The 144,179-nt window shown below is 44.1% G+C and overlaps 1 protein-coding gene across 2 annotated transcripts; it reads left to right on the top strand.

Moving 5' to 3' along the window:
• The first annotated feature begins 40,703 nt into the window (after window positions 1-40,703).
• IL1R2 (interleukin 1 receptor type 2) lies at window positions 40,704-133,583 on the top strand. Of its 2 annotated transcripts, none has more exons than XM_069757596.1 (10): window positions 40,704-40,822; window positions 46,613-46,695; window positions 53,700-53,946; window positions 62,124-62,304; window positions 70,950-71,124; window positions 71,329-71,394; window positions 71,619-71,751; window positions 81,839-81,984; window positions 83,145-83,277; window positions 133,197-133,583. In XM_069757596.1, exons 2-9 carry the CDS (start codon window positions 46,614-46,616, stop codon window positions 83,270-83,272), a joined length of 1,158 nt encoding a protein of 385 aa, XP_069613697.1. In that variant the 5' UTR covers window positions 40,704-40,822; window position 46,613; the 3' UTR covers window positions 83,273-83,277; window positions 133,197-133,583. The 2 variants fall into 2 exon arrangements, with proteins under 2 accessions (XP_069613697.1, XP_069613694.1); XM_069757593.1 differs by lacking the exon at window positions 133,197-133,583 and adding an exon at window positions 109,844-110,196.
• The last annotated feature ends 10,596 nt before the right edge of the window (window positions 133,584-144,179 follow it).

Raw genomic sequence — 144,179 nt, 5'->3', positions numbered from 1 at the left:
CTAAAGTGATCCTTCACGGTTGACTCAGTGATTTCCAGATTAATCTACAGGGCGTTGCCGGCAACTGAAAATGACCAGACGGAGACTCGTGCCTCTGTGTGGGGGATCGAGCAGATCTCTGGGCCCCTGTTTATTGTCTGACTTTTCATAGTCATAGAAATTATACTTCAACCAATCAGCATAAGAACACGTTCACAGTTCTTAACCTATAAGAATACAGGAAAAACTTAACCCATGAGGATACAGGAAAAATGGAAACTAAAGATATGGTCATGTCTTTTTGGCATAGAAAAACATATTAACAGATGCCTCAGTCTTGTATAGTGATACCCCCACGAGTCTCTCATCTGGCTCACTCGAGTTAGAATACTCAAGGTCTTTATACCAATTATGAACCATAGACTAGCTGAATAACAAAATGTTATCTTCGTGAGAAACAGGACAGAATTATTTCATAGCAGCTGTAACCTTCTACCTAAGTAAATAACAGAATTTATCTTTAACCAACAACAAAATGGAGTCAAAGCACAAAATGGAGAATCTTTCATAATTTGTTCCTTCACATTCCCCCCTAGATAAATTTTGTTAACTAATGTCCAGCATCAGAGGTACTATCCCAAGCTATAAGCTCGAGGGGTACTGGTCTTCACATGACTGGTGCCATGTTACCAGCCATGGCTGTTGCGGCGTACCCGTCCCCCCTGTATACTAGAATTTATGAATAAAAAATTATTGATAACAGTAGTTGGGATCTTTTGAAGATAGCCATGCGCTTGGCTTCAACATCTTCATCAGGTAACTTTGTAAAATTGGTGTAGAGAAGAGCAGGGGTGGCAACGCTTTTGGTTTCATCATTAGTTGTCTTAGTGCAGAATTTCCTAATACATACAGAAATACACCAAAAAACAAGTTTTAGTATTACATACATGACAAGGATAAAGGCAGCGATATGTAACAAACTTTGTAAGATTCCAGCTATCCAGCCGCAAGTCCTTCAAACCAATTGGCTGGATTAAGAAAGGAGAAGGTGTCTGCCCACCAACTGCCCTTATTACGGTCATTGTCTTTATCATATTAATCTCTGAGTCTTTGAATATCTTCTAACTTATGTGAATACTGGCAGCCATCTTAAATACAGTTAAATTTGCATTAGCAAACATAAGGGGAAAAACTTATTGTTTCACAGCATAAGAATATATAAAAGTACAAAAGAGTATAAAGATATATATTTTCAACTTGACAATCCCCCCTAAACACTAAGTTTTTCCCTAAAAAGAAAGATCCTTCAAGACTGTCCATGTGATGGGGAAAGGGGAGGTGGATTTCTTCATCCAGACACCTCAGAAGCTCTCCCCTTGTGAGAGGCCTCCAGGCAGCTGAACCCTTCACTAGCTTCACATAGAGTTCTCCCGCTGTCCCTAAACTAAATCTCTTAGCATCATCTGAGAGTAAAGGGTATTGTCTATCTTCTTGAGGGGGACGTACTTGGGGATCTCCCCTGGATCAGTGCCATCGTACTCTGGTGAGTCTACTTCTTGGTTGAGGAAGGTGCCAGTCGGAGTTGCCTCAGTGATAACCTTTTTATACAGGGGAATAACACAACAGAGGATTATCGATCCAACTACAAGAAGGGCAATCAGTACCAGACAAGCTTGTTGAAAGAATCCTTTGAGCCCACCCAACCAGCCGGAAAAGAAAGATATGTCTACTCCAACATTAGTTTTTAATTCTGCTGCTAACCCATTTATCTTTTTAATGGCTATCATGGTCTTTCCATTTACCCCAGAGTTCTGAGGGATATAGGTACAACATTCCTCTCCCACCATCCCACAGACTCCTCCTTTCTCAGCTAAGATCATATCAAGGGCTAGTCGGTTTTGGAGGGTCATTCTAGTGTTAGGGCTCAACTCCTCAACTATACCTTGGAAAGCATCACAGGTAAAATTGACAAACCTTTGTTCACTGTAATATATGTAATTGATCCAATCAACATTTTTATTAATCTGCACCTGTGGGATTATAGAAGCAAAGCTAGCATAGATCTAGTTCTGGGCTTTAAATTGGTCAGGCACTCCAATGCCATCGACATATATCAATGGATTTTCTTCATAACTCATATGGAGCTGATCGAGACTTCTCCTCTTTCTGGTATATTCATCAGGTGTCTCCGGATCCCAAGGTAAAATCTTGAAATGCATAGCTAGTTTAACAAGGGTACATTGACCTGTCCAGGCATTAGGCAACCTAGGACGGAGCTTACCATCTCCACATAACCAATAAATGTCGTACATGTACCGTGTATGATTAGCTAGCAAGTCAGTATCCAGGGAATTGTTCTTTTTACAGAAACCTGTCTCGAAGACCCCTACTGGTGTACCTGTAGTGTCGTGGGAATTATAGCAGGTATCAGCTAATACGGTTATCCCTCCTGGGACCTTTAGTTTAGGTGCTTCATGAATTAGTGGGACATAATCTGAGCAATCAGTGGGCTTTAAACCCTTCAACAGATTCATAACACAGGCAGTGGTATTAAGTATATCCAATATATCCCAAATTTGATCATCTGGATAATCTGTGGCCCTAACCAATTTATCCCACATTTGTATAACTGACAATTTTATTGGCTATACCCATCTGTACTACTAATCTTTCATGATATTGTACAAACTTATTATTCAAGGATGTTGGAGAATTTAGGCTGTCCCATTCGGTTATCAATATTATTATATGGAAATACGAAAAACCAAAACATCATGTCCCCTTATTTGCTACTAGTCTGTTTGACCAGCTTGCACTGCGATACGTGGATCCACGAAGGCCTTCCTTCCAGCTTTACTGACATAGAAATAATGAGAACTTGGTAGGGACCATCATACAAGGGTTCTAGTCCGTGTCTTCTGACATAGCTTTTCACGACCATAAAACCACCAGGCTTCAAATTGTGACAATTGTCGGTTTCTGCTGAATCTGGAAGGAAAGAAGAAACTAAAACATGGGTGTTAGCAACATTTTTACTAAGCTGAATAACATATTGAACAGCACGGACAGTTTCTTCTGATAACTACTGAGACTGGAAATTTGTAACTGAGGACCTAGCACCAAACAATATCTCATATGGGGACAGGCCATATTTTGCAATAGGGGTAGTATGAATGTGTAAGAGCCCTGGCCATGGAGCCGTAGTCTCCTGCATCATTTTGGTCAATTGTCCCTTCAGTGTGCCGTTCAGCCTCTTAACTTTCCCACTAGATTGTGGATGGTACGGAATATGGACGGCTACAGTGGATCCAAGCATTGTCAGAACCTCCTGATACACATGAGCCTTGGTCACTTTCAACAACTTCTGGAACACCATATCTGCATATAACTTCCATCACCAGTTTCTTTGCTGTGGTCTTTGCAGTCACGTTGGTAACGCGGAATACTTCTGGCCAACTGGAGAACATGTCGACAACCACCAGACAATATTCATACCTTCCAGACTTAGGCAACGTGATGTGGTCCACCTGGAGCCTTTGGAAAGGATAGTCGGGCTTAGCAAGGTGCTTCGGGGTTACACATTGAAGTTGACCGGGATTGCAGGTCTGACAGATACCTCGATGTGTGGGCCCATGTGCCCACGTGGCAATAGCAGGGTACATCCACTTAGGGAGACACAAGTTGGTCCTTTTTCCAGCGACCATTGTCCATACTTGCTCCATCAGCTTCCACTGCTTCACTTCTTCCTTTGGAAACATTCTCTGCATCGTCATTAAGCGGTCTCGCGGGGTCCGGCAGAAAACCTCAGTCTGGCATAGATCATCAGGTTCCTGTAGAGTCAGTGTTTCTTGTAACTGTTTACGCTGAAAGCGTGTGGTCACCATAGCTGGTATGGTCTGTTCAACGGGCAGAAGAGCAGCGGCTTTTGCTTGCATATCCGCACAGGCGTTACCAACAGTCTGTGGCCTGTTCCATAGTACCATGCTCCTTAACTTTGATAATGGCCACCTGGGTAGGTAATTCGATTGAGTCCATGAGGGTTTTAACAGCTTCAACATTCTTCACTGAGTCCCGGCGGTAGTAACAAACCCTCGATTGGCCCATAGGGCTCCGAAATCATGAGCAATACCAAATGCATACTGTGAGTCCGTGTATATATTAGCCCGCCTGTCTTTGGCCAGAACACATGCAGTAGACAGATCCTGAAGTTCTGCTTCTTGTCCTGACAGGGAGGGAGGGAGGGAGGGAGTGCAGCTCCGTGCACTACAGTGTCTTCCGTAGTAACAGCTTATCCGGTGTGGAATCTGCCAAAATCATCACCATATCTTGAACCGTCTTTCAGGGCATTGTAGAGAGGTTGCATTATGCGGGATGCGTCCGGTATTCACTGACAACAATAAGTACATAGTCCAAGAAAACGCTGGAGCGCAGTCTCATCTTTTGGAAATGGAAGGGAGCTGACGGCTATTTTTCCTTCTTCTGTGAGGTGTCTGGCACCCTGAAGGAGACAGTGACCCAAAAATATCACTTGACCAAGGCAGAACCGAAGTTTCGAGGCCGAAACCCGACAGTTCAGATCTGCCAGATACTTGCGAAGGCTAACAGTGGCAACAATGGCTTCCTGCTCTGTCTGTGCACACAACAAAAGATTATCCACATACTGAAGCAACGTGACATAGGCATATTCTAACTGACAGGGTTAAAGACACTCGCCCATATTTTTTTTGCAAACTGATTGGGAAAGGGCGTGTAGGATACACATCTCATTATATTCATCTGCATAGGGGTTATATAACGTAAGGACCATCTGACCATCATCTTGGCTCACCAACTCTCTAGGTCTGCTCAGGTGCACTTATACGTCCATCATATTATCTTTGTCTGTAAAATGGGAAAGGTTTGTTCTCAGGGTCAGCCAATTATTTTAGCATAGCTAGCTAGTCAGAGGGCTTCCAGGGATGATACTCCTGTATCTGTCTTACACTACCTGAGAATTAACATGGCGAGGGAGATTTCCAGACACAGGGTTAAAATGGATATTGGAATATGACACTGGATTTGTGTAAGGGAGGGGGGCTGGAGCTGAAGTCTAGTGGGCCACTGATAAGGAACGAGCTGTGTCCTTGAAGCTGCCGGTCCTGCTCCTTGAAGCTGCGGTGGGGGCTACAGAGCGCAGCTGCTGGTACAGAATGGGTTAAGTTCTTCTGGAAACTTTGTACTACTTTTTTTTTTTTTTCAATGCATCGTCCAGAATGGAAGTCTCAGTATCGGGTCTCATTGACATTATTGCCTCTTTCAATTCAGATTTAAGGCCGGACATCAAAGCTACTGCAAAAAAGTGTGAATGGGCTTTATTATACAGTGAAAACCCCAAATCTTTAAGTACTACCATAAGACGCCCATAGAACTTCTCGGCAGTCTCCCCCTTGTCCTGTGTGACATCTGTGAGGGAGGTAGCGTGGTCCGCTCGTCTATCTTATGCCCAAACCTTTAAAGCATTACAGAAATCAACATCACTCTCATAGGTTCCCCCGTCCAGGTTATACATCATGCCACCCTCAATAATTGGAAAATACCCCTCTCCAGCCTTCACATGGAGTAAGTGTAACAGATCTCTCCAGGGAGTGGAATAAATCTCTCGATTCGCTGCTATTTGTCTATAGAAAACCATGGGGGATATTTTTGAATCGGGTAACTAAAGTAGGAGGGGGTGGATACTCATAACCACTAGCAATACTAAGCATACCAGGGACTGGTGCTGGCGGTGGCTGATAATAAGTGCCGTCAGCGTTTAGCAAGGGAAAGGTGGGGGCTACAACTCCGGGTCTTCTTCCTTCACAATTGTAACAGACCTGTCTCCACTGAGAATTAGTAACTCCGCATACATCACAAATCCACCCGGCAGGATCATAGGGTGGGGGTGCACTAAGTTTTGACAATCCAGGATATATTGGAGCTTTGGGGTTAAGGGGCATAGGGCTTACAGTCGGGAGAAGAGGCTTAATTTCCTGGGGAGGGGCCTTATCATCTAGCAGGGAGCCCCCCTGTACCAAATTTCTTATTGTTTGCTTTCCCAACACATTAATCTCAGTCACTTTCTCAGTTCCTTCCTGTACCACAAACATCCAGTTTTTTTGTCATAGTAATACACAACTTTCCTTTTTTTTTTTCAACGTAACAAAAACAGATCCGAATTCACTTTCTCTGTTAATCCTTAATTTACTATATATCAACCACTCAACTTGAAGCAGGTGAAACTTTTACCAATCTTTCAATCACTTACACTGATAACCAAACAATCTCTTACACGTTTTCTTCTAAAATAGGCACAATTCTTTCACTTTCAAATTCCAACTTTAACTTACGATATTTCTTTCTAATTCAATACAACATTGTACTATTGCACATACTACACAACACAAGGATAGAAAATTCCGAGAGAACGCAGCGACTCGCCCCGTCCATACCAGAAACACAGAACAGATAAGAACATCACAGCATTCCTCAACACAAAAGAAAGCAATAGCGCAGATGTTTGACCCCTCCCATCCCAAATTTCACACAGAGACGGAATACAGCAGTTCTCAGACTTAATTAATTTCTACAAAACCTTCATTACACAATTCATATAAAAAAACCAGACCACCTTAGAAAAACCAATGATTGAGAATATTTTCCCCATCTTTGGGCTAACAATATCAGATTCAACACACAAATTCAAAGTCTTCTCTTACTTCCATGGAAACATGATTCTCCTTTAGAGCTAAATATCCTTACCTAGTTGTGCACAATACCGAGAGGCCTTTACGGTTTGTTCCACTGGGTCTCTCTGTCCCCCGCTGGGACAACCCAAAAACACGGTACTCAGTGAAAGGAGGAGGGCGTCTTAGACATTCCCTCCGAATACCTCTGGATATATATATATATTGTATACTTCTATATATTCCTGAGTTACGTATCCTACCCAATCTTCGATCACCTCACCGCGCCTGATTCTAACAATGATCAGGAATTCAGGATATTTTGACTATAAAGAGAATTACATCACTGGTCAATCCGGGGTGCCGTCCCTTATGAGGTACGGTTCGAGCACTGGGCTCCCAACGGAACTACACCTCTATATGATTCCACCCAAAAATCACCCACCTTCGGGGACAAACCTCAGATCCTCTTTGCAGCAACAAACACAGGAAAACCACACCAAACGGTCAGTCTGGACAGTATAACTGCCAACTTACCGTGGTTGTTGTGGGGGATGATCAGTCCCAATTTTCCAGTGCCTGTGTCCGCTCCGAGGGTCCTTTGTCTGGTTGTCCTCCGGGGGCAGAGGCGTTCCTGGTTGGGGCCCCACGTTTTCGGGCGCCAAGCTGTTGAGGGAGGATCTAAAGTGATCCTTCACGGTTGACTCAGTGATTTCCAGATTAATCTACAGGGCGTTGCCGGCAACTGAAAATGACCAGACGGAGACTCGTGCCTCTGTGTGGGGGATCAAGCAGATCTCTGGGCCCCTGTTTATTGTCTGACTTTTCATAGTCATAGAAATTATACTTCAACCAATCAGCATAAGAACACGTTCACAGTTCTTAACCTATAAGAATACAGGAAAAACTTAACCCATGAGGATACAGGAAAAATGGAAACTAAAGATATGGTCATGTCTTTTTGGCATAGAAAAACATATTAACAGATGCCTCAGTCTTGTATAGCGATACCCCCACGAGTCTCTCATCTGGCTCGCTCGAGTTAGAATACTCAAGGTCTTTATACCAATTATGAACCATAGACTAGCTGAATAACAAAATGTTATCTTCGTGAGAAACAGGACAGAATTATTTCATAGCAGCTGTAACCTTCTACCTAAGTAAATAACAGAATTTATCTTTAACCAACAACAAAATGGAGTCAAAGCACAAAATGGAGAATCTTTCATAATTTGTTCCTTCACATTCCCCCCTAGATAAATTTTGTTAACTAATGTCCAGCATCAGAGGTACTATCCCAAGCTATAAGCTCGAGGGGTACTGGTCTTCACATGACTGGTGCCATGTTACCAGCCATGGCTGTTGCGGCGTACCCGTCCCCCCTGTATACTAGAATTTATGAATAAAAAATTATTGATAACAGTAGTTGGGATCTTTTGAAGATAGCCATGCGCTTGGCTTCAACATCTTCATCAGGTAACTTTGTAAAATTGGTGTAGAGAAGAGCAGGGGTGGCAACGCTTTTGGTTTCATCATTAGTTGTCTTAGTGCAGAATTTCCTAATACATACAGAAATACACCAAAAAACAAGTTTTAGTATTACATACATGACAAGGATAAAGGCAGCGATATGTAACAAACTTTGTAAGATTCCAGCTATCCAGCCGCAAGTCCTTCAAACCAATTGGCTGGATTAAGAAAGGAGAAGGTGTCTGCCCACCAACTGCCCTTATTACGGTCATTGTCTTTATCATATTAATCTCTGAGTCTTTGAATATCTTCTAACTGATGTGAATACTGGCAGCCATCTTAAATACAGTTAAATTTGCATTAGCAAACATAAGGGGAAAAACTTATTGTTTCACAGCATAAGAATATATAAAAGTACAAAAGAGTATAAAGATATATATATTCAACTTGACACTTTCTGCCATCTCCCCTGATTTACGACGGGTTCTTCAGGAATTTCAGGCTAATAAACCTGACCGCTGTCCTTTGGGGAAACTGTTTGTTCCTGATAGATGGACTAGTAAAGTGATTGCTGAGGTTCATTGTTCTGTGTTGGCTGGCCATCCTGGGATTTTTGGTACCAGAGATTTGGTTAGTAGGTCCTTTTGGTGGCCTTCTTTGTCGCAGGATGTGCGTTCTTTTGTGCAGTCCTGTGGGATTTGTGCGCGGGCTAAGCCTTGCTGTTCCCGCGCTAGTGGGTTGCTTTTTCCATTACCAGTTCCATTACCTATTTGAGATGCTTTGTGTCTGCTGATCAGGATGATTGGGTGGCTTTTTTGCCATTGGCTGAGTTTGCCCTTAATAATCGGGCTAGTTCGGCTACTTTGGTTTCGCCTTTTTTTTTGTAATTTTGGTTTTCATCCTCGTTTTTCTTCTGGGCAGGTTGAGCCTTCTGACCTTCCTGGTGTGGATTCTGTGGTCGACAGGTTGCAGCAGATTTGGGCTTATGTGGTGGACAATTTGGTGCTGTCTCAGGAGGAGGCTCAGCGTTTTGCTAATCGTCGTCGGTGTGTTGGTTCCCGGCTTCGGGTTGGTGATCTGGTTTGATTATCTTCCCGTCATGTTCCTATGAAGGTTTCTTCCCCTAAGTTTAAGCCTCGATTTATTGGTCCTTATAGGATTTCTGAGATTATTAATCCGGTGTCCTTTCGCTTGGCGCTTCCGGCCTCTTTTGCTATTCATAATGTCTTCCATAGATCTTTGTTGCGGAAATATGTGGAGCCCGTTGTTCCCTCTGTTGATCCGCCGGCCCCTGTATTGGTCGATGGGGAGTTGGAATATGTTGTTGAGAAGATTTTGGATTCTCGTTTTTTGAGGCGGAAGCTTCAGTACCTTGTCAAGTGGAAGGGTTATGGCCAGGAGGATAATTCTTGGGTTTTTGCCTCTGATGTCCATGCCGTTGATTTGGTTTGTGCCTTTCATCGGGCTCATCCTGATCGGCCTGGGGGCTCTGGTGAGGGTTCGGTGACCCCTCCTCAAGGGGGGGTACTGTTGTGAATTCAGCTTTTGGGCTCCCTCCAGTGGTTGTAGAGGGTAATGCAGTTGTGCCTGGACTGCAGGAGTGGACAGGTGTATCTACTGATTGCAAAACTGACTGGGGTATATAGCTGTGCAGGACTCCTTTGTCCCTGCCAGTTGTCCATTGTTTTTGAAAGATTCACTTCCCTGCTGGTCTCTCCAGTTTGCTGTGCTTTTCTACAAAGATAAGTCCTGGCTTTGTTTTTGCTGTCCACCTGCTGTGGACCTTAAAGTTCTGTGCATATTCATGTTTTTGTCTTGTCCAGCTTTGTCTGTGAAGGATTTTTTGCAGCCAAGCTGTGTCTCTGGAGATGCAGATATACCCCCCATGTCTTTAGTCAGATGTGGTGATTCGTATTTTCTGTGGTGGATATTTTCTAGTGTTTTTATACTGACCGCATAGTACTCTGTTCTATTCTTTCTTTTTAGCTAGTATGGCCTCCTATGCTAAAATCTGATTTCATATCTGCATATGTTATTTCCCTCTCCTCTCACAGTCAATATTTGTGGGGGGCTATCTATCCTTTGGGGATTTTCTCTGAGGCAAGATAGGTTTCCTGTTTCTGTCTTTAGGGAAAGTTAGATCTTAGGCTGTGCCGAGGGGTCTAGGGAGTGTTAGGTACCCCCCACGGCTACTTCTAGTTGCGCTGCTAGGTTCAGGGTTTGTGGTCAGTACAGGGACCGCCTTCTCCAGTGTCCGTCTCATGCTGCTCCTAGGCCACCAGATCATAACAGTTTGCCCAAGCGAGGAGGAGGATGAGAGGTAGACAAAGGACTGGAATCAAGAGAGGATGCCTGTGCAGCCATGGCCGGAGCCGACTGTAAATTAAGCAGGCGATCATCAATAGAAGCCATATAGCTCAGCATGCGGGTCTGGGTATCCCGCTGCTGAGTAAGCTCCTGTTGGAGGCTAGCCAATTGGGTGGCATTGACAGGGTCAGCAGTCTGTATAGAGGTTAAGCGTGACTCCATAGACTTCATAAAAGCCATTATGCGCTGCTGATTATCACGCAAATGGGCTAACTCCTTTTGGGCCGAAAAAGGGGTACCTGCGGGGTCCATGGCCTGATTATACTATAGCGTTCAGAGTGGAAACAAGAGTGGACCCTCTGGACCGTGGGGAGACCTACCTCTGGGCGAGCGACCCTAAGGTGAACCACGACCCCTATACAGGGACCATAAGGGGCAAGCCCAGAGGTCACTTACCTGTTATGGACCTGGTGGATAGGAGCACCCGGAACGACCTGATGGTTAAACTCACACAGGACAAGCTCTGAGAAGTGGGAGCTCTGCTGACCGCAACCCCTAATCCTATCACACAACTAGAAATAGCCGTGGAGCGTACCTAACACGACCTAGACGCCTCTTCACAGCCTAAGCGCTAACTAGCCCTAAAGATAGAAAATAAAGCCTACCTTGCCTCAGAGAAATTCCCCAAAGGAAAAGGCAGCCCCCCACATATATTGACTGTGAGTTAAGATGAAAGTCACAAACACAGAAACGAAACAGGTTTCAGCAAAGGGAGGCCAGACTTACTAAACAGACTGAGGATAGGAAAGGTATCTTTGCGGTCAGCACAAAAAACTACAAAAGACCACGCAGAGTGTGCAAAAAGACCTCCGCACCGACTCACGGTGCGGAGTGTTATGGACCTGGTGGTTAGGAGCACCCGACACGACCTGATAGTTAAACTCACACAGGACAAGCTCTGGGATGTGGGAGCTCTGCTGACCGCAATCCCTAATCCTATCACAACAACTAGAAATAGCCGTGGAGCGTTCCTGACACTACCTAGACGCCTCTTCACAGCCTAAGAGCTAGCTAGCCCTAGAGATAGAAAAATAAGCCTACCTTGCCTCAGAGAATTTCCCCAAAGGAAAACCCAGCCCCCCACATATAATGACTGTGAGTAAAGATGAAAGTCACAAAGGCAGAAATGAAACAGGGATCAGCAAAGGGAGGCCAGACTTACTAAACAGACAGAGGATAGGAAAGGTAACTTCGCGGTCAGCACAAAAAACTACAAAAGACCACGCAGGGTGTGCAAAAAGACCTCTGCACCGACTCACGGTGCGGAGGTGCCACTCTGCATCCCAGAGCTTCCAGCTAGCAGGGCAAGATCATGATAGCCAGCTGGACAAGGAAACAATGAACAAATAATAACTATCAGGAACTTAGCTTCTGCTGGAGAAGACAGGTCACCAGAAAGATCCAAGAGCGAACTGAACAAATGCAGGAACATTGACAGCTGGCATGGAGTAACGATCTGAGTGGAGTTAAATAGAGCAGCCAACCAAAGGATAAACCACGTCACCTGTGTAAGGAACCTCAGAAGCAGCAGCTTCACTCACAGCCACCAGAGGGAGTCCACGGACAGAACTCGCCGAAGTACCATTCACGACCACAGGAGGGAGTTCGACAACAGAATTCACAACAGTACCCCCCCCTTGAGGAGGGGGTCACCGAACCCTCACCAGAGCCCCCAGGCGACCAGGATGAACCAAATGAAAGGCACGAACCAGATCGCATGAACATGAACATCAGAGGCAAAAACCCAGGAATTATCTTCCTGACCATAACCCTTCCACTTGACCAGGTTCTGGAGTTTCCGTCTCGAAACACGAGAATCCAAAATCTTCTCCACCACATACTCCAACTCCCCCTCGACCAACACCGGGGCAGGAAGATCAACGGAGGGAACCATAGGCGCCACGTATCTCCGCAACAACGACCTATGGAACACATTATGGATGGCAAAAGAAGCTGGAAGGTCCAAACGAAATTACACAGGATTAAGAACTTCAGAAATCTTATATGGCACAATGAAACGAGGCTTAAACTTAGGAGAGGAAACCTTCATAGGAACATGACGAGATGACAACCAAACAAAATCCCCAACACGAAGTCGGGGACCAACACAGCGCCGGCGGTTAACGAAACGTTGAGCCTTCTCCTGGGACAATGTCAAATTGTCCACCACATGAGTTCAAATCTGCTGAAACCTGTCCACCACCGTATCCACACCAGGACAGTCCGAAGGCTCCACCTGCCCTGAAGAGAAACGAGGATGGAAACCAGAATTACAGAAAAAAGGAGAAACTAAAGTAGCCGAGCTGGCCCGATTATTAAGGGCGAACTCAGCCAAAGGCAAGAAGGACACCCAATCATCCTGATCAGCAGAAACAAAGCATCTCAGATATGTTTCCAAAGTCTGATTAGTTCGTTCAGTTTGACCATTAGTCTGAGGATGGAAAGCCGAAGAAAAAGACAAATCAATGCCCATCTTAGCACAAAAGGACCGCCAAAACCTCGAAACAAACTGGGAACCTCTGTCCGAGACGATGTTCTCAGGAATGCCATGCAAACGAACCACATGCTGGAAAAACAATGGCACCAAATCAGAGGAGGAAGGCAATTTAGACAAGGGTACCAAATGGACCATCTTAGAGAAGCGATCACAAACCACCCAAATGACCGACATCCTTTGAGAAACAGGGAGATCAGAAATGAAATCCATGGAAATATGCGTCCAGGGCCTCTTCGGGACCGGCAAGGGCAAAAGCAACCCACTGGCACGAGAACAGCAGGGCTTAGCCCGAGCACAAGTCCCACAGGACTGCACAAAAGAACGCACATCCCGTGACAAAGAAGGCCACCAAAAGGATCTAGCCACCAAATCTCTGGTACCAAAGATTCCAGGATGACCAGCCAACACCGAACAATGAACCTCAGAGATAACTCTACTAGTCCATCTATCAGGGACAAACAGTTTCTCCGTAGGACAACGGTCAGGTCTATCAGCCTGAAACTTCTGCAGCACGCGCCGCAAATCAGGGGAGATGGCAGACAAAATTACCCCCTCTTTAAGAATACCCGCCGGCTCCGGAACACCCGGAGAATCAGGCACAAAACTCCTTGACAGGGCATCAGCCTTCACATTCTTAGATCCCGGAAGGTATGAAACCACAAAATCAAAACGGGAGAAAAAGAGCGACCATCGAGCCTGTCTAGGATTCAACCGTTTGGCAGACTCGAGATAAGTCAAATTCTTGTGATCCGTCAAGACAACCACGCGATGTTTAGCTCCTTCAAGCCAATGTCGCCACTCCTCGAATGCCCACTTCATGGCCAACAACTCTCGATTGCCAACATCATAATTGCGCTCAGCAGGCGAGAATTTTCTAGAAAAGAAGGCACATGGTTTCATCACCGAGCCATCAGAACTTCTTTGCGACAAACCAGCCCCTGCTCCAATCTCAGAAGCATCAACCTCGACCTGAAACAGGAGCGAAACATCTGGCTGGCACAACACAGGGGCAGAAGAAAAATTACGCTTCAACTCCTGAAAAGCCTCTACAGCCGCAGAGGACCAATTGACCACATCAGCACCTTTCTTGGTCAAATCAGTCAACGGTTTAGCAATACTAGAAAAATTAGCGATGAAGCGACGGTAAAAATTAGCAAAGCCCAGGAACTTCTGCAGGCTCTTCACAGATGTCGGCTGAGTCCAATCATAAATGGCCTGAACTTTAACAGGGTCCATCTCGATAGTAGAAGGGGAAAAAATGAAACCCAAAAATGAAACCTTCTGAACTCCAAAGAAACACTTTGACCCCTTCACAAACAAGGAATTCGCACGAAGGACCTGGAACACCATTCTGACCTGCTTCACATGAGACTCCCAATCATCCGAAAAGACCAAAATGTCATCCAAATATACAATCATGAATCTATCCAGGTACTCTCGGAAGATGTCATGCATGAAGGACTGAAACACAGATGGAGCTAATTAGAAATCCCGAATGGCATAACCAAGTACTCAAAATGGCCCTCGGGCGTATTAAATGCTGTTTTCCATTCATTGCCCTGTTTAATTCGCACAAGATTATACGCCCCTGGAAGATCTATCTTGGTGAACCAACTAGCCCCCTTAATCCGAGCAAACAAATCAGACAGCAGCGGCAAAGGATACTGAAATTTGACTGTGATCTTATTAAGAAGGCGGTAATCAATACAAGGTCTCATAGAGCCATCCTTCTTGGCCACAAAAAAGAACCCTGCTCCCAATGGTGACGACGACGGGCGAATATGACCCTTCTCCAAGGATTCCTTTACATAACTCCGCATAGCGGCGTGCTCTGGCACAGATAAATTAAACAGATGGCCCTTAGGAAACTTACTACCAGGAATCAAATTAATAGCACAATCGCAATCCCTATGAGGAGGTAGGGCACCGGATTTGGGCTCTTCAAATACATCCCGGTAATCTGACAAAAACTCAGGGACCTCAGAAGGAGTGGAAGGCGAAATTGACAACAATGGAACATCACCATGTACCCCCTGACAACCCTAGCCGGACACAGACATAAATTTCCAATCCAACACTGGATTATGGACCTGTAGCCATGGCAACCCCAAAACGACCACATCATGCAGATTATGCAACACCAAAAAGCGAATATCCTCCTGATGTGCAGGAGCCATGCACATGGTCAATTGAGTCCAGTACTGAGGCTTATTCTTGGCCAAAGGCGTAGCATCAATTCCTCTCAATGGAATAGGATACTGCAAGGGCTCCAAGAAAAAACTACAGCGCCTGGCAAACTCCAAGTCCATCAAATTCAGGGCAGCGCCTGAATCCACAAATGCCATAACAGAATAGGACGACAGAGAGCAAATCAGAGTAACGGACAAAAGAAATTTAGACTGTACCGTACCAATGGTGGCAGACCTAGCGAACCGCTTAGTGCGCTTAGGACAATTGGAGATAGCATGAGTGGAATCACCACAGTAAAAACACAGCCCATTCCGACGTCTGTGTTCTTGCCGTTCAGCTCTGGTCAAAGTCCTATCACACTGCATAGGCTCAGGCCTATGCTCAGAGAATACCGCCAGATGGTGCACAGCTTTGCGCTGACGCAAGCGCCGATCGATCTGAATGGCCCACCATGACATCCTTAAGGGCTTCAGAAAGACCCTTTCTGAAAATTGCCGCCAGGGCACACTCATTCCACTGAGTAAGCACAGACCACTTTCTAAACTTCTGACAGTACACCTCCGCTTCATCCTGACCCTGACACAAAGCCAGCAAGATTTTCTCTGCCTGATCCACTGAATTTGGTTCATCATAAAGCAATCCAAGCGCCAGAAAAAACGCATCAACATCACGCAATGCAGGATCTCCTGGCGCAAGGGAAAATGCCCAGTCTTGAGGGTTACCACGCAACAAAGAAATAATGATTTTTACATGTTGAACGGGGTCACCAGAGGAGCGGGGTTTCAAAGCTAGAAACAGTTTACAATTATTTTTGAAATTCAAGAACTTAGATCTATCCCCAGAAAATTAATCAGGAATAGGAATTCTAGGCTCTAACATAGGATTCTGAACCACAAAATCTTGAATGTTTTGTACCCTTGCAGTGAGATGATCCACACAAGAGGACAGACCTTGAATGTCCAAATCTACACCTGTGTCCTGAACCACTAAAAGGTTTAGGGGAAAAGAAAGACAAAACACAGTGCAAAGAAAAAAAAAATGGTCTCAGAATTTCTCTTATCCCTCTATTGAGATGCATTAATACTTTGGGCCAGCTGTACTGTTATGGACCTGGTGGTTAGGAGCAGCCGGCACGACCTGATAGTTAAACTCACACAGGACAAGCTCTGGGAAGTGGGAGCTCTGCTGACCGCAATCCCTAATCCTATCACAACAACTAGAAATAGCCGTGGAGCGTTCCTGACACTCCCTAGACGCCTCTTCACAGCCTAAGAGCTAGCTAGCCCTAGAGATAGAAAAATAAGCCTACCTTGCCTCAGAGAAATTCCCCAAAGGAAAAGGCAGCCCCCCACATATATTGACTGTGAGTTAAGATGAAAGTCACAAACACAGAAATGAAACAGGTTTCAGCAAAGGGAGACTGAGGATAGGAAAGGTATCTTTGCGGTCAGCACAAAAAACTACAAAAGACCACGCAGAGTGTGCAAAAAGACCTCCGCACTGACTCACGGTGCGGAGGTGCCACTCTGCATCCCAGAGCTTCCAGCTAGCAAGGCAAAATCATGATAGCCAACTGGACAAGAAAACAATGAACAAATAATTAAGTAGCAGGGACTTAGCTTCTGCTGGAGTAGACAGGTCACCAGAAAGATCCAAGAGCGAACTGAACCAGTACAAGAACATTGACAGCTGGCATGGAGTAACGATCTGAGTGGAGTTAAATAGAACAGCCAGCCAAAGAATAAACTACGTCACCTGTGGAAGGAACCTCAGAAGCAGCAGCTCCACTCACAGCCACCAGAGGGAGTCCATGGACAGAACTCGCCGAAGTACCATTCATGACCACAGAAGGGAGTTCAAAAACAGAATTCACAACACTTACCCACGGTGAAGATACCAGGAGGGACGGCTCCAGGAGGAAGGAAAGGATTATCCGAGGAACAGTCAGGAGAACCGGAGGACCGGAACGAAGTCAGGCTGAGGGAAGAGAAAACAAAACAAAAGGGAAAGTAAGCAACAAGAGCAGGGTAACCAACAGAAGCCAGATAGGAAACCAAGGAGCAGGAACGGACGAGCAGGGTAAGCAGAGACGCAATGGAGAAAGCGGAAGCTGCTGAGGGAGCGGAAGGGCCAGACGCATTAGCAATGGCTAAAACAATCAGGCACCAGGAAGCAGAAGAGCCTACCCCTTATAGTAGAGGCAGGAACGGGATTGGTTACCCGGGAGGCTGGCCTAATGATCCCAGGAAGTGGTAGCAGGAAAGGTGTGCCTGCGCCCCTTGGAAAATCCAGGACGCCTGCGCAAAGACAGCATACCTGCAGAGAGCCTGGACACCGGAAGCGCTGGAGGAGAACAGACGCGCGCTGACCCGGAAGTGGATTGCCGGGGACGCGCTGCAGCCAGGGAGGGAACGGCGCTCACAGACCCAGGAGCAGGACGGGTGGAGAACGCAGGACCGGAAGTGGACCTCGGGACTGAGAGGTGAGAGCGGCGGACCCCGGGCACAGCAGCGGAGGAGCGGCGATGCAGAGAGGCGGCGTCTGTAACAATGTGATGTATTGTGCTTTAGCTTAGGGATAAATTAGTAAGTAGTGCAGGACCATAGAGGTTAAGCAGATGGGAGGAGTCACAGAGCAGAGCAGCACAGAGCAGGGAGGTATAGGAAAGGCGTTCCTGATTAGAGACAGATGCCTTGACACCTTGACCAAGGGCAGGACGTGTGAGCAGAGTATTACAGGCTGTGGGGATAAAGCTGTTTCAGTAAGGGGCCCCAGGCTGAGAATCATGCAGGTGGTCACCAGCTTAGACAAGAATCGTTCCAAGGAAGGATATGAAGCTAGCGACTGGGATTAGGAGGCAGCTGAGTCGGCGAGCCCATTACCCTATAACTCGCAGCCGGACCAGGGAAACAGTAGGAAGCTGGTAAGCCTAGAGCATGAGTGAGACACAGATTGTCCAATGATAAGGCCGGGATTTCCGGGCAGTGGGTGCTGCTGGAAGGAACAGGATCTGTCCGGATGACAGGGAAAGCACAGGATGTTAAACTGTGAGAATTGTGCTGCCAAAGCTGTGAGCTCATGTTATTAGTGAAGTTGAACTGTTAGAAAAGAACTGTGACTCTATGGTATTTCCTGGGACCTGGAAGTCAAAATTGAAGTGACAGAGATAACCAACAGTATAGCAGTACCAGGACTTTATTTATCTTTTCATGTACAAGGTGCCGAGGTGCTCACTGACTGTTGCTTAGTGAACTCGCCCACGACTACCTCCTTGTGCCACCTTGTTACAGATCAATGGGATCGGTCAGTAGGGAGTAGAAGAAAGACAAGGTGTGCCTCATGGGTTTTGTTTTCGTGCATTCTTCTTTTAACGTATTTTTGTAGTGGATTCTAGATGGAAGAGAGTGTAAGAAATGAGATAGCTGACCAGCTCTCCAGAAATCCAAGGAGGAGGGGGCAGAAAGACCTTGAAGGCATTCCTTTGATGGCCATTCATTTCCCATTCCAAAATGGGATACTCTGAAACAATCGTTATTAAACCAAGAATGGAACACTATGTCCTCTATCCCCGGGGGGAAGAGTGGATAGCCCAATATAAGATACATGGAGGAGGCCTGTGGTATGATCCATGACTGTACTATAGGATTATTGCAGTGCACAAGGGTAGCTCCAAAAGTAGGGTGTGTCTTTAGACCATTAACTACTATTCAAACCAGGGAATAGTGGTTAGAGGGATGTTTGTGAAACTTTCTTCAATCCTGACCCAGGCCTTATCCATTCCATTCCTGCCCCAGTCCAGAATTCTAGAAAGGTGGGCAGCAATATAATATAATCTGAAATCAGGCAAGGCAATACTCCCAGAGGACTTAGGATGATGCAATGTATTCCTTGCTACACGGGGATGCTTTCCGGAACAGATAAACCTCTATCTGAGCCGTGGCAACATCTTTGAAGAAGGAGGAGGGGACAGCAATCGGAAGTGCCTGGATAACATACAGGATTCGAGGGAGAATGTTCATTTTAAATATTGCACTTCTGCCGAACCATGTAAAGGCATTTCTCATCCATCTTGAACAATTGGAGAGCCCCGAACACAAGGACCCTCAATATTCTTATTAGACCGGAATTTCCTCAGAAATGGTTCCAGTGTAAGAATGAAGATCAGAGGAGATAATGGACATCCCTGACGCGTAAAATTGAGTTTAAAAAACTCCTTAAAGATGGTTTTGTCTTGTTTAATTGTCAAGACTACTAGTAAGTAATATCTCTTTAGCTTCATCTGTTTGAAGATGGCTTGCATACTTCCTTTTTGAAGTATATACTCATCCATGATATGTAGTAAATGGGATGACCATGTGTCATTTGATAAAAAATAGCTCTTCTCCTTTTTCCATTCAATTCTATAAATAATATGGGCAGGATTATACTTACATTTGAAAGTAACATAAGCCAGTAAAAGTTCACAAGTTGATTGTAGCTTTATGACATAGTTTCCTTATGTTGTGCATTTTTTATTCTTTTTTGTGGATTCAAAAAAGTCTATTGAAAGTGAATAGTGTAGAATGCTTCAACTTGATAGGCAAATTTGTGAGTTTGAGACTGAGATTACACTTCAGGTTGGGCAAACCTGCAAATTTCAACATGACCGGTCAAACAACATGGAGTATTTGCACATTACGCTTGCGTGTCTGTTTTAGGCACAGAACAATGTGAACTGAACTGTTAAGTCAGTTATGCAAACAAAAGCAGTGGAACTTCATTTATTTATTAAGGAGTCTGATGCACCCCTTCTGAGGAAGACTTTGCCATCGAACATCGCATCAAGGGGTACGTTGGAAGGAACTGAACTCTGGGTATTTATATTTATCTAAACATAACCAAAAATCCACCAGTGGACTAGCCACCTCCAAAAACGTTATTGTACAACAAACACCATACCAGTATGCTGGTGAAAATTAGGCATAGGCACATACAGTGGGGCAAAAAAGTATTTAGTCAGTCAGCAATAGTGCAAGTTCCACCACTTAAAAAGATGAGAGGCGTCTGTAATTTACATCATAGGTAGACCTCAACTATGGGAGACAAACTGAGAAAAAAAATCCAGAAAATCACATTGTCTGTTTTTTTATCATTTTTTTTGCATATTATGGTGGAAAATAAGTATTTGGTCAGAAACAAACAATCAAGATTTCTGGCTCTCACAGACCTGTAACTTCTTCTTTAAGAGTCTCCTCTTTCCTCCACTCATTACCTGTAGTAATGGCACCTGTTTAAACTTGTTATCAGTATAAAAAGACACCTGTGCACACCCTCAAACAGTCTGACTCCAAACTCCACTATGGTGAAGACCAAAGAGCTGTCAAAGGACACCAGAAACAAAATTGTAGCCCTGCACCAGGCTGGGAAGACTGAATCTGCAATAGCCAACCAGCTTGGAGTGAAGAAATCAACAGTGGGAGCAATAATTAGAAAATGGAAGACATACAAGACCACTGATAATCTCCCTCGATCTGGGGCTCCCACCCCGTGGGGTCAGAATGATCACAAGAGCGGTGAGCAAAAATCCCAGAACCACGCGGGGGGACCTAGTGAATGAACTGCAGAGAGCTGGGACCAATGTAACAAGGCCTACCATAAGTAACACACTATGCCACCATGGACTCAGATCCTGCAGTGCCAGACGTGTCCCACTGCTTAAGCCAGTACATGTCCGGGCCCGTCTGAAGTTTGCTAGAGAGCATTTGGATGATCCAGAGGAGTTTTGGGAGAATGTCCTATGGTCTGATGAAACCAAACTGGAACTATTTGGTAGAAACACAACTTGTCGTGTTTGGAGGAAAAAGAATACTGAGTTGCATCCATCAAACACCATACCTACTGTAAAGCATGGTGGTGGAAACATCATGCTTTGGGGCTGTTTCTCTGCAAAGGGGCCAGGACGACTGATCCGGGTACATGAAAGAATGAATGGGGCCATGTATCGTGAGATTTTGAGTGCAAACCTCCTTCCATCAGCAAGGGCATTGAAGATGAAACGTGGCTGGGTCTTTCAACATGACAATGATTCAAAGCACACTGCCAGGGCAACGAAGGAGTGGCTTTGTAAGAAGCATTTCAAGGTCCTGGAGTGGCCTAGCCAGTCTCCAGATCTCAACCCTATAGAAAACCTTTGGAGGGAGTTGAAAGTCCGTGTTGCCAAGCGAAAAGCCAAAAACATCACTGGTCTAGAGGAGATCTGCATGGAGGAATGGGCCAACATACCAACAACAGTGTGTGGCAACCTTGTGAAGACTTACAGAAAACGTTTGACCTCTGTCATTGCCAACAAAGGATATATTACAAAGTAACATAGTAACATAGTTAGTAAGGCCGAAAAAAGACATTTGTCCATCCAGTTCAGCCTATATTCCATCATAATAAATACCCAGATCTACGTCCTTCTACAGAACCTAATAATTGTATGATACAATATTGTTCTGCTCCAGGAAGACATCCAGGCCTCTCTTGAACCCCTCGACTGAGTTCGCCATCACCACCTCCTCAGGCAAGCAATTCCAGATTCTCACTGCCCTAACAGTAAAGAATCCTCTTCTGTGTTGGTGGAAAAACCTTCTCTCCTCCAGACGCAAAGAATGCCCCCTTGTGCCCGTCACCTTCCTTGGTATAAACAGATCCTCAGCGAGATATTTGTATTGTCCCCTTATATACTTATACATGGTTATTAGATCGCCCCTCAGTCGTCTTTTTTCTAGACTAAATAATCCTAATTTCGCTAATCTATCTGGGTATTGTAGTTCTCCCATCCCCTTTATTAATTTTGTTGCCCTCCTTTGTACTCTCTCTAGTTCCATTATATCCTTCCTGAGCACCGGTGCCCAAAACTGGACACAGTACTCCATGTGCGGTCTAACTAGGGATTTGTACAGAGGCAGTATAATGCTCTCATCATGTGTATCCAGACCTCTTTTAATGCACCCCATGATCCTGTTTGCCTTGGCAGCTGCTGCCTGGCACTGGCTGCTCCAGGTAAGTTTATCATTAACTAGGATCCCCAAGTCCTTCTCCCTGTCAGATTTACCCAGTGGTTTCCCGTTCAGTGTGTAATGGTGATATTGATTCCCTCTTCCCATGTGTATAACCTTACATTTATCATTGTTAAACCTCATCTGCCACCTTTCAGCCCAAGTTTCCAACTTATCCAGATCCATCTGTAGCAGAATACTATCTTCTCTTGTATTAACTGCTTTACATAGTTTTGTATCATCTGCAAATATCGATATTTTACTGTGTAAACCTTCTACCAGATCATTAATGAATATGTTGAAGAGAACAGGTCCCAATACTGACCCCTGCGGTACCCCACTGGTCACAGCGACCCAGTTAGAGACTATACCATTTATAACCACCCTCTGCTTTCTATCACTAAGCCAGTTACTAACCCATTTACACACATTTTCCCCCAGACCAAGCATTCTCATTTTGTGTACCAACCTCTTGTGCGGCACGGTATCAAACGCTTTGGAAAAATCGAGATATACCACGTCCAATGACTCACCGTGGTCCAGCCTATAGCTTACCTCTTCATAAAAACTGATTAGATTGGTTTGACAGGAGCGATTTCTCATAAACCCATGCTGATATGGAGTTAAACAGTTATTCTCATTGAGATAATCCAGAATAACATCCCTAAGTATTGAGATGAAATTTTGTTTTTGACCAAATACTTATTTTCCACCATAATATGCAAATAAAATGTTAAAAAAACAGACAATGTGATTTTCTGGATTTTTTTTTCTCAGTTTGTCTCCCATAGTTGAGGTCTACCTATGATGTAAATTACAGACGCCTCTCATCTTTTTAAGTGGTGGAACTTGCACTATTGCTGACTGACTAAATACTTTTTTGCCCCACTGTATATAAAACCAATGTATTTTATTGAAACATATATACACAATCAAGACAAGGACAATCAATAAAAAAAGTAAACTGATGGTCAGCAGAATCAATACATAAATATACATTCAAATAAGGCTATATAAAGAGCACTGCATACTACCTATGTATGAAGGAAGGTGCATAATGACCAAACATAGTCTATAGAGTCACTCTATTTCTCTAATCATACAGTAGAGGCTATTATATATAGAGGGGATAGATCATATCGCTCCCAAGGGCATATATAAATAAATATAAAGCCTAAAATATAAGGCTGTCAACCCTCAAAGTAATATTCCCACCAAAGGTAAAAGAATGGCTGAGAAAAAGAACGCCTAACAGAACAAAGTAGTACACCAGTGCCCGATCTGCAGTACAATGTTCATTGCAGACCAGACCACCAGGGGTGATTCAATTGCAGAAAGATGGTAACTTACATACTGATGTACTGAGTCCTGCGTGACCACCAGGGACCCCGACAGCGCCGTTTCGCCTTGTGGCTTCCTCAAAACAGGGGCATGTTAGCGTGCTGCCTGTACGCTCTTTAAATATCACTACTCACAGCTGATCCTCATGTCGGCGTACCCGGCTGATGATTGCGCATGCGCCGGTGACGAGCTTCCCGAAGATAGTGACTTCCTGTTCTCCGCGCTTGGAACGCAAGCGTGAAACGCTCTGCGTTACCATGTGAGCGGAGCAGGAAGCACTGAGTCGCCCACATCAGCGCATGCGCCCGCCAGGCACCGACATGAAAGTAGGTAGTGACGAAGAGAAAACTATAAGGGATAATAACCGGAGTATAACATAAATAAAAAAATGAATGAAAATAATATATATATATACACGGGACTTAGGGCAAACTACCAAAGAAAAATTAATAGAAAAGAAATAACAATATGTCTCCCACTAATGGTGAGAATAATAAAGTGCTTAGCGCAAAAATATACCAAGTCGGTCATATACATCAATATCACTAACAGAAATACATAAAATACAGATGTATACGTATGTTAAACAAAAGTGAATATAGCAGCAATTAGAACCCACAGTGAATACATATATATTTATCAGCAGAATACCTAATGTATCATCCCCAAAAGAAAGGAATGTACTATCCATATAATAATTGCTAAACAGTCTATAACAATATATGCGTACTCTATTCAAAAACAGCTACACTGCCATTGAATGAACAGACAATATGTATTCTGATGAAATTCAGGACATAAAATTACAATCACCATCAGTTGAAAGACAATAACACAATAGTATATATATTAGGCCGGCGTCACACACAGCGTAAAACAATACGGTCCGTATATTACGGCCGTAATACGCTGAAAAGTCCCCAAAAAAATGGTCCGTTGCTCCTCCGTAGGCAGGCTGTGTCAGCGTTTTTTGCGCATGGCATCCTCCGTATGTAATCCGTATGGCATCCGTACTGCCTGGTTTTCTCGCAGGCTTGCAAAACCAACATACCGCTATAGAAGTGATCCATGTGTCCCAAAAAGAAAAGAATATATATATATATATATATATATGTCAGTAGACACATATATGTATATATATTAATACTTATTCCAGCGCTATACAGCTTGAAAGCCGGTAATTCAATTACCGGCTTTTTCTTTCTCCTTCATAAAACCCGACATGATTTGAGACATGGTTTACATACAGTAAACCATGTCTTCTCTCCATTTTTTTTGCAGATTCCACACTACTAATGTCAGTAGTGTGTATCTGCAAAATTTGGCCGTTCTAGCTCTTAAAATAAAGGGTTAACTGGCGGAAAAAATTGGCGTGGGCTCCCGCGCAATTTTCTCCGCCAGAGTAGTAAAGCCAGTGACTGAGGGCAGATATTAATAGCCTGGAGAGGGTCCACGGTTATTGGCCCCCCCCTGGCTAAAAATATCTGCCCCCAGCCAGCCTGGGAGCTTTCTAGGTAATTTCCCACGATCTATGAACAGCCAGCAGAGGGCGCCTCACCGCAAATGATGCTAAATATAGATCATTGATCTATTTTTAGCCTCATTCCCTGGGGTTTTGCAGCGAGGAGGAGCAGCATTGCATTAGCACAGCTCCTTGCTGCAAAATGTTTTAACCCCTTCAGAAGGATTTACATCGTTGGACGTTACAGATCTGCGGAGGGTAAGTATATTGTTGGTTTATTATGTTTCTTTACTCACAGAACGAGGGTCTTCAGTGACTGGATTGGGCGTTGAATAAAATACTACAACAACCATTGTTTTTATTTCATTAAAATAATTTTAAATAATGTGTTTGTGTTTTATTTAACCCTTCACTACAATTGGATTAATAATGGATAGGTGTCATAATTGACGCCTCTCCATTATTAATTAGGCTTAATGTCACCTTACAATAGCAAGGTGGCATTAACCCTTCATTACCCCATATCCCACCGCTACACGGGAATGGGAAGAGAGTGGCCAAGTGCCAGAATAGGCGCATCTTGCAGATGTGCCTTTTCTGGGGTGGCTGGGGGCAGATATTTTTAGCCAGGGGGGGGCCAATAACCGTGGACCCTCTCCAGGCTATTAATATCTGCCCTCAGTCACTGGCTTTACTACTCTGGCGGAGAAAATTGCGCGGGAGCCCACGCCAATTTTTTCCGCCAGTTAACCCTTTATTTTAAGAGCTAGAACGGCCAAATTTTGCAGATACACACTACTGACATTAGTAGTGTGGAATCTGCAAAAAAAATGGAGAGAAGACATGGTTTACTGTATGTAAACCATGTCTCAAATCATGTCGGGTTTTAGGAAGGAGAAGGAAAAAGTCGGTAATTGAATTACCGGCTTTCAAGCTGTATAGCGCTGGAATAAATATTAATATATATACATATATGTGTCTCACTGACATATATATATATATATATATACCTATTCTATGTGTACACATTTATTATATCTATTGGACTGGAAGCTGTCAGTGTGATTTTACTGTACACCGCACTGAATTACCGGCTTTTCTCTCTAACAGCGCTGCGTATTTCTCGCAAGTCACACTGCTTGTCCGTGTGTAATCCGTATTTTTCACGCTTCCATAGACTTTCATTGGCGTATTTCTTGCGCAGTACGGTGACAAACGCAGCATGCTGCGATTTTGTACGGCCGTAGAAAGCCGTATAATACTGATCAGTAAAATACGGCAAATAGGAGCAGGGGCATAGAGAATAATTGTGCCGTATTTTTTGCGAGTTTTACGGACGTAGATTCTGCGCTCTTACGTCCGTAAAACTCGCATGTGTGACGGCGGCCTTATAGTGTCCCATATACAGTGGGGCAAAAAAGTATTTAGTCAGTCAGCAATAGTGCAAGTTCCACCACTTAAAAAGATGAGAGGCGTCTGTAATTTACATCATAGGTAGACCTCAACTATGGGAGACAAACTGAGAAAAAAAAATCCAGAAAATCACATTGTCTGTTTTTTTAACATTTTATTTGCATATTATGGTGGAAAATAAGTATTTGGTCAGAAACAAACAATCAAGATTTCTGGCTCTCACAGACCTGTAACTTCTTCTTTAAGAGTCTCCTCTTTCCTCCACTCATTACCTGTAGTAATGGCACCTGTTTAAACTTGTTATCAGTATAAAAAGACACCTGTGCACACCCTCAAACAGTCTCACTCCAAACTCCACTATGGTGAAGACCAAAGAGCTGTCAAAGGACACCAGAAACAAAATTGTAGCCCTGCACCAGGCTGGGAAGACTGAATCTGCAATAGCCAACCAGCTTGGAGTGAAGAAATCAACAGTGGGAGCAATAATTAGAAAATGGAAGACATACAAGACCACTGATAATCTCCCTCGATCTGGGGCTCCACGCAAAATCCCTCCCCGTGGGGTCAGAATGATCACAAGAACGGTGAGCAAAAATCCCAGAACCACGCGGGGGGACCTAGTGAATGAACTGCAGAGAGCTGAGACCAATGTAACAAGGCCTACCATAAGTAACACACTACGCCACCATGGACTCAGATCCTGCAGTGCCAGACGTGTCCCACTGCTTAAGCCAGTACATGTCCGGGCCCGTCTGAAGTTTGCTAGAGAGCATTTGGATGATCCAGAGGAGTTTTGGGAGAATGTCCTATGGTCTGATGAAACCAAACTGGAACTGTTTGGTAGAAACACAACTTGTTGTGTTTGGAGGAAAAACAATACTGAATTGCATCCATCAAACACCATACCTACTGTAAAGCATGGTGGTGGAAACATCATGCTTTGGGGCTGTTTCTCTGCAAAGGGGCCAGGATGACTGATCCGGGTACATGAAAGAATGAATGGGGCCATGTATCGTGAGATTTTGAGTGCAAACCTCCTTCCATCAGCAAGGGCATTGAAGATGAAACGTGGATGGGTCTTTCAACATGACAATGATCCAAAGCACACCGCCAGGGCAACAAAGGAGTGGCTTCGTAAGAAGCATTTCAAGGTCCTGGAGTGGCCTAGCCAGTCTCCAGATCTCAACCCTATAGAAAACCTTTGGAGGGAGTTGAAAGTCCGTGTTGCCAAGCGAAAAGCCAAAAACATCACTGCTCTAGAGGAGATCTGCATGGAGGAATGGGCCAACATACCAACAACAGTGTGTGGCAACCTTGTGAAGACTTACAGAAAACGTTTGACCTCTGTCATTGCCAACAAAGGATATATTACAAAGTATTGAGATGAAATTTTGTTTCTGACCAAATACTTATTTACCACCATAATATGCAAATAAAATGTTAAAAAAACAGACAATGTGATTTTCTGGATTTTTTTTTCTCAGTTTGTCTCCCATAGTTGAGGTCTACCTATGATGTAAATTACAGACGCCTCTCATCTTTTTAAGTGGTGGAACTTGCACTATTGCTGACTGACTAAATACTTTTTTGCCCCACTGTATAATAAAGTTTAAAAATACATATCCCATATATAGTACAAAGAATATTCTTGTAAAGAGGAGATGGTTCGAGACATTATCATCAATGGACTCCGAAGCCTTGAAGGGTTCTCTATCCAAAGTGGACATCATCCAAAGATATTTCAAAGAAAAACAAGTCCTCCTAAAACTAGGGATAGTAAAACATACCGTTAAAATCAGACAAACAGCACACAAAACACTTAATAAAATAAAAACAGGAAAAGCAGGATGGAAACAAACTTCTTCTCAAAAAATATTTAATAGAACAACAATAGAGACCTCAATTTACAGAAAGGCTGAAAAGCCCAGACTCTCATTCAGACCGTTTGGGGCCATAGTACCCAGTAGGTAGATCCACCTACTTTCTTTTTGGGCTAAAGATTTGCCAAGGTTACCACCTCTGGGGCCCATATGTATTTGGTCAATAGCTTTAATCTTAAGTCCTGTGGGGTCACCGTTATGATGTAGCCTAAAATGCCTAGGCAGGGTTTTTAGGGAGTTAATGTCTTCAACAATGACGGATTTCTCGATATCTCTTATGTGTTTCCTCGTCCTGACTCTTAATTCCCGTGTAGTCAGGCCTATATAAACCATATTGCACGGACAACAGGCATGATATATCACCCCTTTTGAGGTACAAGTAAGGGTTTTCCGGATATCAAAGATTCTGGACCCATCAAAATTCTCAAATTTGTTACTTTTAACGTGATTGGTACAGGCCTTACAGGAGTTACAGGGAAAGAAACCCTTAGTTTCTAATTTCGGTCCTGAGTTTGATGGTCCAGAATAATGACTGTGTACTAATACATCATTCAAATTTCTAGAGCGTTTTGGCGTCATGAGTGGATAACTTGATATGATATTCCTTAGAATTGGGTCTGACCTCAAAATTCCCCAATGCTTATTCATAATAGAAACTAATTCAGGCCATTGTTTATTATATTCTGTAATGAATCTAACCTGATTAACAGTACCCGTCTCATTTGTCTTCCTCTGTTTGTATAGTAACTCCTCTCTAGAAAATTTGGAAGCTTTTTTAAAACCTCTCTTAATCTGTCTGTTACTATATCCCCGATCATGTAATCTACGGGCTAGATCTTCTGCCTGCTGAAGGAAATCCTCCTCAGTAGTGCAGATCCTCCTTATCCTCATGAATTGTCCTGTGGGGATCCCGTTTAAAGTTGACCTATGATGGGCAGAGGAGGCACACAGGAGGGTATTCGTGGCCGTTGGTTTCCTAAAAACATTAGTTACCACTTTACCACTGGGAAGTACCTCTATTTGAAGGTCAAGAAAATCGACCTTCCTACCGTAACTGAATGTTAACTTGATATTCTGATTATTACGATTTAGATCCTCCATTAGTTTACACAAATTCTCAATAGTGTCCTCCTAAACAATAAGGACATCATCAATATAACGACTCCATCCTTGGATGGCCTCATTACCCACAACACCATCACTTTGAAGCACCTCCCGCTCCCAAAAACCCATAAATAGATTCGCATAAGTGGGGGCACATTTGGCCCCCATGGCTGTACCCTGTAATTGAACAAAAATGTCCCCATTAAACGTGAAGACATTGTGTTCAAGAATGAATTTAAGAAGACTCAATAACATCTCAATCAGAGGGGGATCCAGATTGCTCTCATACAGATAATGGGAAACTGCATTGAGGCCGTCCTCATGTCTGATGGAGGAGTACAGCGCCTCCACATCTGCTGTCACTAAAATAGACCCCTCCTCCAAATTCAAAGAGTCTAATCGCTGCAACATCATAGTGGTGTCCCTAACATATGAAGGTAAGGCTAAAACAAAAGGCTGAAGATAATGGTCAATGACCGCACAGACCATCTCACACAAACCACCTATCCCGGACACAATAGGTCTTCCGGGCGGGTCCACCTGATCTTTATGCAATTTAGGTAAGATGTAGAAAGTGGCTAGCCTAGGTTGTAACTTACTTATTGCCTCTACGAATTTCTTAGGGATGATACCATCCTCATATGCGGTTTCTAATATACTGACCAACTCCTGCTGAAACTGGGTTAAAGGATTGAAACAGATTTTTTTGTAACACCTCTTATCGTTCAGGATTTTATATGCCTGTCTTTCATAAAGGGTTTTTGGCCATATTACAGTATTTCCCCCTTTATCTGCCTTTTTGATTACAATATCCTCCAAGGACTGCAATTCTCTCAATGCTTTGTTCTCATGTATACTTAGATTAGAGACCCAATTTGGGATTAGCGGTAAATTTTCGACCTCCTCCACCACTAGTCTTGTAAAAATCTCTACGGCTGAACACGTACTTAGACTTGGAAAAACTTTTGACTTCCCCATTAGATGAATAGGGAACTTACCATTGTCACTTTCATTCTCCTCTAACAAATCCTCCAAGTTTCTTAGGGTCTCCATTTCCAAATCACTGCCATCCATACTATTCAAATCATTTCTATGATGTAGCTTTTGCAATATGATTTTACGTGCAAAGAGGTGTATATCTTTGACTACTTGGAACTTATCTAAGTGAGAAGATGGAGAAAAAGTCAACCCTTTAAAGTCAGCACTTTATTATTCTCACCATTAGTGGGAGACATATTGTTATTTCTTTTCTATTAATTTTTCTTTGGTAGTTTGCCCTAAGTCCCGTGTATATATATATATTATTTTCATTCATTTTTTTATTTATGTTATACTCCGGTCATTATCCCTTATAGTTTTCTCTTCGTCACTACCTACTTTCATGTCGGTGCCTGGCGGGCGCATGCGCTGATGTGGGCGACTCAGTGCTTCCTGCTCCGCTCACATGGTAACGCAGAGCGTTTCACGCTTGCGTTACAAGCGCGGAGAACAGGAAGTCACTATCTTCGGGAAGCTCGTCACCGGCGCATGCGCAATCATCAGCCGGGTATGCCGACATGAGGATCAGCTGTGAGTAGTGATATTTAAAGAGCGTACAGGCAGCACGCTAACATGCCCCTGTTTTGAGGAAGCCACAAGGCGAAACGGCGCTGTCGGGGTCCCTGGTGGTCACGCAGGACTCAGTACATCAGTATGTAAGTTACCATCTTTCTGCAATTGAATCACCCCTGGTGGTCTGGTCTGCAATGAACATTGTACTGCAGATCGGGCACTGGTGTACTACTTTGTTCTGTTAGGCGTTCTTTTTCTCAGCCATTCTTTTACCTTTGGTGGGAATATTACTTTGAGGGTTGACAGCCTTATATTTTAGGCTTTATATTTATTTATATATGCCCTTGGGAGCGATATGATCTATCCCCTCTATATATAATAGCCTCTACTGTATGATTAGAGAAATAGAGTGACTCTATAGACTATGTTTGGTCATTATGCACCTTCCTTCATACATAGGTAGTATGCAGTGCTCTTTATATAGCCTTATTTGAATGTATATTTATGTATTGATTCTGCTGACCATCAGTTTACTTTTTTTATTGATTGTCCTTGTCTTGATTGTGTATATATGTTTCAATAAAATACATTGGTTTTATATATGTGCCTATGCCTCATTTTCATCAGCATACTGGTATGGTGTTTGTTGTACAATTTATATTTATCTGTGGTCTTTACCTTTGCTATTCTAATTAGTTCCCTTGATCTTTGATATGCATGACACTGTCCCTGATTGCCCTTAGTGGATTATGCACTTTATATTCTATTACACATTTTTCCTGAGGCCAATCAGGGAGAGAGGAACTCTCAGATACATGTGTGTGACGTATTAAGTATTTTATATCTGTCTTGAGACTCTTTTGGTTATGAGCACTATGCACTTTACTCTGTCTTTACCTATATGCAATATTGAACTGTGCCTCAAGCGGATGATATTAAATTCTTTATCTTGTGTCAATTCTTTTTATTGTGTCAATTCAATTACTGTATGACGCTAATTTAGTTTGTAACCTGTTTCTGAGATTGACATAGTAACCAAAAAACGTTTTCATGTAATTTGTGCTGAATTATTTACCTTTATTTAATGTTTCTTTGGACTCTTTTTAGTTATAATAAGCAGTCCAGTGTGTCTTTCAGTTTTCATGGTCTGGTCCTGGAGGAAATGTCCCCTGTGACTTGCTTACACTATGATCCCGATTCATCAGATTGGGGTTTTGTATGCTAGTCCTGATGAAGTATGACGTGGACAAAGATGCACCAAATACATTAAGAGACACGCGCCATTCAGTCCCATTGCTAAAGGTGTATACAATCCAGCATTTAGCCATGCAATCTGCTTTTACAAAATTAGCAAAATAATGACTTGTTCTAAACGGTTCACTGAATTTGAGCGTGGTATTGAAATAGGAAGCCATCATTACAAGAAGTCAGTTAAATTTCTTCCCCGATAAACTGTAAGTGGTATTATTGAAACATGGATGCAGTTAAGGAGCAGAACAAAGTCACATAAAGTTACAGAGTTGGGTCGACACGTGCTGAGGCTGATGGTGAATAAAAGTCACCGATGCTTTGCTGAGTCTACAGAGGTCCAAACCTCCTCTAGCAGTAACATCAGCACAAAAACTGGGCAATGGGCATTTTCCATGGCCAAGCAGCATCATGCGAGACTCATATAGCTAAGAATAATGCCAAGTTTACAATGGAGTGGTGTAAAGCATGCTTCACTGGAGATTACAGTAGTTTATGTACATGGCGAACTCAGTCGAGGGGTTCAAGAGAGGCCTGGATGTCTCCCTGGAGCAGAACAATATTGTATCATACAATTATTAGGTTCTGTAGAAGGACGTAGATCTGGGGATTTATTATGATGGAATATAGGCTGAACTGGATGGACAAATGTCTTTTTTCAGCCTTACTAACTATGTTACTATGTATATGTGGGGCAGCACCAGGGGCGGGCTGGGCCATGGGGCAGAGGGGCAATTGCCCCCTGGGCTGGTCTCCTAGTTGCAGCTTTGGGCCGTTCAGCCAAATATTACTTTAGAAGCCGCACTGTCCCTTTATTTGCTCTTCCCAACAAGCAGCATCATGCTGATTGGTGGAGCAGAGGTCACTCAAGGGTGCAATGTCCTTCCAGCTCTCTGATTGGTGGAGAAGCCGTCCCTAGAGGCTGTACTGTATTTTTCCTGCTCCCTCAGTGTGTGCTCCCTTACCAATCGGAGAGCAGGAAGCAGACCGTGCAGCTCTGCTGAGGAGGCACCGGCTGCCCCACACACCATGTGTAAAAACCTTCATGCAGAAGTGTGAGTAGCTGCAGGCAATCATGGAGGCTTCTGGTAAGGGGTCTCTTTGCTTCTTAGTTGTTTGGGGGATGCAGGGTTGAAACTGAGCTCAAGGGGAGCTATTGGGGTACATATCTGTGGGGCAGGCAGAAATAGGAGTGGAATTTTCTGTATGTCTCATTCTATGTGATTAAATGCAGTCTCAAGTCCACAATTCAGTGTATTCCTTTGTATGTTTGTGTGCATGGTGACATGTGTATGTGTACATGCGTGTATATGTGGTAAAATGTGTGAGTATATGTGGTGATATGTGTACATTTGCGTCTGTGTGTGCGAACTGTGTATATTCGCAACCGTGTACGTGGTGATATGTGTGCGTGGTGACCTGTGTGTATGAGTGTGTACATAGTGACATGAGTGTGTATGTGGTGATGTGGGTGTGAATGTGTACGTGGTGACGTATGTATGAGTGTGTGCATGGTGACCTGTGTGTGTACATGGTGACCTGTGTGTGTACATGGTGACCTGTGTGTGTATGAGTGGGTACGTGGTGACCTGTGTGTGTATGCGGTGACCGGAGTGTGTGCATGGTGACCTGTGTGTGTATGAGTGTGTACATAGTGACATGAGTGTGTATGTGGTGACATATGTATCTGTGTATATATGGTGACATGAGTGGGTACATGGTGACTTGTGTGTGTATGAGTGGGTACGTGGTGACCTGTGTGTGTATGCGGTGACCTGAGTGTGTACGTGGTGACCTGTGTGTGTATGAGTGTATACGTGGTGACATGAGTGTGTACGTGGTGACCTGTGTGTGTATGAGTATGTACGTGGTGACCTGTGTGTGTGTACGTTGTGACATGAGTGTGTACGTGGTGACCTGTGTGTGTATGAGTGTATACGTTGTGACATGAGTGTGTACGTGGTGACCTGTGTTTGTATGAGTGTATACGTTGTGACATGAGTGTGTACGTGGTGACCTGAGTGTGTATGAGTGTACATGGTGACCTGTGTGTGTATGAGTGTGTACTTTGGGACATGAGAGTGTACGTGGTGACCTGTGTGTTTATGAGTCTGTACGTTGTGACATGAGTGTGTACGTGGTGACCTGTGTGTGTATGAGTGTGTATGTGGTGATCTGTATGTGTACGTTGTGACATGAGTGTGTACGTGGTGACCTGTGTGTGTATGAGTTTGTATGTTGTGACATGAGTGTGTACATGGAGACCTGTGTGTGTATGAGTGTACGTGGTGACCTGAGTGTGTATGAGTGTATACGTTGTGACATGAGTGTGTACGTAGTGATCTGTGTGTGTATGAGTGTGTATGTTGTGACATGAGTGTGTACGTGGTGATCTGGGTGTGTATGAGTGTGTACGTTGTGACATGAGTGTGTACGTGGTGACCTGAGTGTGTATGAGTGTGTACGTTGTGACATGAGTGTGTACGTGGTGACCTGTGTGTATGAGTGTGTACGTTGTGACATGAGTGTGTACGTGGTGATCTGTGTGTGTATGAGTGTGTACGTTGTGACATGAGTGTGTACATGGTGACCTGAGTGTGTATGAGTGTATATGTTGTGACATGAGTGTGTACGTGGTGACCTGAGTGTGTATGAGTGTATACGTTGTGACATGAGTATGAGTGTACGTGGTGACCTGAGTGTGTATGAGTGTATACGTTGTGACATGAGTGTGTACGTGGTGACCTGAGTGTGTATGAGTGTATATGTTGTGACATGAGTGTGTACGTGGTGACCTGAGTGTGTATGAGTGTATACGTTGTGACATGAGTATGAGTGTACGTGGTGACCTGAGCCATCACTCTGTATACTCAGAGCGGTGACTGAACCCGCGCCGGCGCTTCTCCCACCCTGTGACTGAAACCCGAACGCTGGAGGGGAAAAAAAATAATTTTCTCCCACACAGTGTTCGGCTGAGGCTACTTTCACACATCAGGTGTTTGCTTTCAGGCACAATCCGTCAACTGTTGAAAAAAATGGATCTGTCGCAAATTGTGAAAAACTGATGAGACAGATCTGTTTTTTTTTGCCGGATCCTTCTAGGTGATCCGGCATCCTAAGCCATCCGTTGCAATCCATCGCTAATAAAAGTGTATGAGAAAAAAACTGATCCGGTGGCAATTGTTGCCAGATCCGTTTTTTTTTCAAAATTCTCCGGATTGTGCCTGACGGCAAAAAACTTACCCTATGTGTGAAAGTAGCCTAAGTGTGGGCACTGGGCAGATTAGTAACACTATTAATATGCAGATAATTCCCATAGCTGTAGGTTAAGAGTGTTTTTCTGCAGTCAGGCTATGTTTGCGCAGTCAGGAATCCCTGCCCTTTGGTCGCAGCGGGGACCCCACTCCACCCAAAGCGCCGCCCACTGTTGTACGCACGGTAATTCCGGATGTGTTCATTGAACAAATGCGGAATCACCTCATCGTATTCATAGACTGTGTTATTTATCTTGCGGAGACTGAGCGTCTCCGCAAGATAAATAGACATGCTGCGGTCTATAAAGACGCGCCGCATGTCCGGTTATGCAAGGCCGCCGGATGCAGCCCTGCACGCATTCATAAAATCCCCTCCACTATGCTGTAACATCTGGACACTCCGGATTGGACGCTGCTGCTGTACGCAGCGTCCAATCCGCAGCAAAAACTGAAGAAATCTGGACAGTGGAAACATACCCTTAGAGATTAGATAGCTAGAGAGTAGTGATGAGCGAACATGCTCGGGTGGTCTCTGAGTATCTTGGGCATGCTCGTAGATTATGTTTGTGTCCACGTAGCTGCATTTTTTGCGGCTGCTAGACAGCCTGAATACATGTGGGGATTCCTTAACAAACAGGCAACCCCTGCATGTGTTTAGGTTGTCTAACAGCCGCAAATCATGCAGCTATGGGGACACAAACATAATCTATGAGCACGCCCAAGATACCATGCTCACTATATAATGCTCCATACAGTATAATGGGCACCACAGAGTGCTCCATACATAATGAGCCGCATATATTGCTCCATACGGAATTGACCCCGTATAATACTCCATACAGTATAGTGAGCCACATATAATTCTCCACACAGTATATGATGGGCCCCATCTATTGCTCCATATATAATGGGCCTCATATAATGCTCCATACAGTATTTTATCGGCCCCATACAGTATACTGAGTCCCATATATTGCTCCATACAGAATGGGCCCATATAATACTCCTTACAAAAGGGTCCCATATAATACTCCATACAGAATGGGCCCATATAATACTCCTTACAGAATGGGTCCCATATAATACTCCATACAGAATGGGTCCCATATAATGCTCCAAAAATAATTGGCCCCATATAATGCTCCATATATAATTGGCCATATAAAATGCTCCATATATAATTAGTCCCATAAGATGCTTCATATATTATTGGCCCCATATACTGCTCCATATTGAATTGGCCCCATATAATGCTCCCTATAGAATTGGCTTCATAAGATGCTCCCTATATTATTGGCCCCATAAGATGCTCCATATAGAATTAGCCCCATATAATGCTCCATATATGGGCCCCTTCTGATGGTCCCCATATATTGCTCCAAATATATATATTGCTCCATATATTGCTCCCAAAAAAAATGAAATACTCACCTCTCGTTGCTTGTCGCTGCTCTGCTCTGGACTCCTCAGCGTCGGCGTCTTCCTGCTCTCTGTGCAGTGACTGCTCAGGCAGTGGGCGCGCACTGGTGACGTCATTGCGCCCTCTGACCTGAACGTCACAGAGGATGGAAGACACTGCAGCGCTGGAACCGGGAGAGGTAAGTATTGCAAGTGTCGGGGCCCGTAGCAGGCGGGGGTCCACTCGCGGGGGCCGGCACTATAGCGCGCCAGTGTCCCCGACAGCGAGTGGGCCCCCTGCCTGTTCAGGTCCAGCCCTCCATAGTGGAACAACATATTCGGTTATTTCTACGCCCATTGGCTCCATTGACGGTCGGAGAATATTGCAAATACAATATTTGCCGCTGATCATAATCGGAACTGAATTTTGAAAAGTTCGCTCAACTCTACTAAAAAGGCCATTTAAGTTTAGTATGTATGAAATGGTTTGTTATCAGTAGCACCTCGGATGCGCAATACTCACGCTGAATGGTATGTGAGACCTTAGACTCCTTAACATAAAGATGGACCACCACTCCTGGGCCAGTGCTTTGTGTTTGCCCCCCAGGCTAAAATTTGCCAGTCAGCCCCTGGGCAGCACGGTGGCTCAGTCATCTGTTAAATATTTAGTTAGATCAAATTATTAATTTCCAATCTCAACTCTGTATTGTGCACATTACTTTGCTCTAATGGAAAGTTTTGCTCACATTACATGTGGTATACTTAGCATGGGTGGGTGTTAATGCTGTACAGCAAGGTAAGAATTCTATAAATGGACACACCAGCAGACATATATACAGTGCCTACAAGTAATATTCAACCCCCTGCAGATTTAGCAGGTTTACACATTTGGAATTAACTTGGCATTGTGACATTTGAACTGTAGATCAGCCTGGAAGTGTGAAATGCACTGCAGCAAAAAAGAATGTTATTTCTTTGTTTATTTTTTTTTTAAATTGTGAAAAGTCTTTTCAGAGGGTCATTTATTATTCAACTGCTCAACCCACCAGAATTCTGTTTGGTTCCCCTAAAGTATTAAGAAGTAGTTCAGGCACAAAGAACAATGAGCTTCACATGTTTGGATTAATTATCTCTTTTTCCAGCCTTTTCTGACTATTTAAGACCCTCCCCAAACTTGTGAACAGCACTCATTCATGTAATAAAGAATACTTAGTGGGAAAAATGTCAGTCACTGACAACATCACTGATCAAAATAACAATAATCCATGACTGACTAGGACTTCCTGGACAAACTGCATATTCATGAAGAAACATAGGTATCATAACCATATAAATACACAGCATGAATAGAGGACCGATAGACAGATCATGGCAAACAATGGCAATATCTAAGTACATACATACCGGTAGTATAAGATGGGTGTATATGTGCATCCAGGACCCGTCCCCCCCAACGCGCATTTCGGCAAGGTGCCTTTCTCAAGATATTGCCATTGTTTGCCATGATCTGTCTATCGGTCCTCTATTCATGCTGTGTATTTATATGGTTATGATACCTATGATATGGGTTGGTGTGCATCATTTCCTGTCCATTTGTGTGTGCTGTTGATGGCACGGGTGGTTTTTCCACTTTTTACTGTACACCTGTTGTTTAGTATTTAATAAAGTTTGTATATTTCTATATATTTGGACTTATGACTGCGTTTCTTTGTGATTAGCACTCATACATGGTCAACATGGGAAAGACAAAGGAGCATTCCAAGGCCATCAGAGACAAGATCGTGGAGGGTCACAAGGCTGGCAAGGGGTACAAAACCCTTTCCAAGGAGTTGGGCCTACCTGTCTCCACTGTTGGGAGCATCATCCGGAAGTGGAAGGCTTATGGAACTACTGTTAGCCTTCCACGGCCTGGACAGCCTTTGAAAGTTTCCTCCCCTGCTGAGGCCAGGCTTGTCCGAAGAGTCAAGGCTAACCCAAGGACAACAAGGAAGGAGCTCCGGGAAGATCTCATGGCAGTGGGGACATTGGTTTCAGTCAATACCATAAGTAACGTACTCCACCGCAATGGTCTCCGTTCCAGACGAGCCCGTAAGGTACCTTTACTTTCAAAGTGTCATGTCAAGGCTCGTCTACAGTTTGCTCATGATCACTTGGAGGACTCTGAGACTGACTAGTTCAAGGTTCTCTGGTCTGATGAGACCAAGATCGAGATCTTTGGTGCCAACCACACACGTGACGTTTGGAGACTGGATGGCACTGCATACGACCCCAAGAATACCATCCCTACAGTCAAGCATGGTGGTGGCAGCATCATGCTGTGAGGCTGTTTCTCAGCCAAGGGGCCTGGCCATCTGGTCCGCATCCATGGGAAGATGGATAGCACGGCCTACCTGGAGATTTTGGCCAAGAACCTCCGCTCCTCCATCAAGGATCTTAAGATGGGTCGTCATTTCATCTTCCAACAAGACAACGACCCAAAGCACACAGCCAAGAAAACCAAGGCCTGGTTCAAGAAGCAAAAAATCAAGGTGTTGCAGTGGCCTAGTCAGTCTCCTGACCTTAACCCAATTGAAAACTTGTGGAAGGAGCTCAAGATTAAAGTCCACATGAGACACCCAAAGAACCTAGAAAAGATAACTCCAGAGACCTGTGCCGGCCTGATCAGGTCTTATAAAAGACGATTATTAGCTGTAATTGCAAACAAAGGTTATTCCACAAAATATTAAACCTAGGGGTTGAATAATAATTGACCCACACTTTTATGTTTAAAATTTATAAAAATTTAACTGAGCAACAAAACTTTTTGGTTTGTAAGATTTATGCATCTGTTAATAAATCCTGCTCTTGTTTGAAGTTTGAAGGCTCTAACTTATTTGCATCTTATTAAACCTGCTAAATCTGCAGGGGGTTGAATACTACTTGTAGGCACTGTAGATACTACATGACACTCAGCAAGGTGTCTCTCTCCACTCCGAGGGTCTACGCTCAGGAACAGACCTGCACTCTTGGACCTACTATATCCTGGACCTTGACACTAATGGATAAGCAGCTGACACATGCTTCTGCGGCCTACTGTAACTTGGATAGACACTCATGGACAAGCAGCTGATAAAACTTCTACAAAGGATCCAGAGAAAGATGGATGAATAAACCACAACCAATGTTTTGAACTAACCATTGGGCTAATTCAGATATTTTATATTTTGGTGCAATGATTTTTTTTGGTTGGCAATCCAATAAACCACTACATTTTTTAATAAAAATCATTGTGACATTTACTTTGCAGTATTGCATCTGATAAGAAGTCCTGAATAAATAAATATACTCAAATTATGTATATTTAACCCCATCACAAGGCAGTAATGAAAGAAGGTGTGGTAAGTGAACTCACCTCCGCCCCCTGATGACATTTTGTTCTAGGCGGGGTGATATAAGCTTCAGCCGCAGCCTGCAGATGACATCTCATTTGAGACTCCCCTCAAACATAATGTTTACAAGAAGTAAAATACAAAAAGCACAAATAGGGATTAGATGTATACGGAGAAGAAATTGAAAAAATGGTTAGGGCTTAAATGTAGATATAAAGGGCATTTTAGATATCGTGCAACTCCTTTAATAACTGTGGTATAAGCTCAAAAAAAAAATCCTAAAAAAAAAGGAACCTGTGATGTGCTTTCCCTTTATATGTCCTTTCTTGAGCAATCAGGATATTGATGAGGCCCTGGAAAGTGTCTGCTCTATTTTAGACATTGATTGAGAAATGTGTGAGGAAGTTCCACAACGCATGCGGAACGTATATATAAATGTATGTTTATCCACACCATGTATTCTTATTAGTTCATTACACTTGCTTGTCACTGAAAACAATACTATTTGTCTTGAGGACATAGTACGCCATTCAAGGAATTTCTATTTTCAATTTTCCATTGAATTATCCTAAAGAAGGTAAGACCACACTTATTCACTAATATTTTAATAGAATGAGGTGCGTATATGAAAATCAATAATTTTACCTTCAATTTGAACTCGAGTCTAGGTTCTCTTATGCACATCTAGCGTTTTGTAGAAAAGTGAAATCTAGTTGATGTGATTAATGTACATGATAAGAATTAACAGGGTATTTCCAGAACAAAAAGACAATTTTGGATTTCCAATTGAACTACGGTATATAACGATATTCATATAACTTCTAAGTGACTGATAATCTAATAAATAAAACGGGTTAAAGCAATACAAAGATTTATAAACATTTCCAATGATTTCCTTGCAATCTAGGAATAGTAACATCTGATTCTTCATCCTTCAGCTGTACATATAAATCAGAATGAGAGCACTACGCACTTTTGAGGTGCTTTAACTTTGATTCAGCTAAGATCCAGTGTTGCATCTCCAATATAGACTAAAAAATACACATATTACAGCTGTCTAATGTAGCAATATGATTACCAATGAAGAAAAATCTGGTGATATAATAGAGCAAATAGTTTTGATTGATACTGATCATTTTTATAACCATTTTTGGATTGTTAACTTCACAATTACATTTACAAATGGGCAAAGTACTGTAAAAAATATCCAGAAATATGTTCCTTAGTAGCCAAATTAGCCAGACCTGCTGGATCCAGTTGATTTCTTGGGTGTCTTGAGTTATGTAGTTACAGTTATTTATTGCCTAAAGAAGAGTTAGTTTAGGTATTTAATTTGATTAATCTAATCTTTGCTATAGTATAATATACAGCTCTGGCAAAAATTAAGAGACCACCACATCAAAACCCTGTCATGGCCAGCCCAATCTCCAGACCTGAACCCCTTTAAAAACCTCTGGAATGTAATGAAGAGGATGATGGATAGTCACAAGCCGTCAAACAAAGAAGCACTGCTTACATTTTTGCACCAGAAGCAGTGTGAAAGACTGGCTGAAACCATGCCAAGACGCATGAAAGCTGTGATTAAAAATCATGGTTATTCCACAAAATATTGATTTCTGAACTCTTCCTGAGTTAAAACATTAGTATTGTTATTTCTAAATGATTATTAACTTGTTTCCTTTGCATTATTTGAGGTCTGAAAGCACTGGATTTTTTTTTATTTTGACCATTTTTCTTTGTCAGAAAAAAATACAAAATTTATTGCTTGGAAATTCGGAGACATAGTTTATAGAATAAAAGAACAATTTACATTTTACTCAAAAATATACCTATGAAGAGAAAAATCAGACAAACTGAACATTTTGCGGTGGTCTCTTAGTTTTTGCCAGAGCTTTAGCTAAGTACATTGTTTATTAAGTTTGGGAGATTGCATTTGAAAATTGGAGGGTATTTTTCACAGATTAGTTACAGGTTAGTATTAAACACCATACTATTACAATGTAAAAGTTTTAGGCAGATGTAGTAAGAATGCTTTAAAAAGCAGAAGTGTTAATAATTTATTTTATCAATTAACAAAATGCAAAAGCGATTAAAGAATAGAGGAATTAAATCCAATCAATATTTGGTGTAAGCCTTTGCCTTTAAAACACCATTAATTCTTCTAGGTACACTTGCACATACTTTTTGAAGGAACTCGGCACAGACATTGTTTCAAACATCTTGGAGAAGTAACCATACATCTATGAGTGTAAGCTCGCACAAATCTTTCTGTCTCCTCAAGTATTCCCATACAGATATAATGATGTTGAGGTCAGGGTTCTGTAGAGGTCATACCATCACTTCCTGGACTCTCTGTTCTTCATCATTCTGAAGATACTGTAGTGCATAATGCCATTGCCTGTATTAGGTTCTGCTTGATAAATTACAACAGTGTGAATCCACACCTATGCATTTCACTTATACCATCATGCTTTGACTCAAAATTTTCTTCTTCACACTGAAGATAGTTCAACCAATAGACATTGGTTGTATGTTTGGGGTCATTGTACTGCACAGCATAAATTCAGAGCCATAGACATATCCCTGCTGTAAGATTGTAGTAACATCGTATGCAGTGAAGAGGCAGTGACCCACAAAGTTCAAACACAAAAGTCTCTTTTAATGTGTTTCCTCACAGCATTAAAGTCCAATTCACATAAACGCATATAACTTCAGTGGATATTATCAGTATTCAGTTTACACCAGTTCATAGCAATACATATCACATGGCTTTAGATGTGCGGTCCCTAAACAGGCCAGGCTTCACTTGTCCAGTTTTCCTGGGCAACTGCATGCCATATTACAGGCTCCATACACACAGCCTCATATGTTGCAGACACTACACATGCCAGCCTTCCTCTGACTAGTTCTCGTGGGTGTCCTGCATCGCTGTATCACAGTCTCTTACAGTCTCTTAACTCACACAGCCGTACACAGTCCAGGATATCCTCCGGATAGCATTTGGGCACCATATCCACCTGTTTGCAATCGATACACATGTCGGTCCTCTTGCGGGCACAGGACATCCACCTCCGGGCACAGGACTGTCCACATCTGAGACCAGTACCATGGACGACATGCATTGCTGCGTACGCTGTGGGTGCCAGGCTATTCAGCTGCCCTGGGTGCTGGCTCTGCTGGCCTGTGCCTCACTGCACTTAGCCAGCATGCTGCAGGCCTCTGCTCTGCACCTCAGCACACACCAGACTGACACTGACGTGCACCTTGCACAACTGACACCTGACACACCCATACCTCTTACTGCAGGGCTTTTAACACACACAAACCTATAGCCTTCAGCCACATGGAAAACCAGGATCGGAAATCCATGACTCTCATGCACACCTATGGACTTCATCCGTCTGCATGCACAACCTGGGGAGAACAAACAGCGCCCCCTAGCTGTAACAGAGGCCACAGCTTCACACCTGATACTACTGCATAATGGACATATAACTGCCCATATTTCCTAGCATTGAGGATGCCAAGAAACGGGCAACAAGGAAGACCAAAGATGCAGGGCTGGCTAAGGAAATATAATGCAGAAGGTGAAGACACATCATGATTACTTATCTTCAAAATTGAAAGATGCCATCAGCTCAGACCTGGCAGTAACCAGTGGGACCTAGGTACACCCATCTACTTTTTAGGGAAGTCCACTCAGAAGTGCTCTTGGAAATAGTGTGGCCAAAAGCATACCTTCAACATGGAAACAAGGAAACACCACTCAACTATGTATGAAAACTTAGGAACACAAAAAAGGCAAATAAGTAAATCTTTGGCTTTTTACAGAAGGCAGATTGATCACTGAAGGGCTGGACAATGGTGCCATAATGAGTGGCTGCAGATACAGTATAGCATAGTGGAGGTTCCTTGCATGATTGGGGCTACAACTCGGAAAATAGAGTTGGGTATTGCTCAAGATCAATTGTGTCCACAATGTTTAGAAATACAGGCAGATACTTATCCATCATGCAATACAATTAAGGTACCGTCACATTTAGCGACGCTGCAGCGATCTAGACAACGATCCCGATCGCTGCAGCGTCGCTGTGTGGTCGCTGGAGAGCTGTCACACAGACAGCTCTCCAGCGACCAACGATGCCAGTCCCCGAGTAACCAGGGTAAACATCGGGTTACTAAGCGCAGGGCCGCGCTTAGTAACCCGATGTTTACCCTGGTTACCAGCGTAAATGTAAAAAAAACCTAACACTACATACTTACATTCTGGTGTCTGTCCCCCAGCGCTGTGCTTCTCTGCACTGACTGTGAGCGCCAGCCGGAAAGCACAGCGGTGACGTCACCGCTGAGCTCTGCTTTCCGGCTGGCCGGCGCTCACAGTGCAGAGAAACACAGCGCCGGGGGACAGACACCGGAATGTAAGTATGTAGTGTTTGTTTTTTTTACGTTTACTGTTCAGGCACGGCCCCCTAATATGGATTCATTTATAGTGCAGGCACCAGCTGATGAATACTCCCTTCATTCATGGCTGCTCTCGCTGTTATTAGCAGCAGCAGGCATAGGCTGATAGGAGTAGTACTCTCTCATTGGTCGACGCCTCTGTGACTGGAGGTAAACTTTTTAGCTCCGGTCACGGCTGCTGGCTCTGTTATGACCTGGTGGTCAGGACAATAATGGACCTGGTGGTTAAGAGCACACGGAATGACCTGATAGTTACTGATAATATAGGACGAGCTCTGGGACGTGGGAACTCTGCTGACCGCAATCCCTAATCCTATCACACACACTAGAAATAGCTGTGGATTGCTCCTAACGCTCCCTATGCAACTCGGCACAGCCTAAGGAACTAGCTAGCCCTGAAGATAGAAAAATAAAGCCTACCTTGCCTCAGAGAAATTCCCCAAAGGAAAAGGCAGCCCCCCACATATAATGACTGTGAGTAAAGATGAAAATACAAACACAGAGATGAAATAGATTTAGCAAAGTGAGGCCCGACTTACTGAACAGACCGAGGATAGGAAAGGTAGCTTTGCGGTCAGCACAAAAACCTACAAAAAGACCACGCAGAGGGCGCAAAAAGACCCTCCGCACCGACTCACGGTGCGGAGGCGCTCCCTCTGCGTCCCAGAGCTTCCAGCAAGCAAGACAACAAATTAAATAGCAAGCTGGACAGAAAAATAGCAAACCAGAGAAAAACAAGCAGGCACTTAGCTTCTGCTGGGAAGACAGGTCACAAGAACGATCCAGAAGTGAACAAGACCAATACTGGAACATTGACAGGTGGCATGGAGCAAAGATCTAAGTGGAGTTAAATAGAGCAGCCAGCTAACGAATTAACCTCGTCACCTGTGGAAGGAAACTCAGAAACACCCACAGCCACCAGAGGAATTCCATGGATAGAACCAGCCGAAGTACCATTCATGACCACAGGAGGGAGCCCGACAACAGAATTCACAACATGGCTCATGCTGTCATCTGACAGCATGGGAACTGTAGCTCTCTGACCGCCAGTTTGAATCTTTCCGCCGATCAGAGGCAATGTTTTTTTGTGCTGTCATGCAGATGACAGTGTGGCAAACAATGGGTGTTCTGGCGCCCATTCATCTGAATGGGGTCTGGAATTGGGTTCTGGTACTGTTCTGGTACCCAAACTGAACTTTTTAAAAAATTTTGACCGAACCTGCTGAACCTGAACATCCAGGGGTTCGCCCATCACTAATTAACACTTTTATTTCTGGAATTATTCTTACTTTGAAGCATTTTTTTCACACCTGCCTAAAATATTTGCACAGTACTGTATATGATAGTATGGTGACTCATTGGTTAGCTTCTCTAAACTGTAATAAATGTCAGATTATCATGCTTCTCTACACAACATATGCGGGCCTAGATACTCATACTTCATGTGTATGCACTGGAATAACATTACAATGGTGAATAAACATCACAGGGGAAGATATTATTCTAATTGATCCACTTTTTTGGCAGTAATTGTTTTTAAATCACTTTAAACAGTATGAGGCGTTTATGAAGAATTTTGTGTCTTTTTGGAGTATTATCTGTCTCTTAATTTAAAGTGCACGATTGTGTAAGCATAGTCTGTTCTTCTGTCAGATTTATTAATTTTTAAAAACATTTTTAAAAAATATAAATTTTTTACTGTATAAACGGTGGCATAATATGTTTATTCTACTTTTTCCAGTTATGAATAGAAACAAAAATTGCAATGGCAGTTACAATAAATTTACCATTCATCGTGAGCCTTTTGCTAATTTTGGCGCAATTACAGGCAGCGCTAGAACAATAAAAACAATTATAAATGTCCTGATTTGTTCATAGTTGATTCAACAGTTTTTCTTTTTTACAGAATGATTTGGATTCCATTGGTCATGTTTGGAACATATTTGTTAGAGACGACTGGATTAAATGTTTACAGGTTTTCTAGTGGAGGTAAAGTGTCATTATCAATGCTCGTGTATTACTTGTCATTAAACTGAATTTGTGCTCTTTTTCTGCATCTAATTTTATTAAATGGGTTATGTATTTAAAATGACAGTCTGGAAAAAGTACAAATTAAGCTTTTTGCCAGAAGGAAGATGCCCACTATTACTCTCTAAAATTAAAGGGAACCTGTCACCCGCAAAATCGAAGATGAGGTAAGCCCACCGGCATCAGGGGGCTTATCTACAGCATTCTGTGATAAGCCCCCGTTGTATCCTGAAAGATGAGAAAAAGAGGTTAGATTATACTCACACAGGGGCGGTCACGCTGTGGTCGGGTCCGATGGGCATCGCGGTCCGCTCTAGCGCCTCCCGTCTTCTTACGATGACCTCCTCTTCTGGTCTTCAAGCTGCGGCTCCAGCACAGGCGTACTTTGTCTGCCCTGTTGAGGGCAGAGCAAATTACTGCAGTGCGCAGGCGCTGGGCCTCTTTGACGTTTCCCGGCGCCTGCGCACTGCAGTACTTTGCTCTGCCCTCAACAGGGCAGACAAAGTACGCCTGCGCCAGAGCCCCAGCATGAAGACAAGAAGAGGACATCATCATAAGAAGATGGGAGGCCCCGGACCTCTACGCCCATCACAGTGGGACCGCCCCTGGGTGAGTATAATCTAACCTCTTTTACTCATCTTTCAGGATACATCTGGGGCTTATCAACAGCATTACAGAATGTTGTAGATAAGCCCCTGATGCCGGTGGGCTTAGCTCACCTTCGATTTTGGGGGTGACAGGTTCCCTTTAAAGGGTTTTCTGAGACTATTATAGTCATGGCTTACAGTCAGGATAGGTCAATATCTGGCAGCAGCTTGATGTGCTCAGATGCGGAGTGGGAACATACAGCTCCATCAACTGCATTGTGACCCCGGCTGTTAATTAGAATAGGTGGTGGACATGCAGTATCCAGCCACGTCCACTATCCAGTTGATGGAGTTGTGCAGCTCCTCAACTGAGCACATTTCACCACTGCTAGCATCCCGGAAGGTGACGGGTATACTTTATAGGTATACTTTCCAGTCTTGACTTTTTTGGAGCCTTGATGTGGCCCCTTCAGCATAGCTAACTGTTCTGTTCCCAATCACTGGGTGCTATGAGTACCTGGGAACCTGCACAGAAAATGTTTTTCTGCACTTGTGTACCTAGAAAGTAATTTTCTCTGTAAGTGTCCATTTAGCTTATGTTCTCTTTTCTGTTTGTTCCCCTAACTTATGCAATAATGTGAATATTGTGCTCACTCTGGGGTTACCATGGAAGTGAGAATATATCTGCTTTGTTAACGTTCCTTAAAAGAAAATATTCAAAAGTTCTCCTTCACACATCCTGGTGATTCCTGTCCTGGAAAAAACAGTACTGATGAGATCTATGGTCCCATGTGTACATATGTGATACACATGTGCCATCCGTGTGTCCGTGTTTGCTGTCCTTGTGTCAGTGTTTTACATCTGTGTGCTGTCCGCGTGTCTATGTGATACATTCCAGTGCCTGGGAAAACCAGTACAGTTCGTGCTGCTCCCAGGCGCTGGCTGATGAAGGCATTGTCGCTTGGAGACAATTGATGGGAGTTGCATTCAGCAGAAGCAGGGTTACTCCTGTGTAAAATAAATAATTAAATTAAAAAAATGGCATGGGCTCCCACAAAATTTTCATAACCAGCAGAGGGAAAACCCATGTCTGGGGGCTGAATTAATAACCTGGGACAAGGGGCAATACCCCATAAGGATCCCAGATATGGCTCCTATAGATGCCACTCCATTACTAACCCATGGGCTTGATGTCATCTGACAATATAAAGCTGTCATCAATCCCACAAATATAACCCCACTTGCCACCATCACAGGGCTGGTGGGAAGAGTGAGGCTGAGGGCTGATGTTGGTAGCCTGGGGGAGGGGGCAATATCTCTAACCCTTTTTCAGGCTGTTAATAACCCACAGCTATCTGTTTATCCTTTGCTGGATTTAATTTTTAGGGGGACTCTATGTCACTTTTTTTCTGGGGTCCCCCTTAAATTCACCAGTAAGGCCGGCTTCACACTCAGCGTATGAAAATACGGTCCGTATATTACGGCCGTAATACGCTGAAATGTCCCGAAAATAGTGGTCCGTAGCTCCTCCGTAGGCAGGGTGTGTCAGCGTTTTTTGCGCATGGCATCCTCCGTATGTAATCCGTATGGCATCCGTACTGCGTGGTTTTCTCGCAGGCTTGCAAAACCAACATACCGCTATAGAAATGATCCATGTGTCCCAAAAAGAAAAAAATATATATATATACTGTCTATATATATATATATATATATATATATGTCATTAGACACATATATGTATATATATTAATATTTTTTCCAGCGCTATACAGCTTGAAAGCCGGTAATTCAATTACCGGCTTTTTCTTTCTCCTTCCTAAAACCCGACATGATTTGAGACATGGTTTACATGCAGTAAACCATGTCTTCTCTCCTTTTTTTTTGCAGATTCCACACTACTAATGTCAGTAGTGTGTATCTGCAAAATTTGGCCGTTCTAGCTCTTAAAATAAAGGGTTAAATGGCGGAAAAAATTGGCGTGGGCTCCCGCGCAATTTTCTCCGCCAGAGTAGTAAAGCCAGTGACTGAGGGCAGATATTAATAGCCTGGAGAGGGTCCATGGTTATTGGCCCCCCCCTGGCTAAAAATATCTGCCCCCAGCCACCCCAGAAAAGGCACATCTGGAAGATGCGCCTTTTCTGGCACTTGGCCACTCTCTTCCCATTCCCGTGTAGCGGTGGGATATGGGGTAATGAAGGGTTAATGCCACCTTGCTATTGTAAGGTGACATTAAGCCTAATTAATAATGGAGAGGCGTCAATTATGACACCTATCCATTATTAATCCAACTGAATGAAAGGGTTAAATAAAACACAAACACATTATTTAAAATTATTTTAATGAAATAAAAACAATGGTTGTTGGAGTATTTTATTCTACGGCCAATCCAGTCACTGAAGACCCTCGTTCTGTGAAAGAAAAAACATAATAAACCAACCAATTTCCTAGAAAGCTCCCAGGCTTTCTAGGCAAGTTCCCACGATCTATGAACATCCAGCAGAGGGCGCCTCACCGCAAATGAAGCTAAATATAGCTCATTGATCTATATTTAGACTCATTCCCCGGGGTTTTGCAGCGAGGAGCAGCCTGCATTAGCAAAGCTCCTTGCTGCAAAATGTTTTAACCCCTTCAGAAGGATTTACATCGTTGGACGTTACAGATCTGCGGAGGGTAAGTATATTGTTGGTTTATTATGTTTTTTTTTTTCACAGAACGAGGGTCTTCAGTGACTGGATTGGCCGTAGAATAAAATACTCCAACAACCATTGTTTTTATTTCATTAAAATAATTTTAAATAATGTGTTTGTGTTTTATTTAACCCTTTCATTCAGTTGGATTAATAATGGATAGGTGTCATAATTGACGCCTCTCCATTATTAATTAGGCTTAATGTCACCTTACAATAGCAAGGTGGCATTAACCCTTCATTACCCCATATCCCACCGCTACACGGGAATGGGAAGAGAGTGGCCAAGTGCCAGAAAAGGCGCATCTTCCAGATGTGCCTTTTCTGGGGTGGCTGGGGCAGATATTTTTAGCCAGGGGGGGGCCAATAACCATGGACCCTCTCCAGGCTATTAATATCTGCCCTCAGTCACTGGCTTTACTACTCTGGCGGAGAAAATTGCGCGGGAGCCCACGCCAATTTTTTCCGCCATTTAACCCTTTATTTTAAGAGCTAGAACGGCCAAATTTTGCAGATACACACTACTGACATTAGTAGTGTGGAATCTGCAAAAAAAATGGAGAGAAGACATGGTTTACTGTATGTAAACCATGTCTCAAATCATGTCGGGTTTTAGGAAGGAGAAAGAAAAAGCCGGTAATTGAATTACCGGCTTTCAAGCTGTATAGCGCTGGAATAAATATTAATATATATACATATATGTGTCTCACTGACATATATATATATATATACCTATTCTATGTGTACACATTTATTCTACCTATTCTACTGTAAGCTGTCAGTGTGATTTTACTGTACACCGCACTGAATTACCGGCTTTTCTCTCTAACAGCGCTGCGTATTTCTCGCAAGTCACACTGCTTGTCCGTGTGAAATCCGTATTTTTCACGCTTCCATAGACTTTCATTGGCGTATTTCTTGCGCAGTACGGTGACAAACGCAGCATGCTGCGATTTTGTACGGCCGTAGAAAGCCGTATAATACTGATCAGTAAAATACGGCAGATAGGAGCAGGGGCATAGAGAATAATTGTGCCGTATTTTTTGCGAGTTTTACGGACGTAGTTTCTGCGCTCTTACGTCCGTAAAACTCGCAAGTGTGAAGCCGGCCTAAAGGCTAAGCAAACAACTGTGAGCTGTTATTAACAGCCTGTGAATCTCATGCAGTATTGTCCCTTGTCCCAGGTTATTAAAATCAGCCCCAAACCATGAGCTTTCCCTCTGCTGGTTATAAAAATTGTGCGGGAGCCCAAGCTATTTTTTATTTAATTATTTATTTTACACAGGAGTTGCACAGCCGCTACTGAATACAACTCTTATCATTGTCTCCTGAGATCAGCACGAGCAAGAGGCAATGATGAGCGTTGCCTTCAGCAGCCGTTCAGCACCTGGGAATGGCACGAACTGTACAGCTTCTTTCCAGGCGCCGCTACATATCATACTGATGACACAAAGATGTCATTAGTATTTCATCAGTGTGCACTTGTGTGGCAGGCATTTTGTCTGTGCTGCACAACACAAAAAACTGAGATGTATGCGGGTTTTTCACATGGACACATGTGCTCACCATCATTGAATAAAATGTGTGCGCGTATTTCCGGTCCTTAAAAAATGGACCACATATGAACTTAAAAGTGCTCGTGTGAAGGAGGCCTTTTAAAAAATAAAAAATAAATAAATAAAAAAGTTCCAATCACCCCTCTTTCGACCCATTCAAAATAAAACAATATAAAAGAGAAATCAAACATACACATATTTGGTATCGCCGTGTTCAGAATCGCCCGATCTATCAATAAAAAAGTATTAACCTGATCGCTAAAGTCAAAATGCCAGAATTACTTTTTTTGGTCACTACGACGGGTGATCCAGAGATCATATCTACACCAAATTGGTATAATTAAAAACGTCAGCTTGGAGTTAAAAAAATAAGCCCTTGCTCAACCTGAGAGCATGAAAAATGGAGACACTACAGGTATTGGACAATAACGCAATTTTTTTAACAAAGTTTGGAATTTTTTTCACCACTCAGATAAAAAAGAACCTAGACATGTTTGGTGTCTATGGACTCATAATAATAAGGAGAATTACAATGGCAGGTGAGTTTCGGCATTTAGTGAACATAGTAAAAAAGCAAAATAAAAAATAACTGTGGGATTGCGCTTTTTGCAATTTCACATCATTTGGAATTTTTTTTCCCGTTTTTCACTACAAGATATGTTAAAACCAATGGTGTTGTTCAAAAGTAAAACTCGTCATGCAAAAATCAAACACTCACATGGCCATATTGATGGAAAAATAAAAAAGTTATAGCTCTGGGAAGAAGTGGAGCAAAAAACGAAAATGCAAAAACGAAAATACCTCTGGTCATGAAGGGGTTAAATACCTTAGAGTACAGGACCCCTTTAAAGATAGACTTAAATTACAAAAATTAATCCATTTAAAACACATACATTTGTGACTGTGCTGATCTAGCAGCTGAGTACTTCAATAATTTTCTATCCCCTAGAACTACAGAGTAAAAGTCAAACTATGAGCTCCATTTGCAGACATATGTTTTTTGGGGTGATTACCCCTCATCAGTGCAAATTAGAACTGTTTTGGCTGGGTGAAAGGCCTCTGATAGGGGATCTAAGGTGAAAAGTTTTTCCTAGTGGAGAGTGCCAAGTTGGGAGTAGGGGGACTTATAGGCCATGCAATGTTTAATGGGAAATTTAAAAGTAGCCTCTTCAATGAGGAAGAGGGCAGGAACACTGGTACCGTCTATTGGAAATAGCAATCCAAAAAGTCAATATCAACTTTTTAAAGGGTTTTTCTATTGGCTTCTTATCCTAAGTCGTGTGTAAAGGCCTTTTAAAGGTGGATATTGACTTTTATGATTTCTGCGTCCAATAGATTGCACTAGAGTTCTAGTCCTCTTCCTTTCTGGAGAGGATACTTGCATTTTTAAATTCCCAGAGGAGCATTGCATGGCCTATAAGTCTCTCTACACCAACTTGGTGATCTCCACAAGGAGACATTTTTACTCTTTAGACCTTCTTTTATGGCCACGGTGCACCTTACAAGGAATAAATAAATGTATATATATATAGAAGATGTATTAATCTGAGACCACAGAGAAAAATAGATCAAACTTGTTTTATTCAAGATAACCAGTCATACAGGATGCCAACGTTTCGGCCATAAGCCTTTATCAAGGCACTTATCTAGAAAATAATATTACATAAATCAATATAGATATTAATGACCATATCAACATAGTAACTGGTTACATACAGAACAGAAGAGAATATATAATGCAACAGTCTCATAACATGAGAAATCCATGAACATCAGGTTAAGACGTGTCCTGAAGGAAAAGGGGGGGAGGAAAGGGGGGGAAAAAAGAAAAGAAAAAGAGGGGGAGAGGGGAGAAAAAGGGGGAGGGAAGGAACAACAAGGGGAAAGGAAGGGACATCACGAAAATAACAGTGCAAATGCATCCTGCAAGTGGGCGAGAAGAAGGAGACCAATTCCAGGTCCACAAAATATATATATATAAACTGTATATTAAACTTCAGCTTTGAACCTAGATTTTAACTGTTGAAAAGCTACACTTTCTACAATGTTAGTGTTTGGCATGTAAGATTTTAAAATAGATTACATATACGGTATTCAGAGAGAGTAACACAGTACTTATTTGTCTTATCCATATAGACAAATGTCAAGATCAGATCACACATTCTTTCGGTTATTATGTTCTAGCTGAAGAGCTAGCTACCATTGAGTGTCCAATCTTACAGTATGTAACACTGGACCTTTCTGCACTTCAATTGGTTTGGACTAGAAAAGGTTCAGAGATCCTGGATGCTACAGAGGAGCCTAGAATACAGAGAAAAACAGACGCCTTGTGGTTCTTACCAGCTGTAGAAGAGGATACAGGGATCTACACTTGCATTTTGAGGTGTGTAATACTTTCAGTTATATTACTTTTCAATCAACAAATATACATTTTGTATCTCATAGTTTCAATGAGGCTGTCCAGTTTACACCGGGAACAGTAAGATTTCTGCACCTGCTTTTTGTATTGATTTCAACATGAAGCCTTAATCATTATCATGCCTGGATTTTACTAATCATGAAGAACATGTGGCTGCATATAGGCGGCCCTGGAAGAAGGGCAACTGCTAATGGGACAATTCACAAAAGAACTTACCAAATACTGTATGTTCAGATGCACATTATGTTTTGTATATTAAATAGGCACTCACAGAGCTGTGTGAATAATTCTGTGTGTGAACGCATGTACCAATTAGTGGATGAGGAGCTAATTGGCGCACACAAATTCAAACACTTTAAGGTTCAATTCGTAGTTTTAAAAAACGTAATCATCACTGAATGTCTTTTTGTATGACTGCGTGGGCTTCTCCACCATTATGACCCACAGCTATGATATCTAGCAAAATCATAAATTGCATGGGGGGTGGGGGGTGCAGTATATGGGCGCTGTGAGGGGCTGACATGCTTAACTCCTCAGACACACGGGTGGTTAAAGTCTCTCAGTGGTTTATTGCCTCAAACCAAAATAACTAAATGGTAACAGAAAAACAGCTTGTCCGGCTCAAATGAAAATATAAAATTCATACAACATCCTGCCCAGGTCCTCTGGGACAACACATACGGCAGCTCTCGCAGGAGCTAGCAATCAGGAGGCTTGCTTTCCTCCACACACATAGACACCGGAAAAAAACAACTAGTTGGACATTTAATAACCTCCAGACACACCCTGGAGGTGGAGATATGGTGGGTAGGCGCCCGCCCATCTCTGACCTACCCACCTTAAAAGCCATGCCCATATAAGCAACTGGATTGCTCTCAGCACATATAATGCAGGAGAAAACATTTATGGCTTTTACATCATGCAGGAAAGCAATCATTGTGACACATATCTCCCCTCATGTAAAACACCAGTGACCCTGTAACAGCCATCACATACTAGCGGTTTGCAGTGGAATACAGTTTGTATGGCAGAGTTGTTTTCCATCTCCATAGGCACTGGGTAAGCCTCTCCTGCAGAGTGTAAGTTCTTAAGGCCCCGTCACACTGGACGATATCGCTAGCGATCCATGACGTTGCAGCGTCCTGGTTAGCGATATCGTCCAGTGTGACAGGCAGCAGCGATCAGGCCCCTGCTGTAATATCGCTGGTCGGGGCAGAAAGGCCAGCACTTTATTTCGTCGCTGGCTCTCCCGCTGACATCGCTGAATCGGCGTGTGTGACGCTGATTCAGCGATGTCTTCGCTGGTAACCAGGGTAAACATCGGCCCTGCGCTTAGTAACCCGATGTTTACCCTGGTTACCATCGTTAAAGTAAAAAAAACAAACGCTACATACTTACCTACCGCTGTCTGTCCCCGGCGCTGTGCTTCTCTGCTCTGGCTGTGAGCGCCGGGCAGCCGGAAAGCACAGCGGTGACGTCACTGCTCTGCTTTCCGGCCGCTGTGCTCACAGTGAGTGCAGAGAAGCACAGCGCCGGGGACAGACAGCGGTAGGTAAGTATGTAGCGTTTGTTTTTTTTAAGTTTACACTGGTAACCAGGGTAAACATCGGGTTACTAAGCGCGGCCCTGCGCTTAGTAACCCGATGTTTACCCTGGTTACCAGCATCGTTGGTCGCTGGAGAGCTGTCTGTGTGACAGCTCTCCAGCGACCAAACAGCGACACTGCAGCGATCCGGATCGTTGTCGGTATCGCTGCAGCGTCGCTTAGTGTGACGGTACCTTTATGCTCAGTAGGGTTCTTTCTCTCCTGTAGTGTGTAAGCTCTTAAGATTAGTTAAGGTACCGTTACACTAAACGACTTACCAACGATCACGACCAGCGATACGACCTGGCCGTGATCGTTGGTAAGTCGTTGTGTGGTCGCTGGGGAGCTGTCACACAGACAGCTCTCTCCAGCGACCAACGATCAGGGGAAAGACTTCGGCATCGTTGAAACTGTCACCGCTGTGCTCTGCTTTGCGGCCGGCGCTGACACAGTCAGTGCGGGAAGCTGACGGCGGGGGACGTGACAGACATCGGAATGTGAGTATGTACTGTTTTTTTTTTTTTTACTTTTACAATGGTAACCAGGGTAAATATCGGGTTACTAAGCGCGGCCCTGCTCTTAGTAACCCGATGTTTACCCTGGTTACAAGTGAACACACCGCTGGATCGGTGTCACACACGCCGATCCAGCGATGACAGCGGGTGATCAGCGACCATAACAAGGTCCTGATCATTCCCCAGCGACCAACGATCTCCCAGCAGGGGCCTGATCGTTGGTCGCTGTCACACATAACGAGATCGTTAGTGGGATCGTTGCTACGTGACAAAAAGTGTGATGTTGCAACGATATCGTTAACAAAATCGTTATGTGTGAAGGTACCTTTAGGTTCTCACTCTCATGTAGTGTGCAAGTTCTTAAGGTCAGTGAGGCTCTCTCCTGTAGTGTGAGCTCTTATGCTCAGCGGGGTCCTCTCTCTCTCCTGTGTGCAAGCTCTTAAGGTCAGCGGGGTCCTCCTCTCTCTCCTGCAGAGTGTGAGCTCTTAAGGTCAGCGGGGTCCTCTCTCTCCTGCAGAGTGTGAGCTCTTAAGGTCAGCGGGGTCCTCCTCTCTCTCCTGCAGAGTTTGAGCTCTTAAGGTCAGCGGGGTCCTCTCTCTCCTGCAGAGTGTGAGCTCTTATGCTCAGCAGGGTCCTCTCTCTCCTGCAGAGTGTGAGCTCTTATTCTCAGCAGGGTTCTCTCTCTCCTGTAGTGTGAGCTCTTATGCTCAGCGGGGTCCTCTTTCTCCTGCAGACTGTGAGCTCTTATGCTCAGCGGGGTCCTCTTTCTCCTGCAGACTGTGAGCTCTTATGCTCAGCGGTGTTCTCTCTCTCCTGTGTGTAAGCTCTTATGCTCAGTGGGGTCCTCTCCTGCAGAGTGTGAGCTCTTATGCTCAGCGGGGTCCTCTCTCTCCTGCAGAGTGTGAGCTCTTATGCTCAGCGGGGTCCTCTCTCTCCTGCAGAGTGTGAGCTCTTATGCTCAGCGGGGTCCTCTCTCTCCTGCAGACTGTGAGCTCTTATGCTCAGCGGGGTCCTCTCTCTCTCCTGTGTGCAAGCTCTTAAGGTCAGTGAAGTTCTCTCCTGTAGTGTGTAAGCTCTTATGGACAGTGGGGTTCTCTCGCCCTCTCCTCTCCCTCACATGTATTTTCCATGCAATTACAAGCTTTTCAATATTGAGATTTAAGCAAATTTATTCTCATCAAATCAAATATTTGGTGATAATTTGTTGAAGGTGAATTCCAATTTCTAAAGATCCTCTCATCTATAGTAGGTTGGTCATGTTGACTATGAAGAAAACTCAATACTGTTTCTCTGGAGGGTTCTGTGCATTCATTCAAGGTAGAACTCAACAAGTCTGTGGGGAACCTCTGAGCTGCATGGCCAAGGTACCATGCAATCTAAATGGAACAGTAGTCCAGGACAGTCTGGTTACTCCTCTGTTTGAGAGCAGTTGTATGCAAGTCAGGCACTACTAAAGCTGAACCCTTGACTTGGCATAGTGTTCTGTTCTCTATGACAACAGCCAAACAAGCAACAAGATCAACTGACAGTGGCTTATCTACCAAGAAAACAAATGGATCATGAGTTTAAATTCTAACTGCTTGATCCTTATCTCCTTTCACAATATCTGTTGGGGGAGAGTGGGAGGCCTCCATACACATGTATATGGCCAACTTTACATTTTCACATATACTAATAAAGGTACCTTCACACATAAGGATATTGTTAACGATATCGTTGCTATTTGTGACGTAGCAACGATATCGTTAATGAAATCGTTATGTGTGACAGCGACCAACGATCAGGCCCCTGCTGGGAGATCGTTGGTTGCTGAATAAAGTCCAGAACTTTATTTCGTCGCTGGACTCCCTGAAGACATCGCTGGATCGGCGTGTGTGACACCGATCCAGCGATGTCTTCACTGGTAACCAGGGTAAACATCGGGTAACTAAGCGCAGGGCCGCGCTTAGTAACCCGATGTTTACCCTGGTTACCATGCTAAAAGTAAAAAAAAAAAAACACTAGATACTTACCTACCGCTGTCTGTCCTCCAGCGCTGTGCTCTGCACTCCTCCTGTACTGGCTGTGAGCCGGAAAGCAGAGCGGTGACGTCACCGCTCTGCTTTCCGGCTCACAGACAGTACAGGAGGAGTGCAGAGAAGCAGAGCGCAGCGCTGGAGGACAGACGGCTGTAGGTAAGTATCTAGTGTTTGTTTTTTTTTTACTTTTAGCATGGTAACCAGGGTAAACATCGGGTTACTAAGCGCGGCCCTGCGCTTAGTTACCCGATGTTTACCCTGGTTACCGGCATCGTTGGTCGCTGGAGAGCGGTCTGTGTGACAGCTCTCCAGCGACCAAACAGCGACGCTGCAGCGATCCGGATCGTTGTCGGTATCGCTGCAGCGTCGCTAAATGTGAAGGGGCCTTAAGGCTGTATAGTGGCAGATCAGAACTAGTGTAAAAGAGGATCTATCTATTTAGACATTACATAGGACATTGTTTCCTAATATGAGATTAAAGGCCCCTTCACATTAAGCGACGCTGCAGCGATACCGACAACGATCCGGATCGCTGCAGCGTCGCTGTTTGGTCGCTGGAGAGCTGTCACACAGACAGCTCTCCAGCGACCAACGATGCCGGTAACCAGGGTAAACATCGGGTAACTAAGCGCAGGGCCGCGCTTAGTAACCCGATGTTTACCCTGGATACCATGCTAAAAGTAAAAAAAAAAAAACACTAGATACTTACCTACCGCTGTCTGTCCTCCAGCGCTGCGCTCTGCTTCTCTGCTCTCCTCCTGTACTGGCTGTGAGCCGGAAAGCAGAGTGGTGACGTCACCGCTCTGCTTTCCGGCTCACAGACAGTACAGGAGGAGTGCAGAGCACAGCGCTGGAGGACAGACAGCGGTAGGTAAGTATGTAGTGTTTGTTTTTTTTTTACTTTTAGCATGGTAACCAGGGTAAACATCGGGTTACTAAGCGCGGCCCTGCGCTTAGTTACCCGATGTTTACCCTGGTTACCAGTGAAGACATCGCTGGATCGGTGTCACACACGCCGATCCAGCGATGTCTCCAGGGAGTCCAGCGACGAAATAAAGTTCTGGACTTTGTTCAGCGACCAACGATCTCCCAGCAGGGGCCTGATCGTTGGTCGCTGTCACACATAACGATTTCATTAACGATATCGTTGCTACGTCACAAATAGCAACGATATCGTTAACAATATCGTTATGTGTGAAGGTACCTTAAGAAACATTTCAGTCTCATTTACTAAACACTTTTATATGTAAACTCTAATCTTCACATCAAAAAAATTTAAAATGTCCTATGGAATCCAGCAAACTTTCTGCAGTCAGTTGTTCCATATAGTGCCACAAAGGATGATGGCAAAACTATCAACACTCCCTGCATGTATGACTTTACAAAGCTCTAAAGGACTGATTTTTTAAGGTTTTTGCACAAAAATGTAGTGACTTTGGACATTTTTAGCTTGTCATGGCCAGCTTTTCCAAAGTAGGCAGAGATGGGACAGGGCAAGATGAAGTCTACCTATTTAATTCATCAAAATTTGTGCCACTTTAGTGGCACACATTTTTCATGAAATGTACTGGAGTAACATCTTTTTCGGCGGTGCATGCCAGTTGCAAAATGCCAGTCTTAATTAATTAATCCCTTTGTGTCTTTTGAATTTTGAAAGCTGGCTGAGATATTGCACTAAAATCAAACTAAATATGCATTTTTTGCTACAGTATGCATACATGAAAGTGGCACTGCCATGAGACAGTTGGAGACCTTAAATATAGAAGTTGAAATGAGCCTTAACTGCTCAGGAAATACATTTTGTAAATTAACATGACACGTAAGCTGTGTCTTAGTAGTATAGGGTCCTCATCCTGCGACAGCAACTAGTCATGTTGTTTATATTTTTTATTTTTGTACACTTTACACCTAAAAGCTAACGAGAAATACACTTTTGTCACTTACTCACCCGTCTCGGTTCAGATGCTTTGCTTTGTTTCCTTCCCCTGTAGCCCTCTCCTTTGATTCCAAAGACATACTGATAGGGAATTTAGATTGTGATCTCCATCGGGGACAGTGATGATAATGTCTGTGAATCAGTACGAAAAATGTTGGTGCTATATAAATAGAGAGATTATTATTATACTTGTCCAGGCCGCATCACTATGGCAGTGTGGTTAGGCACAAAATGGCATGTGGTCAGTATGGGAAATTTTTGTCTCGATCTGCCTCTGTTAAGTTCCTTAACTTGATAAGGCGTGATATTTATAGACTGGCTAAGCTTGATTTATTGCGAACAGTTATTCTGATTAGAGGCTCCATTCACATGTTATGAAGGGTGTTTTCTATTGTATTGTATGGAGGATGGTTTTTGAACTCAGCTTCTATTTCATAATCATGTATTATGATTGATTATACTATCATTGAATGTAGTGTATAAACTATTCTGTATTGTGCCCTACTGATTTGTAACCACGCTGCTTATTCTGTTTTCTAACAGGTTTTTTTTATGGATTCTCTGTTGTTGTGTTGTTTACCAATTTAATAAAGATTAAACTGAAATTTGATATAACGTGGTAGATAGTGTTTATTTTTTACTTGGTGGTAATAGTTGGCACATGACATACCTTAGGTACCCCCAAGATTTTTGTTATTTTGATTGATATTGAAATGGGTTCATATATCCTATTTTTGGTAATAATTTGGGTTACTGTGGTAATCTGGCAAACACCTCCAACATCATCACCTAAGGCCGGGGTCACACTGGCGACTAAAACGGACGAGTGCAATGCAATAAAAAAATCACATTGCACTCGGACCAATGTTAAACTATGGGGCAGCTCCCACCAGCCGATGTTTTGTCGGCCGTTTAACTCGGTCCGAAACAATCACAGCATGCTGCGATTGTCACGGACACTAGGCCGACTCTTGGCTCACTCGCACCCATATAAGCCTATGGGTGAGAGTGAGACAGCGCACATCACTTGGATATCATCCGAGTGCGGTGCGATATACGCTGACTCCAGCAATGGAGGAGATGGAGAAATTAGTTTCTCCGCCTCCTCCACAGCTGAGCATCGGATGCAATAAGCTAGTGTGACTCCAGCCTAAGATGTTTTAAGGCTGTCTCAGGCATGTCCTGTATTGAGTATTGAGATAGTATAGTTTTGAGCAATCATGTTCTTGCTAGGAGTTGCTTCACCTACCAATTAGCTCCATCCAGCATTCTGATTATCTCCTGCATCTCCTGACTTCAATTGGTCTGCCAGCATTTATTTCCAATCTCAGTCCAGCTCACCTAGGTGTACTACACACCTATCTCTGTAATCAAGTTTCAACCACATTTGTAATTGTTCATGGTGCTGTTCACACCTCAATCTTTGCAATCAATGTAACTCAGTTTGCCTATTCATCATTGCTGTCCTGTGGTTAACCATCTATCTGCTGCAAGCATACAACTCTGCCATTAAAACACCACGCCTGCTCCACTACATTATGACCTCCTGTCCATGCTGCTTACCTTGGCCTATGACTTAGGCTACGTTCACATTTGCGTTGTGCGGTGCTGCGTTGGCGACGCAACGCACAACGCAAACAAAAACGCATGCAAAACGCATTGTTTTGTGACGCATGCGTCCTTTTTTGGCATGATTTTGGACGCAAAAAAATGCAACTTGCTGCCTCCTCTGCGCCCTGACGCTTGCGCCAAAAATGACGCATGCATCACAAAACGCAAGACAACGCATGTCCATGCGCCCCCATGTTAAATATAGGGGCACATGATGCATGCGTCGCTATGCGTTGCCGAACCTGCACCCGACACAACGCAAATGTGAACGTAGCCTTCGAGAATCCACCTCACCCTGTAAGCCTACATCAGTCACCTTATCAGGTTCTGTCCAACATGATTTCTGCCTACACATTTTTTATTTATATACACTCATTTACAAAGATTTCCTAGAAGCCTGATTATGTAATTTGTGGTAAGCAAAAACTATTGATACATACATCAACTAAACTTAATTTCACTTTTGTTTTTTTCAGAAATGCATCTTACTGTGTGGAAATATCACTGTCGCTAAATGTCATGAGTGACACCCCAGCATCCTTCCCTTATGTTAAATATGAGCAAATTGCTTTTGAAAGCATGGAGTTTGAGATGATTTGCCCGGCTTTACCCTATTTTATAACAGAAGATATGAATATGACGATTAATTGGTTTAAGGTATGATTTTTCTCTATATTTTCCCTCAGGAAGCATTACATTACATAGTCAGTGAAAAATATACACTCTCTTTCTTAGGCCGGTTTCACACGTCAGTGTCTCCGGTACGTGAGGTGACAGTTTCCTCACGTACCAGAGACACTGACACACGTAGACACATAAAAATCATTGTATCTGTTCAGATGTCATAGATTTTTTGCGGACCGTGTCTCCGTGTGCCAAACACGGAGACATGTCAGTGTTCGTGGGAGCGCACGGATTACACGGACCCATTAAAGTCAATGGGTCCGTGTAAAGCACGTACCGCAGACTGACATCCGTGTGCAGTCCATGTGCCGTGCAGGAGACAGCGCTACATTAAGCGCTGTCCCCCCCACTGGTGCTGAAGCCGCGATTCATATCTTCCCTGCAGCAGCATTTGCTGTAGAGAAGATATGAATAAGTGTGTTTAAAATAAAGATCTATGTGCCCCCCGCCCCCTGTGTGCCTCCCCCGCTGTTCTGAAAATACTCACCCGGCTCGCTCCCTCGCCGGCGCTGCTTCCCCTCCTGGCCGCATCTTCTCCTGTATGCGGTCACGTGGGGCCGCTCATTTACAGTAATGAATATGCGGCTCCACCTCCCATAGGGGTGGAGCCGCATATTCATGACTGTAATCGGCGGCCCCACGTGACCGCATACAGGAGAAGCTGCGGCCAGAACAGGAAGAAGCGACAGCCAACAAGGGAGCCGGGTGAGTATTTTCAGAACAGCTGGGGGGGAAGGGGGGGGGGCGCACAGGGGGTGGGAGGGCGGGGGCACTTAGATCTTTATTTTAAACACTATTATTCATATCTTCCCTGCAGCAAACGCTGCTGCAGGGTGTTAGGAGTCGAGTTTCCTCTGCTGCACAGGGCGAATCTCGATCCATCTCCGCTGCGGTCTCCCATTCTCCTCCAGCCGCAGTGGAGTCTGCTCAGCAGGGACGTCGCTCCCAGTGTCTTGCTCGCTCTCACTCTGTACAGAGAGTTACTGCTGCTTCTTCAGCTCCTGCCATTAAAGTCAGTGCTGGTCAGCGGCGAGCGGACTTCCCTGGGACTAAGTCCTTGTTTGCGCACACTGAGCATGCCCAGAGCAAGATCTCCCGTTGGAGATCGAGGGTCATGTGCTCTGGCTCTGCAGCGCATTCCATTGGTCCTCTTGGCAGGTCCTTGAAGGGCAAAGTTTCTGTGGCCACTTCCTGTCCTGCAATTATATAAACTGCGCATGACCGCACGGCCATGCGCTAGTGTACAATTGAATACGTGTGTTTGTTGTGAGTGCAAGTCGTTCATTAAATACCCCAACCCTATTGTATGACTGTTCGCGTATGGAGTATGGCTGCTATCTAGCGCCCGACAAATCACTCAACGTGTCACACACGTATCAGCGTCTATTGCTGTGACCGCCAGTGCCATATAGTCCGTCATTACTCAGCAGCAGGTTCCATCTCTGCACGGTGGACCCCGGGCTACGAACGCACCGTACACTATCAGTCTTATTATTTGGTGCGTTCCGCTAGCCCTAACATTACACTAGCGCCAGGGTCTGGCTAGTGATGACGGACAAACAGCAATCCCTGCGGTATATACAGCAGCTGGAGGGTAGGTTGGCGGCTCTCGAGAGCGCAACCTCAGCTGTGGATGTTACCGCAGTTGTTGTACAGGCTGCCAGCGTGGCTGCAGCAACTTTGTCCATTGCCACCCCTGTTCCGACATTTTCTCGCCTCCCGCTGCCAGAAAAATTTTCTGGTAATAGCAAATTTTGTAGGGGATTCGTGAGTCAGTGCTCTATTCATCTTGAGCTTCTGGCTGCACGTTTCCCCACAGAGCGGGCTAAGGTGGGATTTATTGTGTCTCTATTGTCGGACAGGGCATTGGAATGGGCTACGCCGCTGTGGGAGCGTGGCGATCATGTGGTGCAGAGTGCTCCTCTGTTTTTGAGCACTTTAAAACAGGTCTTTTTAGGACCTCAAGTCACCCATGACACTGCGCTCCAACTGCTGGCATTAACTCAGGGTGAGTCCTTGGTCAGTCATTTTGCCGTCCAATTCCGCACTTTAGCATCTGAGCTGGAATGGTCGGATAAAGCTCTTATCCCCATATTTTGGAGGGGCTTGGCTGACCATGTAAAGGACGCTCTGGCCACTAGGGAGATTCCTGCCACACTGGAGGAGTTAATAACAGTCTCCACTCGAATTGACCTCCGTTTTAACGAGCGGAGGTTAGAGCGAGCCCAGTGTAGGCAGAGGTTTCGGCTGGCTCCTACTTTCGCCAAACCTCTGGAATCTCCGGTCCTGGTTCCTCAGTCACATGAGGCCAGGGAAGTGTCACAAGCGGGACCTAAGTCCCGGACCGCTTGTGCACTCAGGGTCTGTCATGTTTGCCAGCAGTCGGGACATTTAGCCACCAGATGTCCTCAGCGGTCGAGGAAACGTCAGCGTCTAGTGGTCGTAGGTGGAGGTACACTAGACACGGTGACGTTTGCCTCTAAATTGTCCTTTAAGGGGACAATTACTATAGGCTCATTCTCCCACTCGGTAGAGCTCTGCGTGGATTCTGGGGCGGAGGGCAATTTTATGTCTTCTGCCTTCGCCCAACGCCACGCAATACCTCTGGTTATGCTAGCTCAACCTGTAACGGTACGAGTGGTGAATGGGTCGACTCTGCCCTCACAGATAACTCACCAGACCATCCCTTTTACTCTGTCCATGTCGCCATCTCATCAGGAGATTATTTCTCTGCTCGTCATTCCAGAGGGAATTGATGAGGTCCTGTTGGGAATACCTTGGCTACGGTACCACTCTCCTCATATCGAGTGGTCCTCAGGCAGAATTCTGGGATGGGGTGAATCTTGTGGGGGTAGGTGTCAGAGGGAGTGCGTTCAGGTAGCTACAACTGAGGTACCCGCAGATCTTTCCTCTCTCCCCAAGCAGTATTGGTCGTATGCAGACATATTCTCCAAAAAGGCGGCGGAGACCCTTCCGCCCCATCGCCCCTATGACTGTCCTATTGACCTCTTGCCTGGTGCTGAGCCTCCCCGGGGTCGAGTCTATCCGCTATCTCTCCCGGAGACGGAGGCAATGTCACAGTACATCCAGGAAAATCTGGCAAGAGGGTTCATCAGGAAGTCAGTGTCACCTGCTGGGGCAGGGTTCTTCTTCGTGCAGAAGAAGAGTGGGGAATTGCGTCCATGCATAGACTACAGGGGTCTTAACGCCATCACAGTTAAGAATAAATACCCTTTGCCTTTGATATCTGAACTGTTTGATAGGCTTCGGGGAGCAAGGGTATTTACTAAATTAGATCTGCGGGGTGCTTACAACCTGATTCGCATCCGTGAGGGGGACGAATGGAAGACGGCTTTTAACACCAGGGATGGGCACTATGAATATCTGGTGATGCCCTTCGGGCTCTGTAATGCCCCAGCCGTTTTCCAAGACTTTGTGAACGATATCTTCCGGGATATGCTTTCCACCTCGGTCGTAGTCTATCTGGATGATATTCTCATCTACTCTCCAGATATTGACTCCCACCGGAGAGATGTTTGCAAAGTCTTCGACCTCCTACGGGCAAACTCCCTCTATGCCAAGTTGGAGAAGTGTATGTTTGAGCAGGAGTCCTTACCTTTCCTAGGCTACATCATCTCAGCCCAGGGATTGGCTATGGATCCTGCCAAACTACAGGCTGTGATGGACTGGCAGGAACCCCATTCTCTTAAAGCGGTGCAGCGCTTTATGGGTTTCATCAATTATTATCGCCAGTTCATCCCGCATTTCTCAAGTTTGGTAGCTCCCTTGGTTGCCCTCACCAAGAAGGGGGCGAATCCCAAATTGTGGTCTGAGGAGGTCTCCAAGGCCTTTATCTCTATAAAGTCACACTTCGCTAGCGCTCCCATTCTTCATCGCCCCAATGTTGATAAGCCATTTATCATGGAGGTGGATGCCTCTTCTGTTGGTGCTGGAGCAGTCCTCTTCCAAAAGGATGCTCAAGGTCGGAAGCATCCTTGCTTCTTTTTCTCCAAGACCTTCGCACCAGCAGAGAGGAATTATTCCATTGGGGACAGGGAGTTGCTAGCCATGAAGTTGGCTTTCTCGGAGTGGAGACATCTCTTGGAGGGAGCACGTTTTCCCTTCCAAGTCTTCACAGATCACAAAAATTTGGTGTATCTGCAGACAGCTCAGCGGTTGAATTCTCGCCAGGCCAGATGGTCCTTGTTCTTCTCCCAGTTTCATTTCACCCTCCATTTCCTTTCTGGGGAGAAGAACATTCGGGCCGACGCTCTCTCTCGCTCTGTTGTGTCATCTGCGGAGGAGGAGGAGGAGCCTCAGCTTATTGTCCCCACCGAGAGTTTGAGAACCGTGGCCCCGGTTTCGCTGGAGTCTGTGCCCCCGGGCAAGACTTTTGTTCCATCTAGTTTGCGACCGGAGGTTCTCTCTTGGGCGCACTCGTCCAGGGTGGGTGGACATTTTGGTACTAAAAGGACATCGGAGTTACTGGCGAGGACATACTGGTGGCCGCATATGGCTCGTGATGTCGCGGAGTACGTTCGGGCATGTGTCTCTTGCGCCAGGAACAAGACTCCTCGGCAACGGCCAGCTGGTTTGCTTTATCCTCTGCCCGTGGCTGACAGGCCCTGGGAGATGGTCGGGATGGACTTTGTGGTTGGCTTACCCAAGTCTCGTAATTGCACCATTATCTGGGTGATCACCGATCATTTTTCCAAAATGGTGTACAGTATTTGGTGCCTCTTCCACGGCTACCATCTGCACAGGCGTTGGCTGTCTGGTTTATCAAGCATATCTTTCGCTTACACGGTATGCCAGACAAAATTGTTAGTGACCGGGGTCCCCAGTTTGCGTCTCGATTCTGGAGGGAGCTATGTCATCTACTCAGTATTGAGTTAAATCTCTCTTCGGCATATCATCCCGAGACGAATGGGTTGGTAGAAAGGGCCAACCAGACCTTGGTCACATATCTGCGACATTTTGTCTCTGCCAGACAGGATGACTGGGCATCCTTGCTACCGTGGGCAGAGTTTGCACTTAACAATGCCGTAGCCGACTCCACCGGTCAGACTCCATTCCTCTTAAATTACGGCCAGCATCCGCGTGTTCCTGTGCCCATGCCTGTGTCTTCCGCTGATCCCAGGGTGGCAGACTGGGCTGTGGAGGCACGGGACATTTGGGATTGCACGCAGGATGCCATTCGGGCCTCCAAGGAGAGAATGAGGTCCTCCGCCGATGTTCATCGGCGCCCCGCTCCGACTTTTGCCCCTGGCGACTTGGTGTGGCTCTCCGCCCGTAACATCAGGCTGTGAGTTGAGTCCACTAAGTTTGCTCCTCGCTACTTGGGTCCCTTCAAGGTTCTCGAACAGGTTAATCCTGTGGTCTACCGCCTGGCTCTTCCTCCACGCTTGGGTATCACCGACACCTTTCATGTGTCCCTCTTGAAACCCGTATACATGTCCCGGTTTTCCGAGTCATCTGCCGGGACATCGGGTTCGTCTACGGACGATTACGAGGTGAACGCTATTTTGGGGTGCAAGGTGGTACGCGGCAAAAAGTTTTATTTGGTGGATTGGAAGGGTTATGGTCCAGAGGACAGGTCTTGGGAGCCTGCTGAAAACATTCGGGCCCCACAGCTCATTGCTGCCTTCGAGCGTAGCGAGGCCCAAGGAGGGGGGGGCCATGTTAGGAGTCGAGTTTCCTCTGCTGCACAGGGGGAATCTCGATCCATCTCCGCTGCGGTCTCCCATTCTCCTCCAGCCGCAGTGGAGTCTGCTCAGCAGGGACGTCGCTCCCAGTGTCTTGCTCGCTCTCACTCTGTACAGAGAGTTACTGCTGCTTCTTCAGCTCCTGCCATTAAAGTCAGTGCTGGTCAGCGGCGAGCGGACTTCCCTGGGACTAAGTCCTTGTTTGCGCACACTGAGCATGCCCAGAGCAAGATCTCCCGTTGGAGATCGAGGGTCATGTGCTCTGGCTCTGCAGCGCATTCCATTGGTCCTCTTGGCAGGTCCTTGAAGGGCAAAGTTTCTGTGGCCACTTCCTGTCCTGCAATTATATAAACTGCGCATGACCGCACGGCCATGCGCAAGTGTACAATTGAATACGTGTGTTTGTTGTGAGTGCAAGTCGTTCATTAAATACCCCTACCCTATTGTATGACTGTTCGCGTATGGAGTATGGCTGCTATCTAGCGCCCGACAAATCACTCAACGTGTCACACACGTATCAGCGTCTATTGCTGTGACCGCCAGTGCGGCGCCACGTGCCAGTAGTGCGCTTCCTGACCCACGTTTGGGTGCTTAGTGGTGCCTGCCAGCACGGCACAGTTCGCACTTCGGTGCTCTAATTATAAGAGTTGCCTAACACACCCTGTTGCGGTGTTGTGCCAGCAAGGGTCTAATCGGACTTCAATCCTAGTTGGGGTTAAGTTCGCTGACTGCTTGCTCGCCTTCTATGTGCGGTACCACGATCCTGTGACGCAACAGGATCGCTTCCTTCACGTTGGGTGAAGTTTAACCCACGCGAGTATACTTATGAGTACCGCCATATAGTCCGTCATTACTCAGCAGCAGGTTCCATCTCTGCACGGTGGACCCCGGGCTACGAACGCACCGTACACTATCAGTCTTATTATTTGGTGCGTTCCGCTAGCCCTAACACAGGGAAGATATGAATCGCGGCTTCAGCACCAGATGCTGGTACGTGTGGTACCCAGCACGGTGCGTGTGGTACCCAGTGGGCACACGGGCGGCACATGTGTGCCGCACGTGTGCCACACTGATGTGCCACAAAAACGTAGGAGCACACGGACACGGATAATTCCGGTACCGATTTTTTCCGGTACCGGAATTATCTGGACGTGTGAGACTGCCCTAAATTGTATATCGACTTTGAAATTAAACTGGTAAAGAAGGGGCAGAACCTGCCTGAAAAAGATGCTATGAGCACATAAAATAATGCTATGTTTTGTGTTTTATAAGGTTTTCTGAAAACATGAGTTTTTCAAGCAGAAATAGCTCTTGGAATTGCTCAATTTTGGCGAGGCTTTGATGCAGTTTCTCAATTCCTAAAGTGATTTTTTCAAGAGGTTTTGGAAACATTCTCTTACTTGACAGTACGTAGGTTGGAGAGCGTTCCTTCAGAATCTACTTCATAGAAGTAACATACACTTTTTCTTCCACCTCCCTCTGCAAAGCCTTTTCAGGAAAAAGAAGCTAAAAAAACTCATATGAACTGCAAAGTGTATTAAACATAAAAATGAACTGGAAACATTTTCCAAGAGTCTTCAAGGCTACATTCTCAAAGAACATATTTGCTGTGGACCTTCAGCAACAGAGGCTCCACAGAGATACCCAATGTTGTTAGCATTGCAAAAAAGGTGTGATAAAGCCGCATATTTCAGCCTTTACATAGCAAACATAAATTGACATGCTGTGGATCTGAAACCTGCAGCTCCTCTCAGTTTACAGTACAGATATATTTCACAAGTACATGAGAATTCTTAAAACCTAATGCACTTTGCTGCCAATGTAAAATGCAGGAGACGTTTTGGAAGAGAAAATTTACAGTATTTTTCACATTGGTGGAATTTAGGCTTCAGCTAATTTTGACAAGGATTTTGGAGAGAATCTGCTAAAAAAAAAACTCCTAAAAAACTCAATGTGAACATAGTTTGGGAGTTTTTTGTAACTGCAGTCCTCCAAAGCTAATTGATAGGGATCTTGTGAGAGGGATGTTACAAAAATAATGGGGAAAACTCTCCAAAAAACCTCCAGCAGCCAAAAGCATCAGAAAAACGAAAAAATTACAGAGATGCTTCAGGAAAAAACTCCAGAGTTTCCACAAGCGTTTGGTTCTCCGGAATTTAAATGATTTTGTGTGCATATAGCCATCAAGTCACACATGTCAAACTCTGGCCCACAGTGTCATTATGGTTGGCTGACAATGCCTGCACCATCCCGCATTATACTGTATGGAGGACTATGTGGGACCACTATACTGTATGGAGGACTTTGTGGGGCCACTCTACTGTATGGAAGACTATGTGGGGCCCATTATTATGTTTGGAGGACTATGTGGGGCCCATTATACTTTATGGAGGACTATGTGAGGCCTATTATTCTGTATAGAGGACTATGTGGGGCCCATTATACTGTATGGAGGACTATGTGAGGTCCATTATTCTGTATGAAGGACTATGTGGGGCCCATTATACTGTATGAAGGACTATGCGGGGCCCATTATTCTGCATGGAGGACTATGTGGTGCCATTATATTGTATAGAGGACTATGTGGGGCCCAATATACTGTATGAAGATTGGACCACGCACACCCATACAAGTCAATGGGTGCATGTGAAACATCGGACTACACTCAAATGTCATCTGAGTGCAGTCGAATGTACGTGCACAGAGACAATGGAGAAGATGGAGAAATTAAGTTCACCTTCTCAGCACCTGTGATTCAATTTTCTCATGCGTAAGTAAGATGACACTTGGCTCAAATTCTGATAGTGCCATTAGCATGATCTGCCTAATTCTCTTGCATGAGAGAATATACATTAGTGTTACCCCAGTCTAAAAGAAAGTAATGCATAACCAAATCTTTTTTTATCTTATTAGGATGGAGAACCTTTGACTAATGATGGCTCCAAATACAGATACTTGGATGGGACCACATATGCATCGATAAATGATGTCTGCCATGATGACGAGGGCTATTACAAATGTCAGTTAACGTTTTCCCTTGAGAATGTAGATTACAGCATTTCAAGGATTATCCAACTTCGGATTATTGGTAATTACTAATTTAAGGACCTTGTCATACAAATAGTGACCACACAGGAAACGTCCCGTACAAGCTGTGCTTTGAAAGAAGAACGGAACTTGTCATGATGACCTTATTTTTGACCTAGTTGTAAAATAGTTACATCCTTGTAGAATTTATTGCAGTTTCATAATTCTGTTAACAGTTTTATTCATTTATTTTTTTTTATTTTAGAGCAATGGAAGGGACAACACCCTGTTATTTTGAATCCTAATCGCAAGGCTATAGCGGCTGCCATAGGTATGATACCTCGGCTTTAGGATTGTGTCAAGTATGATACATATGATACAGATGTTCATATTACTGTTATATAAGTCTTGGAATATGGAAGAAATGACAAATAGCCGCATGGACGACATTTTATTTCAGTTTATCATTTCTCTCATTTTCAGTTCTTATCAGATTTGTTATTCTGAGTTTATTTCACTGATTAGTTGACAACTATTTTTCATATATTTTACAAGGTTCCAGATTAGTCATTCCATGCAAAGTATTTGCAGGTCATGGTGATAGTGATCTTATGGTTTGGTGGTTGGCAAATGACACATTCCTGAACAATTATTCAAAAGATCAGCGTGTTACACAGGGATTGCTGCAGTAAGTAAACTTTATTTGATTTTAGAAATGTAAGTCTCAGCAAGCTAACAATACATGAAATTGTGAGGTCCCTCTTGGGCTACTTTCACACTTGCGTCGGTACGGGGCCGTCGCAATGCGTTGTTGTAAGTTGTGCAAATTCGGCACAACGTGGGCAGCAGATGCAGTTTGTCAACGCATCCGCTGCCCATTCTATGTCCCGGGGAGTGGGGGTGGAGTTCCAGCCGCACATGCGCGGTAGGAAATCGCGGATCCGACGTACGAAAAAACGTTACATTAAACGTTTTTTTGTGCCGACGGCCCGCCAAAACACGACGCATCCAGTGCACGACAGACGCGACGGATGGCCATCCGTCACAATCCGTCGCTAATACAAGTCTATGGGAAAATGCAGGATCCTGCAAATTTTTTGCAGGATCCTGCGTTCTCAAAAAGCGACAGATTGTGACGGAAGCTAAAAAACGCAAGTGTGAAAGTAGCCTTACTTGGATGGCACGTGTTCGTATTACTCTCTTGTCTGAATGAGGAAATACACATAGAGCGCATTGAAAGAAAACTTTTTTAGGCATTAATGAGAGACACATAATGTTACAGTGGAGGACATAATATATGATCCCCTGCTGTTTTTGTAAGTTTGCCCACTGACAGAGACATGAACAGTCTATAATTTTAAGGGTAGGTTAAAATTTAACATTGAGAGATAGAAAATCAAAAATAAAATCCAGAAAATCACATTGTATAAGTGATATAAATTAATTTGCATTTTGCAGTGAGAAATAAGTATTTGATCCCTCTGGCAAACAAGACTTAATACTTGGGGGCAAAACCCTTGGTGGCAAGCACAGCAGCCAGACATTTTTTGTAGTTTGATGATGAGGTTTGTCAGAGGGCAAACTTACAAAATCAGCAAGGGATCAAATATTTATTTTCCCCACTGTATATGCATCTCTAAATTGGAATGCTGTCATCTGGTGGACGTTCCATTAAAGAAGCACTCCTCTCATCAAAGTTATTATCCTCTTGATATATTGCAATCATCATATTATATAGCACTGTGTACTTAAAATTAGAGTTGGGCGAACACGTGGATGTTCGGGTACGGTGAGTTCGGCCGAACATTTTTAAAAAGTTTGATTCGGCTATCAGAACAGTATCTGAACTCGAACCCAAACTCAGACCCCAACCAGATGAATGGGGGCCCAAACATCGGCTGTTTCCTGCACTGTCATCTGCATGACAGCATGGGAAACACCGACTCTGACCTGCGGTATGATCTTAACCTTTCTACAGCCGATCAGAGCTGCTGGCTCACATGCTAACATCTGACGGTGTGGGAACCACAGCCCTCTGACCGGTGGTAACAAACTTACCAATGACCAGAGCCACTGGTGTTTATTGAGCTGTCACAAAGATGACAGCATGGCAAACCACCGATGTTTGGGCTGCCGAACCCAAACAGTAACATGAACTTCCTGGACACTAGGTATTCGGTACTGACCCTGAACTTTACTGTTCAGGTTCACCCAGCACTACTTACAATTGCTGATTTTGCCCTTCTACCCAAATAATTGTTCTGTTTTATCTGCTCTATAAAGAAACAGGAAGTCTCCCTGCATTTGTCATTCCCCTCTTTAACTTCTGAGCCAGTGGCTTAGTTCCTCCCCCTGTCATAGATTTTTGCAGTGAGTCATGACTATGCAACATAAACTGACCTCCTGTTTCTACATTATTATTATTATTTATTATTATAGCGCCATTTATTCCATGGCGCTTTACATGTGAGGAGGGGTATACATAATAAACACAGGTACAATAATCTTGAACAATACAAGTCACAACTGTACATGGAGCTTTAGATTCAGCTAGTCAATTTTTTATCACATGCGGTCAAAGACCTAATGGAAAACAGGAGAATTATCTGTGTAGAAAGGCAAAATGAGCAATTGTAAGTGCATAGTGCTATATAATATGATGTTTGCTATATGTTAAGAGGATAAAAATGTTGATGTGAGGGCTTCTTTAAGTATTTCTTCAGTAGGTTTTGGCAGAACTATTTCTGTTTAGTGGTTCCTAGTCAGTGTACTGTCCTACAAATAACATATTTTTTAATACTGGAATTGTTGTTACTATGTCAGTCCTTATTTCATAGCAATTATTGGTAACACTAATTGCATTAGGCCGGAGTCACACTAAATGTATGAAATATCGGTCCGAGTCTCCCTGTCGAGAGTTGCACGCGTGTAATGCGAGTGCCATGAAAGTACAATCTAATTTTTCTCAACTAGCATCTGATTTACATCCAAATGCAGTGCCATTGCTATCCGATTGCAATGCGATTTTAACATGAGCTTTTACATACAGCAATTATCTATGTCATTTGCACATCGATTTCAGAGGAAATATTCGTCAAACAAAAAAACAAACACACACACATATCTATATATACATAAATCTATATATATAAAAATGAGAGTGTGTGTATGTATGTGTGTATTGACGATGATGTCATAATGGTTGCCATGAGACGATGATGTCATAAAGGTTGCCATGGCGAAGATGATGTCATAATGGTTGCCATGGCGATGGTGATGTCATAATAGGTTGCAATGATGACGGTTATGTCATAATGGTTACCATGGCGACAATGTTGTCATAATAGGTTGCAATGGTGACGGTTATGTCATAATGGTTGCCATGGTGACGATTATGTCAATATGTGTGTATCGACGATGATGTCATAATGGTTGCCATGGCGACGATGATGTCATAAAGGTTGCCATGGCGAATATGATGTTATAATGGTTGCCATGGCGATAATGATGTTATAATAGGTTGCAGTGGTGACAAACAAAAACACAAACACACACACAAATCTATATATACATAAATCTATATATAAAAAAATGAGTGTATGTATGTGTGTATCGACAATGATGTCATAATGGTTGCCATGAGACGATGATGTCATAAAGGTTGCCATGGCGATGGTTATGTCATAATGGTTGCCATGGCGACGATGATATTATAATAGGCTGCAATGGTGACGGTTATGTCAGAATGGTTGCCATGGCGAAGATGATGTCATAATGGGTATATGGGCACGGAACTATGGAACGGAGGATGTGTGATTGGTATATGGGCACGGGACTATGGGATGGAGGATATGTATGATGGGTATATGGGCATGGGACTATGGGATGGAGAATGTGTATGATAGGTATATGGGCATGGGACTATGGGATGGAGGTTATGTACAGTACAGACCAAAAAGTTTGGACACACCTTCTCATTCAAAGATTTTTCTGTATTTTCATGACTATGAAAATACACACTGAAGGCATCAAAACTATGAATTAACACGTGTGGAATTACATAATTAACAAAAAAGTGTGAAACAACTGAAAATATGTCTTATATTCTAGGTTCTTCAAAGTAGACACCTTTTGCTTTGATTACTGCTTTGCACACTCTTGGCATTCTCTTGATGAGCTTCAAGAGGTAGTCACCAGAAATGGTCTTCCAACAGTCTTGAAGGAGTGCCCAGAGATGCTTAGCACTTGCTGGCCATTTTGCCTTCACTCTGCGGTCCAGCTCACCCCAAAACATCTCAATTGGGTTCAGGTCTGGTGACTGTTGAGGCCAGATCATCCGGCGTAGCACCCCATCACTCATCTTCTTGGTCAAATAGCTCTCACATAGCCTGGAGGTGTGTTTGGGGTCATTGTCCTGTTGAAAAATAAATGATGGTTCAACTAAACGCAAACCGGATGGAATAGAATGCCGCCGCAAGATGCTGTGGTAGCCATGCTGGTTCAGTATGCCTTCAATTTTGAAGAAAATCCCCAACAGTGTCACCAGAAAAGCATCCCCACACCATCACATTTCCTCCTCCATGCTTCACGGTGGGAACCAGGCATGTAGAGTCCATCCATTCACCCTTTCTGCGTCGCTCAAAGACACGGTGGTTGGAACCAAAGATCTCAAATTTGGACTCATCGGACCAAAGCACAGATTTCCACTGGTCTAATGTCCATTCCTTGTGTTCTTTAGCCCAAACAAGTCTCTTCTGCTTGTTGCCTGTCCTTAGCAGTGGTTTCCTAGCAGCTATTTTACCATGAAGGCCTGCTGCACAAAGTCTCCTCTTAACAGTTATTGTAGAGATGTGTCTGCTGCTAGACCTCTGTGTGGCACTGACCTGGTCTCTAATCTGAGCTGCTGTTAACCTGCGATTTCTGAGGCTGGTGACTCGGATAAACTTATCCTCAATAGCAGAGGTAACTCTTGGTCTTCCTTTCCTGAAGCGGTCCTCATGTGAGCCAGTTTCTTTGTAGCGCTTGATGGTTTTTGCAACTGCACTTGGGGATACTTTCAAAGTTTTCCCAATTTTTCAGACGGACTGACCTTCATTTCTTAAAGTAATGATAGCCATTCGTTTTTCTTTACTCTGCTTTTTTCTTGCCATAATACAAATTCTAACAGTCTATTCAGTAGGACTATCAGCTGTGTATCCACCAGACTTCTGCTCAACACAACTGATGGTCCCAACCCCATTTGTAAGGCAAAAAAATCACACTTATTAAACCTGACAGGGCACATCTGTGAAGTGAAAATCATTTCCGGTGACTACCTCTTGAAGCTCATCAAGAGAATGCCAAGAGTGTGCAAAGCAATAATCAAAGCAAAAGGTAGCTACTTTGAAGAACCTAGAATATAAGACATATTTTCAGTTGTTTCACACTTTTTTGTTAAGTATATAATTCCACATGTGTTAATTCATAGTTTTGATGCCTTCAGTGTGAATGTACAATTTTCATAGTAATGAAAATACAGAAAAATCTTTGAATGAGAAGGTGTGTCCAAACTTTTGGTCTGTACTCTATGATGGGTTTATGGGCACGGGACTGTAAGATGGAGGATATGTATGTTAGGGCTAGCGGAACGCACCGAGTAAATATAGTTGTTTATTATTATTGATGCGTTCGCAGCCCGGGGTCCACCGTGCAGGAGAACCTGCTGCTAGTAAAAGGTGGCACTATTTGGCGGTATAGACTAGCTCTGTTACTTCACAGAGAAGCTGTGAAAAGAAAGCACTGCGCCCTGTTAGACATCACAGAGAGCCCAACAGAGAGCAGTCAGTGGTCATGCATGCACACAATCTCCTCACCGGAGGTGCCGGTATTCTAAGGGCTTATTTCAGCCAGGTCCCTGAATACACTGAAACACACAATCTCCTCACCGGAGGTGCCGGTATTCTAGGGGCTTATTTCAGCCGGGTCCCTGAATACAATCTCACATGACCACACTGGCGCAAATCACATAACTCAGAAAGATACTAGCGCATGGCCGTGCGGACATGCGCACCTAATATAGCTGCAGCAACTACAGGACCTTCCAAAAAAGGACCAATGGGAAACTGCCACAGAACTTGAGCAACTTCAGGACCTTCCTAGAGTACCAATGGGAATAGCTGCAGTACCTGAGCATGTGACCCTTGATCTCCAATGAGAGATCTTACCCTGGGCATGCTCAGAAGGGGAAAAGTAGGACTTAGTCCCAAAGACGTCTGCTCGCTGCTGACCAGTACTGGCTACAATGGCAGAAGCTGGAAGGACAGCAGTAACCCTTCGCACAGTGTCAGACTGAGCATGACGCTGGGACCGACGCCTCCGCTGAGCAGGCTCCACTGCGGCAAGAGAAGAATGGGAGACCGCAGCGGAGATGTCTCGAGATTCCCCCTGTGAAGAGGCAGGAACTCGACCCCTAACAATGTATGATGAGTATATGGGCATGGGACTATGGGATGGAGGATAATCATTATAATTTGTTATAACTAATCACAGTTAGTTACTGTGCCCGGGCAACGTCAGGCTCTTCATCTATTATATATATAAATAATAGATAGATGTGCCGCGTACAGTATAATCACATTGTGACAGGTTAGAATAGAATACTTACAATAGATATATACACATAGAATAGATAGATATATAGATGTCAGTGATAGACACTCACATATACAGTATATGGTGTACTTATATTGCATAGCTAGATAGATAGAAGAAAAGCCGGCAATTCATGTGCTGTGTACTGTAAACTCACTTCAGGAACCAACAGGATAGAAGAGATGGATTACATACAGTAAATACAAATATAATAGATAGATATATAGATGTCTGTGACAAATACAATTACTGCAGTGTGTGCAAATTACTGTACATGCATTTAATTAATAAAAGATAAATTTTTGGAAAAAAATGGCATGGGCTCCCGCACAATATTCAAAACCAGCAGAGGGAAAGCCGACGGCTGAGGGCAGATGTTTATAGCCTGGGAAGGGGGTAATACCCATGGAGCTTCCCAGGCTATTAATATCAGCTCATGACTACATACTTAGCTTTTACTGGCTACTAAAATGGGGAACCATAAAAAGAAATGATGTAGTGTCCCCCTATAGTTAATAACCAGCAAAGGCTATGCAGACAGATGCAGGCTGATTTTAATGGCCTAGGAAGGGGCCATGGATACTCGCCCCCCAGGATAAAAACATCAGCTCTCAGCTGCCCCAGAAAAGGCACATCTTTAAGATGTGCCAATTCTTGCACTTAGCCTCACACTTCCTACTTGCCCTGTAGGGGTGGCAAGTGGCGTGATACTTGGGGGGGTTGATGTCACCTTTGTATTGTCACGTGACATCAAGCCCTAAGGTTAGTAATGGAGAGGTGTCAATAAGACACCCGCATTACTATAACCCCATAGTCTCATTGTAAGAAAACACAGACACCCAGTAAAAAATCCTTTAATTGAAAGAATGACACAGACTCTTTTATTAATCTTAATTAAACCATACTTACGACCTCACCCATTCCCCCAATGCCCTTGTCATCTGCAAAAGAGTTAAAATAAGCAAACAACAATATTCCTCACCTTTCCACAGAGATGCTGCTAATCCATTTGCCCCTCTTTGGGTCCAGCCTGTCATCCAGTAGACACTGAGCACCGTGTGCTCAGCATCTCCCTGTGAACTGCTATTTCCTGTCTAAGGGCACCGCGAGCCTGAAAAATTTCTCCTGCTCGTGGTGCCGTCTGACAGGTCCTGCGAGTTCATGGCCAATTAACTCACTTCACCTTTCTGAGGTCAGTGTGAGCGCCGTGGGCAGTTGGCACATCCATGATGTGATCGCAGGTCACAAATGGATTGCTATGAGTGCCAACGGACTGTTGGAGATATCAATGTCTGTCATTACCAATCTCCCTTGGAACCCTGCATGTGGCCAGGCTTCAAAGAAGACAGTGCTTGTCACTATATGCATGAATACTATGATATTGCCATATATAGCACAAGCTATCAGATGGTCGCAGGTTGAAGTCCCCTGAGGGGACAAACAAATAGAAAGTAAAAAAAAATGTTTAAATATAAAAGACATAAAAGTTCAAATCACCCCCGTTAGAAAGATAATAAAAAATACACATATATATCACCGCATTCAGAAAAGTCAGTTCTATCGAAATATAAAAACAAATAACCTCATTAGTAAATATCATAAACGGAAAAAATTCAGGAATGACAAAAGTTATTTTTCTTAGTTGCTGTAATACCACAAAAAATGCTGTAACAAGTGATCAAAATGTCACATCTATTCCAAACTGTTATTAAAAATGTTATCCTGCTCTGCAAAAAAATAGCCATCACACGGCTCCATCGACAGAAAAATGAAAATGTCAGGGTCTCGGAAAATTACAACACAACCCTTTCATTTTTTTTTCAAACCTCTGATATTTTTTCACGGCACTTGGAATTGTTTCCCCTTTTCCAGTACAGTTTATGGTAAAACTAATGGAGTCATTCAAAAGTACAACTCGTCTTGCGAAAAAACAAGCCTCGTATCTCTATATGACCAGGAAAATAAAAGTTATGGCTCCGGGAAGAAGATGAGGAAAAAAATGACATGGCATCATGAAGGGGATAAAACCCTGTTATACCCTCTTCAGTATTTATTTGCACCATGCATAACATCCTGGCCACAGTCACTGTATGCACACAGGCTGCAGAGGTGTCAGTAAGGCTACGTTCACATTTGCGTTGTGTGGTGCTGCGTCGGCGACGCAACGCACAACGCAAACAAGAACGCATGCAAAACGCATAGTTTTGTGACGCATGCGTCCTTTTTTGGCCGGATTTTGGACGCAAAAAAAATGCAACTTGCTGCGTCCTCTGCGCCCTGACGCTTGCGGCAAAAAAGATGCATGCATCACAAAACGCAGCACAACGCATGCCCATGCGCCCCCATGTTAAATATAGGGGCGCATGACGCATGCGTCGCCGCGGCTGCGCCAGACGCACCACCGCAAGACGCTAATGTGAACGTAGCCTAAGTGCAGTGGGACCCACTTTATAGCTGGTGAATCGCATTGTTGGATAGTGGGCAGCTCAGTTGATCAGCCTTTTGTATCCACACTTGACTTGTAATCTCAGTAACCCACTGCAGATTGGCCTGCTGCCAATATATAGACATTCATTGTATTTAGTATTGCATATTTTATGATTAATTACTTAAACAATATCTGATATTTTTTTTTTACAAATCAACACTACAAGCAAATATATGATTATAACATATTACAAGGTTTCTTATTAGAAAAAAAAATCCCCACTTACCAGAAACTTCTTTCCCCTGCACTGATCATTTACTCTCAAAAACTCCACATATCTGTCTTCAGTTCTGTCTTCACTATGGGATCAAATTACAGGTGCTGCCTATTGAAGTCTATGGAGGGCAGAAGAGGAAATGCTGGTGGGAAAACAGGCCACATACACAAATAATGCTGCTGTAGATGATTTATGCCTGCAGAGAGGAAACTGCTAAATAACGAGGATACTCATCACATTAATGCCAGCAATAGTGTTAGGTATAATATACACACATTACTTCTTCTAAAAATTTACTGAAATTACAATTTAACTGCACTATATTTAGAATACCTCCAATATAGATAAAAAATACATTGTGTTTTGTAGAAAATATATCTTGTTTTAGTAAGATATATATATATATTTTTGACCAAAGTTAGTTAGCCCATTTTTTTTATAGGTTTATTCAACAACAAAAATCTTAGACTTTAGATGGTATAAAATATGGCAAGTGACTTTCTATAAAAAAGAGAAACTGTCACCTTGTTTTTACATATGGAACTAGTAGTATGACTGTATTGGTGTATTGGTGTTTGCCCCTGATTAATAATTATACATTTTTAGTATATAATATTTATAAGAAACCTAGTGTTAAAAACATTAATATCAGGCTGGAAATGCACTCGGGACATGTTGATGATCTCTGGTTTCTGCACTAGTTTTCTCATGACTGGCACACTGGATCTCTATTAAAAGGGTATTATTTTTATTGGAGGCCAAGTGCCTATCCAGCAATATCACTAATTTCAAATGTCAAAATGTGCTAACTTGTGCTCTTTAAAGGGTCACTGTCATTTCATTTGTATGAATCAATAATACAGGGGAAAAAATAACTTTCCAATACATCTTCTGAGAATATATCTTCATAGCAGAGAAATATGCTTTCTCCACTTGTGAGCCACTTATACCTGCGGTGATAGATTACTTCCAGCTCCTTTTAAACTTTATGCAAAGGAGAGTTACGAAGTATTCCACACAGTAAAACATGAAAGGTCCTGGTGTTGCTTGCAGAAAATGTTTTATCAGACTTGAGTGCTGGATTCACAGCCACGCAGCTCAGTTTTGTAATGTTATATATTGTCCTCCATGCTGCTGTTTCATCTCGGTGCGGTACAAAGAAGAACATTAAAGGGAACCTGTCACCAGTTTTTTCTTGTGTGACATAAGACTATAACCTTAATTCGCGCCTGTGCTGCATTCATTCGTGCACGCATTGCATAGAGGGGTGTATAACACCCTGAATCCACCTGTATACCCCTCAAAAACCTGTATAAATTCTCCCATGCTGTATGTAAATCTTGGCTGTCCGTACCTTCTGTGGTCTCTATCCCTCCCGTACTGTACTTCATCAGAGTAATTTCTTTTCACCAATAACCATACATTTTGTTTTGTAACTAGAGCAACTACAGAGACTAAAGGACAATTCTTTGAAAGACTATTAATTTTTGAAAAGATCGAAGAGAAGGATTTTATTACGGACTTCAAATGTATAGCAATGAATAACTATGGCCAAGAAGTTCTGCCAACACAAATCAAAGAAGCAGGTAATAATATACAGTATAACAATATTGAGAATTCCAAAATGGTTTATGTGATATTTTCTGGCACTTTACATAATTACTCCTGTTTTCCTTTCAATGTATAAAATTCCCTTCTGGTGGTATAATAAGCACTCAAGTGCCCACCTCATTTTAGATTGAAGCCTTTTCTTACAAAGATAAATATTCAAGCTTGGCTATGTTTTCCAAAATCTATATCAAGTCTGACAAAAGCATGTATAAAAGAAAAAAATAGTCTGTGATAAGGTCTGAACTTTTTGGCCATAATTCTAAAAGACATGTTTGACTCAAAGCAAATACTGCACATCACCAAAAGAACACCATATCCACAGTGAAGCATAGTGGAGGTAGCATTATGCTTTGAGGCTGTTTTTTGGCAGCTGAAACTGAGGCTTTAGTCAAGATGGGAAGAATTATGAACAATTCCAAATATCAATCAATTTTGTATAGAAATCTTCAGATATCTGCTAAAAAATGAAGATGAAGAGGAATTTCACCTTTCAGCACGGCAACAACCGTAGGCATGCATTCAATAAATAAATTTATTTAGGCACATTTATTAAAAAAATAGATTAAACGATTCTCCCATTATAATATATGGTTATTCTACAAAGAAGTTTTAATAAATTAAAGGGGTTGTCTGGTCACAGGTAATTGATGGCTTATTTACATTATGGCTAGTTTGACTCCTGACCCACCCACCGATCAGCTGTTTTTTTCTCTGCTGGAGGCTGTATGTGAACATTTCAGACTGAGCTCCTTAACACAGCTCCATAAGGGGTAGCTGCCGCTGTCAGCTGCCCTTTTTGAGCAGTAGCAGCAGGTGACCCTGCACTCTTAATAGGGCTGTGCTAAGCAACTCTGTTCAGTGCTTACAGAGCAAAAATAAGCTGATTGGTGGGGGCACTGGCTGTCGGACCCCCACGAATCTGCAATTGATCACCTATTTTGTAGATGTGTCATCAAATATCTATACCTGGACAATCCCTTTAACTACTTTATAGTTCCCGTCTCCCTTATAGTTTGTCCATATTTTACATTGTAATGCACACAGTACATTCATTCACATTGTGGAGGACTGTCCACTCCTGTCATTTTATGTTGTGGTACATGTTAGTAAGTGTTATCTTTCTACATTTTTACAGCCTCCTCTTTTGCCTGGTACATTGCAGCAGTTCCTGCCTTTGTGGTTTTTCTGATTATAGCAATTATTTTCATAACTAAATACAGGAAATGTGGAAATAAGAACGATTACTCTCTGGCCAAGTCGTAAAAGTGGTAAGTGTATCTTAGTCTTAAGCATGAGTAGCCAATTTTTATTTATCATTTTGCTGGGAAACTATGTGATCATTACCTTAAATGACATAATCACTTAATCTCTGCGGTTTTTAGCAGACCACCCTGTAATTTTATAGAAACATTAGATGAGCATAGAGTAAAAAGGTGTATTAAAGCGACTGTCAGCACAGACTGACTGTTCAGCCTGAGTCCCGCCGTTCGGTGGTTAATGGCACCAAGGAACGAGTAAAAAGCTTAAACTGACAATAAGTATGGCAGCCGATGCTTCCTGAGGGATACATCATAGATTGCTCAATGTGCATCGTTTACTTCGGTCTGATTATGTAAACATGCATTTAAATGACCATTGATCAGTAAAAGTTGTATCATGCCACCAGTCTGTCCATGTGAACGGACCTTACCCTCTTCACAACATATGACATACAACTCTAATCTGCAGGCACTAATTTATAGAGGAGGGGGAGTAGAGTAGATTGATATATTATTTTCCAGAAAAATCATCAGTATTATCTGTGATTGAATCATTTATATCTCTGCTGCGTCTGATACTTTTCAGTCCAGTGGGCAGTGCTATCAGTGACTGACAGCTTTCTTGGTACAAGTGTGCATATAGAGGGACAGCTGTCAGTCACTGATAGGACCGCCTACTGGACCCAAAATCCCAGAAAGAGCAGACGATTACATGATTAAATCACAGATTATACTGAATCTTGCCTCAAAACTACCGCATATATCAATCTGCTCAGCGCCTCCTGTTCTATAGCATGATGCCAGCAGATTGGACTATAAACATAAGGATGAATGACCTCGGGGAGATCAAAACATGCAGATTGGACTGCATTTTCCTGGTGACAGGTTCCCTTTAAGTTCACACTGAGAATTAGACAATTAAAATCTGACCCTGTGTGTTTTCACACATTGTTCATCTATATCTCAGGGGTGTACAGTCATGGCCAAAAGTTTTGAGAATGACACCAAAATTATATTTTTACATGATCTGCTGCCCTCTGGTTTTTATTAGTGTTTGTCTGATGTTTATATCACATACATAAATATAATTGCAATCATATTATGAGTATTAATAGGTTATATTGACAGTTAGAATGAGTTAATGCAGAAAGTCAATATTTGCAGTGTTGATCCTTCTTCTTCAAGACCTCTGCAATTCTCCCTGGCACGCTCTCAATCAACTTCTGGACCAAATCCTGACTGATAGCAGTCCATTCTTGCTTAATCAATGCTTGTATTTTGCCAGAATTTGTTGGTTTTTGTTTGTCCACCCGTCTCTTGATGATTGACCACAAGTTCTCAATGGGATTAAGATCTGGGGAGTTTCCAGGCCATGGACCCAAAATCTCCATGTTTTGTTCCATGAGCCATTTAGTTATCACCTTTGCTTTATGGCAAGGTGCTCCATCATGCTGGAAAAGGCATTGTTGGGCGCCAAACTGCTCTTGGACGGTTGGGAGAAGTTGCTCTTGGAGGACATTCTGGTACCATTCTTTATTCATGGCTGTGTTTTTAGGCAAGACTGTGAGTGAGCCGATTCCCTTGGCTGAGAAGCAACCCCACACATGAATGGTTTCAGGATGCTTTACAGTTGGCATGAGACAAGACTGGTGGTATCGCTCACCTCTTCTTCTCCGAATAAGCTGTTTTCCAGATGTCCCAAACAATCGAAAAGGGGATTCATCAGAGAAAATGACTTTGTCCCAGTCCTCAGCAGTCCACTCCCTGTACCTTTTGCAGAATATCAGTCGGTCCCTGGTGCTTTTTCTGGAGAGAAGTGGCTTCTTTGCTGCCCTCCTTGAAACCAGGCCTTGCTCAGAGTCTCCGCCTCACAGTGCGTGCAGAAGCACTCACACCAGCCTGCTGCCATTCCTGAGCAAGCTCGGCACTGCTGGTAGTCTGATCCCGCAGCTGAAACAGTTTTAAGATACGGTCCTGGCACTTGCTCGTCTTTCTTGGGCGCCCTGGAGCCTTTTTGACAAGAATGGAAGCTCTCTCCTTGAAGTTCTTGATGATGCGATAGATTGTTGACTGAGGGGCAATCTTTGTAGCTGCGATACTCTTCCCTGTTAAGCCATTTTTGTGCAGTGCAATGATGGCTGCACGTGTTTCTTTAGAGATAACCATGGTTAACTGAAGAGAAACAATGATACCAAGCACCAGCCTCCTTTTAAAGTGTCCAGTGATGTCATTCTTACTTAATCATGACTGATTGATCGCCAGCCCTGTCCTCATCAACCACACCTGTGTTAATGGATCAATCACTAAAACGATGTTAGCTGCTCCTTTTAAGGCAGGACTGCAATGATGTTGAAATGTGTTTTGGGGATTAAAGTTCATTTTCTGGGCAAATATTGACTTTGCAAGTACAGTAATTGCTGTTAAGCTGATCACTATGACATTCAGGAGTATATGCAAATTGCCATTAGAAAAAATGAAGCAGTAGACTTTGGAAAAATTAATATTTGTCTCATTCTCAAAATTTTTGTCCATGACTGTAGAGAGGAGCTGCTGGGGTAAGTGCACGATGTGCCAAGTGCTACTGTTAGTGGTTTGGGGCACTAACAGTTGGTTATGTTGATCAGAATAATTAGTTCCAGTTCTGGGGGAGCATGTATTTTTATCTAGTTGAAAGAAATCCTAGATATAAATCTATACATTTTAAGCAGTGGCTAAATATAAGCCTACTCTTAATTTAAAACTATTGGATATCAATTGGTTTCCGGATCGTAATAATGAAAATGTAATGGATGAACTTTGACTAATTTGGTTTATTATTTGTAACTATTGTTAATATTACAACCTGTTAGACGGTGCATAGTGATTGGTAGATGAGAGAAATCACGCCGTACTGCGCCGTGGTGAGGTTTGAAACCGCTGTTGTATATTTCCAGTGAACTGTACTGGAGTTCATGCTGATAAATAGCCTACTGAATTCATGTATTTCCTTTCCCAGATAATTTCATTTCCCTGGAGTCTGTTAAGTGTTCGAGATAAAATATTACACTGCAGTAATGTAAAAAGATTCAAAGATTGATTTCATAATTCGCAAAAGATACCAGAAAGATGTTGTTTTTTCATAATCTTGAATACTGGACTATTATAAAAACAGAAACAGATGGTAGTGGTTGATTAACCCCTTCACCCCGAAGCCTGTTTTCAACTTCCTGACCAGGCCATTTTTTCAATTCTGGCCACTGTCACTTTATGAGATCATAACTCTGAAACGCTTCAACGGATCCTGGTGATTCTGAGAATGTTTTCTCGTGACATATTGTACTTTATGTAATGGTAAAATTTCTTTGATTTGACTTGCGTTTATTTGTGAAAAAAAAATGGAAATTTGGCAAAAATTTTGAAAATTTTGCAATTTTTAATCTTTTAGTTTTTATGCCCTTAAATTAGAGAGTCATATCATTCAAAATAGTTAATAAATAACATTATCCACATGTCTGCTTTACATTAGCACAATTTTGGAAACATAATTAATTTTTGTTAGGAAGTTATAAGGGTTAAATATTGACCAGCGATTTCTCATTTTTACAACAAAATTTGCAAAACCATTTTTTTTAGGGACCACCTCACACTTGAAGTGACTTTGAGGGGTCTATATGACAGAAAATGCCCAAAAGTGACACCATTTTTAAACCTGCACCCCTCAAGGTACTCAAAACCACATTCAAAAAGTTTATTAACCCTTCAGGTGCTTCACAGGAATTTTTGGAATGTTTAAAAAAAATTGAGCATTTAACTTTTTTTCACAAAATGTTTAATTCAGATCCAATTTGTTTTATTTTACCAAGGGTAATAGGAGAAATTGGACCACAAAAGTCGTTGTACATTTTGTCCTGAGTATGCCGATACCCCATATGTTGGGATAAACCATTGTTTGCGCACATGGCAGAGCTCGGAAGGGAAGGAGCGCCATTTGACTTTTCAATGCAAAATTTGCTGGAATTAAGATCGGACACCATGTCGCGTTTGGAGAGCCCCTGATGTGCCTAGACAGTGGAAACCCCCACAAGTGACACCTATTTGGAAAGTAGACCCCCTAAGGAACTAATCTAGATATGTGGTGAGCACTTTGAACCTCCAAGTGCCTCACAGAAGTTTATAATGTAGAGCCATAAAAAAAAATCACATTTTTTTCACAAAAAATGATCTTTCGCCCCAAATTTTTTATTTTCCCAAGGGTAACAGGACAAATTGGACCACAAAAATTGTTGTGCAATTTGTCCTGAGTATGTTCATACCCCGTATGTGGGGCTAAACCACTGTTTGGGCGCATGGCAGAGCTCGGAAGGGAAGGAGCGCCGTTTGAATTTTCAATACAAAATTGGCTGGAATTGAGATCGGAACCCATGTCGCGTTTGTAGAGCCCCTATGTGCCTAAACAGTGGAAACCCCCCACAAGTGACCCCATTTTGGAAAGAAGACCCCCTAAGGAACTTATCTAGATGTGTGGTGAGCACTTTTAACCCCCAACTGTTTCACTAAAGTTTAGAATGTAGAGCCGTGAAAATTAAAAAAATCATTTTTTCTTTTCACAAAATGGTCTTTTAGCCTGCAATTTTTTTCTCCAAAGGTAACAGGAGAAATTAGACCACATTTGCAGAGCCCCTGATGTACCTAAATAGTAGAAATCCCCCACAAGTGACCCCATATTGGAAACTAGACCCCCCAAGGAACTTATCTAGATGTGTTGTGAGAACTTTGAACCCCCAAGTGTTTCACTACAGTTTATAACGCAGAGCCGGGGGAAAAAATATTTTTTTTCCACAAAAATTATTTTTTAGCCCCCGGTTTTGTATTTTCCCAAGGGTAACAGGAGAAATTGAACCCCAAAATTTGTTGTCCAATTTGTCCTGAGTACGCTGATACTCCATATGTGGGGGTAAACCCCTGTTTGGGCGCACGGGAGAGCTCGGAAGGGAAGGAGCACTGTTTTAGTTTTTCAATGCAGAATTGGCTGGAAATGAGATTGGACGCCATGTCGCGTTTGGAGAGCCCCTGATGTGCCTAAACAGTGGAAACCCCCCAATTCTAACTGAAACCCTAACCTAAACATACCCCTAACCCTAATCCCAACCATAACCCTAACCACACCCCTAACCCTAATCCCAACTCTTATCCCAACAGTAAATGAAATCCAAACCCTAACTTTAGCCCCAACCCTAACTTTAGCCCCAACCCTAACCCTAACCCCAACCCTAACTTTAGCCCCAAACCTAACCCTAACCCCAACCCTATTCCTAACCCTAACCCCAACCCTATTCCTAACCCTAACCCCAACCCTAGCCCTAGCCCTAACCCAAACCCTAGCCCTAGCCCAAACCCTAGCCCTAACCCTAACCCTAATGGGAAAATGGAAATAAATACATTTTTTTAAATGTTATTATCTTTCCCTAACTAAGGGGGTGATGAAGGGGGGTTTGATTTACTTTAATAGAGTTTTTGGGGGGATTTTTATGATTGGCAGCCGCCACACACTAAAAGACGCTTTTTATTGCAAAAAATAGTTTTTGCATCACATTTTGAGAGCTATAATTTATCCATATTTTGGCCCACAGAGTCATGTGAGGTCTTGTTTTTTGTGGGACGAGTTGACGTTTTCAGCGGTGTTTATTTATATCTGTCTTTTTGATTGAGTGTTATTCCACTTTTTGTTCGCTGGTATGATAATAAAGCGTTGTTTTTTGCCTCGTTTTTTAGTAAATTTTTTTGCGGTGTTCACTGAAGGGGTTAACTGGTGGGATAGTTTTATAGAGCGGGTCGTTTCGGACGCGGCGAAACCAAATATGTGTACTTTTATTGTTTTTTTTATTTACATAAATAAATGGATTTATTGGGAAATATTTTTTTTTCTTTATTTGGAAATTTTTTTTCTTTGTACATTCTTTTTTTTTTTTTTTTACTTTCTAACATTGTCACAGGGTGGGGTCCCAGGGTGGGACATCACTATATTAGATCAGATCACTGATCTGACACTGCATAGCACTGTGTCAGATCAGCGATCTGACAGGCAGTGCAGGAGGCTTTCCGGCGTCTGCTCTGAGCAGGTGCCGGCTAGCCACCTCACTTCATGACCCAGAAGGAGTCCCGTGGCCATTTCGGATCCGGGGACTCCTTCCGGAACACCGGAAGAATGCGATCGCATCATATACAGCTGACACCCAAACGCGATCGCTGCGGCGTTCACTGTGAGGCCGCACGATCGTGCCGCCGTACTAGTACTGCAGTTTGCAGGAACTCTGTTCCCGCAGAGCAGTACTAGTACGGCGCATGTCAGGAAGGGGTTAATACGTGTACCCCACATTTCAGCCTAAATTTGTAGGGTGGGAGTTTAAAGCACCACTTAAGCATCTTGTTTTGTTTTTAGCGCTGCAGTAGTGCTTTAAATCTATGCCCCCTGAACCCGGTCATATAATCACCCTCTGGCGTATTCACAGGTTTTTTTTTGTCAATTCGTTCCCCTTGTGCCATCTTGTGAATGCTTTGGCTATGTGCACACATTGCGGATTTTTATGCATTTCCGCAGCGTTTTTGGCCGCACGGATTAGCATCAAATCCGCAGGGTAGTGCACAGCCAATCTTAGTCAATGTGAAATTGACATTTGTTGTGCACATGCTGCGGGAGAAAATGTGCGGAATTGCGTTTTTTTCCCCCCGCAGCATGTCAATTCTTTTGGCAGATCTGCAGCGTTTCTGCACCCATTGACTTCCATTGATTCAGGCACATCTGCAGCAAAACCGCAGATGTAAAAAAGATCTGCGGTTTAGCTGCGGATGAAATGCTGCAGATCGGGAAGAGGGAGTGTGTGGATGGAGTGTGGGCGAAGCTATGTGCATGTATAGTGTGTGCGGGGGTCTGCATGTGTGTCTGTGTGTGTGTCCCTGTGTGTGTGCGTGTCTGTGTAGGCATCCATTGTCTGATGGGATTACTGTTCCCATCCGGCAATGAATGCTTACAGTGACAGCATTGCTGATGATGGGAATGTAGTCCCATCATACAATGGCTGTGTCCAGTAGTAAAAAAGAAAAACCATATAGAACATACAACTTATAACATACAGTACATTTACATAACATACAACGCATAGCATACAGTACATACTTATGAGTCACCCGCCATGGCCGTGGGGTACCCGGTACCAGGTCCGGTGTTCACAGGGGGATGTCACGGTGGCGACCCGGTCTGTGGCCCTGGGCACCCATGTAAAAGGGGAAATTGAATAAAGTTTGGGTTTGTGATGCCACTTGTGGTATTCGGTCAGTGGGGACCGATGCTGCTTAGAGGGGTCCACTGGGGTGATGTTATGGCAGCTAGATGGTATAACTTCCCACAGGTGAAGTGTATCCCCAGGGCTCTTGGTGTGTAGATGGAAGATGGTGGATGGTGCAGTAAAGAATGTCTGGTTTACTGAAGACTTCAGGCAGCCACAGTCCAGGGTACCAGATCACAGGGCAGGCAGGGTCCGGCCGGCTTGGAAGTGAATTCAGACTCCCCTTTACCAGGTGGAGTTAAAAGCCTTCCTCTATCGCTGTGGTGTTGTAGTCCCTTACTGCCTATGGCTTCAGATAAGGTCCTGACAGTTCTTCTCTCTGTCCCCCTTTTAGGATAGGACAATACCTGCATGACGGGTAACTCGAGCCTTTTTACAGGAACTCTAGCATGCCCCGGGCTCTATGTGTTACTGTGTCTCAGGTGTGTGTGGTGGACAGGTAACTTGCAGTTCAGCTGTCCTGCCGGTCTCTGCTGTAAGTCGTAGAGTCCCTTACACCTCGGTGGTCCGTCTACCGGTTATCTGCGCTTCAGAAGGAAGCAGCCTGCTCGTAGCTGGTCTCCCCTGATGTTACTCTCCTGTGCTTCGCTCTCCTTCACGCTCACTGAACAATGTTTGGCTTTCTGTGTGTCTCTTTCTTTAGGAGCTGTAGTACTACAGACTACACGGCCCCTTCAGACATTCTTCCTGCCTCACAAATAAAGAAAAGCGAGCAGCATCCAGTCCAGGTGAAAAAATATATATAGCTTCTTTATTCTGCCATGAAAGTCATACAACGTTTCGACCAAACATGGTCTTTATCCGTGTTTGATCGAAACGTTGTATGACTTTGATGGCAGAATAAAGAAGCTATATATATTTTTTCACCTGGACTGGATGCTGCTCACTTTTCTTTATTTGTGAGTACCTCATCAATTTGGGTTAATGGATCTTTGAGGGCGCATCCTGATCATCTGATGTGCTGTCAGTTGCTGTTTCTTATACCTTCTTCCTGCTTCAGACTACTCCAGTCTGCTTCCTGGCACTATCTGAAGTCTCTGATGTTTTCCCTCCAGATCAGAATGTATTTATAGGGCAGTTCACCTTAAAACAGGTTTAGAGCTCCCCCTTCTGGCCTGGAGTGTGAACATGTTGTATGCATTGTGGTTATCTGATAAAAGATCTCCTTCATTGCTTCCAAATGTAACATCACTCTCCCCATGAGGAAAGCAATGCTACTGTGACAACCAGGACCCTGGGGCGTCACACTTACCAGTCACCTAGTTCCCGAAGCCGATTCTCTTGTAATAAAAATAGCATAATAAACAAACCTATACTTACCTTTCCACTGTAGTCCAGTTAATAACGAGTGTCCCACAACGATCTCCCATGTAGAACAGTGACATCGGGCGATGTCCATCCTCTACAGGGGCCCCCGCAATGAACTGACAACTGACAGGGGAGGTAATCCTCCGCGATGCATATCTCTCCGCCGCTGCCGGGAGAGAGGTCACAAGTTCATTTTCTCGCCGGCAATGCTGTGTGAGAAATTTTCCACGCAGCATTGCCATAAAGCAAGCCTGAACTCAGGTAACCTCTTCAGCGATGCACTGCAGGAGCCATTATCTCCTATCAGTGCATCACAGGAGTCCCTATAAAGCAGTGACATCACCCAATGTAAATGTTCTATAGGGGAGATCATCGTGGGACAGTCGTTATTAATTGGACTGCGTCGGACCAGGGAGTATATGGTTGGTTTATTATTTTTTTGCAGGTGATCGATGGTGGTTCTAAGTATGGTGAAATTAAAAATATTAAACTACTTTTTTCTGGCTGTGTCTTTTTTTTAAACTCTTTCACTGCTATAGGATTAGTAATGGATAGGTGTTTTATTGACGCCTCTCCATTACTAACCGGGCTTGATGTCGCCTTACAATACAAAGGTGACGTTGACCCCTTATTACCCCATATGCCACCGCTACAGGTCAGTGGGAAGAGAGAGGCTAAGTGCTGGAATTGGCGCATCCTACAGATGCGCCATTTTTGGGGTGGCTGGGAGCTGGTATTTGTAGCGGGGCGGCAATATCCATGGCCCCTCACTAGGCTGTGAATATCAGCCTGCAGCTGTCTGCATAGCCTTTCTGGCTATTAATTATAGGGGGACCCCATGTCTTTTTTTGGGGGGTCCCCTTATTTTAAGAGCCAGTAAAGGCTAAATATACAGCTGCAGGCTGATATTCATAGCCTGGGAAGCTCCATGGGTATTATTTCCTTCCCAGGCTACAAACATCGGCGCCCAGTTGCTGGCTTTCCCACTCTGGACTTGAAAATTGCTCCCATGCAATTTTTTTCCATTGTTTTAAAATTAAACATATATTGCGTTTAAGGCCGGGTGACGCTTGTGAGGAACTCGCATGAGTCTTGCACCTCAATACCCAGCACTGCCGCCATCACTTGGGACTGGAGTGTGTGGCTGCATGTATTTCTATGTAGCGGAACACTCCGGTCCCAGTGCCTTCCGGGTATTGATGCGAGAGACTGGCGCGAGTTTCTCGCAAGTGTGACCCCGGCCAACGCAGATTTTTTTTTTTTTGTGTGTGTGTTTATTTAACTCTTTATGTACCATTTTATTATGTTTATTACTAAACATTGGGCTTGGTATTATCTATAGATATATTTATAGATAGATATATCTATAGATAGATGGATAGATACTGTATATCTATAGATAAATAGATGGATGGATGGGTAGATCTATCTATAAATAGATCTATCTCAAGATAGATCTATAGATAGATCTATCTGTCTATATAGGTACATCCATATATATTTGGACAGAGACAACATTTTTCTAATTTTGGTTATAGACCAAACCCTTCATCCAATTTTAATGTGGATACCCTCAAATGAAAGCTGAAAGTCTGAACTTCAAATGCATCTGAATTGTTTTGTTTAAAATTCATTGTGGTAATGTCTATAACCAAAATTAGAAAAATGTTGTCTCTGTCCAAATATATATGGATGTAACTGTATCTGTCTGTGTTTGTGTGTAAACATTATTCTTCAATGGAGTATGTAAATGAAGAGGTTGGACAAGAAATGACATCACAACTCTTTTTTTTGTTCAATAATAGATCTTTATTTAGCTTTCAAAAACACATACAAATCTGTATGAAAAAAACGCATCAAAAACGCATCAAATCCACACCTGTGTTTTCTGGCAAGAGAGGAATAATCTGCACAGAAAATTCCACAGGCAAATCTGCAACCTGTGCGCACATACCCTTTTACTTTTTCCTTTTCTTCTTTTAAAACTAATTTTCAGGCAATCTGTTATGTAATGAAGTTTTCTTATCATTCCCATTATTGTCAACCCATGTGCAAAGAGCTTGTACAGCGGCACACAGAGTCCCTATGGTATTGTATTACATAGATATTTGGGCCCCAATTCATCATTGCTTTTTCCACCCTTTGCTGAAGTCATTTGCTCCTTTTTAGTGGCTTTATTATTTGCACCTTATTCTCTATATGTTTTGTTCCACTTTTTAGGTCTTTTTTTTGCTCGATAGCTTTGGTTACACAGGTGTTTTAGACAGATTCCTGAAATGCGACTTTCACCAAATGTCACAATTTTTTTTGCTGCATCTCACTTCAGTTCTCCCTAAGGCCATGCTCACACTATCAGTATTTGGTCAATATTTTATATCAGTATTTGTAAGTAAAAACCAGGAGTGGAACAGTCAGAGGAAATGTATAATAGAAACCCGTCACCACTTCTGTATTTCTCACGCACTGCTGGTTTTGGCTTACAATACTGAGGTAAAATACTGACCAAATACTGAACATGAGAACCTGGCCTTAAGGCAGTGGTCCACAACCTGAAGACACAAAAGAGAATGGTAAAACCAAAAACACTCAGTTTGAAAAAATGTTTGCAGTAATCCGCAAGTGCTAGTAAAAGATGTAAATAACAGGGTATTTGGTTGATACGTTTTTTGCAAAAAATGTATACTAAGCTGCTCTACCAATCTTCACGGTATACCCATATCAGAGCAGTCCTAACTAATGTATGCAATCCCTATCTGATGTATTTAAAAACCTGATCATCTGTACATTACCTGTGTGAACAGGGTTCAGAGAGGAAAAATCCATGTGTGCATACAGGGTAGAACAGCTTTTGTGCAGCTAGCCCAAGAGGAGTGGTGGAACTCCCCAGTCTTGTAGACACAAGAGAACAATTATGGAAACAGGAACACATGGGCTACCTGCACAGAGAACAAGTCTGTAAGAACATGTTCTTACAGACTTGTTCTCTGTGCAGGTAGCCCATGTGTTCCTGTTTCCATAAGTGGTCCACAACCTGTAGCTCGAGAGCCACATTTGGCTCGCGGTCCCATGAATTGTGGCTCGCGGCTGTCTGCCAGCTTGGTGCATTAGCTCCAGATTTAGTAAACTGGTATGAAGAGCACATCTCAAAATGGTGAACTTTGTGAGTAGCCCTGCAGAGAAGAGCAGATTTGGGTACACTTCTACTGGTTTGGGGAGTTTAGAGACACTTTACTTATGGTACGCTGGAGACAGGATCCTACTACCGATCAGAGCAGCTGCTTGAAGCTGGATGTGATTGTGTTGGGAGTGCGTGATTGGAGAATGCTGAGTGTGGAGGGAACCCCTGGATCTTGTTATACTGCTTTGGGGTGATTTGCATGGAAAAGCTTTGGTTATCATTATACCCGTAATCAGGGCTTTGGTTGCCCCTACTGTGAGGGGGGACAAGAGCTGGATGTGGCTCACGATGCTCTTGTAGAGCTGAATGTGACTCTCAAGGTCAGAAAGGTTGGGGATCACTGCCTTAAGGCCTCGCTCACATCTGCTTTAAAAAAAAATCACTTTGATGTTGATCCAGAAAAGTAGAACGGGTTTCATGCAAGTATAACGCGATTTTTCTTACCTAGCATCTGTATGACATGCATATGCAATCTGCTTGTAATGTATTTTGACATCAGCTTTTTCATAGAGTAATCCTCTATGCTTACAAACTAATAAAATCAAATTATATGCAGATATAGATAGATAGAGAGATAGGTAGATAGATAGATAGATAGATAGATAGATAGATAGATAGATAGATAGGTAGACAGAATAGCTAGATATATAACGTCACAAACCTACTACGTATAATAAACTTTCAACCTTTAGTGCCTTTCATGTGGCACTAAAAGATGTTTTGCCTTATTTAACCTAGTAAACATAACCTCTTACATGCATAAATAATTGATAAGCAGCCAAGGTAAAGCAGACAGCTGTGGAATTATATTATCAGGCTGATAAGGTCCCTGGTTATTTGTCCCTTTTCAGTCTAAAAACCACAGACGTCCCCTGACATCAGATGTGCTCATTCAGGTGCTTTGCCCATCTCTTCACAATTGTCCTGATCTCAAAGGGAGGAAACAAAAAAGTATACAGACATTACAGCATGGGATCACAGCTGATGTTTTAACTGAAAGAAAGAATCAGCTGTGATCCCATGCTATACTGTCTGTATACTCCTTTGTTTCCTCCCCTGCACAGGAGCTGTGATATGATCAGACCATGTTCCTGTACGGTCAGACACGGTCATTACACAGGACACAGCAGGGGCACATTTATAAGATTATCTCAGCACAGGAACATTTTATTAACACATCCAATTGTTGAAATTATTATTATTGTTATTATTATTATTATGTCTAGTGATTAAAATGTTGATTAAAATTAACTTTCTTCGTGGGAAAGCCAATTTAATTAAACATCCCAAGACAAAAAACTAAAATATTTAAAAAGTCACAATTGACTGGTACAAAGCCAGGTGGCAAAACTCGTGGGAAGTTTGCCTACCCTGCTCTGCTTTTGCCTTCTCCTGGTTTTTATTTGCCACATATCTAATGGTCACCATCATTTTCCCTTTTGTAGCTCAGGTTGTATACTTGCAGAATTATCTTGAGAGCATATACTCGGTCATATCTAATCCAACTCTCTTATACAGTGGGGCAAAAAAGTATTTAGTCAGTCAGCAATAGTGCAAGTTCCACCACTTAAAAAGATGAGAGGCGTCTGTAATTTACATCATAGGTAGACCTCAACTATGGGAGACAAACTGAGAAAAAAAAATCCAGAAAATCACATTGTCTGTTTTTTTTATCATTTTTTTTGCATATTATGGTGGAAAATAAGTATTTGGTCAGAAACAAACAATCAAGATTTCTGGCTCTCACAGACCTGTAACTTCTTCTTTAAGAGTCTCCTCTTTCTTCCACTCATTACCTGTAGTAATGGCACCTGTTTAAACTTGTTATCAGTATAAAAAGACACTTGTGCACACCCTCAAACAGTCTGACTCCAAACTCCACTATGGTGAAGACCAAAGAGCTGTCAAAGGACACCAGAAACAAAATTGTAGCCCTGCACCAGGCTGGGAAGACTGAATCTGCAATAGCCAACCAGCTTGGAGTGAAGAAATCAACAGTGGGAGCAATAATTAGAAAATGGAAGACATACAAGACCACTGATAATCTCCCTCGATCTGGGGCTCCACGCAAAATCCCACCCCGTGGGGTCAGAATGATCACAAGAACGGTGAGCAAAAATCCCAGAACCACGCGGGGGGACCTAGTGAATGAACTGCAGAGAGCTGGGACCAATGTAACAAGGCCTACCATAAGTAACACACTACACCACCATGGACTCGGATCCTGCAGTGCCAGACGTGTCCCACTGCTTAAGCCAGTACATGTCCGGGCCCGTCTGAAGTTTGCTAGAGAGCATTTGGATGATCCAGAGGAGTTTTGGGAGAATGTCCTATGGTCTGATGAAACCAAACTGGAACTGTTTGGTAGAAACACAACTTGTTGTATTTGGAGGAAAAAGAATACTGAGTTGCATCTATCAAACACCATACCTACTGTAAAGCATGGTGGTGGAAACATCATGCTTTGGGGCTGTTTCTCTGCAAAGGGGCCAGGACGACTGATCCGGGTACATGAAAGAATGAATGGGGCCATGTATCGTGAGATTTTGAATGCAAACCTCCTTCCATCAGCAAGGGCATTGAAGATGAAACGTGGCTGGGTCTTTCAACATGACAATGATCCAAAGCACACCGCCAGGGCAACGAAGGAGTGGCTTCGTAAGAAGCATTTCAAGGTCCTGGAGTGGCCTAGCAAGTCTCCAGATCTCAACCCTATAGAAAACCTTTGGAGGGAGTTGAAAGTCCGTGTTGCCAAGCGAAAAGCCAAAAACATCACTGCTCTAGAGGAGATCTGCATGGAGGAATGGGCCAACATACCAACAACAGTGTGTGGCAACCTTGTGAAGACTTACAGAAAACGTTTGACCTCTGTCATTGCCAACAAAGGATATATTACAAAGTATTGAGATGAAATTTTGTTTCTGACCAAATACTTATTTTCCACCATAATATGCAAATAAAATGTTAAAAAAACAGACAATGTGATTTTCTGGATTTTTTTTTCTCAGTTTGTCTCCCATAGTTGAGGTCTACCTATGATGTAAATTACAGACGCCTCTCATCTTTTTAAGTGGTGGAACTTGCACTATTGCTGACTGACTAAATACTTTTTTGCCCCACTGTATATTTATTGCCCACTACTATGGTTGTGCTTTTTGCACTGTGCATGTATTTTTTACATTATTCATATTATTATTATAATTTTTTTTATTAAGGGCAATCACTTACTGTATATATTACTATTATGCTGAAACATTTGGTCTGGTTTCTCATTTTTTACATATAATAAATCCTGCACTTTACACTTTATGCCGATATATAATTACTAGCTATTGAACCCGTTCTACGCCCGCGAGGCGAGCATTTATATTGGTACATGGTCTCCATCCTGGTATGTGCTGCTCCATCCTGCGTCCCCGTCCTGTCATGAGCTGCTCCATCCTGCGTCCCCATCCTGTCATGTGCTGCACCCATCCTGCGTCCCCATCCTGTCATGAGCTGCTCCATCCTGCGTCCCCATCCTGTCATGTGCTGCACCCATCCTGCACCCCCATTCTGACATGTGCTGCTCCCATCCTGCACCCCCATTCTGACATGTGCTGCACCCATCCTGCGCCCCCATCCTGCCATGTGCTGCACCCATCTTGCGCCCCCATTCTGTCATGTGTTGCACCCATCCTGCGCCCCCATTCTGTCATGTGCTGCTCCCATCCTGCGCCCCCATTGTGACATGTGCTGCTCCCATCCTGCGCCCCCATTCTGACATGTGCTGCACCTATCCTGCGCCTCCATTCTGACATGTTCTGCGCCCATCCTGCGCCTCCATTCTGTCATTTGCTGCTCCCATCCTGCGCCCCCATCCTGTCATGTGCTGCTCCCATCCTGTGCCCCCGTTCTGTTATGTGCTGCTCCCATCCTGCGCCCCTGTTCTGTCATGTGCTGCTCCCATCCTGTGCCCCTGTTCTGTCATGTACTGCTCCCATCCTGCGCCCCCGTTCTGTCATGTGCTGCTTCCATCCTGCGCCACCATTCTTTAATTTGCTTCTCCCATCCATATGCCCCATACGCTGCTCCATTATGGTTGATGGCCCCCATAAGATGCTCCATAGTATATGCCCCCGTACACTGCTCCATTATGGTTTATGGCCCCCATAAGATGCTCCATAGTGTATGCCCCCCGTACACTGCTCCATAAAGGTTTATGGCCCCCATAAGATGCTCCATAGTGTATGCCCCCGTACACTGCTCCATAAAGGTTTATGGCCCCCATAAGACGCTCCAGTGTGTATGCCCCCGTACACTGCTCCATAAAGGTTTATGGCCCCCATAAGACGCTCCAGTGTGTATGCCCTGTACACTGCTCCATAAAGGTTTATGGCCCCATAAGACGCTCCAGTGTGTATGCCCCCGTACACTGCTCCATAAAGGTTTATGGCCCCCATAAGACGCTCCAGGGTGTATGCCCCCGTACACTGCTCCATAAAGGTTTATGGCCCCCATAAGACGCTCCAGTGTGTATGCCCCCGTACACTGCTCCATAAAGATTTATGACCCCCATAAGACACTCCAGTGTGTATGCCCCCATACACTACTCCATAAAGGTTTATGGCCCCCATAAGACGCTCCAGTGTGTATGCCCCCGTACACTGCTCCATTATGATTTATGGCCCCCATAAGATGCTCCATAATATATGCCCCCGTACACTGCTCCATTATGGTTGATGGCCCCCATAAGATGCTCCATTGTATATGGCCCGTATGCTGCTGTGATATATAAAAAAAAAAAAAAACCATACTCACCTATCGTCGCTGGGCGCCGAGTGCTGGGGGGCCTGAGCAGGCGGGGACACCCCGGCGCGCTGTGGGGGTCAGGTGCCGATATCGACGCTAGCTCAGGCCCCCCAGCACTTGCTATATTCACCTGTCCCCCGTTCCAGCGCTGCGCGCCGCCATCCTCCGGCTCCTCTGGCTGTGACTGGTCAGTCAGAGGGCGGCGCCAGCGCGCATTAAGCGCGTCATCGCGTCCTCTGAACGTCACAGCAGAGGACCCGGGAGACGGAGCCGCACGCAGCGCTGGAACGGGGGACAGGTGAATATACTCACCCTCCTGGCGCGTCCACGGTCCCTGCCTCTCTGTTGGAGATCGCGGTGTGCGTTCAGTGTTTACGCATACCGCAATCTCCTGGGAGCGTCACTCTGTGGGGGCCAGACTGCGCCGGCGCTTGCGCTTGCGCAGTCTATAAAGGCTTCGGACAGAGTGACGCTCCCAGCCTTATATTATAGATTTGGTATAACTTTATGGAATTATTAATTTATATCTATTTATTATACCGTTATGACTAGCTTTGGCACATTAAACGTGTTGGTGGATTTACTTTAGAATTCAGGCTTGTATTATAATTCAGAAAAAGGCAATCAACAGCCCCAGGCAGTGGTCAAAATATAAAAAATGTATTATTAGAAATCTCAGAGTAAGGAGGAAAAGGGAAAATATACACACATGTGAATAAACACTCCTTTCCCACGCGTGTGTATATTTCCCATTTTTGGGGGGATTTTGATTGCTAACTGGGGCGATTGATCGTCGTTTTTGTCTTTTTCTGAATTGTTCATTGACGATTTGTCCTGATATATTCATAAATCCCACTACAGTTATAGAATATCGGATGTGCTATATATTTCTCCGATAGTTTTACGCACATTGCATGTCAGGCATGCTATCTAATCCATGGGTACCTTTTGCTACATGTATGCAATGCAGAGTAGGCGGGAGTGTTCCCTTGTTCCAGGGCCCTTGTTGGTGCTAGTCAATTGTGACTTTTTAAATGTTGTATTTTTGTCTTGAGATGTTTTGTAAATGCTACACGTTCATTGGTGATCTTTGCTGTTTAACATACTGCTTTTTCTTGATTTTTGCATGGGTTTTCACTAGTATGCAGTGAGTCGATCTTATTTTTCATTTATTATTATCCTTCTCATTGTGCCAGCCCTTTACCATTTTTAAGAATTTGGTGCAAAAAATGTCAGCTATTACCAATATATGTCATTCATTTCTTATAGGAGAGTATGGATTCCTTTATGTCTGTGCAATATATGCATATTCCCTTATTTATCAGAACTACTCCTTTTCAAAATTGGAAGTAATATACAGTATGTCAGGCTGCTTCATATAAATGCTTAATTGCCCAAACCCCAGAGTTGTTACTGATTTGAACATATATTAACATAGACTTGATGGTACCGTAATCTAAGTTTGATTCAGTTAAATGTTAAGGGTCCATTTATTTTGGTCAAGAAAGTGGACCCCAAACTGCGTAAAATATATATAAAAAAAAAACAAATTCAGCAGGTACTCACCCTCCCTGGGTTCATCGCGGACTCACCGCCGCTGTTCCAGTTTCGGTGTTATGGCTGCAGCAGTGACATCACATTAACAATGCCTGTCACCGCTCTAGCCACTCACTGACATCTTCATCACATGCTGTCAACCTTGGCACAGCTGTTGCGCTTAATGACTGGCTAGAGCAGAGATGCACACTGTTAACGTGACATTACTGTCATGCTGCTGCAGTGCAGTATAGCACAACCCCTACCAGGGGGAGCTTGTGAGGGAAGTGAGACTGCACACACAGAGTAGCACCACAAAGCAGCAGCACAGGTGCCACCAAGTGGCGTGAGAGTAGTCAGACAGTCAGACAAGCTGAGTCAAAAAACAGTCAGAAGCAGAAGTACCAGAAGTTGCAGCAGTATACGTGGTAAGGAACAAGCCAGTGGGTTCAGCAACAGTCGAAAGTGGAAAAGACAGAAGGCAGAAGCGAGTGCAAATACAAGTCAAGTCAAAAACCAGGGAATCAAACCAACAAACAGGGAAACACTGGGAAAGGACAGACAGAGGGAGTCAACAGACACAGGGCAAGTCAGGGAACACAACAGGACAAATCAAGATCTACCAGAGTCAGGTACACACGCCGAAGACAGAACTGTAGCTGACACCGCCAGCAGGATGCATCGTAGCTAAATGGCAAGCCTATACCCAGAACGAGGCAGAGCAAAGTTAACCCTTGACATGATCCTCCCGGAAAAAGGGCAGACAGGACCAAACCCTGGAACGGATCTTGAGAGTTACCACAGCAATCAGTCACCAAGACGGAACAGTGGCAGTGAGCAGGTGCTGAACCCAGGGAGGGCAAGTACTTGCTGAGTTTGTTATTTTAGGTATTTCACACAGTTTGAGGTCCACTTTCCTGAATGTGCACAACCCCTTTAATTTTTTCTCACCAGCTAAGAGTCAATGGAAAATAAAGAAGTCGAGCCTGCAGAGGGGAAAACTGGTGAAAATGCAGGATACAAAACATAATTCCAGAAATAGTGTTATTCCTCAATAGGCGTTTTCCTGAGGATTGGTTGTATGCTAACAAATATGTTAGTGACCACCTCCAACAGAAACAAGTTTTATATAATAATGCATAAGATCATAGTAATATAGAAGATAATATATGTATAGTAACATGAACTCATCGGAGTGGGTCAAATAACAACATTTATAATTGCTAATATAAAATACTGAAATTCATACATTTAATTGATGGAATAATCTAATATATAAAGCTGAGTGTGTGTGTGTGTGTGTGTATATGTATGTGTGTGTGTGTGTGTGTATGTCCGGGATTAGCATCTGCACCGTCACAGCTACTGCCACAAAATTTTGCACAGTCACATGACTGGACCCCGAGAGCGTCATAGGTTATGTTGTGAGCTGAAATTTTAACCCCGCGCGTTCCAATTCACCAAACAATTTTGCCCCTCTCTACATAATGGGGAAAAAGTGAAAGGAAGTGTGTTGGAGGCAAATTGACAGCTGCCAGATGTGAACAAGGGGGACTTAAAGAATAAGAGTGATGGCGCCAAAGAGTATATACCGTACAGTTGCTAAGGTGGGGCCCCGACATGGGATACTCACCACACATGGGGATATGAACACACACAAACTGCGCCACATACTACCAAGTGCTTGAACACACATAACACCCACAGTACACATTTCACCACAAATACACCAACCTCGCCACATAAAAGTCAAAACACAAAAGTCACCACTCAAAACTCGCCACGTGCAAAATTCGCCACATGCAAAACTCGTCACATGCAAAACTAGGCTCACGCAAAACTCGCCACACGTGCAAAACTCACCTCATGGAAAACTCGCCACACGCAAAACTTGCACACGTGGAAAAATTGGCACATGCACAAAAGTTGCAACACATGCAAAAGTTGCCTCACACAAAACTTGCACATACTCAAAATGCACCACACATAAAACTCGCCACGCGCAAAACTTGCTGCACACAACTTGCTACACTAACCTGTCACATGCAACCATTTTGACAGGATGTGCCACAGGAGAAGATGTTTTCATTCCAAGAATTCCTCTCATTCCATCCGATTTGCCTTTTGATTTTAACGCCTCCAATTTCCTGTTCGACTGGCATTTGCAATGTCCATCAACAAGGCTCAGGGACAGTCCTTGAAAGTAGTTGGAATCGATTTACAATCTCCATGCTTTTCTCATGGTCAACTGTTATGAAAGGCAATTCAGTACCACAATGGACATAGCGGTCAGAACACATACAGTGATCTGACAATAACCCAAAATCATAGAACGAGCTCTGAGACGTGGGAACTCTGCAGACCGCAATCCCTAATCCTCTCCAAACAACACTAGAGGCAGCCGTGGATTGCGCCTAACTCTGCCTATGCAACTCGGCACAGCCTGAGAAACTAACTAGCCTGAAGATAGAAAAATAAGCCTACCTTGCCTCAGAGAAATACCCCAAAGGAAAAGGCAGCCCCCCACATATAATGACTGTGAGTAAGATGAAAAGACAAACGTAGGGATGAAATAGATTCAGCAAAGTGAGGCCCGACTTTCTAAACAGAGCGAGGATAGGAAAGATAACTTTGCGGTCTACACAAAACCCTAAAGAAAACCACGCAAAGGGGGCAAAAAGACCCTCCGTACCGAACTAACGGCACGGAGGTACACCCTTTGCGTCCCAGAGCTTCCAGCAAAACAAATAGACAAGCTGGACAGAAAAAATAGCAAACAAATAGCAAAGAAGCACTTAGCTATGCAGAGCAGCAGGCCACAGGAATGATCCAGGGAAAAACAAGTCCAACACTGGAACATTGACAGGAAGCATGGATCAAAGCATTAGGTGGAGTTAAGTAGAGAAGCACCTAACGAGCTCACAAGATCACCTGAGGGAGGAAATTCAGAAGCCGCAGTACCACTTTCCTCCACAAACGAAAGCTCCCAGAGAGAATCAGCCGAAGTACCACTTGTGACCACAGGAGGTAGCTCTGCCACAGAATTCACAACAGTACCCCCCCCTTGAGGAGGGGTCACCGAACCCTCACCAGAGCCCCCAGGCCGACCAGGATGAGCCATATGAAAGGCACGAACAAGATCGGGAGCATGGACATCAGAGGCAAAAACCCAGGAATTATCTTCCTGAGCATAACTCTTCCATTTAACCAGACACTGGAGTTTCCGTCTTGAAACACGAGAATCCAAAATCTTCTCCACAATATACTCCAACTCCCCCTCCACCAAAACCGGGGCAGGAGGGTCAACAGATGGAACCATAGATGCCACGTATCTCCGCAACAATGACCTATGGAATACGTTATGTATGGAAAAAGAATCTGGAAGGGTCAGACGAAAAGACACAGGATTAAGAACCTCAGAAATCCTATACAGACCAATGAAACGAGGTTTAAACTTAGGAGAGGAAACCTTCATAGGAATATGACGAGAAGATAACCAAACCAGATCCCCAACACGAAGTCGGGGACCCGCACAGCGTCTGCAATTAGCAAAACGTTGAGCCCTCTCCTGGGACAAGGTCAAATTGTCCACTACATGAGTCCAAATCTGCTGCAACCTGTCCACCACAGTATCCACACCAGGACAGTCCGAAGACTCAACCTGTCCTGAAGAGAAACGAGGATGGAACCCAGAGTTGCAGAAAAATGGCGAAACCAAGGTAGCCGAGCTGGCCCGGTTATTAAGGGCGAACTCAGCCAAAGGCAAAAAGGACACCCAGTCATCCTGATCAGCAGAAACAAAACATCTCAGATATGTTTCCAAGGTCTGATTGGTTCGTTCGGTCTGGCCATTAGTCTGAGGATGGAAAGCCGAGGAAAAAGACAAGTCAATGCCCATCCTACCACAAAAGGCTCGCCAAAACCTCGAAACAAACTGGGAACCTCTGTCAGAAACGATATTCTCTGGAATGCCATGTAAACGAACCACATGCTGGAAGAACAATGGCACCAAATCAGAGGAGGAAGGCAATTTAGACAAGGGTACCAGATGGACCATCTTAGAAAAGCGATCACAGACCACCCAAATGACTGACATCTTTTGAGAAACGGGAAGATCTGAAATAAAATCCATAGAGATATGTGTCCAAGGCCTCTTCGGGACCGGCAAGGGCAAAATCAACCCACTGGCGCGAGAACAGCAGGGCTTAGCCCGAGCACAAATCCCACAGGACTGCACAAAAGCACGCACATCCCGCGACAGAGATGGCCACCAAAAGGATCTAGCCACTAACTCTCTGGTACCAAAGATTCCAGGATGACAAGCCAACACCGAACAATGAACCTCAGAGATAACTTTATTCGTCCACCTATCAGGGACAAACAGTCTCTCCGCTGGACAACGATCAGGTTTATTAGCCTGAAATTTTTGCAACACCCGCCGTAAATCAGGGGAGATGGCAGACACAATTACTCCTTCCTTGAGGATACCCGCCGGCTCAGACAAACCCGGAGAGTCGGGCACAAAACTCCTAGACAGAGCATCCGCCTTCACATTTTTAGAGCCCGGAAGGTACAAAATCACAAAGTCAAAATGGGCAAAAAACAGCGACCAACGAGCCTGTCTAGGATTCAACCGCTTGGCAGACTCGAGATAAGTCAAGTTCTTATGATCAGTCAATACCACCACGCGATGCTTAGCTCCTTCAAGCCAATGACGCCACTCCTCGAATGCCCACTTCATGGCCAGCAACTCTCGGTTGCCCACATCATAATTTCGCTCAGCAGGCGAAAACTTCCTGGAAAAGAAAGCGCATGGTTTCATCACTGCGCAATCAGAACCTCTCTGCGACAAAACAGCCCCTGCTCCAATCTCAGAAGCATCAACCTCGACCTGGAACGGAAGAGAAACATCTGGTTGACACAACACAGGGGCAGAAGAAAAACAACGCTTCAACTCTTGAAAAGCTTCCACAGCAGCAGAAGACCAATTGACCACATCAGCACCCTTCTTGGTCAAATCGGTCAATGGTTTAGCAATACTAGAAAAATTGCAGATGAAGCGACGATAAAAATTAGCAAAGCCCAGGAACTTTTGCAGACTTTTCAGAGATGTCGGCTGAGTCCAATCATGGATGGCTTGGACCTTAACAGGATCCATCTCGATAGTAGAAGGGGAAAAGATGAACCCCAAAAATGAAACCTTCTGCACACCAAAGAGACACTTTGACCCCTTCACAAACAAAGAATTAGCACGCAGGACCTGGAACACCATTCTGACCTGCTTCACATGAGACTCCCAATCATCCGAGAAGATCAAAATGTCATCCAAGTACACAATCAGGAATTTATCCAGGTACTCTCGGAAGATGTCATGCATAAAGGACTGAAACACTGATGGAGCATTGGCAAGTCCGAACGGCATCACTAGATACTCAAAATGACCCTTGGGCGTATTAAGTGCAGTTTTCCATTCATCGCCTTGCTTAATTCGCACCAGATTATACGCACCACGAAGATCTATCTTTGTGAACCAACTAGCCCCCTTAATCCGAGCAAACAGATCAGATAACAATGGCAAGGGGTACTGAAATTTAACCGTGATCTTATTAAGAAGGCGGTAATCTATACAAGGTCTCAGCGAACCATCCTTCTTGGCTACAAAAAAGAACCCTGCTCCTAATGGCGACGATGACGGGCGAATATGCCCCTTCTCCAGGGATTCCTTCACATAACTGCGCATAGCGGTGTGCTCAGGTACGGATAAATTAAACAATCGACCTTTTGGGAATTTACTACCAGGAATCAAATTGATAGCACAATCACAATCCCTATGCGGAGGTAGGGTATCGGACTTGGGCTCATCAAATACATTCCGGTAATCAGACAAGAACTCTGGGACCTCAGAAGGGGTGGATGATGAAATTGACAGAAATGGAACATCACCATGTACCCCCTGACAACCCCAGCTGGACACCGACATGGATTTCCAATGTAATACTGGATTATGGACTTGTAGCCATGGCAACCCCAACACGACCACATCATGCAGATTATGCAACACCAGAAAGCGAATATCCTCCTGATGTGCAGGAGCCATACACATGGTCAGCTGGGTCCAGTACTGAGGCTTATTCTTGGCTAAAGGTGTAGCATCAATTCCTCTCAATGGAATAGGACACTGCAAGGGCTCCAAGAAAAACCCACAACGCTTAGCATACTCTAAGTCCATCAAATTCAGGACAGCGCCTGAATCCACAAATGCCATGACAGAATACGATGACAAAGAGCAGATCAAGGTAACGGACAGAAGAAATTTTGACTGTACCGTACCAATGGTGGCAGACCTAGCGAACCGCTTAGAGCGCTTAGGACAATCAGAGATGGCATGAGTGGAATCACCACAGTAGAAACACAGCCCATTCAGACGTCTGTGTTCTTGCCGTTCAACTCTGGTCATAGTCCTATCGCACTGCATAGGCTCAGGTTTAATCTCAGGTAATACCGCCAAATGGTGCACAGATTTACGCTCACGCAAGCGTCGACCGATCTGAATGGCCAAAGACAGACTCATTCAAACCAGCGGGCATAGGAAATCCCACCATGACATCCTTAAGGGCTTCAGAGAGACCCTTTCTGAATATAGCTGCAAGCGCAGATTCATTCCAATGAGTGAGCACGGACCATTTTCTAAATTTCTGGCAATATACCTCTATCTCATCCTGACCCTGACAAAGAGCCAGCAAATTCTTTTCTGCCTGATCTACTGAATTAGGCTCATCGTACAGCAATCCAAGCGCCAGGAAAAACGCATCGATATTACTTAATGCAGGATCTCCTGACGCAAGAGAAAATGCCCAGTCCTGAGGGTCGCCACGCAAAAAAGAAATAACGATCCTAACCTGTTGAACTGGGTCACCAGAGGAGCGAGGTTTCAAAGCCAGAAACAGTTTACAATTATTTTTGAAACTCAGAAATTTAGTTCTATCTCCAAAAAACAAATCTGGAATAGGAATTCTCGGTTCTAACAAAGAATTCTGAACCACAAAATCTTGAATATCTTGAACTCTTGCCGTGAGCTGATCTACACATGAAGACAGACCTTTAATGTCCATTGTTACACCTGTGTCCTGAACCACCCAAATGTCTAGGGGAAAAAAAAGGCAAAACACAGTGCAAAGGAAAAAAAATGGTCTCAGAACTTCTTTTTTCCCTCTATTGAGAATCATTAGCACTTTTGGCTTCCTGTACTGTTATGAAAGGCAATTCAGTACCACAATGGACATAGCGGTCAGAACACATACAGTGATCTGACAATAACCCAAAATCATAGAACGAGCTCTGAGACGTGGGAACTCTGCAGACCGCAATCCCTAATCCTCTCCAAACAACACTAGAGGCAGCCGTGGATTGCGCCTAACTCTGCCTATGCAACTCGGCACAGCCTGAGAAACTAACTAGCCTGAAGATAGAAAAATAAGCCTACCTTGCCTCAGAGAAATACCCCAAAGGAAAAGGCAGCCCCCCACATATAATGACTGTGAGTAAGATGAAAAGACAAACGTAGGGATGAAATAGATTCAGCAAAGTGAGGCCCGACTTTCTAAACAGAGCGAGGATAGGAAAGATAACTTTGCGGTCTACACAAAACCCTAAAGAAAACCACGCAAAGGGGGCAAAAAGACCCTCCGTACCGAACTAACGGCACGGAGGTACACCCTTTGCGTCCCAGAGCTTCCAGCAAAACAAATAGACAAGCTGGACAGAAAAAATAGCAAACAAATAGCAAAGAAGCACTTAGCTATGCAGAGCAGCAGGCCACAGGAATGATCCAGGGAAATACAAGTCCAACACTGGAACATTGACAGGAAGCATGGATCAAAGCATTAGGTGGAGTTAAGTAGAGAAGCACCTAACGAGCTCACAAGATCACCTGAGGGAGGAAACTCAGAAGCCGCAGTACCACTTTCCTCCACAAACGGAAGCTCCCAGAGAGAATCAGCCGAAGTACCACTTGTGACCACAGAAGGGAGCTCTGCCACAGAATTCACAACAGTCAACTTCATGTGGCCTGTTCAAGAGTTGGAACAACCAAAAATCTGTTCGTCTTTGCACCTGAAGGAAAAACTAAGAATGTCGTTTACCAAAGTAGAAGATTACTTCACATTACTTGGCCAATTTAGTTAAATCTGTGTGGAATATCTCTGGTGTTAAAATATATGTTGTGAAATGCTTCTATTAGGTTAGTTTTTGCCTTTTAGTAATTACATTTCTATCTATTTGTTTTGTGGTTTTTGTGTGAAGAATAAATTTTTGTTAACACATTCTATTTTGCTAACAGCAGTTATTAACCCGGGCAAAGCCGGGTAGTACAGCTAGTATATTTATAAATCAGACTATTGCATGTTGGCATAAATTATGATAAATTTCACTTTCTTTTCAGGTGTTATATTTTGGAGATTACCAAGCATCCAAGTAAAAGATAAGAACAGATGAAGGATCCCTCAAGTAATTCCTCCATTTATCATTTCTGGTGAGGTAGCACCTAGTCTACCCAGGAAAAAGGAAAAGATGACATTGATTATTCACTGGTCTCACATCCTGCCCATTTTACCAACTGGAATTAAAATTTGTTTAAACATTTGGACATAACTTGTAATAATTCTTACTGCATAATAAGCGATTATTGTATCATCACTGTATAAGTGACCTATTTCACATAATGTTATGGTTGCTTCATTATAGCCGTATAGTTGTCTTTTATATTTTTTTGTGATAAATGCTTATTGCTTACTATAGATGTTGTAGCGATTTCACTCACTCAGCTGCGACAGCTGACACTCAGGAGACGTGTTCCTTTAAAGTTCACTGGGTTTATTGCTCCATAAACCATGTGGCAAAACAACAGAAAGCAAAATAGCCTTTGGTTCAGGCAAAGGAAAACAAGTGTCCAGTTCATCCGGCTCAGTCCTGGAGCCGAACATACTCAGGAGGGTTTCACCTCCACACATATCTCTCCTGTGTAAAGGATTAGCCAGTCTTATATAGGACTAACCACACCCAGTAATCTATCACATGATTAGCCATGTGGTCTGACATCACCACAGGTCCTGAAACACAAACATATGGTTATATAAAACAACGCAATATTCCGGGCTACATTACAGCAACAAGGCACTTATGTGGCACATACCTCCCATCGACTACACACCCTTTAGCCATGCTACATACCTCCCCCCTCTGCCTATAGCCGTGGGGCTTGGCACTTTCTCCCACTAAACAAGGGATTCTCGATAGGGCATCCGCATTACCGTGCAGCTTTCCGGCCCGATGTTCCACATGGAAACTGAAGTCCTGCAGGGATAAGAACCAACGGGTGACCCTAGCATTTCTACCCTTCGTTTCCCTCATCCACCTAAGTGGGGCATGGTCGGATATCAGTCTAAATTTACGTCCCAGCAGATAGTACCGCAATGTGTCCACTGCCCATTTTATGGCCAAGCACTCCTTCTCAACGACTGAGTAGTTCTTTTCAGATGAGGACAGCTTCCTACTCAGATAGAGAACAGGATGCTCCTCCCCATGTAGTTCTTGGGAAAGGACTGCTCCCACCCCAACATCTGAGGCATCTGTCTGAAGAATAAACTCTTTCTTGAAGTTTGGGGCCATCAGAACGGGTTGCTTACACAAAGCGTTTTTCATTTCTTGGAAGGCTGACTCTGTTTCTTCGGACCACTTAACCATTACTGGTTTTGTCCCTTTTAGCAGGTCAGTCAGAGGCGCAGCCATCGTGGCGAAGTTTGGGATGAACCTCCTGTAATATCCCACGATTCCCAGGAAGGCTTTAACTTGCTTCTTGGAAACTGGTTTTGGCCACGTTTGAATTGCCTCCACTTTACTGATTTGGGGTTTTATTTCTCCGTGACCCACTATGTATCCAAGGTACTTAGCTTCTTCTTTACCCAAGGCACACTTCTTTGGGTTTATAGTAAATCCGGCCTCTCTTATAGCATCCAACACCGCTTGGACTTTCTCCAGATGACTCTCCCAGTCCGGGCTAAAGATGACGATATCATCTAGGTACGCAGCAGCGTAGGCCTTATGGGGTGCAAGAACTCTATCCATAGCCCTCTGGAAGGTCGCCGGAGCTCCCTGTAGGCCAAATGGCATCCGGGCATACTGGAAGCATCCATCAGGTGTCGAAAAGGCTGTCTTCTCCTTGGCTTCCTGCGCCATGGGAATCTGCCAATACTCCTTTGTCAGATCCAAGGTGGATATATATCTGGCGTGCCCAAGCCTTTCGATGAGCTCATCAATACGGGGCATGGGATAAGCGTCGAACTTGGAGACCTCATTCAACTTCCGATAGTCGTTGCAAAACCTCCACTCTCCATCAGGTTTTGGGACCAGGACAATTGGGCTTGACCAACCGCTCTTGGATTCCTCAATGACTCCAAGCCTCAACATACGCTCCACTTCCTTGGAGATAACTTCTCGACGAGCCTCAGGAATACGATAAGGTTTCACATTCACCCGCACATGGGGCTCTGTTAGGACCTCGTGCTCTATGACCTTCGTGTATCCTGGCAATTCTGAAAACAGGTCCCTGTTTTTCTGGAGTAACTCCCGGCACTGCTGCTTCTGGGTTTTCGATAGCGTCTCTGCTATAGTAACCGCTCCAACCTCACCTTCTGGGTTGCTTAACAATGACGGAGTAACTGTCGGCTCTCTATCTTGCCATGGCTTGATGAGGTTGACATGGTAAACTTGGAATGGTTTCCGTCTTCCTGGTTGGTGAATTTTATAATTTACCTCACCAAGTTTCTCGACAACCTCATATGGCCCTTGCCATTTGGCCAAGAACTTGCTTTCCACCGTTGGAACTAACACCAGAACTCGGTCTCCCGAATTGAACTGCCTCACTCTTGCAGACCGGTTGTAGACCCTGGCTTGAGCTTCTTGTGCTTGGAGAAGGTGTTCTTTCACGATAGGCATCACCTATGGATGGTGATGGATGGCATCACCTATGGATGGTGAACCTGGGACAATATCCTCAGAAATGAGAATACAGATAATAAATGGGAAATGTTTAAGAACATCCTAAATAGGCAGTGTAAGCGGTTTATACCTTGTGGGAATAAAAGGACTAGAAATAGGAAAAACCCAATGTGGCTAAACAAAGAAGTAAGACAGGCAATTAACAGTAAAAAGAAAGCATTTGCACTACTAAAGCAGGATGGCACCATTGAAGCTCTAAAAAACTATAGGGAGAAAAATACTTTATCTAAAAAACTAATTAAAGCTGCCAAAAAGGAAACAGAGAAGCACATTGCTAAGGAGAGTAAAACTAATCCCAAACTGTTCTTCAACTATATCAATAGTAAAAGAATAAAAACTGAAAATGTAGGCCCCTTAAAAAATAGTGAGGAAAGAATGGTTGTAGATGACGAGGAAAAAGCTAACATATTAAACACCTTCTTCTCCACGGTATTCACGGTGGAAAATGAAATGCTAGGTGAAATCCCAAGAAACAATGAAAACCCTATATTAAGGGTCACCAATCTAACCCAAGAAGAGGTGCGAAACCGGCTAAATAAGATTAAAATAGATAAATCTCCGGGTCCGGATGGCATACACCCACGAGTACTAAGAGAACTAAGTAATGTAATAGATAAACCATTATTTCTTATTTTTAGTGACTCTATAGCGACAGGGTCTGTTCCGCAGGACTGGTGCATAGCAAATGTGGTGCCAATATTCAAAAAGGGCTCTAAAAGTGAACCTGGAAATTTTAGGCCAGTAAGTCTAACCTCTATTGTTGGTAAAATATTTGAAGGGTTTCTGAGGGATGTTATTCTGGATTATCTCAATGAGAATAACTGTTTAACTCCATATCAGCATGGGTTTATGAGAAATCGCTCCTGTCAAACCAATCTAATCAGTTTTTATGAAGAGGTAAGCTATAGGCTGGACCACGGTGAGTCATTGGACGTGGTATATCTCGATTTTTCCAAAGCGTTTGATACCATGCCGCACAAGAGGTTGGTACACAAAATGAGAATGCTTGGTCTGGGGGAAAATGTGTGTAAATGGGTTAGTAACTGGCTTAGTGATAGAAAGCAGAGGGTGGTTATAAATGGTATAGTCTCTAACTGGGTCGCTGTGACCAGTGGGGTACCGCAGGGGTCAGTATTGGGACCTGTTCTCTTCAACATATTCATTAATGATCTGGTAGAAGGTTTACACAGTAAAATATCGATATTTGCAGATGATACAAAACTATGTAAAGCAGTTAATACAAGAGAAGATAGTATTCTGCTACAGATGGATCTGGATAAGTTGGAAACTTGGGCTGAAAGGTGGCAGATGAGGTTTAACAATGATAAATGTAAGGTTATACACATGGGAAGAGGGAATCAATATCACCATTACACACTGAACGGGAAACCACTGGGTAAATCTGACAGGGAGAAGGACTTGGGGATCCTAGTTAATGATAAACTTACCTGGAGCAGCCAGTGCCAGGCAGCAGCTGCCAAGGCAAACAGAATCATGGGGTGCATTAAAAGAGGTCTGGATACACATGATGAGAGCATTATACTGCCTCTGTACAAATCCCTAGTTAGACCGCACATGGAGTACTGTGTCCAGTTTTGGGCACCGGTGCTCAGGAAGGATATAATGGAACTAGAGAGAGTACAAAGGAGGGCAACAAAATTAATAAAGGGGATGGGAGAACTACAATACCCAGATAGATTAGCGAAATTAGGATTATTTAGTCTAGAAAAAAGACGACTGAGGGGCGATCTAATAACCATGTATAAGTATATAAGGGGACAATACAAATATCTCGCTGAGGATCTGTTTATACCAAGGAAGGTGACGGGCACAAGAGGGCATTCTTTGCGTCTGGAGGAGAGAAGGTTTTTCCACCAACATAGAAGAGGATTCTTTACTGTTAGGGCAGTGAGAGTCTGGAATTGCTTGCCTCAGGAGGTGGTGATGGCGAACTCAGTCGAGGGGTTCAAGAGAGGCCTGGATGTCTTCCTGGAGCAGAACAATATTGTATCATACAATTATTAGGTTCTGTAGAAGGACGTAGATCTGGGTATTTATTATAATGGAATATAGGCTGAACTGGATGGACAAATGTCTTTTTTCGGCCTTACTAACTATGTTACTATGTTACTATGTTACCTTTGCAATCCTCTGCTGCATCAGGGCCACATGCTCAATGACGCTTCTGTGGGGCGTGACTTCGGCTTCCCAGGTTTCCTTGGCTATATCCAGGAGTCCTCGTGGATGTCGGCCATATAGAAGCTCAAACGGTGAGAACCCTGTGGAGGCCTGTGGAACTTCACGAATGGAAAACATCAGATAGGGTAAGAGACAATCCCAGTCTCTACCGTCTTTCTCTATAGCTTTTCTCAGCATGCTCTTTAGAGTCTTGTTAAACCTCTCAACAAGACCATCTGACTGGGGATGGTACACCGAGGTCCTCAACTGGGAGATCTTCAGGGCTTTGCATAACTCCCTCATCACCTTGCTCATGAAAGGTGTACCCTGGTCAGTCAGGATCTCCTTTGGCAGACCTGTCCGGGAAAAGACATGGACCAACTCGCGGGCTATGCTCTTTGAGGAAGAATTCCTCAAGGGAATTGCCTCAGGATAGCGTGTGGCATAGTCCAGGATGACTAATATATACTGATGGCCCCGAGCTGATTTAACTAAGGGACCGACCAAGTCCATGGCAATTCTCTCGAACGGTACCTCAATAATGGGCAGTGGCACAAGGGGGTTCCGGAAATGAGGAGTAGGAGCAGTTAGCTGACATGTAGGGCAGGACCTGCAATAGTTCACTATTTCCCGGTGACACCCAGGCCAATAGAACCTCTACACAACCCGTTCCTGCGTTTTTTCCACCCCTAGGTGTCCACCCAAGATGTGTGAATGGGCCATGTCCAACACTTTCCGTCTATACGGACCCGGCACTATCAACTGCTCTACCAACTCCTCCCTTATTTTCGTGACCCGGTACAACAATTCCCCCCTCAACAGAAAATGGGGAAATCTTTTGTCTGCCCCCGGCTCCTGTACCACCCCGTCAATAACTGTGACATTATTAAAGGCTTCCCTCAGAGTGGGGTCCCTATGTTGGGCAGTCCCAAAATTTTCACCGGTAACCTCTAACTCCAGAATGTCAGATGTAGGGGATACTTCCTCCTCATCCCCAACCAGAACACAAAAAGGAAAGCTGTCTGCCTCTGGGTGTGGCGACACCGTTCCAGGGTTCACTGGTTCCCTGCCAGGGAGCTCAGAACCCTTTCCCCACAAATCCCAAAACAAACAGAAATCCCGGCCAATAATTATAGGGTGCAACAAGTCCTGAACTACGCCGACTATGTGGGATTCAGTGCCACATGCCGTTTCAATGTCCACCCTGGCCATAGGGTAGTCCTTTGCATCACCATGTATGCACCGCACTCCGACCTTCTTTCCTGGGAGCAGATGAAGAGGAAAAGTGGCCCTCACCAGGGTCACTAGGCTCCCCGAGTCTAACAGTGCCGTTACTGCTCGACCGTTCACCTTTACGGGACACGCTTGAGGTCCCTCGTTGGATGGAGAGTTCACACTACAGACTGGATACGCATAGTATGAACAACGGCGTCCCATGCTGCAGTCCATCTGCTCAGTGGCTTGGGAACAACGGGCAGCTATATGTCCTGGCTTGTGGCACCTCCAACAAATAACATCACCCGTGGGGACCTTGGGCACCACCTCCCCCGCCCTTTGTGACCTTGGACGCACCACCCCTTTTTGGGACTCAGCTGCCTTCTGGGACCCCCAGTACGGCATGGGCTGCCTCCCGAAGGAGCCTTCCAACCCTTGGTATCTCTCAACCAGTCCGATCAGCTCGTCGGCATTCTGGGGATCACCCTGGGCAACCCAAGACTGTATAGGCCTCGGGAGGGAATGGACAAACCGATCCATCATCACCCGTTCTACCATCTGTGCAGGCGCAGAGGTCTCTGGCTGCAGCCATTTCTGGACCAGGTGCAACAGATCAAACATTTGGGAACGAGGTGGTTTGTCCCGGTGATAGCCCCAGGAGTGAACTCGCTGTGCCCTGACAGTCAGTGTCACCCCCAAACGTGCGAGAATCTCGGCTTTCAATTTGTGATACTCTTTGGCATCCTGCAAGGTCAAATCATAGTACGCCTTCTGGGGTTCTCCCGTCAGGTATGGCGCAAGTACCTCTGCCCACTGCTCTGGCGGAAGTTTTTCCCTCTCAGCGACCCTCTCAAACACCGTCAGGAAGGCCTCAACATCATCCCCGGGAGTCATTTTCTGCAATGCACGTCTTACCGTCTTCCGGACGTGGGTGTCATCAGCCAAACCTGGGGTTGGGGCGCTCGCCTTGCCCTGGATGGCGGTTGCCAGAAGCTGCATCTGCTGCTGATGCTCCTGCTGGCTCTGTTGTAACTGCTGCCGTTGCTCCTGCTGGCTTTGCTGCATCTGCTGCCGTTGCTCCTGCTGGCTCTGTTGTATCTGCTGCTGGCTCTGTTGTATCTGCTGCATCAACAGCCTGTTGGTCTCTTGCTGCCTTTGCTCCTGCTGGACCAAGTGTTTCAGCAGGTCCTCCATTTTCTCCGGCAATGCTTGCTGGCTTGCAACAGCCTTGACCCAGGACATTCAAAAATAAACTCACGTCTCGTCTCCGCTGGGAACGCTGCCCGCATTCTCCACCAATTGTAGCGATTTCACTCACTCAGCTGCGACGGCTGACACTCAGGAGACGTGTTCCTTTAAAGTTCACTGGGTTTATTGCTCCATAAACCATGTGGCAAAACAACAGAAAGCAAAATAGCCTTTGGTTCAGGCAAAGGAAAACAAGTGTCCAGTTCATCCGGCTCAGTCCTGAAGCCGAACATACTCAGGAGGGTTTCACCTCCACACATATCTCTCCTGTGTAAAGGATTAGCCAGTCTTATATAGGACTAACCACACCCAGTAATCTATCACATGATTAGCCATGTGGTCTGACATCACCACAGGTCCTGAAACACAAACGTATGGTTATATAAAACAACGCAATATTCCGGGCTACATTACAGCAACAAGGCACTTATGTGGCACATACCTCCCATCGACTACACACCCTTTAGCCATGCTACAATGTGTATAAATATGAAAAGGAAATAATAGTGGAAAATAACTGCATGTATATAATGGAAAACCACCAAAGACGACTATGACTCTTTAGGGTAATGTACATGAAGATTAAACATTAAAATTATTTTTTGACTTCTCATTTCTGTACTACAAAAATTTGCTTCAGGTATCAGCCACAAAAAGGCAAAGACTGCAATTAAGAGAAACCTTAATGACACAGAACCTTTTAAAGTAAATCTGTCACCAGATTTCACAATGCAAATCCATACATTATTAACCTGATCTGATGAGACTGGTGTACTTACTTTCAAACTCCATATCGGATTGTCCTAATAGTTCACTTTGAAAATTTTTCTAGCTAGACTGTATAAAAAATATTTTTTTGCAAGATTTTTCTGCCAGCCTTTCATAGGTTTTCAAAGTAAGCATACCAATCTCATCAGGTCACAGATGCATTTATTAATCTGTGCAGTTTTTATTGAAATTTGGGGACAAAATGCACTTTAATTTAGTAGAATTTAATAAATGAAGAGGTTGCTACATATCTGTTTAAAAAGTGCTCAGCATAAATGTGTACGCCCCCCTTGAAATGTATGATTGTAATCAATATCTCACTGAACACAATAACAACTTACAAAATGTTGACAAGACTGGGCTTCAGAGAAAATTTTTAACCCATAACATGAATGTAAGGTTCTAATATAATGTTAATTACAAAATCTTCAGTTTCATTCAAATAAGTTGATGCAAAAATAAGTACACCCCACATCAAAAACTACTACATCTAGTATTTTGTATGACCTTTGTAGCGCCAGCATCCTTCCATGCTTCCCTCCTCCCCCAGCAGGGACGCCAACTTACCACCGCGGCCCCCGTCCAACACTTCCTCCTCCTGCTGCTGCTGCCCAAGGTCTGCGCATGGCTCACAGATCCCCAGGCACTGTTCTTGGGGCATGCACACTCCAGCCCTCTTAAAGAGACAGCGCCTAAGTGTCCCCAGCCAATGGCCTGGAGATACTTATTATTTAAAGCACCTTCGCCTGTGTATGGTCTGCTTGTTGCATGATTTATAGTTCTCAGATCGCCTGTTCTAGTTTGTCTTCCAGTGCAGCCTGTACCTGCTTGTGCCTGCCTGTATACCAGCCGTGCTTGCCATACCTGCCTGCAGCTACTGTGCTCACCTGTACACTACTCATGCCAGCCTCCACCTGCCGTATTCACCAGTATATCAGCCATACCAGCCTGCTTCTGCCATGCTCACCTGTATATCAGCTGTACCTGTCTGCACCTGCCAGTGTCTGCCTGTTTACCAGCCATACCAGTCTGCACCTGTCATGACCATCTGTACACCAGCCATTCCTGTCTGCACCTGCCTAAATAACATCTGTTCCCGCCAGCACCTGTCTTTCCTGTATTCTTGCCGTGCCTGCCTGTACCAGCCAAGCTTTCCCTTTCTAGGCCATTTCAGCTCCGTTTCCTTGGGGGTCAGCTGCCATGCATCCAATGTTCGTCCTGGAGTAGCACCTGGTGTCCATCTGGAACCAAGTCTAACGCCAACCTCAGGGGCTCTAGCGAAGAGTCAGGTGTTCACCTAGCTACGTCCCCTCAGGATGTCCTCAGACCACGGCACAGTAGTTTCACCACTATATCGTTACAACCTCCATGATTTTTAACCACAGCACCAAGTCTTCTAGGCATGGAATGAACAAGTTGACGACATATTGCAACATTAATCTTTTTTCATTCTTTAAGAACATCCTCTTTTAGATCCTGAGTGCTGGATGAAAAGTGATGCTCAACTTATTTCCTCAAAATTCCTCATAGACAGGCTCGGACTGGCCCATAAGGGAACAGGAGAATCCCCAAGAGGGCCCCGTACAGATCTGGGCCCCCAACACACCTGTATGGGCAGTACTTGGTATAATTCACTTGGTTCACTCTGTACAGAAATACAGAAGAATCTGATCATTCATTAACCAAATTACCCAGTGTATTATTATATAGAGATCTAGGTAAATTTGTGAACAAGGGTAGTGTAATATTTGTATGCAGGTGAAAAGTGACCCCCAAAGTTAATGTTACTGGTGGGCCCCTGTCACCCCAGTCCAACACTGCTCATAGATGTTTCTGTTGGGTTCAGCTCAGGACTGTTAATCTTCTCTTCCTCTTCAAAAATGTAATAGTGGCCTTAAGTGTGTGTTTTAGGTCATTTTCATGTTGGAAAAGTACACATCTACACAGTGCACTGAGTGATGGCAGCATTGTGTCTTTCAGTATACAGGTAGGTCCAGAAAAATTTGGACAGTGACACAAGTTTTGTCATTTAGATATTTACCAAAACATATTCAAGATACAGTTATATAATCAACTAGATGGTGGCCCGATTTTAACGCATCGGGTATTCTAGAATATGTATGCGTAGTGTATAGCACAGCACACATAGTACATTGCGCAGACCATGCAGTACATTGCCCCAGCCCACGCAGTACATTGCGCAGCCCACGCAGTACACGTTGTATATTGCGCAGCCCACGTAGTATATTGCCCAGCCCACGTAGTACATTGCGCAGCCCACGCTGTATATTGCGCAGCCCACATAATATATTGCGCAGCCCACGTTGTATATTGCGCAGCCCACGTAGTATATTGCGCAGCCCACGTAGTATATTGCCCAGCCTACGTAGTATATTGCGCAGCCCACGATGTATATTGCGCAGCCCACGTTTTATATTGCGCAGCCCACGTTGTATATTGCGCAGCCCACGTAGTATATTGCGCAACCTACGTAGTATATTGCGCAGCCCACATAGTATATTGCGCAGCCCACATAGTATATTGCGCAGCCCACATAGTATATTGCGCAGCCCACATAGTATATTGCGCAGCCTACATTGTATATTGCGCAGCCCACATAGTATATTGCGCAGCCTACATTGTATATTGCGCAGCCCACGTAGTATATTGCGCTGCCCACGTTGTATATTGCGCTGCCCACGTTGTATATTGCGCAGCCCACATAGTATATTGCGCAGCCTACATTGTATATTGCACAGCCCACGTAGTATATTGCGCAGCCCACGTATATTGCGCAGCCCAGGTTGTATATTGCACAGCCCACATAGTATATTGCGCAGCCTACGTTGTATATTGCGCAGCCCACGTAGTATATTGCGCAGCCTACATTGTATATTGCGCTGCCCACATAGTATATTGCGCAGCCCACGTAGTATATTGCGCAGCCTACGTTGTATATTGCGCAGCCCACGTAGTATATTGCGCAGCCCATGTAGCATATTGCCCAGCCCACGTATGTTGCGCAGCCCACATTTTATATTGCGCAGCCCACGTTGTATGTTGCGCAGCCCACATAGTATATTGCGCAGCCCACATAGTATATTGCGCAGCCTGCATTGTATATTGCGCAGCCCATGTAGTATATTGCGCTGCCCATGTTGTATATTGCCCAGCCCACGTAGTATATTGCGCAGCCCATGTTGTATATTGCGCAGCCCACGTTTTATATTGCGCAGCCCACGTTGTATATTGCTCAGCCCACGTAGTATATTGCGCAACCTATGTAGTATATTGCGCAGCCCACGTAGTATATTGCGCAGCCCACATAGTATATTGCGCAGCCCACATAGTATATTGCGCAGCCCACATAGTATATTGCGCAGCCCACATAGTATATTGCGCAGCCTACATTGTATATTGCGCAGCCCACGTAGTATATTGCGCTGCCCACGTTGTATATTGCGCAGCCCACATTGTATATTGCACAGCCCACGTAGTATATTGCGCAGCCCACGTATATTGCGCAGCCCAGGTTGTATATTGCGCAGCCCACATAGTATATTGCGCAGCCTACGTTGTATATTGCGCAGCCCACGTAGTATATTGCGCAGCCTACATTGTATATTGCGCTGCCCACGTAGTATATTGCGCAGCCCACGTAGTATATTGCGCAGCCTACGTTGTATATTGCGCAGCCCACGTAGTATATTGCGCAGCCCATGTAGCATATTGCCCAGCTCACGTATGTTGCGCAGCCCACATTGTATATTGCGCAGCCCACGTTGTATACTGCACAGCCAACATAGTATATTGCACAGTCCATGCAGTCTATAGCAATGTGGGCACCATATCCCTGTTAAAAAAAAGAATTAAAATAAAAAATAGTTATATACTCACCCTCCGGTGGCCCCCCGGCCTCACACCTTGGACTACTGAGCAACAGTCCAGTTCTTTTTCTCCTTGGCCCAGGTAGGACACTTCTGGCATTGTCTATTTTTCATGAATGGCTTGACACAAGGAATGCAACACTTGTAGCCCATGTCCTGGATAAATCTATGTGTGGTGGCTCTTGAAGCAATGACTCCAGCAGCAGTCCACTAATTGTGAATCTCCCCCAAATTTTTGAATGGACTTTTCTTAACAATCCATTCAAGGCTGCAGATATCCCAGTTGCTTGTGCACGTTTTTCTACCACACTTTTTCCTTCCACTCAACTTTCCATTAATATGCTTGGATTCAGCACTCTGTGAGCATCCAGATTCTTTAGCAATGACCTTTTGTGGCTTACCCTTCTTGTGGAGTGTGTCAATGATTGCCTTCTGGACATCTGTCAAGTCAGCAGTCTTCCCCATGATTGTGGAGTCTACTGAAGCAGACCAATGGACCTTTTTAAACGCTTAGGAAGCCTTTGCAGGTGTTTTTTTTTTTGGTAATTATTCTAATTTACTGAGATAATGACTTTTAGGTTTTCATTGGCTGTTAGCCATAATCATCAACATTAACAGAAATAACACTTGAAATAAATCACTCTTTTGTAATGACTCTATATAATATATGAGTTTCATTTTTTTTGTTTTGAAGAACTTTTTATTGATATTCTACTTTTGTGAGAAGCATCTGTATGTTAGTGTTAGACTGTTGGCAACTTTTTGGTAGATGAGGAGGAACTTCCAATAATAAAGCAAAAAAATGAAACAGTATAAAAAATGTAGTATTCATGCCTTGGCTAAGGCAATGGTGTAGTTTTTATTTAATACAATTACTGCTATGTCCTCAGTCAACTTTAGTTAAGCATTATGTTATTACTGTACGTGGAGGATATAGTTATGGTGAAATGTGACAACTTATTCTTTCATTGTTAAGGTGTTGCAACCACAGTAAAGTAGATGACGTGCTGTTCTGCCAAACAAGTTTTGTAACAATAATGTGCACTCTGTGGGAAGGTGACTAATTCTGGACTTTACCAGGTTAAGAATGCAGTCAGAAATCCACTTACGTATGTCATTATTATCATGTCAGTCGGTGGTTTTATTATGCTGAGAAAAACCCTATCGTAGCAGACTTTACCCTAAGGTGTGATCTATACATTGTCACTATTGCTCTCCTAGCTCATCTAAGTAGTCCGTTCTACAAGTAGGAACCATAGCGGCAGTCTCTGGAATAGATGAGAGCCTATATTTGCCAACTTTTGAATAGGGACATCATGGATACTCCAATCAAAAAAAACAAAAGGGGGCACACTGATTTTTTACTTACGCTTTTCCCAATTATATAGGAAGTGCCCTCAACACACCAAATGTGATTCACAAGCGTTAAAATAAATGCAGACACCAGACCCCCTTAATAAATGGGGTTCTGTAATCAGAGTGTGGGTTTGGTAGTATCCAGTTGTATGACCATTTATCAATAAAGAAAGTGAAGAAGCATATGAAATTATGAGCTTAAAATCCATGTCATCACATAAAATGAGAGTGAAAGGGGTTGAAAATGACCATAAATGATTATGTTGACCATTATATTGATTTAAAACTTAATGTGTAAGTTTTTTTTTACATAGGTTATGTTATTTATTTAACAGCTATTTAAGTTTCATTCATGTCATCAATTTGCATTGCAAGAACCAGTGACATACTTTTAATTTGTGTCTGAGTCACTGCTATAAATAAATGAATCTAGTACTATTATTATATTCTCGCTGTCATTATATAAGTATGCTTATATTCAGTGGCCAAATTTTCCGTGCACTCTAAGCATGAGTAATATAATTCCATATTTTAATATTCAGTGCACATGTAATACTATAGCAGCTTGCTTTGCTGCAAACTCAGGGGGGTAGCAGTAGGTGGTGCACAGGTGCAGGGTAACAAAGGTAACACAGTAATTAAGAGACACTGGGAGGTGAGTGCTAAGAGTACTTTAGTTCTCCATAGAGTCCAAGTCACGCACATACCTTACACACCTGGTTCATGCTGTCCAAACCACGAGCAGCATGATTAAGAAAATGGCTACACACTTCCAGTTAGGTATATTATTCTCTCAAAGGCTTTGATATTTTAGAAGAGATATACTTTAAAGATCCGGTAAGGAGCATAGACAAAATTGTCCAGATTCAACCCTCGCCGACTTCCCTTTAGGTCACTCTAGTTGATTGATAGATCTGTCAATCACCTGGAGTGGCGCCGGACTAGTCTTGTCTCTCGCAATGGTCCCTGGTAGAATCTTTAACTTATGTCCAGTCTGAAGCGTTGGAGCATTTCAGAGTGTATACGTAGCAATTGTGTATTTCTATGGGATTTGGTCAGCTTTGTGAGGTCTGTTTGGGCTGTAAATATTAAAAAACAAAAAACTGATCAGCCCCTTTGAACAGAATAAAGCAAGTTGGAACAGGTGTAAGGTGCTGATGCTGCATAATATACAAACAAGTGAATCTTGCAGCACTCTGTACACGATAACATGCATGAAAACATGGAATATACTAATAAAATGAAGTTACTAAGTGTTAGGGGTCGAGTTCCCGCCTTTGTACAGGGGGAATCTCGAGCCATCTCCACTGCGGTCTCCCATTCTTCTCCAGCCGCAGTGGAGTCTGCTCAGCAGAGACGTCGGTCCCAGCATCTGGCTCAGCCTGATACGGTGCGTATGGTTACTGCTGCATTTCCAGGCTCAGCTATTGTAGATGGTACTGGTCAGCGGCGAGCAGACGTCTCTGGGACTAAGTCCTGCTTTTCCCCTTCTGAGCATGCCCAGGGTAAGACCTCTCATTGGAGGTCGGGGGTCACATGCTCAGAATAGAATGCCATAGATGCCATAGAATTGCAAACACCTGGCATTGACTTTTGCAAATTTTATTAGCATTATATTGTAATATATTTTTAAGTATATATTATTCTATTCAGTGAAAAATATATCGAGATATTTAACTGTCAACTATATAATAAAGGGCCAGTCTTTTTGAGCCTTAGACACTTTAGTTATGTTACAGCAAATGTTTGGCCCTTTTATTGCTATCTAAATGCATCCTTCTGATGTGGCCAAGGAGCATGGTGTGGCCGATATCGGCGAGCTTTTATTTCAAATTTCACAAATTCATCACGATGAATGGAAGTCCTCTATGGAAAGCTACAGTCAGTGTTTTCAGTGCCTACAGAGAAAACCAGCCATGTTCTTAAAGATTTGCAGGTATATTCAACTGGAAAGGAATATTGAAAAAAAAAAAGTTGTTTCGCATTACTATGTTAGAAGTTGAAGGTGTACAAATGTAAGGTAGTGGGAAACTTCACAAATACTTTTTTTTGTCAATCAGGCAGTGTTAAGGTACCGTCACACTAAGCGACGCTGCAGCGATACCGACAATGATCCGGATCGCTGCAGCGTCGCTGTTTGGTCGCTGGAGAGCTGTCACACAGACAGCTCTCCAGCGACCAACGATGCCGGTAACCAGGGTAAACATCGGCTTACTAAGCGCAGGGCCGCGCTTAGTAACCCGATGTTTACCCTGGTTACCATTGTTAAAGTAAAAAAAACAACCACTACATACTTACCTACCGCTGTCTGTCCCCGGCTCCTGAAGGCACGCTTCTGCTTTTAGACCATGGAAGAAAGTTGTCAGTGAGAAACGCTATTTACTTTACAGAGTTCATTTTCACATCTTCAGGAACCTTAAAGGGCCCCACCAGCTGTTTCCCCATGATTCCGGCCCAAAACATAATTTCTCCACCTCCTTGCTGACATCGCAGCCTTGTTGCGACATGGTGGCCATCCACCAACCATCTGGACAATCCAGGGTTGCTCGACACTCATCAGTAAGCAAGACTGTTTGAAAATTAGTCTTCATGTATGTCTGGGCCCACTGCAACCGTTTCTGCTCATGAACACTGTTTAGGGGTGGCGGAATAGTAGGTTTATGCACCACAGCAAGCCTTTGAAGGATCCTACACCTTGAGGTTCGAGGGACTCCAGAGGCACCAGCAGCTTCAAATAACTGTTTGCTGCTTTGTAATAGTTTTTTGGCAGCTGCTCTCTTAATCCAATGAATTTGTCTGGCAGAAACCTTCCTCGTTATGCCTTTATCTGCATGAACTCTGTCTGTGCTCTGTTTCAGTCACAAATCTCTTCACAGTATGATGATCACAAAGTTTTTGTGAAGTATCTAATTTTTTCATACCTTGTCCAAGGCATTGCACTATTTAACGCTTTTCAGCGGCAGAGAGATCCTTTTTATTTCTCATATTGCTTGAAACCTTTGGCCTGCTTAATAATGTGAAACATCATTTTTAAGTAGTTTTCCTTTAATTAGAATCACCTGGAAAACTAATTATCACATGTGTTTAAGATTGATTTCAGTTATCTATTGAGCCCTGAGACACAATACCATCCACAAGTTTATTTGAAAAACAAAACAATTAAATCTTCATGACACTTAAATCCAATTTGCATAATAATTTGGAACACAGTGTACTGCGTGGGCTGTGCAATGTACTACGTGGGCTGTGCAATGTACTACGTGGACTGTGCAATGTACTACGTGGGCTGTGCTATACACTACGTGGGCTGTGTTATACACTACGTGGGCTGTGTTATACACTACGTGGGCTGTGTTATACACTACATGGCCTGTGTTATACACTACGTGGCCTCTGTTATACACTACATGGGCTGTGTCATATACTGCGTGCGTGGGCTGTTATATACTACGTGAGCTGTGTTATATGCTATGTGGGCTGTTATATACTCAGTGGGCTGTGCTCTACACTACGTGGCTGTGCTATATACTCCGTGGGCTGTGTTATATACTACGTGGCTTTGCTATATACTCCGTGGGCTGTGCTATATACTCCATGGGCTGTGCTATATACTCCGTGGGCTGTGCTATATACTACGTGGCTGTGCTATATACTACGTGGCTCTGCTATATACTATGTGGCTGTGCAATATACTAGGTGGCTATGCTATTTACTACGTGGGCTGTTATATACTACGTGGCTGTGCTATATACTACATGGCTGGCCAAGAACAATCAGCGACGGCCAAATCCTGTGTATTCAATGTATTATTCTAAAATCTTCATAAATAAACTACATACATATTCTAGAATACCTGATGCGTTAGAATCGGGCTACCATCTAGTAAAATAATAATGCCCCAGGTGTTGCTATATAAATTACTAATCACCCACATGCCCTGTTATAAAGTATTAATTCCATGAGTACCCTCTTACAAATTAATAATGTGACTTCTTTAAAATTAATAATGCACTAAATGCCCCCTTATAAAGTAACCCTCGATTAACCCCTTAAATAGTAGTCATGACCAGATCACCATTTGTAAAGTAATAACACCCCTTCAGTGCCTCTTTAAAGAGTAACAATGCTTGATTGCTCATAGAACAAGTAATAATGTCCCCCATGCATGATAATACAATTGAGAGTGGCACGGACCTGAGGAGACAGCTCTGAACCACCTTTTGAGGGGCCGCTGGTTGGGGACTCCTGCTTTAGTCTAAAGTGGACCTGATCCGTTGATATTGGCAAGATGTAAAGTATGCGAGCCTCCCAACTCTCACCCAACAGATGATGCTGGGGAAGGGTAGGATCTGGCTGAATTTCTGTTCTCTATGGACATAATGGAATTTTGCAGGACCTCTCATAGAAAGCAAGAGTGCTTGGCTGAGACTTGGGAAAGACAGCTGATGGCTAAATAATTGTTATTCTGACAGCTATCTATTGTATATGGGTGCTTTATCATATGTAGAGATCTCAAAAATAATTTTGGTAGATATGATAGTGTCTGTCTACATATATTTTCCATGACATGGAGAAGACCAGTGAGTGTCATAAGGCCGTGTATTTATAAAGGGGGTGCTGTGTGGTCATTTCTGAGTCAGCCATGTTTCGGCAGAAATGATGAGTCCTAATTTCAGTAGCACATAAAGGAGTAGATAAGTAAAAGAAGAGACCAGACATGAGTGCTACTTTATTCACCTTCTCAGCCCCGCTCTCCACTTGCCATCCTGCCCTCCCCCTCCGAAGTCCAGCTCTGGACCTGCCGTCCCGCATTCTCCCTCAGCAGCCCCGCTCTCCATCCACTGTCCCGCTCTCTCCCTCCACAGCCCCTGTTTCCACTCCCTGTCCCGCTCTCAACCTCAGCAGCCCGACTTTCGCTCTGCAGCTCCGCTGTCTCCCTCCGTAGCTCAGCTCTCTATCCACTGTCATGCTCTCTCCTTTCACAGTCCCACTCTCCAATTGCCGTCCCGCATTCTCCCTCCACAGCCCCGCTCTCTTCCTCAGCAACCCATCTCCACTGGCCGTCCCGATCTCACGCTCCGCAGCCCCGCTCTCTAGGGACATCTCGCTCTCTCCCTCCACAGCCCCGCTCTCCATTCACCGTCCTGCTCTCCGGTCGCCGTCCCTCTCTCTCCCTCTGCAGTCATGGTTTCCACTGGCAGTTCCGCTCTCTCCCTCAGCAGCCTAGCTCTCCACCTGCATCCTGCTTTCTCCTTTAAAAGGCATGCTCTCCACCCGCCATCACGCTCTCTCCCTCCACAGCCCTGCTCTCCACCAGCTGTTCCACTCTCTCCCTCTGCAGCCCCGCTCTCCATGTGCCATCCCGTTCTATCCCTCCACAGCCCTGCTCTCCATCCATGTCCTGTTCTCCCTCCACAGCCCCGCTCGCTCGCTCCACAGCCCTCGATCTCCGTGCACATCCCGCTTTATCCCTCCGCAGCCCTGCTCTCCATCCGTGTCCCGGTCTCTCCCTCGCAGCTCAACTCTCCACCCACGTCCCGCTATGTGGAGTGGGTGGGCATGGCTTGATACATACACACACACACTTAGCTTTATATATAAAGATAGTCTATGGGAGAAGGGAAACACTCGACCATGTCAGCATCTGGCTTATACTATATTGGAGAGATTTGAATGCATGATCTTCTCCTTTCTGGTCTGCAAAACATTAAAAAGTGCACCTCTAGCATCCTAATAGGTGGGAGCCCTAAAAATAGAACCAGCACCTGTTAGATATTTATGGCATATACTTTTAATACGCAATAATGCCATCATCATCTCCGGACAACGCCAGTACCATTGGAATCAGCTTCTACCCATATACCCGGTATCACCTGGTTAGCTCCATGTCTCCCGCTAACCCCGCTTGTGCGATTGTCCTGCTGGGACAGTTGCCACAAGTTCAGGTTTTAACTGGAGATAGCAACCATGTCCCCCAGGCTTCCCACTCTGTCCCTGTTCGAGGGGACTTACCACGGGTGTTTGGGGCTCACGTAGTCATGCCCCCTTCGGAGCCCCCCCAGACCGTGGTCCCGAGGTTCCACATTAAACCTAAATAAAAACGAATGTGAACTTCAACTTCTGTGAATCCGTTTCCATTCGGTACAGATTGCTCCGGCCATGGAACCCGCTGGATCCCAAACTCTACTGGCCGTGGGGCTATGTCAAGTAGTTACCCATCTGAAGGACCAACAGGACAAGATCATGTCTTTTCTGCACAACGTGTCTGCTTACATGGATACCCTGGTCGCTTCAACTGCACCTGTCTTTGCTACTGGTATCCAGGTATCAAGCTGTACTGCAAGTAAAGGCCCTCGCCTGGCAGCTCCCACCTGCTTCCCTGGCGATCCCGTTCAGTGTCGGGGGTTCATTAATCAGTGTACGTTACACTTTGAACTCCTGCTTTGCTTCTGATCGGGCCAAGGTGGGCTTCATCATGTCTCACCTAGATGGAGAGGCTCTTGCCTGGTTTAATCCACTATGGGAGAGAATGGATCCTGTTATGACCTGGTGGTCAGGACAATAATGGACCTGGTGGATAAGAGCACACGGAATGACCTGATAGTTACTGATAATATAGGACGAGCTCTGGGACGTGGAAACTCTGCTGACCGCAATCCCTAATCCTATCAACCACACTAGAAATAGCCGTGGATTGCGCCTAACGCTCCCTATGTAACTCGGCACAGCCTAAGGAACTAGCTAGCCCTGAAGATAGAAAAATAAAGCCTACCTTGCCTCAGAGAAATTCCCCAAAGGAAAAGGCAGCCCCCCACATATAATGACTGTGAGTAAAGATGAAAATACAAACACAGAGATGAAATAGATTTAGCAAAGTGAGGCCCGACTTACTGAACAGACCGAGGATAGGAAAGGTTACTTTGCGGTCAGCACAAAAACCTACAAAAAGACCACACAGAGGGTGCAAAAAGACCCTCCGCACCGACTCACGGTGCGGAGGCGCTCCCTCTGCGTCCCAGAGCTTCCAGCAAGCAAGAACAATCGAAATAGCAAGCTGGACAGAAAAATAGCAAACCAGAGAAAAACAAGCAGGCACTTAGCTTCTGCTGGGAAGACAGGTCACAAGAACGATCCAGGAGTGAACTAGACCAATACTGGAACATTGACAGGTGGCCTGGAGCAAAGATCTAAGTGGAGTTAAATAGAGCAGCCAGCTAACGAATTAACCTCGTCACCTGAGGAAGGAAACTCAGAAACACCCACAGCCACCAGAGAAAGTCCATGGACAGAACCAGCCGAAGTACCATTCATGACCACAGGAGGGAGCCCGACAACAGAACTCACAACAGGATCCTGTGGTTACTAATCTTCAGTCCTTTCTAGAGGCATTGTGCAGGACCTTCGATGAACCCGGTCGTGCTACATCGACAGCTTCGGCTATTCTTCGACTACGACAGGAGGATCTTACAGTGGCTCAGTATGCAGTGCAGTTTCGTACACTATCTTCTGAACTATCCTGGAACAACGAAGCCTTGGTAGCTACCTTCTGGCAGGGTCTTTCAGGAAGAATAAAGGATGAGCTGGCGGGACGAGACATACCTACAATTCTGGATGACCTGATTTCCCTGGCAACTCCGATTGAGCTACAGTTTCAAGAACGATCCAAGGAGACCAAACGTGAAAAGGGGTCCTATCATCAAGGTTCTAATACTCCTAAATCCAAGACTTCCTCACCTATGGCTATGGAGGTGGATCATGTAAGCTTGGGCAACCGCTGCCAGGAGGCACGCCGCCTGGAGGGGAGCGGTTTCTACTGTGGCAGTTCCAGGCATTATATCCACTCTTGTCCAAGAAATCGGGAAAGTCCAGTGCCTAGGGTCCATAGGAGAGGCTACCCTCTCTCCTTCACTGTAAATAACTGTCTCCGTGGCCTTTGGCAAGGTAAAATTTTCAGAACTCTGTCACCTGGATTCCGGAGCTACCGGAAATCTCATTCAGCAGGCGTTGGTGGATCGATATCAGATTCCAGTTCAGCGTCTTCCGGAGCCGTTGCAGGTGACATCCGTGGATGGTAAACCCTTGTCCGAGTCCGTTCGGTTCCAGACTGAGCCTTTGGAACTCTGGGTAGGTTCAATGCATTCAGAAAGAATCCGCTTTTATGTGTTGCCAGATTCTTCTCACCCCTTGCTTTTAGGCCTACCTTGGTTTCAGATACATGAACCAGTCTTAAATTGGAAGACGGGAGAGGTTCTGCGCTTGGGAGACTCCTGCTTGGATCGGTGTATCATTCCCGTTCATCCTGTTCTCCCTCCAGTCCAGCCTACTGCCCTACCGGGTCTACCGCCTTCTTACTGTTCCTTCGCTGATGTCTTCGGGAAAAAGGAGGCAGAGAAATTACCTTCACACAGGTTGTATGATTGCCCCATTGATCTGCTCCCTGGAACATCTCCTCCTCGAGGGCGAATTTATCCTCTTTCTCAAGCAGAGACTCACTCCATGTCTGAGTACATCCAGGAGAACCTGGCCAGGGGATTTATCCGGAAGTCATCCTCGCCAGCTGGAGCAGGATTCTTCTTTGTGAAGAAAAAAGATGGTTTTCTACGGCCCTGTATTGATTACCGGGTGCTGTATCTGATTATGGTAAAGAACAGGTATCCGTTGCCACTAATTTCTGAGTTGTTTGACCGTCTTAGGGGTTCTAAAATTTTCACCAAATTGGACCTTAAAGGAGCCTACAACCTGATACGCATTCGTGAGGGAGATGAGTGGAAAACCGCCTTTAACACCCGGGATGGACACTACAAATACCTGGTAATGCCGTTCGGCCTAAGCAATGCACCGGCAGTTTTTCAGGAATTTGTTAATGATATTTTTAGAGATCTGCTTTATTCATGTGTTGTTGTTTATCTGGATTACATCCTGATCTTCTTTCCAGATTTAGCTTCTCACCGGAGACAAGTACATCTGGTGTTACAAAGACTCAGGGAGAACAGACTTTATGCTAAATTCGAAAAGTGTCTCTTTGAACAAGCCTCTCTGCCTTTCCTTGGATACATAGTTTCATCTACAGGTTTACAGATGGACCCGGAGAAGGTATCTGCTATCCTAAAATGGCTTCGTCCATCCGGCCTGAAAGCCATACAACGCTTCCTGGGGTTCGACAACTATTACCGTTTGTTTATTCCATATTTTTCCAAACGAGTGGCTGCCATCTCAGCCTTCACTCGGAAAGGTATGAACACCAAGGAATGGACTCCTGAGGCAGAGGAGGCTTTTGATTCTCTAAAACAGGCCTTTTCTTCCGCACCTGTTCTCCATCGTCCGCATTCTGATCAACAATTTTTTCTTGAGGTAGACGCTTCTTCTGTAGGTGCTGGAGCGGTTATCACCCAGAAGTCGTCTACTGGTCGGATGGTTAATTGTGGTTTTTTCTCCAAGGTTTTTTTCCACTTCAGAAAGAAATTATTCTGTTGGAGATCGTGAATTGTTGGCAATCAAGTTGGCCCTGCAGGAGTGGCGGCATCTCTTTGAGGGAGCTGTTCATCAGGTTGTCATCTTCACTGATCTGTAAGATCTATTATCTGGTGGATTGGAGGGGCTTTGGTCCTGAGGAGAGGTCATGGGAGCCTAAAGAGAATATTCAGGCTCCTCTTCTTCAAAAAAGATTTTACGCAGGCTTGAAAAAGAGCGGGCATAAATAGGGGGATACTGTTACACTCGGTCCGGTCTGTGTACCTTTGAGGGATCCCCGTCGGGACTCCCGCTCTGTGCTGTCTCCACGCTGCTAGGTTGCAGCTTCCTCCTCCTCCCCCTCCTGCTTCCTGGCGTGCTGCCAGCAGGTTCTCGGGTAGTGTGTTTAGGGTATGCGCACGCTCGTTCCCGGTCTCTTAAAGAGACAGCGCACATTTTTAAAATATGCTTCTAGCCAATGGCGTATTATTGATTTCTATTTCTAGCTCCTCCACCATAGGGAGGGTGCCGGAGCAACAAGTATCCACTGTTGCTTACTTCCGGTTCCTGTCTGCATGTGCTCCTGTTTCTGAAGTGCTTTCGCTTGTACTCCGCTTATACTGTCTGTTTCCACAGATCATCAGCTACCAGTTACCCGGCTATCCTGGATGACGACTGTTCTATCTACACAATCCCGCCTCATCCTGCCAATCTGCCATCATCATCTCTGGACAACGCCAGTACCATTGGAATCAGCTTCTACCCATACACCCGGTATCACCTGGTTAGCTCCATGTCTCCCGCTAACCCCGCTTGTTCAATTGTCCCACTGGGACAGCTGCCATGAGTTCGCGGTCTAACTGGAGGTAGCACCCGTGTTCCCCAGGCTTCCCACTCTGTCCCTGTACGAGGGGACTTACCGTGGGTGTTTGGGGCTCATTTAGTCACGCCCCCTTCGGAGCCCCCCGGACCGTGGTCCCGAGGTTCCACATTAACCATAAATAAAAAACGAATGTGAACTTCAACTTCTGTGCCTCCGTTTCCATTCTTTACAGTATCTCTTGTTTGTCTATTTTTTACTTTCTGATCTCTTGAGACAACTCTCTCCTCCATCTTTCTATGGTTGATAGTCAGTGTGGTACACAGCATGATACCGAATTCTGACCAGTGTCACTTTATAAAGTAATAACTCTGGAACACTTCAACGATTCCCACTGATTCTGAGTTTATTTTTTCATGACATTTTGTGCTTCATGATAGTGGTAAATTTTCATTTATTTATGAAAATGTCAGAAATTAGGAGAAAATTTCACAATTTTCAAACTTTAATTTTGATTCCCCTAAACCAGAAAGTAATATCATACAAAATAGTTAATAAATAACATTTCCCACATGTCTACTTTACATTTGCATCATTTTTTAAACATTATTTTTTTGTTAGGAAGTTAGAAGGGTTAAAAGTTGATCAGCAATTTCTAATTTTTCCAACAAGATTTATAAAACCATTTTTTATTTAGGGACATCACATTTAAAATGACTTTGAGGGACTTATTTGACAGAACATACCCAAATTATGAAAACTGCATACCTCAAAGTGCTCAAAACCACATTCAAGAAGTTTATTAACCCTTCATGTGCTTCACAGGAATTAATAGAATGTGAAAGGAAAAAATTAACATTTTACTTTTTGTCACAGAAATGTTACATTAACCCTAATTCTATTTATTTTCACAAGGGTAACAAGAGAAATTTGTTGTTCAATTTGTAACCCAATACCCCAAAACGACCATTTAGCAGGGCTTGGAAGGGGAGGAACACAGTTTGACTTTTTGAACGTAAAATTGGCTGGAATAGATATGTGCTTTACAGAATTTGATAACATTGAGCTTTATAAAATTAAGGGAACACTTAAACAACACATTGTAACGTCAAATCAATCAAACTTTTGTGAAATCAACCTGTCCAGTTATGAAGCAACACAGATTGTGAATCAATTTCTCACGCTGTTCTGCAAATGGAACAGACAACAGGTGGAAATGATAGGCAATTAGCAAGACAACCATTATAAAAGAGTGGTTCTTCAGGGGCAGACCACAGAACATTTCTCCGTTCTCATCCTTTTTGGCTGTTGTGTATGTCAATTTTGCATTCTGTCATTGCTCTCACCCTTTAGGTACAGTACCAACCCACAGAAGTTGCTAAGGAAGTGCAGATCATCCAAGGTGGCACATAAATGTGATTTGTGGCAAGAAGGGTAGCTTTGTCTGTCAGCACAGTGTCCAGAGTATGGAGCAGATACCAGAAGACAGGCCAGTACACCAGGAGATGTGGAGGGCGCCATAGGAGGGCAACAACCCAGCAACAGGACCGCTATCTCCTTCTTTTTGCAAAGAGGAACAGGAGGAGCAGCGCCAGAGTCCTGCAAAAAGACCACCAGCAGGCCACTAACATCCATGTGTCTGCTAAAACTATCAGAAGCAGATCCCATAAGGGTGCTGTGAGGGCCCAACATCCACAAGTGAGTGTTGTGCTTAAAGCCCAACGCTGTGCAGGGCGATTGGCATTTGTCAGAGAACTCCAAGAATGGCAGATTCAACATTGGTGCCTTGTGCTCTTCATGGATGAGAGCAGGTTCACACTGAGCACATGTGACAGACTTGACAAAGTCTGGAGACGCCGTGTAGGACGTTCTACTGCCTGCTACATCCTCAAGCATGACAGGTTTGGAAGTGGTTCAGTAATGATGTGGGGAGTGTGGTACACTGGGGTTGGTGCAGTGTGACAGACAGGCAGCGACCACAGGAAAGTTCAAAATAGTATTTTTAATGGCCAACGTACTTATAAACGGAAAACAAATGGTATCCTCCAGATCCGTATCCGAGACCGGTTGCCATGGTGTCTGCACTGCCGTGCTATGCTGAGGGGTGCCAGGCCTTTTTGCTCCGCTTGGCTCCATCTTACCTCACACAGGCTGAGCTTTTCTTCTCTTTTTTTTCTGTTCTTTGCTTGATGGCTTGTGACTATTCATCTTCCTCTTGATTACATTCCAGAAGTTTTCAATGGGGTTCAGGTCTGGAGATTGGGCTGCCCATGACTGGGTTTTGATGTGGTGGTCTCTTAAGTTTTGCCAGAGTTGTAGATTTGCAAACCAATATACCATTTTCCTGAATGGTACTTCCAAATAAAAAAACTGGTGTGCACAGGTGAGAACTAAGAGTTGCCATTAGGGTTGAGTGAAATGGATCAGACAAATTGAAAAATCGCCGACTTTCGGCAAAGTTGGGTTTAGTGAAACCCAACCCAATCCTAGCATGGGATCGGCCATGATATCGGCGATCAGCGCGCCAAAGTCGCGTTTCATAATGACGTTTTCAGCGCCATTTCTCATCCAATGAAGGAGGACGCAGAGTGTGGGCAGCATGATGACATAGGTCTCGGTCCCCACCATCTTAGAGAAGGGCATGACAGTGATTGGCTTGCTTTCTGCGGTGTCACAGGGGCTATAAAGGGGCGTTCCCGCCGACCGCCATCTTACTTCTGCCGATCTTAGCATAGGGAGAGGTTGCTGCAGCTGCATCAGAAGAAGGGATATAGATAGGGAGGGAAGATTAACCCTGAAACTGCTTGTGCTGTAGCGATTTCCACTGTCCAACACCACCTTTTCTTTGCAGGGACAGTGGAGTTTATATTTTTGTGCATCAGCGCTGTAGCTTATTAGGCTGCCTTATAAGGCTCCCTAATAGCTGCATTGCAGTTTGTACGCCGCTGTGCAAACCAACTGCTTTTTTAAAAGCAAAAATCCTGTTGCTCCTATCTGCACAGTTCTCTTGTTTATTTGTCCATGCTTTTGTGTGCTGCAGTCCTTTTTATTACTGCCATACTTGTCCTGAGATCATTGTAGGGAGATTGAAATTGTACTACAGCCCTTGTATTTTTGGATATATCTTTCAGCCACGTTCTGCCACTTACATTGTGTAGTGTAATACACTGGGCCTGAGTTTTGTTGCAGTCTCCCCCCCAAAAATGGGAGATTTAAATTGGCACTAAGTGGATCTACGTCAGTTCTGTTAGTTTGTCGTATATCTTCCAGCCACGTTCTGCCACTTACATTGTGTAGTGTAATGTAATACACTACGCCGGAGTTTTGTTGCAGACTCCCCCCCAAAAAAGGGAGATTTAAATTGGCACTAAGTGGATCTACGTCACAGTTCTGTTAGTTTGTCGTATATCTTCCAGCCACGTTCTGCCACTACATTGTGTAGTATATTACACTATGCCTGAGTTTTGTTGCAGACTCCCCCCTAAAAAAGGGAGATTTAAATTGGCACTAAGTGGATCTACGTCACAGTTCTGTTAGTTTGTTGTACATCTTCCAGCCACGCTCTGCCACTTACATTGTGTAGTGTAATACACTGGGCCTGAGATTTGGTGCAGTCTCCCCCCCAAAAAAGGGAGATTTAAATTGGCACTAAGTGGATCTACATTACAGTTCTTTTAGTTTGCCATACATCTTCCAGCCACGTTCTGCCACTTAAATTGTTTAGTGTAATACACTGGGCCTGAGTTTTGGTGCAGTCTCCCCCCAAAAAAGGGAGATTTAAATTGGCACTAAGTGGATCTGCGTCACAGTTCTGTTAGTTTGTCGTATATCAGCCAGCCACGTTCTGCCACTTACATTGTGTAGTGTAATACACTGGGCCTGAGTTTTGGTGCAGCCTCCCCCCCAATAAAAGGGAGATTTAAATTGGCACTAAGTGGATCTACGTCAGTTCTGTTAGTTTGTCGTATATCAGCCAGCCACGTTCTGCCACTTACATTGTGTAGTGTAATACACTGGGCTTGAGTTTTGTTGCAGTCTCCCCCCACAAAAAAAGGGAGATTTAAATTCTCAACAAGTTTATATACACCTTCTACCTTGTTTTACAGTACCATATAACGGTTGTTATTTTGGTTAGATTTTTCCAAAAATGAGGAAGTCTGGTGGAAGAGGCCATGGGCGGTCGTTGCCAGCTCGTAATGATGGTGGTGGTGGTGGTGGAGCATCTGGTGGTAGTGGGAAAAGCAAAATAGCACCAAAGGCTTGAGATGTTGAGCCAGCATCATTGTCTGGCTACACAAGGCCTTGAAGGCTCCCTTATCTGGGAGTAGGAAAACAGCTTTTAAAGCCGGAGCAGCAGGAAAAAGTTTTGGCTTTCCTTGCTGACTCAGCCTCTAGGTCTTTCGCCTCCTCTTCAGAAGGTTCGAAATCTAAAAGCAGCGAGTCGTCAGTGGATGCTCCCGGTCAGGAACAAGTCGCTTCCTTGTGTCCTTCACCCAAACAAAGAGTGAAGGATGCGGCAGGCGAATCTACAGTTTACTCCATGGAGCTCTTTACACATACCGTGCCTGGGTTAGAGAGGGAAATTGTTAAAAGCCCATTACAAGATGAATCGGACATGGAGTGCACAAATACACAGCCACAGCTAGATTATTATGCTGTTCCATTGACTCAGATCACTACATTGTCCTCGCAGTGTACTGAGCCAGAATCTGACCCTGATGAGACTATGGTGCCCCGTCCTGAATGCTATAGCACCTTACACGGTGACACAGAGGAAGGTGCACATGACATTGAAAAGGAGGTGATAGATGACCCAGTTGTTGACCCAGATTGGCAGCCATTGGGGGAAGAAGGTGCCGCTGCCAGTAGCTCAGAAGCGGAGGAGGATGATCCGCAGCAGCCATCTACATCGCAACAGCTTTCATCTGGCAGGCCTGTATCTGGCCAAATATGTTTGTCAAAACCAAAAACAGTTTTAGGACAGCGTGGCCATCCGGTGAAAGTAGCACAGCGTGCAATGCCTGAAAAGATAATCCATAGTAGGAAGAGTGCAGTGTGGGAATTTTTTAACCAAGATCCGAATGATCAGTGCAAAGTTATCTGTAAGAAGTGCTCAAAGACCTTTAGCAGAGGGAAGAATCTCCTAAATTTAAATACAACGTGCATGTGTAGACATTTAAACAGCATGCACTTGCAAGCCTGGACTAACTACCAAACGTCCAGTACCGTTGGTGCACCTGCTCAGAATGAAGGTAGTCAGCAACGCTACATTGCTTCCCTCACTCTAAGCCCACCGGTTAGGACACCACCAGCAGAAAATGTGGAGGTATCGTCGCAAGGCCAAAGCAGTCAGGGAATCACAAGGTTCTTGGTAGGAAGCACTGTAGGTAGGCCAACATCAAGAATACCCTCACCAACCCTCTTTCAATCTGCCATGTCCACCACCACCCTCGCTAGTTCCACCATATGCAGCTCTCCAGTCCAACTCACCCTACAAGAGGCTCTCATTAGGAATAGAAAGTACTCATCCTGTCATCTGCATACACAGGGTTTGAACACCAACATTGCTAGACTAATCTCGTTAGAGATGATGCTCTACCGGTTGGTTGAAAGCGAAGCTTTCAAAGCCCTGATGGCCTACGCAGTACCATGCTATGACTTACCCAGTCGACACTTCTTTGCGAGAAAAGCCATCCCAGCCCTCCACCAGCATGTCAAAGACCGCATTGTCCATGCACTGTGGCAATCAGTCAGTAGAAAGGTGCACCTCACAACAGGTGCATGGACCAGTATGCATGGCCAGGGACGTTACGTGTCCATCACGGTGCACTGAGTTAATGTGGTGGATGCAGGGTCCACAGGGGACAGCCATAGTGGGACAGTTCTGCCTAGCCCACGGTCTAAGAAACAGTTTGCTGTAGGCGTTCGCCACCCCTCCTCCTCCTCCTCCAGAAGTGAAAGCTCGTCCACAGAGCGCAGTCGCATGACCACTCCATCTGCAGCTGCCAGTGTTGCACACGAGGTGTCCCATTATGGAACAGCTAGTGGTAAGCGTCAGCAGGCTGTGCTACAAATGAAGAGTTTGGGCGACAACAGACACACCGCGGAAGTACTGGCCGAGTACTTGCAGCAAGAAACTCAGTCATGGCTGGGCAGTGTACATCTTGAGGCAGGGAAGGTAGTCAGTGATAACGGAAGGAATTTTATCCCTTTCAGAACTGAAACACATACCTTGCCTGGCTCACACCTTGAACCTGGTGGTGCAGTGCTTCCTGAAAAATTATCCAGAGTTACCAGCCTTGCTGCTGAAGGTGCAAAGACTTTGCTCGCACATCCGCCGGTCGCCCGTACACTCCATCCGTATGCTGAACCATCAGCGATCGCTGAATCTTCCCCAGCACTGCCTAATAATCAACAATGCAACAAGGTGGAACTCCACACTGCACATGCTTCAAAGGCTGTGCGAACAGAGGCATGCTGTCATTTATTTGTGTGAGGATACACATACACGGGCAGCAGGGGCGGACTGGGCCGGGTGGCAGGAATGCATCTGCCCCCCCGGGCCGATGCCTGAGCAGGTACACAGGGCCGCTGGAGGAGCAGCAGCGATTTTAATACATAGCGCGCCGCATCCCTCCAGCCGGCCCTGTGTGCTCGCGTTGCCTGCTCTGACAAGTGCCGTGGCGGCCCGCACTGTGCGAGCACGGCCGCGGTCCTCGTTCCTGCACGTGCTCGTCTGCTGCCCATGTAAGAGCGCGCAAGCAGGAGACCATGCGCGCGTGGCGGCCCGCACTAGTGTGCGAGCATGGCTGCGGTCCTCGTTCCTGCGCGTGCTCGTCTGCTGCCCATGTCAGAGCACGCAAGCAGGAGACCATGTGCACGGGCACATGGTCATATTTGAAAAAGCCGGCGCGCATAGCCTGACTGTGTCTGACGCTGGCCGGCCTGCACCAGCGTCAGAAAAGACTGCTCACCAATGCCTAGGATGATCCTCTCCTCTTCAGTGCCAACGCTGGCCAGGACGCGACACCCGACCCACCTCAGCTCTTTATCCTCCCGACCTCCCCCCCATCTCAGTCACGTGGGTGAGTCCCAAGATGATTTTTTTTTAATGTATATACAGCAATATTGCCTATATAATGTGTATAGACTGCTATATATACATTATATAGGTGATACTGCTGTATATAATCACTATACCACTATAATGCATGTATAGCAGTCTATATCTTACATAGGTGACACTGCTACTGATGCGTATATACCTTATATAGGTGACACTGCGGTGTGTGTGTGTGTGTATGTATATGTATGTATATACAGTATATATATACACACATATATGTACATGTATACACAACAGTATCACCTATATAAGGTATATATGCATCAGTAGCAGTGTAACCTATATAGGATATAGACTGCTATACATACATTATATAGGTGGTATAGTGATTATATACAGCAGTGTATATATATACAGTGGGGCAAAAAAGTATTTAGTCAGTCAGCAATAGTGCAAGTTCCACCACTTAAAAAGATGAGAGGCGTCTGTAATTTACATCATAGGTAGACCTCAACTATGGGAGACAAACTGAGAAAAAAAAATCCAGAAAATCACATTGTCTGTTTTTTTTTCATTTTATTTGCATATTATGGTGGAAAATAAGTATTTGGTCAGAAACAAAATTTCATCTCAATACTTTGCAATATATCCTTTGTTGGCAATGACAGAGGTCAAACATTTTCTGTAAGTCTTCACAAGGTTGCCACACACTGTTGTTGGTATGTTGGCCCATTCCTCCATGCAGATCTCCTCTAGAGCAGTGATGTTTTTGGCTTTTCGCTTGGCAACACGGACTTTCAACTCCCTCCAAAGGTTTTCTATAGGGTTGAGATCTGGAGACTGGCTAGGCCACTCCAGGACCTTGAAATGCTTCTTACGAAGCCACTCCTTCGTTGCCCTGGCGGTGTGCTTTGGATCATTGTCATGTTGAAAGACCCAGCCACGTTTCATCTTCAATGCCCTTGCTGATGGAAGGAGGTTTGCACTCAAAATCTCACGATACATGGCCCCATTCATTCTTTCATGTACCCGGATCAGTCGTCCTGGCCCCTTTGCAGAGAAACAGTCCCAAAGCATGATGTTTCCACCACCATGCTTTACAATAGGTATGGTGTTTAATGGATGCAACTCAGTATTCTTTTTCCTCCAAACACGACAAGTTGTGTTTCTACCAAACAGTTCCAGTTTGGTTTCATCAGACCATAGGACATTCTCCCAAAACTCCTCTGGATCATCCAAATGCTCTCTAGCAAACTTCAGACGGGCCCGGACATGTACTGGCTTAAGCAGTGGGACACGTCTGGCACTGCAGGATCTGAGTCCATGGTGGCGTAGTGTGTTACTTATGGTAGGCCTTGTTACATTGGTCCCAGCTCTCTGCAGTTCATTCACTAGGTCCCCCCGCGTGGTTCTGGGATTTTTGCTCACCGTTCTTGTGATCATTCTGACCCCACGGGGTGGGATTTTGCCTGGAGCCCCAGATCGAGGGAGATTATCAGTGGTCTTGTATGTCTTCCATTTTCTAATTATTGCTCCCACTGTTGATTTCTTCACTCCAAGCTGGTTGGCTATTGCAGATTCAGTCTTCCCAGCCTGGTGCAGGGCTACAATTTTGTTTCTGGTGTCCTTTGACAGCTCTTTGGTCTTCACCATAGTGGAGTTTGGAGTCAGACTGTTTGAGGGTGTGCACAGGTGTCTTTTTATACTGATAACAAGTTTAAACAGGTGCCATTACTACAGGTAATGAGTGGAGGAAAGAGGAGACTCTTAAAGAAGAAGTTACAGGTCTGTGAGAGCCAGAAATCTTGATTGTTTGTTTCTGACCAAATACTTATTTTCCACCATAATATGCAAATAAAATGATAAAAAAACAGACAATGTGATTTTCTGGATTTTTTTTTCTCAGTTTGTCTCCCATAGTTGAGGTCTACCTATGATGTAAACTACAGACGCCTCTCATCTTTTTAAGTGGTGGAACTTGCACTATTGCTGACTGACTAAATACTTTTTTGCCCCACTGTATATATATATATATATACAGTTAGGGCCAGAAATATTTGGACAGTGACACAAGTTTTGTTATTTTAGCTGTTTACAAAAACATGTTCAGAAATACAATTATATATATAATATGGGCTGAAAGTGCACACTCCCAGCTGCAATATGATAGTTTCCACATCCAAATCGGAGAAAGGGTTTAGGAATCATAGCCCTGTAATGCATAGCGTCCTCTTTTTCAAGGGACCAAAAGTAATTGGACAATGGACTCTAAGGGCTGCAATTAACTCTGAAGGCGTCTCCCTCGTTAACCTGTAATCAATGAAGTAGTTAAAAGGTCAGGGGTGGATTCCAGGTGTGTGGTTTTGCATTTGGAAGCTGTTGCTGTGAGCAGACAACATGCGGTCAAAGGAACTCTCAATTGAGGTGAAGCAGAACATCCTGAGGCTGAAAAAAAAAAAAAAATCCATCAGAGAGATAGCAGACATGCTTGGAGTAGCAAAATCAACAGTTGGGTACATTCTGAGAAAAAAGGAATTGACTGGTGAGCTTGGAAACTCAAAAAGGCCTGGGTGTCCACGGATGACAACAGTGGTGGATGATCGCCGCATACTTAATTTGGTGAAGAAGAACCCGTTCACAACATCAACTGAAGTCCAGAACACTCTCAGTGAAGTAGGTGTATCTGTCTCTAAGTCAACAGTAAAGAGAAGACTCCATGACAGTAAATACAAAGGGTTCACATCTAGATGCAAACCATTCATCAATACCAAAAATAGACAGGCCAGAGTTAAATTTGCAGAAAAACACCTCAAGAAGCCAGCTCAGTTCTGGAAAAGTATTCTATGGACAGATGAGACAAAGATCAACCTGTACCAGAATGATGGGAAGAAAAAAGTTTGGAGAAGAAAGGGAACGGCACATGATCCAAGGCACACCACATCCTCTGTAAAACATGGTGGAGGCAACGTGATGGCATGGGCATGCATGGCTTTCAATGGCACTGGGTCACTTGTGTTTATTGATGACATAAGAGCAGACAAGAGTAGCCGGATGAATTCTGAAGTGTACCGGGATATACTTTCAGCCCAGATTCAGCCAAATGCTGCAAAGTTGATTGGACGGCGCTTCATAGTACAGATGGACAATGACCCCAAGCATACAGCCAAAGCTACCCAGGAGTTCATGAGTGCCAAAAAGTGGAACATTCTGCAATGGCCAAGTCAATCTCCAGATCTAAACCCAATTGAGCATGCATTTCACTTGCTCAAATCCAGACTTAAGACGGAAAGACCCACAAACAAGCAAGACCTGAAGGCTGCGGCTGTAAAGGCCTGGCAAAGCATTAAGAAGGAGGAAACCCAGCGTTTGGTGATGTCCATGGGTTCCAGACTTAAGGCAGTGATTGCCTCCAAAGGATTTGCAACAAAATATTGAAAATAAAAATATTTTTTTTGGGTTATGTTTATTTGTCCAATTACTTTTGACCTCCTAAAATGTGGAGTGTTTGTAAAGAAATGTGTACAATTCCTACATTTTCTATCAGATATTTTTGTTCAACCCTTCAAATTAAATGTTACAATCTGCACTTAAATTCTGTTGTAGAGGTTTCATTTCAAATCCAATGTGGTGGCATGCAGAGCCCAACTCGCGAAAATTGTGTCACTGTCCAAATATTTCTGGCCCTAACTGTATATATATATATATACACACATTATATAGGCAATACTGCTAC

This window comes from Ranitomeya imitator, chromosome 3 (genome assembly GCF_032444005.1).
Source record: "Ranitomeya imitator isolate aRanImi1 chromosome 3, aRanImi1.pri, whole genome shotgun sequence".
NCBI lineage: Eukaryota > Metazoa > Chordata > Amphibia > Anura > Dendrobatidae > Ranitomeya > Ranitomeya imitator.
The sequence above is the reverse complement of the archived record's forward strand: the minus strand, read 5'-3'. Positions and strand labels throughout refer to the sequence as shown.

Coding starts and splice junctions, on each gene's coding strand:
- IL1R2 (XM_069757596.1), top strand. CDS start 46,614: ATGATTTGGATTCCATTGGTCATGTTTGGAACATATTTGTTAGAGACG. Junction 71,125..71,328: donor TATCCAACTTCGGATTATTG/GTAATTACTAAT, acceptor TTTTTATTTTAG/AGCAATGGAAGGGACAACAC. Junction 81,985..83,144: donor AACACAAATCAAAGAAGCAG/GTAATAATATAC, acceptor ACATTTTTACAG/CCTCCTCTTTTGCCTGGTAC.